Consider the following 144,179-nt stretch of genomic DNA (forward strand, 5'->3'; position numbering starts at 1 on the left):
GTGGGCCTGGCACACATGCTGGCAGGCAGGCAACTGCAATTAGTTTACCCTAGCAGACTGATGTTTCACAGTCAAAAAAGTTTTTTTTTGTTATTATTTACACTACTGTTACACCAGATATGAGTGGTGGCACTGGGCAAGTGGGCCTGGCACACACGCTGGTAGTCAGGCAACTGCAATTAGATTACACTAGCAGACTGATGTTTCACAGTCAAAAAAGTTTTTTTTAATTATTTACACTACTGTTACACCAGATATGAGTGGTGGCACTGGGCAAGTGGGCCTGGCACACACGCTGGCAGGCAGGCAACTGCAATTAGATTACACTAGCAGACTGATGTTTCACAGTCAAAAAAGTTTTTTTTTTAAATTATTTACACTACTGTTACACCAGATATGAGTGGTGGCACTGAGCAAGTGGGCCTGGCACACACGCTAGCAGGCAGGCAACTGCAATTAGATTACACTAGCAGACTGATGTTTCACAGTAAAAAAAGTTTTTTTTTTTTTAATTTTTTACATTACTGTTACACCAGATATGAGTGGTGGCACTGGGCAAGTGGGCCTGGCACACACGCTGGCAGGCAGGCTAATGCAATTAGATTACACTAGCAGACTGATGTTTCACAGTCAAAAAAGTTGTGTTTTTTTTAAAATTATTTACACTACTGTTACACCAGATATGAGTGGTGGCACTGGGCAAGTGGGCCTGGCACACACGCTAGCAGGCAGGCAACTGCAATTAGATTACACTAGCAGACTGATGTTTCACAGTCAAAAAGTTTAGTTTTTTAAAAATGTTTACAATACTGTTACACCAGATATGAATGGTGGCCCTGGGCAAGTTGGCCTGTGGCACACACGCTGGCAGGCAGGCAGGCAACTGCAATTAGATTACACTAGCAGACTGATGTATCGCAGTCAAAAAAGTTTTTTTTTTTAAATTATTTACACTACTGTTACACCAGATATGAGTGGTGGCACTGGGCAAGTGGGCCTGGCACACACACACGCTAGCAGGCAGGCAACTGCAATTAGATTACACTAGCAGACTGATGTTTCACAGTCAAAAAAGTTTTTTTTTTTAAATTATTTACACTATTGTTACACCAGATATGAGTGGTGTCACTCGGCAAGTAGGCCTATCACACACGCTAGCAGGCAGGCAACTGTAATTAGATTACACTAGCAGACTGATGTTTCACAGTCAAAAAAGTGTTTTTTTTTTATTATTTACACCACTCTTACACCAGATATGAGTGGTGGAACTGGGCAAGTTGGCCTGGCACACACGCTGGCAGACAGGCAACTGCAATTAGATTACACTAGCAGACTGATGTTTCACAGTCAAAAAAGTTTTTATTTTTTTTTATTTTCACTACTGTTACACCAGATATGAGTGGTGGCTCTGGGCAAGTGGGCCTGGCACACACGCTGGCATGCATGCAATTGCAATTAGAATACACTAGCAGACTGATGTTTTGCAGTCAAAAAAGTTTATTTTTTTTAAATTATTTACACTACTGTTACACCAGATATGAGTGGTGGCACTGGGCAAGTGGGCCTGGCACACATGCTAGCAGACAGGCAACTGCAATTAGATTACACTAGCAGACTGATGTTTCACAGTCAAAAAACATTTAGTTTTTTAAATTATTTACACTACTGTTACACCAGATATGAGTGGTGGCACTGGGCAAGTGGGCCTGGCACACACGCTGGCAGGCAGGCAACTGCAATTAGATTACACTAGCAGACTGATGTTTCACAGTCAAAAAACATTTTGTTTTTTAAATTATTTACACTACTGTTACACCAGATATGAGTGGTGGCACTGGGCAAGTGGGCCTGGCACACACGCTAGCAGGCAGGCAACTGCAATTAGATTACACTAGCAGACTGATGTTTCACAGTCAAAAAACATTTTGTTTTTTAAATTATTTACACTACTGTTACACCAGATATGAGTAGTGGCACTGGGCAAGTGGGCCTGGCACACACGCTGGCAGGCAGGCAACTGCAATTAGATTACACTAGCAGACTGATGTTTCGCAATCAAAATTATTATTTTTTTTTAATTATTTAAACTACTGTTACACCAGATATGAGTGGTGGCACTGGGCAAGTTGGCCTGTGACACACGCTAGCAGGCAGGTAACTGCAATTAGATTACACTAGCAGACTGATGTTTCACAGTCAAAAAAAGTTTTTTTTTTAACTATTTACACTACTGTTACACCAGATATGAGTGGTGGCACTGGGCAAGTGGGCCTGGCACACACGCTGGCAGGCAGGCAACTGCAATTAGATTACACTAGCAGACTGATGTTTCAGAGTCAAAAAAGTTTTTTTTTTTTAATTATTTACACGGCTGTTACACCAGATATGAGTGGTGGCACTGGGCAAGTGGGCCTGGCACACACGCAGCAGGCAGGCAACTGCAATTAGATAACACTAGCAGACTCATGTTTCACAGTCAAAAAAGTTTTTTTTTAAATTACTTACACTACTGTTACACCAGATATGAGTGGTGGCACTGGGCAAGTGGGCCTGGCACACATGCTGGCAGGCAGGCAACTGCAATTAGTTTACCCTAGCAGACTGATGTTTCACAGTCAAAAAAGTTTTTTTTTTTTTATTATTTACACTACTGTTACACCAGATATGAGTGGTGGCACTGGGCAAGTGGGCCTGGGACACACGCTGGTAGTCAGGCAACTGCAATTAGATTACACTAGCAGACTGATGTTTCACAGTCAAAAAAGTTTTTTTTTTTTTAATTATTTACACTACTGTTACACCAGATATGAGTGGTGGCACTGGGCAAATGGGCCTGGCACACACGCTAGCAGGCAGGCAACTGCATTTAGATTACACTAGCAGACTGATGTTTCACAGTCAAAAAAGGTTTTTTTTTTAACTATTTACACTACTGTTACACCAGATATGAGTGGTGGCACTGGGCAAGTGGGCCTGGCACACCTGCTGGCAGGCAGGCAACTGCAATTAGATTACACTAGCAGACTGATGTTTCACAGTCAAAAAAGTTTTTTTTTTAAATTACTTACACTACTGTTACACCAGATATGAGTGGTGGCACTGGGCAAGTGGGCCTGGCACACACGCTGGCAGGCAGGCAACTGCAATTAGTTTACCCTAGCAGACTGATGTTTCACAGTCAAAAAAGTTTTTTTTTTTTTTTATTATTTACACTACTGTTACACCAGATATGAGTGGTGGCACTGGGCAAGTGGGCCTGGCACACACGCTGGTAGGCAGGCAACTGCAATTAGATTACACTAGCAGACTGATGTTTCACAGTCAAAAAAGTTTTTTTTTTATTATTTACACTACTGTTACACCAGATATGAGTGGTGGCACTGGGCAAGTGCTGTCCTTAATGCAGAGATCAGATGAGTCTTTCAGGACTGTAGTGGACACTGAATACACTAGCCTAGCTATCAATTTCCCTATAAAATCTGCGGCAGCTACACTGTCCCTCTTCTCACTTACAATGCAGCTTCCGAGTTAACCTAAAATGGCTGCTGTCCAGAAGCTGGGAGGGTCTGGGAGGGAGTGTCTGCTGCTGATTGGCTGGAATGTGTCTGCAGACTGTGAGATACAGGGTCAAAGTTGACTTAATGATGATGAATAGGGGGCGGATCGAAGTGAAGAATTCAAGACTGAAAGTGAAGAATTCAAGACTGAAAGTGAAGTATCCCAGACTGAAAGTGAAGAATCCAAGATTGAAAGTGAAGAATCCACGATTGAAAGTGATGAATACCAATTTGATCATGTCTGGCATTGTCTTTAAAATGTGCTGACCTCGAAAACCATACAAAGACACATTCACATGGTAAGTGGCAACAATTTGATGGATTAAGGCTGTGGATGCATCCTTTTGGAGACACTTAGATTTTTTTAGATGGTATTTCACAATCCTCTCATTTGAAAATGATGAATAAGACACCTAATGAAGATAAACTGTTATTTTCAAGGTAATTGACTTTCAAAGACCATGCATACAGGTTGGTTTGCACAATGCATGCTAGTTAAGAATCACAGGAGGAAAAATGTTAAGAATTAGGAATAGTTACATGTCCTATATTAGAATATTTTATTTTACATACATTACTACTACTTTGTGCTACAGAGGAATCACATTCTGACCAATCAGACAAAGGAATACATTTTATAGTTGCTATAGAGGTATATTATTTGAAGGGAGATGAAATATTACATTTATGTTCAGCATACAATATAAATGTTTTTTTTTTAAATGTTATATGCATTATTTTGTCTAATTTAAAATGCTGATATTTAAATCTAATATTGATTAGACAATATAATGGTATTTAAAATTATGGATAGGTATAGATTTAATGTATGAGCCTTTTTTATGTTAAATATCAAGAGCAAAAAAAATTCATGTTAGAGCATAGACACAAGATGATTTAAAATATATTTGATTTACTGAATATTTTAAGACATGTGTTCATGAAATAACTAATGTTTATAATATTTTTCTTTCTTTTTCAGAGTTTCATCTGTGATGAACTACACTTTTTTTATCTTTAATTTATTTTCTTGTCAATAAATATTTTTTCATACTACACTGTGTGCAGAATTATTAGGCAAATGAGTATTTTGACCACATCATCCTCTTTATGCATGTTGTCTTACTCCAAGCTGTATAGGCTCGAAAGCCTACTACCAATTAAGCATATTAGGTGATGTGCATCTCTGTAATGAGAAGGGGTGTGGTCTAATGACATCAACACCCTATATCAGGTGTGCATAATATTAAGCAACTTCCTTTCCTTTGGCAAAATGGGTCAAAAGAAGGACTTGACAGGCTCAGAAAAGTAAAAAATAGTGAGATATCTTGCAGAGGGATGCAGCACTCTTAAAATTGCAAAGCTTCTGAAGCGTGATCATCGAACAATCAAGCGTTTCATTCAAAATAGTCAACAGGGTCGCAAGAAGCGTGTGGAAAATCCAAGACGCAAAATAACTGCCCATGAACTGAGAAAAGTCAAGCGTGCAGCTGCCAAGATGCCACTTGCCACCAGTTTGGCCATATTTCAGAGCTGCAACATCACTGGAGTGCCCAAAAGCACAAGGTGTGCAATACTCAGAGACATGGCCAAGGTAAGAAAGGCTGAAAGACGACCACCACTGAACAAGACACACAAGCTGAAACGTCAAGACTGGGCCAAGAAATATCTCAAGACTGATTTTTCTAAGGTTTTATGGACTGATGAAATGAGAGTGAGTCTTGATGGGCCAGATGGATGGGCCCGTGGCTGGATTGGTAAAGGGCAGAGAGCTCCAGTCCGACTCAGACGCCAGCAAGGTGGAGGTGGAGTACTGGTTTGGGCTGGTATCATCAAAGATGAGCTTGTGGGGCCTTTTCGGGTTGAGGATGGAGTCAAGCTCAACTCCCAGTCCTACTGCCAGTTTCTGGAAGACACCTTCTTCAAGCAGTGGTACAGGAAGAAGTCTGCATCCTTCATGAAAAACATGATTTTCATGCAGGACAATGCTCCATCACACGCGTCCAAGTACTCCACAGTGTGCCTGGCAAGAAAGGGTATAAAAGAAGAAAATCTAATGATATGGCCTCCTTGTTCACCTGATCTGAACCCCATTGAGAACCTGTAGTCCATCATCAAATGTGAGATTTACAAGGAGGGAAAACAGTACACCTCTCTGAACAGTGTCTGGGAGGCTGTGGTTGCTGCTGCACGCAATGTTGATGGTGAACAGATCAAAACACTGACAGAATCCATGGATGGCAGGCTTTTGAGTGTCCTTGCAAAGAAAGGTGGCTATATTGGTCACTGATTTGTTTTTGTTTTGTTTTTGAATGTCAGAAATGTATATTTGTGAATGTTGAGATGTTATATTGGTTTCACTGGTAAAAATAAATAATTGAAATGGGTATATATTTGTTTTTTGTTAAGTTGCCTAATAATTATGCACAGTAATAGTCAGGTGCACACACAGATATCCCCCTAAAATAGCTATAACTAAAAACAAACTAAAAACTACTTCCAAAACTATTCAGCTTTGATATTAATGAGTTTTTTGGGTTCATTGAGAACATGGTTGTTGTTCAATAATAAAATTAATCCTCAAAAATACAACTTGCCTAATAATTCTGCACTCCCTGTATATCTTTATTTATTTCATGTAATTAGCAAGAGTCCATGAGCTATTGACGTATGGGATATACATTCCTACCAGGAGGGGCAAAGTTTCCCAAACCTTAAAATGCCTATAAATACACCCCTCACCACACCCACAAATCAGTTTTACAAACTTTGCCTCCTATGGAGGTGGTGAAGTAAGTTTGTGCTAGATTCTACGTTGATATGCGCTCCCCAGCAGGTTGGAGCCTGGTTTTCCTCTCAGCGTGCAGTGAATGTCAGAGGGATGTGAGGAGAGTATTGCCTATTTGAATTCAATGATCTCCTTCTACGGGGTCTATTTCATAGGTTCTCTGGTATCGGTTGTAGAGATTCATCTCTTACCTCCCTTTTCAGATCGACGATATACTCTTATATATACCATTACCTCTACTGATTCTCGTTTCAGTACTGGTTTGGCTTTCTACTACATGTAGATGAGTGTCCTGGGGTAAGTAAGTCTTATTTTCTGTGACACTCTAAGCTATGGTTGGGCAGTTTTATATAAAGTTCTAAATATATGTATTCAAACATTTATTTGCCTTGTCTCAGGATGTTCAACGTTCCTTATTTCAGACAGTCAGTTTCATATTTGGGATAATGCATATGAATAAATAAAAAAAATTCTTACCTTAAAATTTGACTTTTTTCCCTGTGGGCTGTTATGCTCACGGGGGCTGAAAATGCTTCATTTTATTGCGTCATTCTTGGCGCAGACTTTTTTGGCGCAAATTTTTTTTTTCTGTTTCCGGCGTCATACATGTCGCCGGAAGTTGCGTCATTTTTTGACGTTTTTTTGCGCCAAAAGTGTTGGCGTTCCGGATGTGGCGTCATTTTTGGCGCCAAAAGCATTTAGGCGCCAAATAATGTGGGCGTCTTTTTTGGCGCTAAAAAAATATGGGCGTCAATATTGTCTCCACATTATTTAAGTCTCATTATTTATTGCTTCTGGTTGCTAGAAGCTTGTTCACTGGCATTTTTTCCCATTCCTGAAACATTCATTTAAGGAATTTGATCATTTTTGCTTTATATGTTGTTTTTTCTATTACATATTGCAAGATGTCCCAGATTGACACTGAGTCAGAAGATACTTCTGGAAAAACGCTGCCTGGTGCTGGATCTACCAAAGTTAAGTGTATCTGCTGTAAACTTGTTAATGCAGATAATATTTCCTTTAGTAATGTTACATTACCTGTTGCTGTTCCATCAACATCTAATACTCAGAGTGTTCCTGTTAACATAAGAGATTTTGTTTCTAAATCCATTAAGAAGGCTATGTCTGTTATTCCTCCTTCTAGTAAACGTAAAAGGTCTTTTAAAACTTCTCATTTTTCAGATGAATTTTTAAATGAACATCATCATTCTGATTCTGATAATGGTTCCTCTGGTTCAGAGGATTCTGTCTCAGAGTTTGATGCTGATAAATCTTCATATTTATTCAAAATGGAATTTATTCGTTCTTTACTTAAAGAAGTTTTAATTGCATTAGAAATAGAGGATTCTGGTCCTCTTGATACTAAATCTAAACGTTTAAATAAGGTTTTTAAATCTCCTGTAGTTATTCCAGAAGTTTTTCCTGTCCCTGATGCTATTTCTGAATTAATTTCCAGGGAATGGAATAATTTGGGTAATTCATTTACTCCTTCTAAACGTTTTAAACAATTATATCCTGTGCCATCTGACAGATTAGAGTTTTGGGATAAAATCCCTAAAGTTGATGGGGCTATCTCTACTCTTGCTAAACGTACTACTATTCCTACGGCAGATAGTACTTCCTTTAAGGATCCTTTAGATAGGAAAATTGAATCCTTTCTAAGAAAAGCTTACTACTTATGTTCAGGTAATCTTCTTAGACCTGCTATATCTTTAGCGGATATTGCTGCAGCTTCAACTTTTTGGTTGGAAGCTTTAGCGCAACAAGTAACAGATCATAATTCTCATAGCATTGTTAATCTTCTCCAACATGCTAATAATTTTATTTGTGGTGCCATCTTTGATATCATTAGGGTTGATGTCAGGTATATGTCTCTAGCTATTTTAGCTAGAAGAGCTTTATGGCTTAAAACTTGGAATGCTGATATGTCTTCTAAGTCAACTTTGCTTTCCCTTTCTTTCCAGGGCAATAAATTATTTGGTTCACAGTTGGATTCTATTATTTCAACTGTTACTGGGGGGAAAGGAACTTTTTTACCACAGGATAAAAAAATCTAAGGGTAAATTTAGGTCTACTAATCGTTTTCGTTCCTTTCGTCACAATAAGGAACAAAAGCCTGATCCTTCCCCTACAGGAGCGGTATCAGCCTGGAAACCATCTCCAGTCTGGAATAAATCCAAGCCTTTTAGAAAACCAAAGCCAGCTCCCAAGTCCACATGAAGGTGTGGCCCTCATTCCAGCTAAGCTGGTAGGGGGCAGATTAAGATTTTTCAAAGAAATTTGGATCAATTCAATTCACAATCTTTGGATTCAAAACATTGTTTCAGAAGGGTACAGAATTGGCTTCAAGATAAGGCCTCCTGCAAAGAGATTTTTTCTTTCCCGTGTCCCAGTAAATCCAGCGAAGGCTCAAGCATTTCTGAAATGTGTTTCAGATCTAGAGTTGGCTGGAGTAATTATGCCAGTTCCAGTTCTGGAACAGGGGCTGGGGTTTTATTCAAATCTCTTCATTGTACCAAAGAAGGAGAATTCCTTCAGACCAGTTCTGGATCTAAAAATATTGAATCGTTATGTAAGGATACCAACATTCAAAATGGTAACTATAAGGACTATCCTGCCTTTTGTTCAGCAAGGGCATTATATGTCCACAATAGATTTACAGGATGCATATCTGCATATTCCGATTCATCCAGATCACTATCAGTTTCTGAGATTCTCTTTCCTAGACAAGCATTACCAGTTTGTGGCTCTGCCGTTTGGCCTAGCAACAGCTCCAAGGATTTTTACAAAGGTTCTCGGTGCCCTTCTGTCTGTAATCAGAGAACAGGGTATTGTGGTATTTCCTTATTTGGACGATATCTTGGTACTTGCTCAGTCTTCACATTTAGCAGAATCTCATACAAATCGACTTGTGTTGTTTCTTCAAGATCATGGTTGGAGGATCAATATACCGAAAAGTTCATTAATTCCTCAAACAAGGATAACCTTTTTAGGTTTCCAGATAGATTCAGTGTCCATGACTCTGTCTCTGACAGACAAGAGACATCTAAAATTGATCTCAGCTTGTCGAAACCTTCAATCACAATCATTCCCTTCGGTAGCCTTATGCATTGAAATTCTAGGTCTTATGACTGCTGCATCGGACGCGATCCCCTTTGCTCGTTTTCACATGCGACCTCTTCAGCTCTGTATGCTGAACCAGTGGTGCAGGGATTACACAAAGATATCTCAATTAATATCTTTAAAACCGATTGTACGACACTATCTGACGTGGTGGACAGATCACCATCATTTAGTTCAGGGGGCTTCTTTTGTTCTTCCGACCTGGACTGTAATTTAAACAGATGCAAGTCTGACAGGTTGAGGAGCTGTTTGGAGGTCTCTGACAGCACAAGGGGTTTGGGAATCTCAGGAGGTGAGATTACCAATCAATATTTTGGAACTCCGTGCAATTTTCAGAGCTCTTCAGTCATGGCCTCTTCTAAAGAGAGAATCGTTCATTTGTTTTCAGACAGACAATGACACAACTGTGGCATACATCAATCATCAAGGAGGGACTCACAGTCCTCTGGCTATGAAAGAAGTATCTCGAATACTGGTATGGGCGGAATCCAGCTCCTGTCTAGTTTCTGCGGTTCATATCCCAGGTATAGACAATTGGGAAGCGGATTATCTCAGTCGCCAAACGTTACATCCGGGCGAATGGTCTCTTCACCCAGAGGTATTTCTTCAGATTGTTCAAATTTGGGGACTCCCAGAAATAGATCTGATGGCTTCTCATCTAAACAAGAAACTTCCCAGGTATCTGTCCAGATCCAGGGATCCTCAAGCGGAAGCAGTGGATGCATTGTCACTTCCTTGGAAGTATCATCCTGCCTATATCTTTCCGCCTCTAGTTCTTCTTCCAAGAATAATCTCCAAGATTCTGAAGGAATGCTCGTTTGTTCTGCTGGTGGCTCCAGCATGGCCTCACAGGTTTTGGTATGCGGATCTTGTCCGGATGGCCTCTTGCCAACCGTGGACTCTTCCGTTAAGACCAGACCTTCTGTCGCAAGGTCCTTTTTTCCATCAGGATCTCAAATCCTTAAATTTAAAGGTATGGAGATTGAACGCTTGATTCTTAGTCAAAGAGGTTTCTCTGACTCTGTGATTAATACTATGTTACAGGCTCGTACATCTGTATCTAGGAAGATATATTATAGAGTCTGGAAGACTTACATTTCTCGGTGTCTTTCTCATCATTTTTCCTGGCATTCTTTTAGAATTCCAAGAATTTTACAGTTTCTTCAGGATGGTTTGGATAAAGGTTTGTCTGCAAGTTCCTTGAAAGGACAAATCTCTGCTCTTTCTGTTCTTTTTCACAGAAAGATTGCTAATCTTCCTGATATTCATTGTTTTGTACAAGCTTTGGTTCGTATAAAACCTGTCATTAAGTCAATTTCTCCTCCTTGGAGTTTGAATTTGGTTCTGGGGGCTCTTCAAGCTCCTCCATTTGAACCTATGCATTCATTGGACATTAAATTACTTTCTTGGAAAGTTTTGTTTCTTTTGGCCATCTCTTCTGCTAGAAGAGTTTCCGAATGATCTGCTCTTTCTTGTGAGTCTCCTTTTCTGATTTTTCATCAGGATAAGGCAGTGTTGCGAACTTCTTTTCAATTTTTACCTAAGGTTGTGAATTCTAACAACATTAGTAGAGAAATTGTGGTTCCTTCATTATGTCCTAATCCTAAGAATTCTAAGGAGAAATCATTGCATTCTTTGGATGTAGTTAGAGCTTTGAAATATTATGTTGAAGCTACTAAGAATTTCCGAAAGACTTCTAGTTTATTTGTTATCTTTTCCGGTTCTAGGAAAGGTCAGAAGGCCTCTGCCATTTCTTTGGCATCTTGGTTGAAATCTTTAATTCATCATGCTTATGTCGAGTCGGGTAAAACTCCGCCTCAAAGGATTACAGCTCATTCTACTAGGTCAGTTTCTACTTCTTGGGCGTTTAGGAATGAAGCTTCGGTTGATCAGATTTGCAAAGCAGCAACTTGGTCTTCTTTGCATACTTTTACTAAATTCTACCATTTTGATGTGTTTTCTTCTTCTGAAGCAGTTTTTGGTAGAAAAGTACTTCAGGCAGCTGTTTCAGTTTGATTCTTCTGCTTATAATTTCAGTTTTTTTCATTATAAGATTTAAACTTTATTTTGGGTGTGGATTATTTTCAGCGGAATTGGCTGTCTTTATTTTATCCCTCCCTCTCTAGTGACTCTTGCGTGGAAGATCCACATCTTGGGTAGTCATTATCCCATACGTCACTAGCTCATGGACTCTTGCTAATTACATGAAAGAAAACATAATTTATGTAAGAACTTACCTGATAAATTCATTTCTTTCATATTAGCAAGAGTCCATGAGGCCCACCCTTTTTGTGGTGGTTATGATTTTTTTGTATAAAGCACAATTATTCCAATTCCTTATTTTTTATGCTTTCGCACTTTTTTTCTTATCACCCCACTTCTTGGCTATGCGTTAAACTGGTTTGTGGGTGTGGTGAGGGGTGTATTTATAGGCATTTTAAGGTTTGGGAAACTTTGCCCCTCCTGGTAGGAATGTATATCCCATACATCACTAGCTCATGGACTCTTGCTAATATGAAAGAAATGAATTTATCAGGTAAGTTCTAACATAAATTATGTTTTTTTATTTTTTAATGGATCATGTATATTAAATCTGCGTCACACATATACGCATAAAAAAAAATCTTTTTACCAAACAGATAATAAGAAATATATCTAATCTGACAAGTAAAAAAAAATGTACTCCCATGACTGTTAGTTGTCTATTTGAGAAGCACATGCCTGATATAAAATTTTGCCTCATGTATTTAATAAAAAATCTAAAAACAGCTTATTCAGATAATGTTAAAGTCAAGTATCTTTTATAAATTAATTTGGAGTTAAATACATCAATGCTTTTATTGTGTAATTTATAGATGTTAAAATTCGAAAATGTTTATGACGAGGATATGTAGTCTATATTAGACAGAACAACTTTGTTCTTTTCACTTTTAAGAAAGGAAGGTGGTTAACTTACATTAAAGTGACAGTGTAGTTGAATGTTAGAATTTTTTTATAATATCTTGTATCTTCCTTAGGTATCCAAAAACATTATTATAATAAATATAGTTTTACATTTATTTTATATATTTTAAATTGTTTGTAAATGTAAATTCAGTTAATTTCATATTTAGACCAAGCTAGTTAATTTATGTCATATTGATTACTTTTCTGTTCTAGTGGAGTCATTTGAAGGGTCATTTAACTATAGATAGCTCGTAATATAATTTAAAAAAATTATTCATCTTACCTCTTGGATAGATATCACATATCTATATGTATTTTCATTCCCCTTTAGTTTCTTTCTAAAATATTAACTCCACATATTCCTAATGGTTTGGTCCTTAAAGGGACATTCCAAAAATATATCATTTAGTGAATTATAGACAATACAAATTTAATTGAAACATCATTTAAATGTACTATTATTATCTAATTATATTCAGTCTTTAAATATCCTTTGTTAAATAAATATCAATGCACATGGCTTAGATAATGACATAAGGCATCTATGTGCAACCAACAATCAGCATCAAAAGAACCTATTTAGCTATGCTTTTCAGCCAAGAATATCAATTTTAAAAAGCTAATGAGAGAATAAAACGAAATATGACGTTGTTTAAATATTCTATTATTCATCAAAATCAGTAAAGAACATATAGCTTAATGTCCCTTTAAGGTGAAGATGGCTAAATACAGCCATTAGAAGATCTTTCATTCACAGTGGGACAAACAATCCAGAAGGTAATATAAATATGCTTTAGTCACATGTTATACTAAGTTTGAGAAAGGGAGGTGCATAGGTTTATGTTCATCAAAGCATTATTTTGAAATATCTACTTAAAGGAACATGAAACCCAAATCTTTTCTTTTGTGATTAAGAGTATTCCATTTTAATTTAATTTTCATTTACTTCTATTATATCATTATCCTAATTCTCTTGACATACTTTTTTGAAAAGCATATCTAGATAGGCTCAGTAGTTGCTGATTGGTTGCTGCACATAGATGCCTTGTGTGATTGGCTCCCCCATGTGCATTGCTATTTCTTCAATAAAGGATATCTAAAGAATGATGCAAAATAGATAATAGAAGTCAATTGGAATGTTGTTTACAATTGTATTCTCTACTTGAATCGTGAAAGAAAATATTTGGGTTTAGTGTCCCTTTAATCGTGGCTGGCCAACAATACATATTTACAATGTTTACACAGATTTATTTAGAACAAGAATGCATTTCAGCTCATGAAAGGGACGGAAAATTAAAAAGCTTTTATTTCTGGAATAAGAAATAAAATCTAATTTTAAACATTAACATTTAATTCTATCATATATTTTAAATCATTATTTTGTGTTTATTTGCTTTCCAACCATATCTAGATAGGCTCAGTAGATGAAGATTGGTGGATGCACAGAGATGCCTTGTGTGATTGGCTCAACCATGTGTATTGCAATTTCTTCTGTTAAGGATATCTAAATAAAAAGATAAATTGAGTTACATTTTAAAGTCTAAACATTTATTCTCTCAATGGATCATTTTTTGAAAATATTTTGTTGTAATAAAAGACGGGATCTTTAAAAAATAAAGGGATCTTTAAAAAATAAAGACGCCATTGCACAATAACATATGTGAGCAGTTCAGACAAATACAAGCTTGAGGTTTATATACTAATAAGAAACAAATGTGTATTTTAACATTTATAAACAGATTCTCCAAGTTACGGACATTAGAACCAGAAATTATGGATTTTAGAAATGTCGTGTGGGAAACGTATCTTGCAACACGAGATTCGCATCTTTACACATTCTAGTCTAATGTCACACAATAGCACACAATCGATGTCCATTATAAATACATTTAATAGAGCAATGTCAATACTTCACAATAAGTCACTAAATTGATTTAATGAACAATAAATACATACAATGTAAAATTTGTATTAGTAAAACGTATTAGTATTAAAGAAACAGAACGATATTAAACATAGAAATGTCTACAACATTTAATAATGTGACAGGATTAGATTTTTTTGAGAATTGAAACATTAATTTTTAATGGATCACATATATTAAATCTGCGTCACACATATATGCATAACAGCCCCATGAGTTACAAATAAGTCTACATGAAAAATGTAGTAACAGCACCCCCAGGACGTATGTGTATGGAAGTTACTAAGATATGAAACATTAAGGAACGGCCAATCAGAGTTCATCACACAAACACAACTTGAGTCAGGATGGTCTCACAGACATGATAACAATATTTCTATATTTTATCAAATCAGATGTACAGATACCATGTCCCAAGGTGCATCTCGTGTTTACTTCACCATATAAAAGTCCATTACACGTTGCCATCTTTGTCAGTTCTCTAATGCTTGCTGGCAGTTTGTATTATATATATACAGTATATATTTGTTTGGACTAGCAGGCATGACACCTCCCAGGTTCACCAGGCCGGAGAGTGCTGCACTGGTCAACGCCGTCCAGGACTTTTATCTGCATCTGTTTGGGAACAAGAGGAGGTCGACAGATGCAAAGGTTAAGAAGGCCCACTGGGCGTCTATCACCAATGAGGTTAAATTGGTGTGTGGTGTCCAGAGGAGCCAGGATCAGATCATGTGGAGGTTCGGAGATATGAGGTTGTGACTGCACAAAAAAGTCGACCTCATAAGGGAGTGGGTACAAGCCCGTAAGAGGGATGGCAAAAAAACAAAGCCAAAACGGAAACTCTACCTACACCCTTATGAGGTGACTTTATGTGAGCTCCTCAGTCTCTGGATCCCCAAAAGATTTAGATCCTCTCCATCCTCGGCCTCCACTTCTTCCCTCCCAGCTGCTGGATCACAAAGTCCTGACCCGGGGGCCAGTGCAGCTGCTTCTCCGCCCGGTGTCCTGGGAGGAGCGGAAGGAGAATCTGAACCAGGTAACTATCCAACTTCATATAATATATTAATATTTGATTAGACTTTTAAGAAATGTGTATATAGTCATATATTCAACCTATATAGATCTCACAACATACGCTACATATGATGTTTAGATATCTGAATTTAGATTCGTCACACATGAAATAGGAGTGATGTTTCTTGCGCTCTCCAGAATATGCGTCACAGAGCAAAAAGGGAATTGCGCATCCGTGAAATCCCTATCATCCGCCATTTCATACATTGACTATCGAATCATAACTCAGTTAGAAATATTCTTTGTTATTGTTCAATATTAACAAATATACGATTTCAATCTCGTAATACACCCAATTGCAAATATATTTGAAGTCTTTATGAAATGATACTCATCACAATACTATATCCAAATTAATTCTGTTCACGGATGCGCAATTCCGCTTGGAATCATTGCGCAATGATCACAAAAAATAGAATTGCGCACACACGTGAACATGTGTTTGCTGTAACGGGCATCGCTTTACACATGTTGGTAAAACCATGGATGCACAATTCCGCTTGGAATCATTGCGCAATGATCACGAAAAATAGAATTGCGCACACACGTGATCATGTGTTTGCTGTAACTGGCATCGCTTTACACATGTTGGTCAAACCACGGATGCGCAATTCCACTTGGAATCATTGCACAATGATCACGAAAAATAGAATTGCGCACACACCTGAACATGTGTTTGCTGTAACTGGCATCGCTTTTCACATGTTGGTCAAATCACGGATGCGCAATTCCGCTTGGAATCATTGCGCAATGATCACGAAAAATAGAATTGTGCACACACATGAACATGTGTTTGCTGTAACTGGCATCGCTTTACTCATCTTGGTTAAATGCATATGTTAATTAGTATATATGGGAAGAATACAGTATCCTTATGTACAATCTTCTACATTATAAAAACTATACCAGCAAGATCAAAATAAACAATGAACTATCTCCATCAATTGATGAGAATGCAAGAACACAACAAATGAATTAAAGCTACAGTCAACAACATAAAAGATTGAAAATAAGAGTACAGGATATATTTTTGAAGACATTAATTGAGGAAACAATGAACTCATGTGAATAAAAATAGATTATTAGTTTGTCAATGTAAATTTCTTTTAAAATTGTTTGTCTCCATGGCCTGATTTGTATTAATGATATCCAATCCTCATTGAATATTTTACAGATCTGGATGTTGGTGCTGGAACCTCAAGCCAGGGCTTGTCACAATATGGTATGTCTCATTTTAATTTCCATTAGTCTTAGAAAGATGGACATAACATTACATAATACATTCACATTTATCAATATTTATATGGATACTCTAATTATCTTTTCTTGTTAGTTTAAATTAAGAATTACAAATCAAATTTTGGATTACATTGTAATACAAATCTAAAATTAGGACTATTTGAAGATATCCCTTCTATTCTTGATATCTTCATTTTACTGTAAGATTAGTTTCATAGCCATTTTATATTCTGCCCCTGTGTAGTGCTTGACATTTTTTGGATACATTTTGACAACAATCACACATTTTTGCATATGTTTCGATTTTAAAAATATACATTACATACATTTTTGGGTTCTTATCATTTAAGGGACATGAAAACAAACTTTTCAATTTACGGATTTAGACACATAATGTGCACAAATATTTTTAAAATTTCATTAGCTAAATTGCTTCAGTCTATTGTTATCCTTATTATTTAAAATCATATCTAGGTCGGCTTAGGTTAAGCAATGCATTACTGGGATTAACCGGCTGATTTTTTAAGGCAGAAAATTGCCTATTTTCATAGGTTCAACTCATGTGTTCAGATAACAGTAGTACATAGTTGCTCTTTTAAAAAAGATTATAACACAATGAAGGAAAATAGTCCAAAATAAGTCTATTCAAAAAAAAATTAAAATCACAGGCTGGATTTTATTTCAAAATTAATCCAATTACACATTTTGAGCTTCATGTCCCTTTAAGAGAGGATAATTAAAGAATCTTGATGATATCTTTAAATTACATATTTGATTGTAATTGCATGCTCCATCCCATTCATTACATCAACATATGGACTCGACAATTCATTAACAGCGGCATTGTCAAATCAAGATATTTAAATATTAAAGGGACACTGACCACAAATTATTTCTGTTGTCATTCAGATAGAGCATGCAATATTATTCAGCTTTATAATTTACTCCTATAATCATATTTTTGTTATTCTCTTGGTATCTTTATTTGAAAAGCAAGAATGTAAGTTTAGCTGCAGGTCCATTTTTGTTGACCAACCTGGGTTGTTCTTGCTGATTGGTGGATACCTTCAGCGACCAATATTTAATGAACAAATAAATAATTTTCTATTTAAATCAATGAATTTAAAAATTGAGGTCAATGTCCCTTTAATAATCAATAGATTCATTCATCCTTACATTGTTTGGATGAAACAATATTGATATCTAAATCACATATTCACTCTTGGACTTACTTTATAGATATAAGCATACTCTAACAGCACCATGATTACATATTTTGAATAATAACTTCTGTTTTGCATTGTGATCAATATGTGTTGTGTCCTAAACAAGATTACTGTACATTGCACAAATGGATCGATGTGACACATGGCTTTGGTTCGATTTGTCACCAGTTGTTATTCCAAATGTTGTTTGTGTGTATTATTTTAAAAACATTGATCAATGGGTATATTTAGATATGCAATAGAATCATATGAGATGAATTGTCTGTCTAATATAGTCAGAAATTAAACATATGTTAATCATCTTTTTCTTCAGAATCACCTTGATTCACTCATGCATTTATTCTTCAGATTAGTGCTCTATTCTTCACATTTCTAAGTATATTATTCTGAAAAATCGATACTGATGTGATTTAGTGATGTCCAAACTGTGTTCACTAATATATATCTATATCATTCATTGATATAGTTGTTGTGACAAGCCCAGAGGGATCCAGCATCGATGCTGAGCTGCCTTTGCAGTATTCTGGTAAGTCTATTGACTCATTCATATGTCATTGAAGGTGTATTTGTAATCAATATTATGATCATGCATCTGATGAAGCATTACATTTGACTAAAACATATAATTTACTACTCTGATTATATATCGATTTTATTTTAATATTGAAAGATTAAGATCTCAAAGCTTCTTAGTCTACACCTTTGTTCTTCAGAAGATGGATAGCATATGTTTGTTTTTATTATAAATTTTGACAACAATCATCAAGTGATACACACATGAGAACTCTTAAATGTTCCATGTACTCTGCTTTTGTGAATTTTGAAAAAATACAGACACTAAAATGAAATTCTTACTCATTGAGAATAACAAATCTAATGTCATTTGTATGCTCCATCAAAATGATGTAAATCATAACTTTGGCTGTGTATATCTTTAATGCAACATTGATGTGTGTCTTTGAGCAACAGTAACATATGTTATAATATCTGATATTAACGTGTACACAACATGTTATGCTTTACAAAGATTGATGTAACATGTGGGATGGAGGAGGAAGAGGCTCCCTTGGAGTCTGATGGTATGTGAAATATATCTAACATGTATCCAACATGTATTATTGCTTGTAAACATTCTCTGGAAGAAAATCAAAGTCTACAGCTTTGACACTTTAAAAAGTATTATTCATTTTCTTTTAGAATACACTACTGCCCTTCTTTCTATATCATGCAGCATGAATATATGATTGTATTATTATTTAATTTATGTATGATTTGTAATTAATAACATCATGATGTCACATGCATATTCCATGCCAAACCACAATAATCATCTTCTTATTGTACAGACAGTCATTGCTATTCATCTGAGTGCCTATATGCATACCATATCCTCATGTCATCATTGTTTATAAATTCAAAACCACTTCTAAGTATATATAAAACATAATCATGTTGAAATGCCTTGATTTGATTTCATGATGTATGAGATGTTAATATATTTTTTATTATATATTTCAGATGAAACCTCCACTTCTGGGCATCATTTTCCCTCCCTGCCCAGGCCCCTCCCCAGGTAGAAGCCCCTCCCCAGGCCCCTGCCCAGGCAACTCCCCAGGTAGAAGCCCCTCCCCAGGCCCAAGCCCCTCCCCAGGCCCCTCCCCAGACAGAAGACCCTCCCAGCCCTTCCCATTCCTCCTGTCCCTCCAAAGACACGCCACTTTGGCGCCCTTCGCCGCTCTCCCCATATTTTGGCCCGTACAGCTCACCCACCTGCCCAGTCCCCAACTCACCAGGCCCCTGACTCCCTAGCTGTACTGGCTACCCCAGAGCGGCAGCCCATCCCTCCCCAGCCCAATCCCATCCCTCCCCCCTGTTCCAACCTTCATTGTCCTGGGTGTCAGATTGTCCTTCCCAGGCACAGCTGTAAGTATCATTCTAAATCAACATTATAACATATTTAAAGGGACACTGAACCCAATTTTTTTCTTTTGTGATTCAAATAGAGCATGCAATGTTAAGCAACTTTATAATTTACTCCTCTTATCAATTTTTCTTTGTTCTCTTGCTATCTTTATTTTTAAAAAGAAAGGCATCTAATTTTTTTTTTTAAATATTCTGAACTTTGGACAGAAGTTTTTTTATTGGTGGATGAATTTATCCACCAATCAGCAGGGACATTCAAGATTGATCACCAAAAATGGGCCGGCATATAAACTTACATTCTTGCATTTCAAATAAAGATACTAAGAGAATGAATTAAATTTGATAATAGGAGTAAATTAGAAAGTTGATTAAAATTTCATGCTCTATCTGAATCACGAAATAATTGTTTTTGGTTCAGTGTCCCTTTAATATCATATCACTCCATATACCAATCACCACTACTTGTATAGAACAATAGAAAAATATTTTTTGATACCTTATCTCTTCTATAACCCACTGGGAGTGTAATTTCTTCTGCTTGCTGTGTTTACACAGCTTGACCTCAAGGCCAAAAGGTTTAAGGATAGGTGTGGATACCACAGGATAAATAAACTATTTAAATTGCCAATGTAAGAACAATAGAAATACTTTTTAAAAATGTAATACACTCAAGCTGGAAAAGTGGATCATTGTAAACCAATTAAAGGGGAGAACATGTTTGAGTAAACTGTCCCTTTAATGGTTTATGTCTGAAGAACATATTTAATGTGTAAATAATCAATATTGAATATTTAATTTTAAGAATGATTTGTCTTTATTATTACAATGTATCTTTGCTCAATTTTTATTATGTTGTGTAATTATCATTAATATTTTTAAATTTCTTAAATTTCTTTATTTTAGGTTGTGACTCAGCATGGCTGATGCTAGAAGCTCTAGCACGTATAGAGCAGGACGTGCTGAGGAACATGCTGTTCCTGGGAAGGATGCAGGACACCATGCATGCCCAGCTACAGGTTCATCATTCAACTGTACAACGTATGATGCGTGTAGAGTCAATGCTTTAATCTGGAGCTGGACATGCACAGGACGATGAAGCTGATGTCCAATAAGTGGAGGATATGGAGATGCTCCAAGGTCACAGATACGAATCTTCCATCCACATGTTACTGTTTTTGCATTTCGGGTTGCCATTTGGCCGTTTTTTGTTGTTTTTTGTGCCTGTTGCACTCTTTTACCTTGTCAAATGGCTCCAATGGGGCTGTGTTGGCCCTTGTCATCTCCCTCCAAGGACTGTGATGCACTCTTTTACCTTGTCAAATGGCTCCAATGGGGCTGTGTTGGCCCTTGTCAACTCCCTCCAAGGACTGTGATGCACTCTTTTACCTTGTCAAATTGCTCCAATGGGGCTGTGTTGGCCCTTGTCAACTCCCTCCAAGGACTGTGATGCACTCTTTCACCTTGTCAAATGACTCCAATGGGGCTGTGCTGGCCTTTGTTGGCCCTTGTCAACTCCCTCCAAGGACTGTGATGCACTGTTGTACCTTGTCAAATGGCTCCAATGGGGCTGTGTTGGCCCTTGTCAACTCCCTCCAAGAACTGTGATGCACTCTTTCACCTTGTCAAATGGCTCCAATGGGGCTTTGCTGGCCTTTGTTGGCCCTTGTCAACTCCCTCCAAGGAATGTGATGCACTCTTTCCCCTTGTCAAATGGCTCCAATTTGGCTGTGCTGGCCTTTGTTGGCCGTTGTCAACTCCCTCCAAGGACTGTGATGCACTCTTTTACCTTGTCAAATGGCTCCAATGGGGATGTGCTGGCCTTTGTTGGCCCTTGTCAACTCCCTCCAAGGACTGTGATGCACTCTTTTACCTTGTCAAATGGCTCCAATGGGGCTGTGTTGGCCCTTGTCAACTCCCTCCAAGGACTGTGATGCACTCTTTTACCTTGTCAAATGGCTCCAATGGGCCTTTGTTGGCCCTTGTCAACTCCCTCCAAGGACTGTGATGCATTCTTTTACCTTGTCAAATAGCTCCAATGGGGCTGTGTTGGCCCTTGTCAACTCCCTCTAAGGACTGAGATGCACTCTTTCACCTTGTCCGATGGCTCCAATGTTTCAGATTTTTCAACATGTTTTTTGTCAACGTTATCTTATATCTTTATGTTTTATGACATAATAATAAAATACATGTAATTCCACTATTCTTTGTTCTCTTTATTCATGTCATTGATTGCAATCTATAGTTTATGTGGTTAATCCTTAAAGGGACCTGAAACCAAATAATGGTCTTTCCTGATTCATAAATATAATACAATTGTAAATTACTTTAATATTTACATGTCCAATTTAATTTGATTCATTTTCTTGATATACTTTTCATCAAGGTTTATCTTTGCAAGATTATGATTAGCATAGGAATGAATTTATATATATATATATATATATATATATATATATATATATATATATTGCTGTTTGTATATATATATATATATATATATATATATATATATATATATATATATATATATATATATATGTATATTTTTTATTTTCACATCCATGTGTTCATTTGTAAACTATTCGTGAATTGATGCACCTTTAACAAATGATCCCAAGATTGATACAATGAGATAATATCTGTAAATTTTTAATTTGATGTAAATAGTATCCTCTCTGTGAATCCTGAAACTGAATTGTTTGTATTTCATGTCCCTTTAAGTGATGCTGACCACAATTGTTAAGGAATGGATATGCATTTCTAATGCGTTTTTGTCCTTTTTACATGAACATGGACATATAATCTTATTTTAAAAAGACTATTATTTGAATGTTGACAGCACATGTATTCCAATTTCACTTATATCTTATTGTAGTAGTGTAACAAAATCAATCACTGTGTGTAATGCACATATTTTAAATGATTAATATCTTTCTCTTATTATTTTTTCAATTTAATTATCCTACGATATATGGCTATAGGTAGGCTGACCATATTTAAACTTGAATAAGTGACACGTTTGATCAATACATGTGTCATTATTGTTCTTCCAAAAAAATATAAACATATCTGAAAACATCAATGACATATGTATTTATCATGTGTACCTTTTAAATGGTAAAGATGAACACCATAGCTATAGGTAACATATAATATATAACACATCCCTATTTTCCTAATGCATCTCCTAGCATTATTTCTCAGTTAAAGGGACATGAAACACAATAATCCAAAGATTTACATTTATTGTTAAAATGTATTTCAAATTGCAATGTCGTACATAATTGTGTAACCTAAAATGTTGTTTTTATGTCTATTTAAACCATGCTGCTTGCTAAATAGTTTAGTTAATAATCCTCTGCTTCTACTGAAATATCTCCTTATTTTCAATAATGGATTCTATGTCATATATCACAGTATTACGTTATCTAGCATGACATTCATAGCTAGCAATATAGCACATACTAGTTTATAAAATATAAATACGTTTCTTATTGATATGCCAAGCTGTCAAATGAGTCCTTGTATTGGCTGACGTTTTTACTCGATCTCGGATGTGCCATGTTGCTTAAGACGTCACCTACCAGGCTGTCCAATGAGTCCTTGTATTGGCTGACGTTTTTACACGATAAAGGATGCACCTTTTATTGTATGGCGTTTTTACGTGATCAATGATGCACCTTTTATTGTATGGCGTTTTTACGCGATCAAGGATATGCCTTTTATTGTATGGCGTTTTTACGCGATCAAGGATGCACCTTTGATTGGATGGCGTTTTTACGCGATCAACGATGCGCCATGTTAATTAAGACGTCACATGCCAAGGTTGAAAACCGTCTGATTGGATTACGTAGTCCCGCAATATTTGAATTTGCATGTAACCCACGTTTGTGAATGAGAAGCCAAGTTTAAAACCATAGCGAGTATGGATTGTGTGAATCATGTACATGGTTGACCCATAGCTGATAAAGAACACAACATTCTCTTTTGATGGCTGTCTCGTTGAATAAACTAATGAAAGCAAAATGTTTTCCTGCATAAGATATTTTGAGGCAAGTGTGAATCCATGGATATAGTCCATCTTGTTTAATATGTTTATCAACAATATGTTCCTTTATATGAATAATCACTGTGTTGTGTATAATTTTCAACATATCAAATTCCGAAAGATGCGCTATTGTATTTGAATCAAGTAATCAATATGCATTGACCTTTATCATATGCTAAATATATGAGATGCCTACTTCGTCTAGCTGTTATGTCGTGGTATTTTTTATTAAAGGGTCATTATACACTCATTTTTAAAACACATATATGTTTTATCTATCTATTTATATAGTCCTGTTTTTTATAATCAATGCCTATTTTTGATTATGTTTAAATAACATTGCAGTGATTTTCTGAATCCTCCCCAAGCCTCAAAGTTTGATGTGAGTACCATCAGCTACCTTCTCCAGCTTGCTCCTGTTTGTGTAAAGGGTCTTTTCATATGCAAATGAGGGGGTATTGTCTTATTTCCCACTTGGAATGGGCTTTCAAGCTAGCTTTTCAACATAGCTAAACAGATTTTCTAAGTAAGTCTTTAAACCGTTTTCTCATAGATTTTGATATCAGTATGTGGTCATCTTGTTGTTTATAGTAGTATCTATTACATGCAGTTCTCTGAAAATGATTGTATACTATCCCTTTAATGTAAATGTTGAGTATTGTGTCATGTATGAGTAGTGATGTCGCGAACTGTTCGCCGGAGAACAGTTCCGCGGCGGGCGAACATATGCGATGTTCGATCCGCCCCCTATTCGTCATCATTGAGGAAACTTTGATCCTGTATCTCACAGTCCGCAGACACATTTGAGCCAATCAGCAGCAGACACTCCCTCCCAGACCCTCCCAGCTCCTTGGCAGCAGCCATTTTAGATTCATTACGATCCTGCATTCTTATTGAGAGGAGGTTTAGTGCTGCTGCTGCTGGTGATTTTATAGGGAAATAGATAGCTAGGCTAGTGTATTCAGTGTCCACTACAGTCCTGAAGGACTCATCTAATCTCTGCTGTAAGGACAGCACCCCAAAAAGCCCTTTTTAGGGCTAGAACTTCAGCCCAAAAAGCCCTTTTTAGGGCTAGAACTTCAGTCTTTTTTTTTTTTTTGGTAATTTTATTTGCATTTGCCTGCCTGTCAGCCTGTGTGTGAGACTCACAGCATATACTGTGATTAATTCTTCTGTGCCACCACTGATATCTGGTTAACATTAGTGCAAATTTAAAAAAAAAAACTTTTACATCATTTTGCTAGTGTAATCTAATTTCATTTTCCATCAGGCCTGTGTGTCAGGCCCACATCATATACTGTGATTAATAGCTCTGTTTTCCACCACTTATATCTGGTGTAACATTAGGTTTTACATCAGTCTGCTATTGTTATTTAATTTTAGTTGCCAGGCCAGCGTGCCCCTAGTGCCAGCCTGTGTAAGGGCCTAAGGGTACATTACTGTAAATTAAAAAAAAAACTTTTACATCAGTCTGCTATTGTTATTTAATTTTAGTTGCCAGGCCAGCGTGCCACTAGTGCCAGCCTGTGTAAGGACCTAAGGGAACATTAGTGTAAATTTAAAAAAAAAAAAACTTTTACATCAGTCTGCTATTGTTATTTAATTTTAGTTGCCAGGCCAGCGGGCCACTAGTGCCAGCCTGTGTAAGGGCCTAAGGGAACATTAGTGTAAATTTAAAAAACAAATTTTTTTTTACATCAGTCTGCTTTTGTTATTTAATTTTAGTTGCCAGGCCAGCGTGCCACTAGTGCCAGCCTGTGTAAGGGCCTAAGGGAACATTAGTGTAAATTTAAAAAAAAAACTTTAACATCAGTTTGCTATTGTTATTTAATTTTAGTTGCCAGGCCAGCGTGCCCCTAGTGCCAGCCTGTGTAAGGGCCTAAGGGTACATTACTGTAAATTAAAAAAAAAACTTTTACATCAGCCTGCTATTGTTATTTAATTTTAGTTGCCAGGCCAGCGTGCCACTAGTGCCAGCCTGTGTAAGGGCCTAAGGGAACATTAGTGTAAATTTAGAAAAAAAAAACTATTACATCAGTCTGCTATTGTTATTTAATTTTAGTTGCCAGGCCAGCGTGCCACTCGTGCCAGCCTGTGTAAGGGCCTAAGGGTACATTACTGTAAATTAAAAAAAAAATTTTTTACATCAGTCTGCTATTGTTTTTAATTTTAGTTGCCAGGCCAGCGTGCCATTAGTGCCAGCCTGTGTAAGGGCCTAAGGGAACATTAGTGCCAGCCTGAGTAAGGCCAGCCTGTGTAAGGGCCTAAGGGAACATTAGTGTAAATTAAAAAAACAAAAACTTTTACATCAGTCTGCTTTTGTTATTTAATTTTAGTTGCCAGGCCAGCGTGCCACTAGTGCCAGCCTGTGTAAGGGCCTAAGGGAACATTAGTGTAAATTTAGAAAAAAAAAACTATTACATCAGTCTGCAATTGTTATTTAATTTTAGTTGCCAGGCCAGCATGCCACTAGTGCCAGCCTGTGTAAGGGCCTAAGGGTACATTACTGTAAATTAAAAAAAAAAACTTTTACATCAGTCTGCTATTGTTTTTAATTTTAGTTGCCAGGCCAGCGTGCCATTAGTGCCAGCCTGTGTAAGGGCCTAAGGGAACATTAGTGCCAGCCTGAGTAAGGCCAGCCTGTGTAAGGGCCTAAGGGAACATTAGTGTAAATTTAAAAAACAAAAACTTTTACATCAGTCTGCTTTTGTTATTTAATTTTAGTTGCCAGGCCAGCGTGCCACTAGTGCCAGCCTGTGTAAGGGCCTAAGGGAACATTAGTGTAAATTAAAAAAAAAAAACTTTTACATCAGTCTGCTATTGTTATTTAATTTTAGTTGCCAGGCCAGCGTGCCACTAGTGCCAGCCTGTGTAAGGGCATAAGGGAACATTAGTGTAAATTTAAAAAACAAAAACTTTTACATCATTTTGATAGTGTAATCTAATTTCATTTTCCATCAGTCCTGTGTGTCAGGCCCACATCATATACTGTGCCTAATTGCTCTGTTTTCCACCATGTATATATGGTGTAACATTAGTATAAATTTTTTTAAAAAAAACTTTTACATCAGTCTGCTATTGTTATTTAATTTAAGTTGCCAGGCCAGCGTGCCACTAGTGCCATCTTGTGTGTCAGGCTCCCAGCATATACTGTGCCTACTTCCATCCTCAGTGCCACCACTCCTATCTGGTGTAACATTAGTGTATCTTTTTTAAAAAAAAACTTTTACATCAGTCTTCTAGTGTTATTTAATTTTAGTTGCCAGGCCAGCCTGCCACTAGTGCCAACCTGTGTGTCAGGCTCCCAGCATATACTGTGTCTACTTCCATCCTCAGTGCCACTACTCATATCTGGTGTAACATTAGTGTAACTATTTTAAAAAAAAAACTTTTACATCAGTCTGCTAGTGTTATTTAATTGCAGTTGCCTGTCTGCCAGCGTGTGTGTCAGGCCCACTTTCCAACTAGTGCCACAAATCATATTTGTTATAACAGTAGTGTAAATATTTTAAATAAAAACTTGTTTGACTGTGAAACATCAGTCTGTTAGTGCAATCTAATTGTAGTTGCCTGCCTGCCAGCGTGTGTGCCAGGCCCACTTGCCAAGTTAGTGGCACCACTCATATTTGTTGTAACAGTAGTGTAAATATTTTAAATAAAAACTTTTTTGACTGTGAATCATCAGTCTGCTAGTGCAATTGAATTGCAATTGCCTGCCTGCCAGCGTGTGTGCCAGGCCCACTTGCCAACTAGTGCCACCAATCATATTTGTTATAACTGTATTGTAAATATTTTTTAAAAAAATTATTTGACTGTGAAATATCAGTCAGCTAATGTAATCTAATTGCAGTTGCTTGCCTGTCAGCATGTGTGCCAGGCCCACTTGCCAACTAGTGGCATCAATCATATTTGTTATAACAGTAGTGTAAATATTTAAAAAAAAAAATTTGACTGTGAAACATCAGTCTGCTAGTGTAATCTAATTGAAGTTGCCTGCCTGCCAGCGTGTGTGCCAGGCCCACTTGCCAACTAGTGCCACCAATCAGATTTGTTGTAACAGTAGTGTAAATATTTAAATAATAAACATTTTTGACTGTGAAACGTCTGCTTTTTTGTGTCAGGCTCACAGCATATACTGTGCCCACTTGCCCAGTGCCACCACTCATATCTTGTTTAATAGTAGTGTAAGTGTACATTTAAAAAAAAAACTTTTTGGATTGTGAAACATCAGTCTGCATTTTTGTGTCCGGCTCACAGCGTATACTGTGCCCACTTGCCCAGTGCCACCACTTATATCTTGTTTAATATTAGTGTAAGTGTAAATTTTAAAAAAAAACTTTTTGGATTGTGAAACATCAGTCTGCTTTTCTGTGTCAGGCTCACAGCGTATACTGTGCCCACTTGCCAACTATGCACAGTGCTCAGAGGCCACGTGCCATGAACACGAAAAGTTCTGAGGAGGACCTAGTTGAATGGCTAACACAGGACACCCAATCTTCTACAGCTTCCTCTCCTAACCTTGCCGCACCATCCACCTCCAGCTTAGCTGCGGGCACCTCTCAAGTGACCAGTGCCACTCGCCCACCTGCCGCCACCACCAACACTAGCACCACAGCCACTTCACTTGATCTGCCAGAGGAGTTATTGACACATCAGTTGGAAGAAATGAGTGATGCACAACCATCATTGACAGAGGATGTAGATAACAGTGATATATCTCAGTCAGGCAGCATTACAGACATGGACGTACGGTGTGATGATGATGGTGATGTTGTACCCGCTGCTGCTTCCTTTGTTGATTTGTCAGATACAAGTGAAGTGGTTGATGATGATGCGTCCGTGGATGTCACATGGGTGCCCGCTAGAAGAGAAGAAGAGGGGGAAAGTTCAGATGGGGAGACAGAGAGGAGGAGGAGGAGACGAGTTGGAAGCAGGGGGAGGTCGTCGCAAGGAGCTAGTGGCACAGTCAGACAGCATGCATCGGCACCCGGGGTCAGCCAGAAAGCACGCCAATCAACGCATGCTGTTGCCACCACCAGAATGCCTTCATCACAGAGCTCAGCAGTGTGGCATTTTTTTTGTGTGTCTGCCTCTGACAACAGCGATGCCATTTGCAACCTGTGCCAAAAGAAACTGAGTCGTGGGAAGTCCAACACCCACCTAGGTACAACTGCTTTGCGAAGGCACATGGTCTCACATCACAAACGCAGATGGGATGAATACATGAGTAAAAGCAGCACACAAACTCAAAGCCGCCATCCTCCTCCTGGTCCAGCATCTTCAGCCACGTCAACCACTGCTGTCCTCCTTGCCCCCTCTCAACCATCCGTCAATCAGTCTCTCTTATGTAGCAGTTCTTTGTCATCTGCCCACAGTCAGGTGTCTGTCAAGGACATCTTTGAGTGTAAGAAGCCAATTTCCCAAAGTAACCCCCTTGCCCGGCGTCTGACAGCTGTCTTGTCTGAACTCTTAGCCTGCCAGCTTTTACCATACAAGCTGGTGGAGTCTGAGGCGTTAAAAAAATTTGTAGCTATTGGGACACCGCAGTGGAAGGTACCCGGACGAAATTTCTTTTCACAAAAGGCAATCCCCAACCTGTACTCTATTGTGCGAAAGGAAGTAATGGCATGTCTGGCACACAGCATTGGGGCAAGGGTCCATCTGACCACTGATAGCTGGTCTGCAAAGCATGGTCAGGGCAGGTATATCACCTACACTGCGCATTGGGTAAACCTGCTGATGGCTGACAAGCATGAAATGCGTGGCTCTGCAGAGGAGTTGGTGACACCGCCACGACTTGCAGGCAGGCTTGCTGCTACCTCCTCTACTCCTCCTACTCCATCCTCTTCCATAACCTCTTCCTCGGCTGAGTCCTCTTCTGCTGCTGTGTCTTGCTCCATATCAACTGCATCCCCCCAGCTCCCAGGTACTATTCAACATCGCGGATACGGCAGTGTCATGCCGTCTTGGGGTTGACTTGCCTGAAAGCCGAGAGTCACACCGCACCAGCACTCCTGTCCACCCAGAACGCACAGGTGGATCAGTGGCTGACTCCGCACCAACTGGAGATTGGCAAAGTTGTTTCTGACAATGGAAGTAATTTGGTGGCGGCATTGAAATAGGGCAAGTTGACACATGTGCCGTGCATGGCACATGTGTGTAATCTGATTGTACAACTCTTTGTGCATAAGTACCCAGGCTTACAGGACATCCTGAAGCAGGCCAGGAAGGTGTGTGGCCATTTCAGGCATTCCTACACGGCCATGGCGCACTTGTCCGATATCTAGCGGCGAGACAACCTGCCAGTGAGGCGCTTGATTTGCGACAGCACGGCACCGTTGAATTCAACACTCCTAATGTTTGACCGCCTAGTCAGTCACACCGAAGGCACCATCAGTGATATCATACTATTTGTTTTCTTCCTGGAGTGTGCCCTGCGAAGAGTGCTGGATCAGGCCGTAGATGAGCGTGAAGAGGAAGAGTTGTGGTCTCCATCACCACCAGAAACAGCCTTATCAGGATCGCTTGCTGGACCAGCGGCAATGCAGGAAGAGGATTGTGAGGAAGAGGAGTCAGAGGAGGAATGTGGCTTTAAGGAGGAGGAGGAAGACTAAGCACAACAGGCATCCCAGGGTGCTAGTTGTTGTCACCTATCTGGTACCCGTGGTGTTGTACGTGGCTGGGGGGAAGAAGATACCTTCAGTGAGATCAGTGAGGATGAGGAACGGGACATGATTAGCTCGGCATCCAACCTTGAGCAAATGGGGTCTTTCATGCTGTCGTGCCTGTTGAGGGACCCTCGTATAAAGGTATAAGCATAAAGTTACTGAAATATTACCGAATTCACGCAAGTCAGAAAAGGATGGAGCAGTTCCAAAATAAATTAAAAAGTATGCTTTACACAGCATATAAGGGTGATGTCACAGCACAATGGGAATCTAACAGGGGAAGAGATGAAAGTAATCCTCCTCCTCCTCCCACGACCACGCCGGCAAGGACAGGACGCTTTCCATATGTATTGTTGATGGAGGACATGCGGACCTTTTTAACTCCTATGCATCGTCACAGCCCTTCGGGATTAAGCCTCAGAGAAAGACTCAACTGACAGGTAGCAGACTACCTGGCATTAACTGCGGATCTCGACACTCTGAGGAGCGATGGACCCCTTGACTACTAGGTGTGCAGGCTTGACCTGTGGCCTGAGTTATCCCAATTTGCAATCGAACCTCTGGCCTGCCCCGCTTCAAGTGTCCTGTCAGAAAGGACCTTCAGTGCAGCAGGAGGTATTGTCACTGAGAAGAGAAGTCGCCTAGGTCAAAAAAGTCTTAATTTATCTCACCTTTATTAAAATGAATGAGGGATGGATCCCGAAGGGACTGACATTGTGCGATACATTAGAGTAAAAAAGGCCTGATGAGATGAGCTGCCTTGGGCTACAAATGGTACACACGCTGCTGTATTTTATCTTCAAATGGCGGATGACTTGCGTGACTTAGTCTCAGTGGACTCCCAGTCAGGTAGAGTCCTCTCTGCCCTGCAGCTCTTTATTGGCAGGTATCGTCCCCTCTGCCTGTCTGCTTCTAGGCAGGAATAAATCCCCCTGCCAGGCTGCTTCTTGGCAGGAATAGCTCCCTATGCCTCCAAATAGTTGGACCAGGGCTATCGTGGCTGAGACCAGGATTCAAGCCAGCGGCTGTATCTCCCCCAGCTGGGCTGGTCTCAGTGGGCTCCCAGGCAGGTAGCTTCCCCTCTGCCTGTCTGCTTCTAGGCAGGAATAGATCCCTCTGCCTCATTGCACACTTCCAGCAGGTAGCGTGCCCTCTGGTTTCTTATAGGCAGGAATCGATCCCTCTGCCTTGCTGCTCCTTTCACGCAGGCCAGCTCTTTGCATACAGGCCCACAGACTCTGTAAGAGAATGCCGGGTCAAAACCTCAAAACTGGTATACCTGAAAGAATCAGACAGCACAAAAAGGCAATCCCGGACCCCAACCTGTACTCGATTGTGCAAAAGGAAGTAACCTTACCATGGGTCACATACCACATGTTTTATTGTTATACTCTGTCAGGGAAATTATATAACTATCAATCGTATCAATCAGATATATATTGCATCTATTGATCTCTGTAATTCGTATATATCAAATGTATATTGCATCTTTAGATCTATGTAATTTGTATCTATCAAATGTATATTGCATCTATTGATGTAATTCGTACCTATCAAATGTATATTGCATCTTTTGATCCATGTAATTCGTATCTATCAAATGTATATTGCATCTTTTGATCTCTGTAATTCGTATCGATCAAATGTATATTGCATCTTTTGATCTATGTAATTCGTACCTATCAAATGTATATTGCATCTTTTGATCCATGTAATTCGCATCTATCAAATGTATATTGCATCTTTTGATCTCTGTAATTCGTATTGATCAAATGTATATTGCATCTTTTGATCTATGTTATTCGTACCTATCAAATGTATATTGCATCTATTGATCTATGTAATCTATGGATCTATCTATCAAATCTATCGATCTCGTTGCCGGACTGTTTTGTGACAGCAACTTGTGTTTCGGACAAATTTGAAGTAGGGCAGACAAAGCATCTTCTTCCATCTCCCTGTTCCGAAAATCAAGGACATATAGACCTCCCCCGATAGGGGGAGTAACAGGTATTAAACTGCTAAGAATAGTACTACTGACTGCTTAACACACCACGGGTCCCAGACCGCATGTTTTATTGTTATACTCTGTCAGGGAAATTATATAACTATCAATCGTATCAATCAAATATATATTGCATCTATTGATCTCTGTAATTCGTATCGATCAAATGTATATTGCATCTTTTGATCTATGTTATTCGTACCTAGCAAATGTATATTGCATCTTTTGATCCATGTAATTTGTATCTATCAAATGTATATTGCATCTTTTGATCTCTGTAATTCGTATCGATCAAATGTATATTGCATCTTTTGATCTATGTTATTCGTACCTATCAAATGAATATTGCATCTTTTGATCTGCCTTGCTGCTCCTTTCAGGCAGGCCAGCTCTTTGCATAGAGGCCCACAGACTCTGTAACAGATCTCTCTTGCAGGGAGAGGTGCAGCCAGAATGCAGGGTCAGAAACTCTGCAACTGGTATACTTGATTCTGCAAAAGGAAGTAACCTTACCATGGGTCACAGACCAAATGCTTTATTGTTATACTCTGTCAGGGAAATTATATAACTATCAATCTTATCAATCAAATATATATTGCATCTATTGATCTCTGTAATTCGTATCGATCAAATGTATATTGCATCGTTTGATCTATGTAATTCGTACCTATCAATGTATATTGCATCTTTTGATCTGCCTTGCTGCTCCTTTCAGGCAGGCCAGCTCTTTGCATAGAGACCCACAGACTCTGTAACAGATCTCTCTTGCAGGGAGAGGTGCAGCCAGAATGCAGGGTCAGAACCTCTGCAACTTGTATACTTGATTGTGCAAAAGGAAGTAACCTTACCATGGGTCACAGACCGAATGTTTTATTGTTATACTCTGTCAGGGAAATTATATAACTATCAATCGTATCAATCAAATATATATTGCATCTATTGATCTCTGTAATTCGTATCGATCAAATGTATATTGCATCTTTTGATCTATGTTATTTGTACCTATCAAATGTATATTGCATCTTTGGATCTGCCTTGCTGCTCCTTTCAGACAGGCCAGCTCTTTGCATAGAGGCCCACAGACTCTGTAAGAGATCTCTCTTGCAGGGAGAGGTGCAGCCAGAATGCAGGGTCAGAACCTCTGCAACTGGTATACTCGATTGTGCAAAAGGAAGTAACCTTACCATGGGTCCCAGACCGAATGTTTTATTGTTATACTCTGTCAGGGAAATTATATAACTATCAATCGTATCAATCAAATATATATTGCATCTATTGATCTCTGTAATTCGTATCGATCAAATGTATATTGCATCTTTTGATCTATGTTATTTGTACCTATCAAATGTATATTGCATCTTTGGATCTGCCTTGCTGCTCCTTTCAGACAGGCCAGCTCTTTGCATAGAGGCCCACAGACTCTGTAAGAGATCTCTCTTGCAGGGAGAGGTGCAGCCAGAATGCAGGGTCAGAACCTCTGCAACTGGTATACTCGATTGTGCAAAAGGAAGTAACCTTACCATGGGTCACAGACCGAATGTTTTATTGTTATACTCTGTCAGGGAAATTATATAACTATCAATCGTATCAATCAAATATATATTGCATCTATTGATCTCTGTAATTCGTATCGATCAAATGTATATTGCATCTTTTGATCTATGTTATTTGTACCTATCAAATGTATATTGCATCTTTGGATCTGCCTTGCTGCTCCTTTCAGACAGGCCAGCTCTTTGCATAGAGGCCCACAGACTCTGTAAGAGATCTCTCTTGCAGGGAGAGGTGCAGCCAGAATGCAGGGTCAGAACCTCTGCAACTGGTATACTCGATTGTGCAAAAGGAAGTAACCTTACCATGGGTCCCAGAACGCACGTCTTTGTAATTCTCTGTCTGGGAAATGATATATCTTTCAAATTAGCTATTTATCTATCAAATCTATCTAACTATCAATTGTATCTATCAAATGTTTATTGCATCTATTGATCTATGCAATTTGTATCTATCAAATGTATATTGCATCTATTGATCTCTGTAATTCGTATTGATCAAATGTATATTGCATCTATTGATCTATGCAATTCGTATCTATCAAATGTATATTGCATCTATTGATCTATGGAATTCGTATCTATCAAATGTATATTGCATCTATTGATCTATGTAATTCATATCTATCAAATGTATATTGCATCTTTTGATCTATGTAATTCGTATCTATCAAATGTATATTGCATCTATTGATGTAATTCGTATCTATCAAATGTAAATTGCATCTTTTGATCTATGTAATTCGTATCTATCAAATGTATATTGCATCTTTTGATCTATGTAATTGGTATCTCGATTGTGCAAAAGGAAGTAACCTTACCATGGGTCCCAGAACGCACGTCTTTGTAATTCTCTGTCTGGGAAATTATATATCTTTCAAATTAGCTATTTATCTATCAAATCTATCTAACTATCAATTGTATCTATCAAATGTTTATTGCATCTATTGATCTATGGAATTCGTATCTATCAAATGTATATTGCATCTATTGATCTATGCAATTCGTATCTATCAAATGTATATTGCATCTATTGATCTCTGTAATTCGTATTGATCAAATGTATATTGCATCTATTGATCTATGCAATTAGTATCTATCAAATGTATATTGCATCTATTGATCTATGGAATTCATATCTATCAAATGTATATTGCATCTATTGATCTATGTCATTCATATCTATCAAATGTATTTTGCATCTTTTGATCTATGTAATTCGTATCTATCAAATGTATATTGCATCTATTGATGTAATTCGTATCTATCAAATGTAAATTGCATCTTTTGATCTATGTAATTCGTATCTATCAAATGTATATTGCATCTTTTGATCTATGTAATTGGTATCTATCAAATGTATATTGCATCTATTGATCTATGTAATCTATGTATCTATCTATCAAATCTATCGATCTCGTGGTTGAGCAAATGGACTGTTTGCGGTGCGTTAAACGGGGAGTTTGGTCTGTCACTGTGAAGCGGGCGTAACCCTTACACTACCTGATCGATACAACATCATACCTGATGTTTTAAAGCACGTTATTCAAAACAATTTAGGAATGTTAGGTGATTTACGCCCTTTATGGCTTAAAACCAGACTCTGCATCAACTATGTAATTTTCCGTGGGAGTTTTGCCATGGATCCCCCTCCCGCATGCCACAGTCCAGGTGTTAGTCCCCTTGAAACAACTTTTCCATCACTATTGCGTACAGAAAGAGTCCCTGTGAGTTTTAAAATTCGACTGTCCATTGAAGTCAATGGCGGTTCGCCCGTTCGCGAACATTTGCTGAAGTTCGCGTTCGCCATTCGCGAACGCAAAATTTTAGGTTCGCGACATCACTAGTTATGGGTAAGGCAGTTACACTTAGCAGCTTTGCAGGGGTGCTCTTTGCCTCCTTCTGCTGGCCAGGAGTTCAATATCCCACTAGTAATTGGAATGAAGTTGTGGATTCTCCATGTCCGGAAAGAAATAAACTTATCAGGTAAGCATACATTTTGTTTTCTGCTTAAGTTTTATAATGCAGTTATAATGAATCAAGATCAAACACCATATATATGCTACATATTAGCTAAAAAAAACAACAACAAAATACATGCATACAAGCAACAAATCTAACTAATTACAGGTATGATGCTAAGCAGGTCTTGTACATGTGTTGCCTTAGGATGAAATTCTCTGTAGAGGACTCAGGATAGGTGCTCAGAACTCTGCTGTTGTCAGGCTTTTGTCTTTAGATCTGTAAGTCAAAAATATAGAAAAACCATATGATACAAATGAAACAAAAAAAAACAATTCTTATACAAAGTGAAATATTACACACTAGATATGAGAGAGTGATGCAAACCTTTTAAACAGGTGTGTGCCCAAATTTATGGTAATTATATTAAATAAATCTATTAACTGTAATACAGAGCTATTGGTTTGTCAATATGGTTTTAGTCCAGAGGCAGTACTGCATGTTTATCCAGTGTCAACAACTTTTATCACCTTCAGCTTCGGCAAGGGTTCCGATAGTACAGAAATATTAGCAGATATGTTTCAATATTACTCATTCAGAATGAAAATAATATATGTCTGTTCTTATTATTTATCTACTTCTAAATCATAAAATCAATTCCAATCTAATTGACCTATACCTTTGGCATATTTCTGTGTTAAAGCATTTTATTATTGCACTGTTGCTTGCATATAACAATGTATTTAACTACTGCAAAGGGGTTAAACACATAGGGCCAGATTACGGGTGGATGACAAACGTTTATCACAGGTGTTTGCGCTCATCAGGCAAAAAAATGCAAATGCAAAAAAAAATGCATTACAAAGTATATTTACACTGATAATAACACCATCTAATTGCAATTCTTAAAAAAATATTGCACAAAAAAGTTATAAAGGCTCAAACATATGAGATCTCCGGGCGGGCGGGCGAAGGGCTTTATCATAGAGATACATACATACACATTTCTAAAGATGTATACGTATATATATTTACTGTATATATATATATATATATATATATATATATATATATATATACAGGGAGTGCAGAATTATTAGGTAAGTTGTATTTTTGAGGATTAATTTTATTATTGAACAACAACCATGTTCTCAATGAACCCAAAAAACTCATTAATATCAAAGCTGAATAGTTTTGGAAGTAGTTTTTAGTTTGTTTTTAGTTATAGCTATTTTAGGGGGATATCTGTGTGTGCAGGTGACTATTACTGTGCATAATTATTAGGCAACTTAACAAAAAACAAATATATACCCATTTCAATTATTTATTTTTACCAGTGAAACCAATATAACATCTCAACATTCACAAATATACATTTCTGACATTCAAAAACAAAACAAAAACAAATCAGTGACCAATATAGCCACCTTTCTTTGCAAGGACACTCAAAAGCCTGCCATCCATGGATTCTGTCAGTGTTTTGATCTGTTCACCATCAACATTGCGTGCAGCAGCAACCACAGCCTCCCAGACACTGTTCAGAGAGGTGTACTGTTTTCCCTCCTTGTAAATCTCACATTTGATGATGGACCACAGGTTCTCAATGGGGTTCAGATCAGGTGAACAAGGAGGCCATGTCATTAGATTTTCTTCTTTTATACCCTTTCTTGCCAGCCACGCTGTGGAGTACTTGGACGCGTGTGATGGAGCATTGTCCTGCATGAAAATCATGTTTTTCTTGAAGGATGCAGACTTCTTCCTGTACCACTGCTTGAAGAAGGTGTCTTCCATAAACTGGCAGTAGGACTGGGAGTTGAGCTTGACTCCATCCTCAACCCGAAAAGGCCCCACAAGCTCATCTTTGATGATACCAGCCCAAACCAGTACTCCACCTCCACCTTGCTGGCGTCTGAGTCGGACTGGAGCTCTCTGCCCTTTACCAATCCAGCCACGGGCCCATCCATCTGGCCCATCAAGACTCACTCTCATTTCATCAGTCCATAAAACCTTAGAAAAATCAGTCTTGAGATATTTCTTGGCCCAGTCTTGACGTTTCAGCTTGTGTATCTTGTTCAGTGGTGGTCGTCTTTCAGCCTTTCTTACCTTGGCCATGTCTCTGAGTATTGCACACCTTGTGCTTTTGGGCACTCCAGTGATGTTGCAGCTCTGAAATATGGTCAAAATGGTGGCAAGTGGCATCTTGGCAGCTGCACGCTTGACTTTTCTCAGTTCATGGGCAGTTATTTTGCGCCTTGGTTTTTCCACACGCTTCTTGCGACCCTGTTGACTATTTTGAATGAAACGCTTGATTGTTCGATGATCACGCTTCAGAAGCTTTGCAATTTTAAGAGTGCTGCATCCCTCTGCAAGATATCTCACTATTTTTGACATTTCTGAGCCTGTCAAGTCCTTCTTTTGACCCATTTTGCCAAAGGAAAGGAAGTTGCCTAATAATTATGCACACCTGATATAGGGTGTTGATGTCATTAGACCACACCCCTTCTCATTACAGAGATGCACATCACCTAATATGCTTAATTGGTAGTAGGCTTTCGAGCCTATACAGCTTGGAGTAAGACAACATGCATAAAGAGGATGATGTGGTCAAAATACTCATTTGCCTAATAATTCTGCACTCCCTGTATATATATATATATATATGTGTGTGTGTGTGTGTGTGTGTGTATGTGTGTACATATGTATTTATATGTGTATATATGTATTTAGAGAGATCTATACACATGTACTGTATACACATATAAACAAATAAATGCATATGTACACAAATATAGACATACAGTATATATAATATGAGAAGAGGGAAGGAAGAATAAGTGGAGAAGAGAATGGCACTACAAAATGGTGACCCAATATATGATTAAACACTATGGGGCCAAATTATCAAGCTCCAAATGGAGCTTGATGCCCCTGTTTCTGCGCAAGCCTTCAGGCTCGCTGGTAACAGTAGTTATGAAGCAGCGGTCTAAAGACCGCTGCTCCATAACTTGCCTGCTGCCTCTGAGGCTGCGGTCTTCAATCCGCCCGATCCTATACAATCGGGGTGATTGTCACCCCCTGCTAGCAGCTGATTGGCCGCGAATCTGCAGGGGGTGCGGCATTTATCTATGTGCGGCGGACATAATACGCTACATCGTATCATGTCCGTCTGTCCGCACTTTAGTAAATTGGCCCTAATATATTGTGTTGATTCAAATTTGGGGGTGGGTGCTGTATACTCATAAACTAAATATGATCTGATTAGACTGAGGTCTTTAATGCAGTCCTGGGGCTTTCTAAAGGGACCCCCAAGGGAACTTACAGTCTGGGAGTCCAGATGGAATTCAGAACTCCAATTATATAAGCTGCTCTCAATACATTACCAATCTCTTTTGAAAAACGATTTTTTCCTTTAAAACAGTACACCTACTTGCCTGTTAGTTGGAATGTACACAAATCAACAATGGGTATGTTCCATAAACACCACCAGGGCCGTCATACACTGTGTTACTATGTGTGAACTGTTCTATAAGTTACTGATGAGATGGCACTTAGTTCTGACCAAATTCTGACATATGTATTTATATGTGTCTATATGTATTTAGAGAGATCTATACACATGTACTGTATACACATATAAACAAATAAATGCATATGTACACAAATATAGACATACAGCACTACAAAATGGTGACCCAATATATGATTAAACACTATGGGACCAAATTATCAAGCTCCAAATGGAGCTTGATGCCCCTGTTTCTGCGTAAGCCTTCAGGCTCGCTGGTAACAGTAGTTATGAAGCAGCAGTCTAAAGACCGCTGCTCCATAACTTGCCTGCTGCCTCTGAGGCTGCGGTCTTCAATCTGCCCGATCCTATACAATCGGGCAAATTGACACCCCCCGGTAGCGGCTGATTGGCCGCGAATCCGCAGGGGGAGCGGCATTTATCTATGTGTTCCATAAACACCACCAGGGCCGCCATACACTGTGTTACTATGTGTGAACTGTTCTATAAGTAACTGATGAGATGGCACTTAGTTCTGACCAAATTATAGAAATATTATTCTACATGCTCTGGTTTGTACTGGAGAGGATGCGGAGAGAGAGGCACTCCACTACACATATGGTGGGAATGCCCACTTCTAAATACGTACTGGTCCAAAATGAGACACCTCTGCTCCAGTTTAGGCCTCCCAGATATCGTCCACCCTGCCATGACCCTCTTACACCTTGATATCCCAAGGATCCCGCTCCATAACCAATAACTTCTTATACATTACTATCCGCTAAACTTATGATTGCCAGGAACTGGAAAAAAGCTCAGCCCCCAAAATGGCAGGGGGTGCTGGATTTGGTAGGATATCTTAAAACCATGGAAGAAAGTGTATTCCGGACTAAACAACAAATAAGCATCTATTGCTTAATCTGAGAACCTTGGGATGCATACCTAGAATCCAAAGCACACTAACCTTGAATTATTGTTAGAGGTTTACCTTGTGGTACTTAAGGAACTTAAAGCACGCCCTTCCTCCCCCCCCATTAAAATGCACAGGAGCAATAGGGTTCCTCCCCTTCACCCTCCATCACTTAACCTACTACGCTCCTATTATCCTCTAACTGTTAAAATCCCACTCCCTGCTACCCTCCTCCTGGATGGAGTCTGTGATCACCTTGGGCATTCCAATTGTTCCAATTATTACAGAAACTCTATAAAATTTTGCAACTCTCTCGTGATACTTTCCAACTTGGTGTTGGGCCCCATTTTGGTCTTCTCAATTTCCCTACCTACTAATCCAGATAGTAACTTTAATTTTGACTCTAAACTAGAAGAGGTTCTTACTGGTAATCAGGATTAATAATTTGCCCATATAGATCTTGCATCTCCGCATTCCTAAGCACGATTTCCTAGGGTCTAAGACGGGGAAGTATGGGTTATTAACACCAAACTTGCTGGGAACTTGATTAACAGTCTGTCTTTAACATGCTAGTTTTAATTTGGATTGTAATATCTTTTGATGTTTTTGTGTTACATTTTCATTGTTGCTGACCAATCTATGTAAGCCTTATTGGTTGTGACATGTGTTATATTGATTGATACTTGGATTTTTGTACAATTTGAAATAATAAATAAAAATTCTTAAAATAAAAAAAGCACTAAATAGAGAAATAGTGGAAAAAACAGCTATAAAAGTGTATACAAATTAGCACATCTCACCATAGGTTCTACAAATATCTGATTTGCTTCTAAATAGAAAGCAAAACATCAGGCAACAACAGTGTATGGTGTAGTTAGTACTTCAAAGTCTCATACAATTAAATTGTATCCACTATAATGAACCACGTAAATAAATAGGTGGCAATAAATCAGTTAAATAGTTGCTCATAAATATGTTCAGCGTAAAGCTGATTCATCAGTCAACAACAGTATATAGTGTAATTTGTGCTGCAAAGGCTCTTACAATTTAATTGTGCCATCTTTAATGTTACACATAAATATATGGATGGCAATGAGTCGGTTGAATAATTGATCATGAGTGTGTTCAGCATAATACAACATAGAATTGATCCGTTGATCATTACTAATTAAACGCATAATCGCAACAGACGTTTTTAACCACGATCGCACTGATATCGATATACTACTATCCTCTAAGGGTATTATTACCCAGACTTAACTCCACTTTAAGTAACATCACGATTAGCATGTGTTACCACTGAGAAACAACTCAGATACATTAATAAACTCATCAGAGTTATAACTTATCGTATGTATATTCCTTAGTGATTTACCTACTGATACATTGTTGCCTCTTACTAAATAAACGCACAGCAGTTCAATAAATATATCCCTTGAAGAACATATTTTACCACATACTTCTGTTGGCTGATGAGTCAACTTTATGCTGAACACACTCATGATTAATTATTTAACCGACTCATTGCCCTCCATATATTTATGTGTAACATTAAAGATGGCACAATTAAATTCTAAAAGCCTTTGAAGCACGAATTACACTATATACTGTTGTTGGCTGATGAATCAGCTTTACGCTGAACATATTTATGAGCAACTATTTAACTGATTTATTGCTACCTATTTATTACGTGGATCATTATAGTGGACACAATTTAATTGTATGAGCCTTTAAAGTACTAACTACACTATACACTGTTGTTGCCTGATGAGTCAGCTTTACGCTGAACACATTCATGAGTAACCATTAAACTGACTCATTACCATCCATTTATGTGGAACGTTATAGTTGATATAATTTAACTGTAAGAGGCTTTGAAGCGCATATTATACTATATATTGTTGTTGGCTGATGAGTAAGCTTTTCGCTGAACATATTTATGAGTAACTATTAAACTGACTCCTTGCCATCCATACATTTATGAGGAATATTATAGTTGCTAGATTTCACTGTATGTGCAGGCAGTAATCTGGAATATTAGGTTTATGAACACCAGTTACTATTCATTTGAGATAGGGGTGTAGTTTGTTTATCTCTTACCCTTTTACCACAGTCATACTTATTTTCATGAACCTTAAAATTTAGGTGGTATATACTTTACTTTTAGGTGTTTTCCCATTTTTTTAAATTGTATTCAATAAAGTTTGCCAAAATTTACCTGAGGAAGCAATAATCCTTTTGGGAGAATGTGCTGTGGACAGACGAAACAAAATTACAGCTTTTTGGCAAAGCCCTTCATTCTACTGTTTTCAGAAAAAGAAATGAGGCTTTTAAAGAAAAGAATACAGTCCCTACAGTCAAACATGGTGGAGGTTCACTGATGTTTAGAGGTTGCTTTGCTGCTTCAGGCACTGGGTGTCTTGACTGTGTGCATGACATTATGAAATCTGAAGACTACCAAAGAATTCTGTGGTGCAATGTAGTGCCCAGTGTCAGAAAGTTGGGTCTCCGTCAGAGGTTATGGGTCTTACAGCAGGACAATAACCCAAAACACACGTCCAAAAGCACCCAGATATGGTTTAAGACAAAGCGCTGGAGAGTACTGAACTGGCCAACAATGAATCCAGATCTCAATCCTATAAATCACCTGTGGAGAGATCTAAAAACAGCAGTTGGGAAAAGGAACCCTTCCAATCTGAGAGATCTGGAGCAGTTGGCGAAAGAAGAGTGGTAAAAATTCCAGTAGAGAGGTGTAAGAAACTCATTGATGGTTACAGGAAGCAATTTATTTCAATTATTTTTTTCCAAGGGGTGTGCTACCAAATATTAAATTGAGGGTGCCAATAAGTTTTGCGGGGAATGTGTTAGATTTGGCTTTTTTTCTCCACTTTTTTGTGTCATACCAATACAAACAAAAGAAATAAACATGAGAATGCCTAAACATTTGTAATTGAACAATTTTATGGACGAAGTGGTTTATTATCTGACAGAAGTGCAGGGGTGCCAATATGTTTGGCCATGACTGTATTTACAGGGAACACACAGTTCCCATAGAAGACAATATAAAGGCACTTTTCAGTGCTGTTTCTTTCCTAACAGCCGCCGCATTTTAACCCATAAAAACTGCCTAAAAAAGCTAAATTTTTTTCATTAAAAATTAAAAGACTCTTTATTTTGGGGGCATTTGGGGCACTTTTAGAAAATTAACCAGAGATCTGATCTTTGGTTAATTTTCTGAGCATTTATTGCTACCGCAAGCTCGTAGTAGCAATAACCAGCCACTAGTAATTTGCCTGTTTGTGGGCACGCAATAAATTAGTGTTCTACTTGTAATCTTGCCCAATATGTTTAAAATCTTACAAAAATATACAGGGGAGTCTGAAATGGATTAAATTAAACACTTTCTTAAAATGTTTAAATATATTTGTGTGTCTGTTGCAATTTGCTCACAGGTGAAAGGGGCACAACATACTCTGAGACGATAATTTATTTCTAAAAACTACCAAATTGTTTAATGTCAAATGAACATGGAGATAAGGTTGCTTTTAACTGATGACATTTTCATGAACTTGTAAAACAGAATAAGGAAGTATGAAAACCTAATAAACTTGTAAGGCAATAGCTTTTTACACCATTTTCAAAATGTCATGCTTCACTTCTCAGTTTTTATAACAGCTGTATAAATTCCACTAATGTCTTACTTTGCCCCATGAAAAAGAAGACCTTTTACAATATACAACAATGTTTCATTGCTTTGAACAACATACCTTTTTGTATTAAATAAAAAGTCTGTAACCATAAACAGAGCTGTTATTATCAGAAACTGAGAAATCTGGGATGAAAGAGGAGCATACATTTCCTTTTGGTTTTTATATAATTACTGCTCTTTCACATGCATAATATATACAGTATATATAATATAATTGTAGTCCCAATAGTTTTAAAGTGCAGAATTAATTAAAACAACTTCCAAAACCAAGATGAGGTGATGTATACAAGGTTTGCTATCATTTTCATGGCTTCATATGGCTACTTCCCTCTGGAATATTTACATGACATAGGGTAGTAGTAAAAAGTAAATAAACAGCCCCCTCCCCTCAGCTAGAAACAATAGTAATTTAATATGCAACTTTGAAATGCTTCACTTGCAGACAAGAAGATGATTTATTCATTCTGCAGGCATCATCGAGAACTGAATAACAACAGGCGACTTCCCCTTGCCGCTGCGCTTGCAGTTCCTAATACAGTAATACATACAGATACAACACATCGCTCTTCACTGATGTCAGAGTGAAAATGATGGATTACCTGCAGATCATACAAAGATTACAGTAGTGCAAAGCCTACGTGAAAGAGAACTCAATATGAAAAACTTTGTTTTTGAACTTCCTCATTTGGGGTCATGGTATCTATAAATCCACTCTTAGCAACATAGCTTGAAGACACAGGTTAACACTTTATAGTTCTGTTGAAGTTAATTTGCTTCCTGATTTTCATCTTGACTCTGTGGACATTTTCCTTTGTATATAATCTATTAAATCTGTAGTCATTTACAGTAGAGTCAACTGCTCATATGTTTCTGTATTGGAGTACAAGTATATATCTAATACTAGTTTACACACTTTCCTTTGTTGGTTTTTCGCTCTGACTGTTTTTTTGTTTTTTTTGTTTTTTTTAATACTGCGCTATCAGTTTACAACTATCACCATTTTGGATCAATTTAATGATGAGAAGTTGTGAAATATATAAAACCACCATAGTGTCCAAATGTAATATTTCAGCAACTAACCCAGACAATTGTTATTACTCCTTTTTATTCTGACACTGCTAGATATTTGTCCCAGAGTATGCACTCAAGATGGAGAAGCAGATATTGTCCATAATTTTTCAATTTTCCTAATGGTGACTAAGAAGAGATATATGGGTATATTACTCATGAAAACAACAACATATTAATGCTGAAAATGTTACAAATACACAAAGTAATTTCTAAAATTTTCTAAGAAATAAAGGCAAAAGGTGTAAAATGTCTACATGACCATTATGTGTGATAAAGGGACTTTCTTCATTACAGCTATTTAGTGCAAGTCAGAGATGTGAAGGCACAGAAAAACTCTTCTTACATTACTTAAAGGGACATGCAAAGCAAAATTAAATTGTCATGGTTCAGATAGAGCACAATGTTTTAAGAACCTTATCTCCATGTTCATTTGACATTAAACAATTTGGTAATTTTTAGAAATAAATTAGCGTCTCAGAGTATGTTGTGCCACTTTCACCTGCGATCAAATTGCAACAGACACAAATATATTTAAACATTTTAAAAAAGTGTTTAATTTAATCTATTTCAGACTCCCCTGTTTAAAATCATAAAAAAATATAAATTTTGAAAACATATTGGGCTAGATTACAAGTGGAACACTAATTTATTGCGTGCCCACAAACAGGCAAATTACAAGTGGCTGGTTATTGCTACTACGAGCTCGCGGTAGCAATTAGCACTCAGAAAATTAACCAAAGATCAGATCTCTGGTTAACTTTCTAAAAGTGCCCCAAATGCCCCCCAAAATAAAGGGGCAGTTTTTAAGGGTTAAAAGTGGCGGCTGTTAGGAAAGAAATGGCACTGAAAAGTCCCTTTACATTATAGTCTATGGGAACTATGTGTTCCCTGTAAATAGTCATGGCCAAAAAATTGGCATCCCTGCACTTCTGTCAGTTAATGCATCACTTCACCCAGAAAATTGTTAGGCATTCTCATGTTTATTCCTTTTGTTTGTATTGGTATGACACAAAAAATTGAAGAAAAAAAAGCCAAATCTAACACATTTGAAGTGGCGGGAGAGGGTGGTGGGCGGGAGAGGAGGGCGGAAATATTGTTTCCAAATACATCTAGTAGTGGGGTGAGGGTTAGAGAGATTTTTTGGGGGGAACAATGAGGCTGGGGGCTAAGGGGGGATCCTACACAGCAGAATATATATTTTTAAAAGTAAATAAAAATTTTTTTAAAAAAAAGCCTTTTATTTTAGTACTGGCAGACTCTCTGCCAGTACTTAAGATGGCAGGGACAATTGTGGGGTGGGGAAGGGATGAGAGCTGTTTTGGAGGGATCAGAGGGTGGGATGTGTCAGGTGGGAGGCTGATCTATACACTAAAGCTAAAATTAACCATTCAAGCTCACTACAAGCTACCTAATTAACCCCATCACTGCTGGACATAATACAAGTGTGGTGCGCAGCGGCATTTAGAGGACTTCTAATTACCAAAAAGCAATGCCAAAGCCATATGTCTGCTATTTCTGAACAAAGGGGATCTCATCCCAGAGAATCATTTACAACCATTTGTGTCATAATTTCACAAGCTGTTGATAAATAATTTCAGTGAGAAACCCAAAGTTAATGAAAAAGTTTGTAAAAAAGTGAACAATTTTTTTTATTTGATCGCATTTGGCGGTGAAATGGTGGCATGAAATATACCAAAATGGGCCTAGATCAATACTTTGGGTTGTCTACTACACTACACTAAAGCTAAAATTAACCCTACAAGCTCACTACAAGCTACCTAATTAACCCCTTCACTGCTGGGCCTAATACAAGTGTGGTGCGCAGCGGCATTTAGCGGCCTTCTAATTATCAAAAAGTAATGCTACATCCATAAATGTCTGCTATTTCTGAACAAAGGGGATCCCAGAGAAGCATTTACAACCATTTGTGTCATAATTTCACAAGTTGTTTGTAAATTATTTCAATGAGAAACCTAAATTTTGTGAAAAAGTGAACAATTTTTATTATTTGATCGCATTTGGTGGTGAAATGGTGGCATGAAATATACTTAAAATGGGCCTAGATCAATACTTTGTGTTGTCTACTAAAAAAAAGATATACATGTCAAGGGATATTCAGGGATTCCTAACAGATATCAGTGTTCCAATGTAACTATCGCTAATTTTGAAAAAATTGGTTTGGAAATAGCAAAGTGCTACTTGTACTTTTTGCCGTATAACTTGCAAAAAAAGCAAAGAACATGTAAACATTGGGTATTTCTAAACTCAGGACAAAATTTAGAAACTATTAGCATCATGGGTGTTTTTTGGTGGTTGTAGATGTGTAACAGATTTAAGGGGTCAAAGTTAGAAAAAGTGTGTGTGTTTTTTTCATTTTTTCATCATATTTTATCATTTTTATATCTTTAGAAAGTCCCTTTAATGGTGATAAAAATGGTATATAATATGTGTGGGTACAGTAAATGAGCAAGAGGAAAATTACAGCTAAACACAAACACCGCAGAAATGTAAAAATAGCCTTGGTCCCAAACGCTCAGAAAATGGAAAAGTGCTGTGGTCCTTAAGGGGTTAATATTGGGTAGCACACCCCTTAGAAAAAATAGCTGAAATAAATTGCTTCCTGTAACCATCAATGAGTTTCTTGCACAAGAAAAAAAGGTTTTTAAACTCCTTTACACTAATTGAATACCAGCACACATCAATAAAAGAAATGCACTCTGATAGCAAATCCAGAGGAATAAAAGTTAATACAAATATATGTGGCACTAAACCAGCTAGGTATATCGTATACTAAAAGGTATATTATATATGATACTTAAAACTATATATAAATATATCTATTAAATAAAGTTCTATAAATTAGCATACAAACAAGGAATAGATATGCAATAAATAAGCATTAAATCGTGGAATAAAATATACAACAATCTAAACACACAAAGAAAATAATAATTTAATAATCAAAACATAAATAAGTTTACAAAACACTAAACCACTGGTGGTAAGTAATTGATGGGGTTTTAAAAAGTCAATTCATATGTCAGCACTACTGATTTACTTGTAAGATCCAATGGATGAAATTTTGTGTAAAGTCCTTGCATTAAAGGCTACAGGCAATACATATGCAGGGATAGGCAGACAAGTTATACATAACGGAAGGCCGTCTTGATAAAGGCTGTCTAAGGGCTGAAACGTGCTTAAACTTCCTGGATTTGGATCAAGGACGTAATAACTAAAGAAACCAGAGCGCTCTGCGATTGTCTTTTTTGAACAAACCGCCAAAGGACTGACAGCGTGGGAAATCCCATCTGATTGGCTGATACCATACCACATGACCACTCCGAACACACGGAGCTAACTACGTCACACGCCAAGTGATCGAGGCTGGCAAAGAGAGGAGCCTAAAGAATAGGACGACCCGGACACCACCAACGGTGATTCACGTACCCGGCTATGACACTTGCTGACTAATATACAACAAGAGAGTCTACCCGGAAGGTTGGTCGCATCCTCAAGTAAACAGTAAGTCCACCCGATCCGGCAGTACGTTTTAAAAAAAATCGGCTTCATTTTCAAGCTGATGTTGGAAGCCTTCCGTTATATATAACTTGTCTGCCTATCCCTGCATATGTATTGCCTGTACCTTTAATGCAAGGACTTTACACAAAATTTCATCCATTGGATCTTACAAGTAAATCAGTAGTGCTGACTAATGAATTGACCTTTTAAAACCCCATCAATCACTTACCACCGGTGGATTAGTGTTTTGTAAACTTATTTATGTTTTGATTATTAAATTATTATTTTCTTTGTGTGTTTAGATTGTTGTATATTTTATTCCACTATTTAATGCTTATTTATTGCATATCTATTCCTTGTTTTTATGCTAATTTATAGAACTTTATTTAATAGCTATATATAGTTTTAAGTATCATATATAATATACCTTTTAGTACACAATATACCTAGCTGGTTTACCGTCACATCTATTTGTATTATCAATGAGTTTCTTACACCTCTTTGCAGGAATTTTTACCACTCTTCTTTTTCCAACTGCTCTAGATCTCTCAGATTGGAAGGGTTCCTTTTCCCAACTGCTGTTTTTAGATCTCTCCACAGGTTGATCTATAGGATTGAGATCTGGATTCATTGCTGGCCAGTTCAGTACTCTCCAGCGCTCTGTCTTAAACCATTTCTGGTGTTTTTGGACGTGTGTTTTGGGTCATCGTCCTGCTGTAAGGCCCATGACCTCTGACAAATACCCAACTGACACTGGTCACCACATTGCACCACAGAATTAGTCTTAAGATATCATAATGTCATGCACACAGTCAAGACACCCAGTGCCTGAAGCAGCAAAGCAACCTCTAAAAATCAGTGAACCTCCAACATGTTTGACTGTAGGGACTATATTATTTACTTTAAAAGCCTTGTTTCTTTTTCTTTAAACAGTAGAATGATGGGCTTTGCCAAAAAGCTGTAATTTTTTTTAATCTGTCCACAGCACATTCTACTAAAAGGATTTTGGCTTCCTCAGGTAAGTTTTGGCAAACTCCAATCTGGCTTTTTTATGTTTCTATGTCAGCAGTGGGGGTCCTCCTGGGTCTCCTACCATAGCATCACTTTTCATTCAGATGGTGACGTATAGTGTGAGCTGACACATTTGTACCCTGTGCCTTAAGGTTAGCTTGAATTTATCTGGAAGTTGATCGAGGTTCTTTATCCACAATTTTGAACAATCCTTTGTTTCAATCTTTGATCAATTTTTTTTTGTCTACGTCCAGGGAGATTAGCTACAGTGCCATGGACTGACAACTTCTTGACAATGTTACACACAGTGGGCACAGGAATATTAAGATCTTTGGGATTTACTTGTAACCTTGAGATTGTCCATGCTTTTCCACACATTTTGTTCTCATATCTTCAGACAATAATTTGCTGCTCTTTCTCTTCTCCATGCTCAGTGTGGCACACAGAGACACACAACAGAAAGGTTGAGTAGATTTTTTACCATTTTAACTACCATTTTAATCAATTTAAGTTTTCTCTTACATGTTACAGATAGAACATACAATTTTAAACAACTTTCCAATTTACTTCTATTATCTACTTTGCTTTGATCTTTTGGTATATTTTATTTAAAAGCATACCAAGGTAGGCTCAAGAGCTGCAAACTAGTTGCTGATTGGTGGCTGCACATATATATATGCATCTAGCCATTGGCTTAACATTGTGTTCAGCTAGCTCTCAGTAACGCATTTCTGCTCCTTTAAAAAAGGATACCAAAAGAATGAAGCTAAATATTAATGGAAGTAAAATTAAATATTTAAAATTGTATGTTCTATATGAATCACTAAAGAAAAGATGTGGGTTTTTATGTCCCTTTATAATATTCAAAGTGACATATGGCAGCACCGTCTTTCTATTAAAAAGAGACATAAAAAAGGTTGTATATATCGCCTGAGAAGTTATGTATTGCAACATGGACCATAATGAATGAAATAACTGAAAGAAAAAAACTATTAACAAAAATAACCCGCACTGCAACTATGTTTTCTAATTGCTTATATGCTGGGGGCTTTGGTAGTGGCCTAATAACTGCACTAACTTGGGATATCAGTGTGACAATATCAGTACCCATGCTGTAAGTTATGCTATTAAAATATTATTGAAGTTAATATTTATAATTCAAGATTTTTTATCCTAGTGTCAAAATTAACTATACAATTACAGTAAGTTCCTTTACAAGAAAAACCTAGGGACTCTTTTATATTGACGTATTATACTTTCAAATAGTATATTATGGCCTGGATTGCAAGTGGCGTGTTAAATTTAGAGTGCGCAATATAGAAATATCCTACCCACGTTAACTTACTCTCACATTACAAGTTGAAAATGAACACGCACCATTTGTGCATCACCTGATTAAGTTATGTTTTATTAGTGTTCATGTTGTTAATGAACAATAGGTGGGGCTTGTATCGCAGTACAGAATCGCAGAATTGGATGATTTTTTCCACTCTTCTTTACAAGGAGTGACACCTCGCATATTGATATATTTTTTATTACATGTATCTTTTATATTTTTCATTATTTTAATATGAGCATTTTAAAAAACTGAGAGAGGGTCACAATGTAGCCAGTGGTCCCAGTTGCAATGTGCACGGACAAACTGTGATATATGTATTTAAGACATATGGCTGTGGGTGATATGGGTAATCATTTGCTTTGATTAGGTGGTAGGGTCTATATAAACAGGAGTCTTTTAACATACACAAACATCCCCTCTAACATATACAAAATTATTTATATATCTGTAATAAATATTATAATCATGGCAGTTAAAAGTATGGACAGAAAAGACTTTACTTACAGTGTATAGGTAGGTTCACGGTCTTTATTAGCAGTACACCATTTACAATAGGTATTATCACAGTGTAATCCCCTTTGTCTGTTATCCTAAGATCTTGTCAAAATATTGAGATCCATTCACTTGTGGATATGCTGAACCTGGATGATAACTTAAGATTTGGTTTTTAAAGTCTGCCCCTGAACCTGTATACCAAGTAAATGTGAGTATTTTCTCAGTGACTCCAATGACATTCAGGATGACAGACTGTCCAGCGACAGGATATGGAGGATTTAATTCAATAGCAAATCCAGTGCAATCTAAAAGAGAGTTTAAAGAGCAGCATATTTAATAGTTATCAATTTGTAAGGAGCATGATATGCATAACAGTTTACTTCATAAACTAATCAAATATAGTAATCCCATTGTTCTGTTTCATAGAGTCAAAGCAATAGGGGAACCATGTCTGTTTGTATAGATTCAGTGGCCTAGATTTAGAGTTCGGCGGTAGCCGTCAAAACCAGCGTTAGAGGCTCCTAACGCTGGTTTTGGGCGCCCGCTGGTATTTGGAGTCAGTGATTAAAGGGTCTAACGCTCACTTTTCAGCCGCGACTTTTCCATACCGCAGATCCCCCTACGCCATTTGCGTAGCCTATCTTTTCAATGGGATCTTCCTAACGCCGGTATTTAGAGTCGTTTCTGCAGTGAGCGTTAGAGCTCTAACGACAAGATTCCAGCCGCCTGAAAATAGCAGGAGTTAAGAGCTTTCTGGCTAACGCCGGTTTATAAAGCTCTTAACTACTGTACCCTAAAGTACACTAACACCCATAAACTACCTATGTACCCCTAAACCGAGCTCCCCCCACATCGCCGCCACTCGATTAAAAATTTTAACCCCTAATCTGCCGACCGCCACCTACGTTATACTTATGTACCCCTAATCTGCTGCCCCTAACACCGCCGACCCCTATATTATATTTATTAACCCCTAATCTGCCCCCCTCAACGTCGCCGACACCTGCCTACACTTATTAACCCCTAATCTGCCGAGCGGACCGCACCGCTACTATAATAAAGTTATTAACCCCTAACCCGCCTCACTAACCCTATCATAAATAGTATTAACCCCTAATCTGCCCTCCCTAACATCGCTGACACCTACCTTCAATTATTAACCTCTAATCTGCCGACCGGAGCTCACCGCTACTATAATAAATGCATTAACCCCTAAAGCTAAGTCTAACCCTAACACTAACACCCCCCTAAGTTAAATATAATTTTTATCTAACGAAATAAATTAACTCTTATTAAATAAATTATTCCTATTTAAAGCTAAATACTTACCTGTAAAATAAACCCTAATATAGCTACAATATAAATTATAATTATATTTTAGCTATTTTAGGATTAATATTTATTTTACAGGCAACTTGGTATTTATTTTAACTAGGTACAATAGCTATTAAATAGTTAAGAACTATTTAATAGTTACCTAGTTAAAATAATTACAAAATTACCTGTAAAATAAATCCTAACCTAAGATATAATTAAACCTAACACTACCCTATCAATAAAATAATTAAATAAACTACCTACAATTACCTACAATTAACCTAACACTACACTATCAATAAATTAAATAAACACAATTGCTACAAATAAATACAATTAAATAAACTAGCTAAAGTACAAAAAATAAAAAAGAACTAAGTTACAGAAAATAAAAAAATATTTACAAACATAAGAAATATATTACAACAATTTTAAACTAATTACACCTACTCTAAGCCCCCTAATAAAATAACAAAGCCCCCCAAAATAAAAAATTCCCTACCCTATTCTAAATTAGAAAAGTTACAAGCTCTTTTACCTTACCAGCCCTGAACAGGGCCCTTTGCGGGGCATGCCCCAAGAAGTTCAGCTCTTTTGCCTGTAAAAGAAAACATACAATACCCCCCCCCCAACATTACAACCCACCACCCACATACCCCTAATCTAACCCAAACCCCCCTTAAATAAACCTAACACTAAGCCCCTGAAGATCTTCCTACCTTGTCTTCACCATACCAGGTTCACCGATCCGTCCTGGCTCCGATATCTTCATCCAACCCAAGCGGGGGCTAGACATCCACTGAAGAAGTCCAGAAGAGGGTCCAAAGTCTTCCTCCTATCCGGCAAGAAGAGGACATCCGGACCGGCAAACATCTTCTCCAAGCGGCATCTTCGATCTTCTTCCATCCGGTGCGGAGCGGGTCCATCTTGAAGCAGGCGACGCGGATCCATCCTCTTCTTCCGATGTCTCCCGACGAATGACGGTTCCTTTAAGGGACGTCATCCAAGATGGCGTCCCTCGAATTCCGATTGGCTGATAGGATTCTATCAGCCAATCGGAATTAAGGTAGGAATTTTCTGATTGGCTGATGGAATCAGCCAATCAGAATCAAGTTCAATCCGATTGGCTGATCCAATCAGCCAATCAGATTGAGCTCGCATTCTATTGGCTGATCGGAACAGCCAATAGAATGCGAGCTCAATCTGATTGGCTGAACCTGGTATGGTGAAGACAAGGTAGGAAGATCTTCAGGGGCTTAGTGTTAGGTTTATTTAAGGGGGGTTTGGGTTAGATTAGGGGTATGTGGGTGGTGGGTTGTAATGTTGGGGGCGGGGTATTGTATGTTTTCTTTTACAGGCAAAAGAGCTGAACTTCTTGGGGCATGCCCCGCAAAGGGCCCTGTTCAGGGCTGGTAAGGTAAAAGAGCTTGTAACTTTTCTAATTTAGAATAGGGTAGGGAATTTTTTATTTTGGGGGGCTTTGTTATTTTATTAGGGGGCTTAGAGTAGGTGTAATTAGTTTAAAATTGTTGTAATATATTTCTTATGTTTGTAAATATTTTTTTATTTTCTGTAACTTAGTTCTTTTTTATTTTTTGTACTTTAGCTAGTTTATTTAATTGTATTTATTTGTAGCAATTGTGTTTATTTAATTTATTGATAGTGTAGTGTTAGGTTAATTGTAGGTAATTGTAGGTAGTTTATTTAATTATTTTATTGATAGGGTAGTGTTAGGTTTAATTATATCTTAGGTTAGGATTTATTTTACAGGTAATTTTGTAATTATTTTAACTAGGTAGCTATTAAATAGTTCTTAACTATTTAATAGCTATTGTACCTAGTTAAAATAAATACCAAGTTGCCTGTAAAATAAATATTAATCCTAAAATAGCTCAAATATAATTATAATTTATATTGTAGCTATATTAGGGTTTATTTTACAGGTAAGTATTTAGCTTTAAATAGGAATAATTTATTTAATAAGAGTTAATTTATTTCGTTATATGTAAATTATATTTAAGTTAGGGGGGTGTTAGTGTTAGGGTTAGACTTAGCTTTAGGGGTTAATACATTTATTAGAATAGCGGTGAGCTCCGATCGGAAGATTAGGGGTTAATAATTGAAGGTAGGTGTCGGCGATGTTAGGGAGGGCAGATTAGGGGTTAATACTATTTATGATAGGGTTAGTGAGGCGGATTAGGGGTTAATAACTTTATTATTGTAGCGCTCAGGTCCGCTCGGCAGATTAGGGGTTAATAAGTGTAGGTAGGTGTCGGCGACGTTGTGGGGGGCAGATTAGGGGTTAATAAATATAACATAGGGGTCGGCGATGTTAGGGCAGCAGATTAGGGGTACATAGGGATAACGTAGGTTGCGGCGGTTTACGGAGCGGAAGATTAGGGGTTAAAAGTGTAATGCAGGGGTCAGCGATAGCGGGGGCGGCAGATTAGGGGTTAATAAGTGTAAGGTTAGGGGTGTTTAGACTCGGGGTACATGTTAGAGTGTTAGGTGCAGACGTAGGAAGTGTTTTCCCATAGGAAACAATGGGGCTGCGTTAGGAGCTGAACGCTGCTTTTTTGCAGGTGTTAGGTTTTTTTTCAGCTCAAACAGCCCCATTTTTTCCTATGGGAGAATCGTGCACGAGCACGTTTTTGATGCCGGCCGCGTCCGTAAGCAACTCTGGTATCGAGAGTTGCATTTGCGGTAAAAATGCCCTACGCTCCTTTTTTGGAGCCTAACGCAGCATTTGTTTTAACTCTCAATACCAGAGTTAAATTTATGGTGCGGCCAGAAAAAAGCCCGCGGAGCGTTAACAGCCCTTTTACCGCCGAACTCTAAATCTAGGCCAGTGAGAGCAAGATGAAGAATGAAATGTGAAGTATTTTTTTTTTCTAACTGAATCACAAACATTATGGACCATTGCCTGGATTTTTTTTTTTTTATTTATATGTTGTGCTTCACTCTTTTTTCTAAAACAGATTAAACTTTCAGAAAGAAATACTGAAAGTGCATAGCATCTATTTACACTAATCATTTTCACAGATATTATGATGGACTTATTTCATGTACTCTCATTACTATAGTTCTTTTTTACATTTGTTTATGTGATATGTATGCATATGTACTGTATTATATGTATCTATTATATTTTTCATTATTTTAATATGAGCATTTTAGCAAACTGAGATAAGGTCACAATGTAGCCAGTGGTTCCCATTGCAAGGTGTGCATTTAAGAAATGTGTTTGGCAGTGGGCATTATGGGTAATCATTCACTTTGATTGGGTGGGAGGGTCTATATAAACAGGAGTCTGCTGGTATAGGGTTATAAGCCTGAGGAAACAACGGTGTTTAGCTGAGAAAGTGTTGCTGATTTTTTTTTTTTTAACATACTCCTGTTTACTTGTCGATATGCTGCCAGTTAGTTTATTAAAAAAGACACATCTCATACAGTTACTAGGGGGCGTTCAATACCAGAATTAGGTGTAAAAATATATGTGTGAAAAAATATTGGAATATATATATATATATATATATATATATATATATATATACACAAACACACATAAATATAAAACTAGACTATTAGGCAATGTATAGTCTAAAATAGATAATGGACTCTCAAAAAGATAATAAATATCCGTGGGTAAATAGTCCAGTAGATGAAAAATTGAACAATGTTTAATTCACATATAAATAAAACATTAAGAAAAAACATTAAAACATAGAACCGTTTAAAAAGTCTATTAAAAAACTTTAAAATGAATAGGGAACAATGATCAAGGCTTATAGTTAAATTCAGCTTGTACAATAGAACTCATGAGGTTGTAAATACTGTTCAAATTATTTGACTTGAAAGTCTACTTGTTTGTAAATTAGCATATATAGGTCCTTAATAGGTTGTATAATGGTCGGATTTGTAATAATTAAAAGTCCATTTTATATTATTAACTCGCATCTGTTCATGTACAGGGAGTGCAGAATTATTAGGCAAGTTGTATTTTTGAGGATTAATTTTATTATTGAACAACAACCATGTTCTCAATGAACCCAAAAAACTCATTAATATCAAAGCTGAATATTTTTGGAAGTAGTTTTTAGTTTGTTTTTAGTTTTAGCTATTTTAGGGGGATATCTGTGTGTGCAGGTGACTATTACTGTGCATAATTATTAGGCAACTTAACAAAAAACAAATATATACCCATTTCAATTATTTATTTTTACCAGTGAAACCAATATAACATCTCAACATTCACAAATATACATTTCTGACATTCAAAAACAAAACAAAAACAAATCAGTGACCAATATAGCCACCTTTCTTTGCAAGGACACTCAAAAGCCTGCCATCCATGGATTCTGTCAGTGTTTTGATCTGTTCACCATCAACATTCCGTGCAGCAGCAACCACAGCCTCCCAGACACTGTTCAGAGAGGTGTACTGTTTTCCCTCCTTGTAAATCTCACATTTGATGATGGACCACAGGTTCTCAATGGGGTTCAGATCAGGTGAACAAGGAGGCCATGTCATTAGATTTTCTTCTTTTATACCCTTTCTTGCCAGCCACGCTGTGGAGTACTTGGATGCTTGTGATGGAGCATTGTCCTGCATGAAAATCATGTTTTTCTTGAAGGATGCAGACTTCTTCCTGTACCACTGCTTGAAGAAGGTGTCGTCCAGAAACTGGCAGTAGGACTGGGAGTTGAGCTTGACTCCATCCTCAACCCGAAAAGGCCCCACAAGCTCATCTTTGATGATACCAGCCCAAACCAGTACTCCACCTCCACCTTGCTGGCGTCTGAGTCGGACTGGAGCTCTCTGTCCTTTACCAATCCAGCCACGGGCCCATCCATCTGGCCCATCAAGACTCACTCTCATTTCATCAGTCCATAAAACCTTAGAAAAATCAGTCTTGAGATATTTCTTGGCCCAGTCTTGACGTTTCAGCTTGTGTGTCTTGTTCAGTGGTGGTCGTCTTTCAGCCTTTCTTACCTTGGCCATGTCTCTGAGTATTGCACACCTTGTGCTTTTGGGCACTCCAGTGATGTTGCAGCTCTGAAATATGGCCAAACTGGTGGCAAGTGGCATCTTGGCAGCTGCACGCTTGACTTTTCTCAGTTCATGGGCAGTTATTTTGCGACTTGGTTTTTCCACACGCTTCTTGCGACCCTGTTGACTATTTTGAATGAAACTCTTGATTGTTCGATGATCACGCTTCAGAAGCTTTGCAATTTTAAGAGTGCTGCATCCCTCTGCAAGATATCTCACTATTTTTGACTTTTCTGAGCCTGTCAAGTCCTTCTTTTGACCCATTTTGCCAAAGGAAAGGAAGTTGCCTAATAATTATGCACACCTGATATAGGGTGTTGATGTCATTAGACCACACCCCTTCTCATTACAGAGATGCACATCACCTAATATGCTTAATTGGTAGTAGGCTTTCGAGCCTATACAGCTTGGAGTAAGACAACATGCATAAAGAGGATGATGTGGTCAAAATACTCATTTGCCTAATAATTCTGCACTCCCTGTATATCCTGAACTAGAATGGAGTTGTTACGAATACAAGTTTGATGTTAACTACCTGCCCACATCTGCCTTCATTATGCCCACAAATAAAATGGATCCGCAATAACCGGAAGTGATGTACCGGATATATCCGACAATTCAACTTCTGGTTAGGATCAACTTCCGGTTTTAAACGCGGAAGTGCGGCTGACATTGGCGGTTGATTGGACCTTTTAGACATATCGTTTGGCGCTTTTTTCGCCACGAGTATGGTTTGGCGCCTTTTTTGAGCAGCAACACCCACAACACAAGGTATATTAGGTTAGCAAGTATTTGAGCCTCATTATGTCTAGAAAAAGGCCCTATTCAAGGGCCAAAATGCGTAGATGATCCAGAACGGATTTGGGAGGCTCATATACTATCAGGACCATGGCAATTTGGGTAAGCCTACTACCAATAGACCTTATCCCATAGGCCTTCTTTGTTGAGTGTATTTTCTTGTTTATCCCATAGGATATCGCTTTCACTCTAGACCAGGACACCGGGATCATTATCACTAATATAGGACTATTTTCATTGGATCAGCATTTTGGACATTATATATCCAGTTGGGACTTTTGTGGGGACAAATTGTTCATTATTTATTTATTTGTGTTATTCACTATTAGATCGTTGTTTAGATATATTTGTTATTAGAGATTAATTGTAGGATAGTACCCTAGAGATAAGGGTCTATTATTAAGGTCACTGTGGTTAGTTCCACACATGTGGTAATTATTTTATTACACATAGCTGTATATAGCAATTGCTTATTTATTTTTTATTTTCTATTGATCATACCAGTATTTGATCTTCACACACCCTTTTTGTTCATTTTTTTCTCGCACAGAGAATTACATCTTTTGATTTATTTATTTTTTTATTTTTTTTATTCTATTTTTGACTCACATTTTTTTTATCTCTCACGCACTTCTCTATTCCCACAATTGGGTTATCACACTAGTGCTTGATTTATATGTACTATGATATTGTTGTTAACTTCTCTGGGATATGAGAGGATTACTCACTATTAGTATTGATACACTTATTTTGGATTAATTAATCGATATCTGCTTAGACAAATGGATTTTTAAACCTCATGAGTTCTATTGTACAAGTTGAATTTAACTATAAGCCTTGATCATTGTTGCATATTCCTAAGTTTTTTAATAGACTTTTTAAATGGTTCTATGTTTTAATGTTTTTTCTTAATGTTTTATTTATATGTGAATTAAACATTGTTCAATTTTTCAAACCTTGTTGGTGGAGAAATATTTAGGCACACCTTTAGGATACTAGTGGTGTTGTTGGTATATTAAGCTGTTGTTTACCTTAGCCTGTGGCGCTCCTATACCAACACTTTGTATTAGATTTCTTTTAGGACCTTATTAGGGGGTCTGTTTATAGTGTAGCAGGTAAACTATTCCAGGCGCTAGTTGCTTACTCCCCATTTCGCTATCTGTTTCACAACCTAATTGTAGCAACAGCAGCCGGATACAGGTCAATAGTTCCTTTAAGGAAATGGTATCCACATTATCCATTAGAAATTTGAGAGCAGATGTTAGCTCTGATATCAACATAGCCCTAAATAGGGAAAACTCTACAGGCACCAATACTGTGACTGATATAAATACCATATTTAAAAATTTAGAAAAACTTCTGATCTCTGAGACCAAGTACAAAATTGAATATCCTTTTTAAAGAAATGTTTGGAGCTAAACATTGTACCAAAAGGGCTGATGATCGTTCAGGAATGTTCGTTTAATACCAACTCCAAAGAATTTATGGAAAATTGGAATAAAATTATAACTGAGGCATCTCAAGAGTTAATGAGACTAATTATTAAATATAGGGAACTCCTTCTAACCCATATAGACTCCGAAATTCTAATTGAAGAGAAAAATATGGAACTATTCAAAGACTCACAAACATTTAAAGAAAAGCAAGAACATCTGTATACAAAAATCAATAAACTTAAAGATGACACCATTGCTAAAAGAAACTAAGAAAATAAATATAGGTTTGAATACTACCCAAGATATTCCATAAATGGGTATAAATTGCGACACAGTGTCATCAGAATCAGTTCAACACACATCTATAATTCAGCCCCCAACCCAGGGAGATTGGATTGAAGAACCCCCTAAAATACATTCCAACAATGAATATATTGGAAGAAGGGGAGGATCTGGGGGTAGTAAAACCCCTAGCAACATTCCACATAATAGGAATAATAGTGAAAAACAGTTAAGAGTGAGTGCACCTATTGGATTGAGACAGCTCAACCCTGATAAACAGCTGTTCCTTCAAACAACTGTGAGGGATCGATGGGGTAAAAAACAAGTGAGGGGAGCTGTGTGTATTTCAATACATAAATAATATGTGTTACCGTGACCTTTAAATGAGCTTCTCGTATTGGTTTCAAAATTCAATCATAATATATATTGCGCTGTGATAAGGTAAACAAATAGGTGAAAATTGGGTGAAAAATAGTGAAAATATGACTACAAGAGGTTAAAAAACAAAATATTTAATTGTTGCCATACAAAACAATATTGGACTAGATAATATATTCTGATAGGATAATAAGTGGTAAAGAGCTCTATTACCTTGCGTATATTATATATTAAAATTCCTTAATCACAAGTTAAAATTGACAATAAATTCACAATAAATTCATGCTATAGTGTTCAAAGCATATGATAAAAACAGATTAAGTTAAAATAATTAACGTAGGAGGTGTAAATAAATGTTCATCTGATGAATTGCAAGTATCTTTTGATGTAACTTTAAATGTGACTTTTAGTTGGAAATTAAATTACTCACAGTTTGCTTGAAATAATTTTTCCAGGTGTCTGGTTGAAACAGACAAGCCTTTATGTGAATAAAATAATTTTTCGCTGTAGTTAAAACTTGTAGATCGAAATTGTAGATGAAGATAACAACTACTGGATGGTAAAGATGCTGAAACTGTTTACCTAAACTGGGTTTGCAGGAGTTTCAGTTGTTGATAAAACTTGGTTCTATATGTAACGTAGGAGGTGGAAATAAATGTTCATCTGATGAATTGCAAGTATCTTTTGATGTGACTTTAGATGTGACTTTTAGTTGGAAATGAAATTACTCACAGTTTGCATGAAATAATTTTTCCAGGTGTCTGATTGGTTGAAACAGACAAGCCTTTATGTGAATAAAATAATTTTTCCTCTGTAGTTGAAACTTGTAGATAGAAATTGTAGATGAAGATAACAGCTACTGAATGGTAAAGATGCTGAAACTGTTTACCTAAACTGGGTTTGCAGGAGTTTCAGTTGTTGATAAAACTTGGTTCTGTATATTTAAACTGTTATCTAAGACTTGGTTTGCAGGAGTTTCAGTTGTTGGTATGACTTAATTATAGAAACTGTTTACCTTGTATTTATTTGCTGGAGTTTCTATTTTTCTGGTTGCGCGAGGTGTTTGAACGCTTCTCTTTGTAGGTGTCTGTTTGTAGCTGAAACTATATACCCTCCCAGGGTTTGCTGGAGTTTCAGTGATTGATGGTTGATCTGTAGTGAAACTGTTTACCTAGGAAAGGTTTGCAGGAGTTTCAGACCACCTGTTGGTTATAAAAATCTTTTATTAAGAGTTGCTGGAGCTGTATACCTTTTTCAAGGTTTGCTGGAGCTTCAGGTCTGGTGAGTGTCCACTTTAAGTCTTGTGGTGCTCGGTGTATAGCAATCACCGGTAACAGATTTTTTCGTGTTCAATCCTGGGTAGTCTCAGATGCAGACTTGAGTTGTTGGAGTGCACACTAGGGGCAAATCTACGCGTTTCGGCTTCAGCCTTTATCAAGATGCCCAAGGTGTGCTGGTCTTGAGTTTTTAAAGGTGTAGGCGTGATTTCATTGGAGCAATTTGAAATCTGGATCAGCCAATCAGCAAATTGATTGGTAACTACATAGGTTTGTAGCAATTAATTTTATTATGTTGAAAAAAGGACCTTAGTTTTACCTTGAACATAGGAAAATTGATAAATAAAATATGACATTTATAAAATAGGAAACATTAATAAAATATTTTGATAATTTTAATGGACATTTTTTTGAAATGTAAAAATGTTTAAAAAACTTTTTAAAAACTTGTAGGTATTAGAACAATTAAATATTTGTTGCCTCTTATAGTTGGGAGTTAAAGAGTTTTTTTGCAAAAAACATATTTTAAAATTAATTGTGCGTGTCTAATTTCATTGATACAACATTTTTATTGTTATATTCTTTTCTTTGATGCATTATTTTGGACAGTTTGGTAAATGTACCATTGCTTTAATTTTGTAGCAGTCTTATTTGGATTTTATGGACTTATATTGGTCTCCCTTTAAATTTATATCTTTGAGTGCTAATGTGGGAGGTTCTTATATGCAAGTATAGAAAGGTATTAATTTAAAGAGGAATTTTTACTTATTCTATATGTGAGGATCAATTTATTTCACCTAAAATTAATAGGTGTATAATTTGTAATTTATAGTACAGATTAGTATGACGTCTATAATAGGAATAATAGAATACAACAACAGAGATTTCAAAATAAGGAATATCAAGGTGGCTACCAAGGAGGTATAACCAACAAATTTCATTACAATGAAAGTAATCTAAGACCCTTCAATAGGGGCCATTTCATACATAAGGAGAATTGGCAGAGGAACAATTATCACAGATCACATGGAAATTATAGATCTGATAATATGCCCCAATACGAATCCAGAAGGGAGTACCTTCCATCATATTGGTACAATGGGCGTCCAAATAGACCATATCAACCCTATCGAGTTAGAGAGAATTAAGGACAATATCACCAACAATTTGATGAACCTGAATTCATCAACTACAATGAGTCCATAAGGAAGTACCAACAAAGAAACCCACCCAGACAACAACGACAACATTAGATGGATGATTACCACCTCCAGGGAAATCAAAGAAAACAAAATGAGTGGAAAGGAAATTATAGAGAAACACCTAATAGATTCTCTCCCCTAATGACTCCCTCATTTAGAGAGACTGGAGATACCCCTAGAGAAGATAACAATCAAGCATCCTCCTCCAATTCTTTTTTAGAGATGGGTCACAACAATCTACAAATAATAGAACAAAAAGAGAAAAGAAAACAGGTAACGTTGGAAAATGTAGATACCCCAATAAAAAGAAGATACATTGGGGACGAAGATCAGGGTTCAGATTTAAGAACAGATCCAAACTGGACTCATCAACAGTGAAGCCTAACTATGTTGAATCATACTCAGATACCGGCCAGACTGGAAATGAAGAGAAAGGTATATTTAATTTGAGTAACATCATTTTGAATCCAGAAGAAAAGGCTATCTTAGGGTTAGGTCTCTCATATGCTCCATCTAGAGGATTGGACAAATTCCAGACATACCTTAACACCAAAGAATTTGTACGCAAATTAACCCTCAAGAGATATTTTCTGAGGTCCCCTGTTGAAAGAAATATGTCATCTATACCGAGACCTTCGAATGAAAATCAGTTCATACACTCGGACCTCCGACCCAAGTCCCTCTTTTATCCCACCCACTGTAAGGGACCAGCTATCGAGACTTTTGAAACCATGGTTTGTAATGACATCAAGAGATTAAAATCCAATAAGGCACACAAAAAGAACCTCAGTGCGAAACAACTTAAAGTAATATCTAAATTGGAACATAACCATGACATCGTTATTAAATCAGCGGACAAGGGTGGAGGGATAGTGAAATTAAACAAAGAGGATTACGTGAAGGAATCCAAGAGGATCCTGGAAGATAAGGAGACATACGAAACCCTGAGAACTGACCCTACGAATGATTATAAGAATACTCTAGATCTTCTACTCACAGAAGCCAACAACATCAGTATCTTGAATGACAAAGAGGCTAGTTACTTGACTATAAAACATCCCAAGATACATAAAAGTTTGGTCAATCCATTTGGGCGACTAATAATATCAGGCATTGGATCTTTGTCAAGTAACCTATCGGAATATATCGTTAAAAAGCTACAACCATATGTCAGGTCATTGCCATCTTACTTGAGAGATTTTACCGAAATCTTGAACCTATTAAGGGACATAGAATGGGATGAGAATTACATTATGGTCACCAGTGATGTAACATAACTATATACCTCAATCCCTCACGAGATGGGTATGGAATCCATCAGCTACTATTTGGACAAAGATGAAAACATGCCTCAGTCCCAAAGTACGTTTATATTAGATGGTATAGATTACATTCTTAAACACAATTATTTTTATTGTGATAAAGTGTTTTACCGTCAAATTTGTGGTACAGCAATAGGGAACAGGTTCGCGCCCAGCTACGCCAATCTCTATATGGGCAAATGGGAAACCATTTTTTGGGAATCTTGCCCAGCGGGCACGGATCTGGTCCTTTATAAGAGGTATATAGATGACCTAATAATATGGAAAGGGAGTGAGGAGGACTTCAAACACACTAGAGGTTATGAATCTTAATGAGTCAAATTTGAGATTCACCAATACTATAACTAAAGATCATATAACCTTTTTAGATTTGAACATCCAGGTGACTAATGGGAAAATAGAAACATCAACTCACTTCAAGGAGGTTGATTCGAATAACTATATCCATCAGACAAGCTGTCACCATAGAAAATGGATCTCCAACATTCCAAAGGGGCAGTTGATGAGATAAGAAAAAACTGCTCAAGTGAGAAAATGTGGATGAAACAATCTTCGGTATTGAAGACAAGATTCCTAGAAAGAGGCTATGATGAATGTCTCATCAACAATACCATCAAAGAGATAAGTAGTATAAAAAGAGATACCCTATTGACTTATAAACCAAAACAAGATGTAAATAAAGATGGCCCAGAAGATCTAATGGTTCCCTTCATCACACAATATAGCGAAAGTAAAAGATCAATTGAAGATATAAAAAGAAGACACTGGCATCTCTTGAAAGATGATGACATCTTGGGAGAACATCTCACATCACATCCACGCTTTATTTACAGAAAATCCAACAACTTAAAGGCTATCCTGGCTCCCAGTATCCCAAAGAAAAGGACAACCACAAACTCTATGGGAGTATTGGGAAAGAAATTAGATTTTTTCCGTGCCATTCATGCAAGGCATGCACCCATGGGATGAGAAAAGACACTTGCAAGTCCAAGGTTTCTAATGAAACATTCAATATCAAACAGACTATAAGATGCTCTGACCAATTTGTAGTATATCTGATCGAATGTGGTGGGGCTTACAGTACGTGGGTCAGACCACTCGGAAACTGAGAGACAGAATCTGTGAACATTTACTACAGATCAAGTGGAAGAAAGTAGATCTACCTATATATAAACACTTCAAAGAAGTGCTTGGAGGTAGTGATAAAAGCTTCAAGTATATGGGGATATGTAAATTAACTAAAGATTGGAGAGGAGGTGATCAAGATTGTTAAAAATCGAATCTAAATGGATATTTAATTTGGATTGTATCCATCCTAGAGGGCTTAATGCTAATTTCGAAATAGTACACCTATTCTAGGATCACAACACCAACTTTATCAGTACATAATCTCTTTGTCTCAATTAGATTTCTCCTATCCTTCCCCGTTCCCTTGACTACGACTGTCTATATACGTAAATCTAGAGAGTAACCTATTGCAAGTTGCTAGGAGTTAGCTCATAATTTAACAGTTATATTTATAACTAGATTATATCTTAATGAAGAGAAAGTATGCTGTTTTAAACAAAGGTCATATTTTTATATTTTTAAGTTCCAATTATGATGTTCTAAATATGGAATTTATTGCATATATACTTTTTATCATATAAACCATATTGATCTAAAAGAACATGTAAGTCCTGAATTATATGAGCCTAAAATCCCTAAAATATATATTTCTATAAGGAAGCATTTAGACTAAACGTATTGAGGATTAGATGTCTTATGTAATGATAACACCAATCAGCAAATTATTATTATTTTTTGAATTTCTTGGAATCATAATTAAAATAGACAATTGTCTAATTGTATACTCAAACATATAGTCTCATTTGAATAGTATATATAGCCAGCGAATTATAACACGTAATGTTGAAATCAATTCCCTGTTGGAAATACTGTTAAAATTATTTGACTTGAAAGTCTACTTGTTTGTAAATTAGCATATATAGGTCCTTAATAGGTCGTATATTGGTCGGATTTGTAATAAATAAAAGTCCGTTTTATATTATTAACTTGCATCTGTTCATGTATATCCTGAACTAGAATGGAGTTGTTACGAATACAAGTTTGATGTTAACTACCTGCCCACATCTGCCTTCATTATGCCCACAAATAAAATGGATCCGCAATAACCGGAAGTACCGGATATATCCGACAATTCAACTTCCGGTTAGGATCAACTTCCGGTTTTAACCCCGGAAGTGCGGCTGACATTGGAGGTTGATTGGACCTTTTAGACATATCGTTTGGCGCTTTTTTTGCCACGAGTATGGTTTGGCGCCTTTTTTGAGCAGCAACACCCACAACAAGAGGTATACTAGGTTAGCAAGTATTTGAGCCTCATTATGTCTTGAAAAAGGCCCTATTCAAGGGCCGAAATGCGTAGACGATCCAGAACGGATTTGTGAGGCTCATATACTATCAGGACCATGGCAATTTCGGTAAGCCTACTACCAATAGACCTTATCCCATAGGCCTTCTTTGTTAGGTGTATTTTCTTGTTTATCCCATAGGATATCGCTTTCACTCTAGACCAGGACACCGGGACCATCATCACTAATATAGGACTATTTTCATTGGATCAGCATTTTGGACATTATATATCCAGTTGGGACTTTTTTGGGGACAAATTGTTCATTATTTATTTATTTGTGTTATTCACTATTAGATCGATGTTTAGATATATTTGTTATTAGAGATTAATTGTAGGATAGTACCCTAGAGATAAGGGTCTATTATTAAGGTCACTGTGGTTAGTTCCACACATGTGGTAATTATTTTATTACACATAGCTGTATATAGCAATTGCTTATTTATTTTTTATTTTCTATTGATCATACCGGTATTTGATCTTCACACACCCTTTTTGTTCATTTTTTTCTCGCACAGAGAATTACATCTTTTGATTTATTTATTTTTTTATTTTTTTTTATTCTATTTTTGACTCACATTTTTTTTATCTCTCACGCACTTCTCTATTCCCACAATTGGGTTATCATACTAGTGCTTGATTTATATGTACTATGATATAGGTGTTAACTTCTCTGGGATATGAGAGGATTACTCACTATTAGTATTGATGCACTTATTTTGGATTAATTAATCGATATCTGCTTAGACAAATGGATTTTTAAACCTCATGAGTTCTATTGTACAAGTTGAATTTAACTATAAGCCTTGATCATTGTTGCCTATTCCTTTTAAAGTTTTTTAATAGACGTTTTAAATGGTTCTATGTTTTAATGTTTTTTCTTAATGTTTTATTTATATGTGAATTAAACATTGTTCAATTTTTCAAACCTTGTTGGTTGAGAAATATTTAGGCACACCTTTAGGATACTAGTGGTGTTGTTGGTATATTAACCTGTTGTATAGTATATACAACATAGTATTTAGTTTTAAATAGGAATAATTTAGTTAATAATATTAATATTATTTAGATTTATTTAAATAATAATTAAGTTAGGGGGTGTTAGGTTTAGACTTAGGTTTAGGGGTCAATATATTTAATATAGGTGGCGGCGGTGTAGGGGGATTAGATTCGGGGTTAATAAATTTAATATAGGTGGCGACTGTGTAGGGGGGTCAGATTAGGGGGTAATATATTTAATATAGGTGGCGGCGGTGTAGGTGGATCATATTAGGGGTTAATAAATTTAATATAGGTGGCGGCAGTGTAGGGGAGTCAGATTAGTGGGTAATACATTTAATGTAGGTGGCGGCGGTGTAGGGGGATCAGTTTATTGGTTAATAAATTTAATATAGGTGGCGGCGGTGTAGGGGGGTCAGATTAGGGGGTAATATATTTAATATAGGTGGCGGCAGTGTAGGGGGGTCAGATTAGGGGGTAATACATTTAATGTAGGTGGCGGCGGTGTAGGGGGATCAGATTAGGGTGTAATACATATAATGTAGGTGGCGGCAGGGTCCGGGAGCGGCGGTTTAGGGGTTAAACACTTTATTAGGTATTGCGGTGGGGGATTGCGGTTGACAGGTAGATAGACATTGCGCATGCGTTAGGTTACCAAACCAGCACAAAATTTGGCATTGCCGGCTTTTGCGGGCGACGCTGCATATCGGATCGGGCCCAAGGTCATCTATATAATGGCCATAGAACACCAGATCTCCATCTACTTCCTGGTTTCCAGTTCCAGCACCAAGGGTCAACCAGCTGGTTAGCTTTGATAACCGGCCTGCGCCTACAAGCACATTGGTGTGCTCCTTCTAAATGTGAGTACTCTGTGCTTATTTTGTACATCTTGACGGTGTGAACTTACTGATACGCACATTTTGGTGCCTCTTTGTGTTTTTAAATTTGTCTAGAATTGCTACCTTGTGAAGGAGAAGGGAGAGTGCAGCCTGTGTGGATTTCAGACTTCGGAAGCTGTTAATCTACATTCAGTAACCAAGAGACCAACTACACCCTAGTCTATTATCGGACTTTGAGGATTTATTTGGCTCATCTATTGGACTAGATAGCAAAATGGGGAGTAAGCAACTAGCGCCTGGAATAGTTTACCTGCTACACTATAAACAGACCCCCTAATAAGGTCCTAAAAGAAATCTAATACAAAGTGTTTGTATAGGAGCGCCACAGGCTACAACAGGTTAAGAGCTACTGTAATTCTATTGGCTGATTTGAATAGCCAATAGAATGTCAGTAGCTCTTATTCTATTGGCTATTCAAATCAGCCAATAGAATTACAGTAGCTCTCATTCGATAGGCTGATTTGAATTTGAAGGCTCAAATCAGCCAATAGGAATTTAAGGGACGCCATTTTTAATTGCGTACCTTGAATTCCTATTCAGTGTATGGCGGAGATCGTATGAAGAGGATCCTCCACGCTCCATGGCTCCACGGTCTTCAGTTCCACCGTTGCCGATCTTCAGTTCCAGCATCGCCGGTCTTCAGTTCCAGAGTGGACGGTCTTCAGCTCCACGGTCATCGGTCTTCAACTCCTCCGCTCCGTGCCGGCTGGTTCCTGGAAGAAGAAGAGGTTGCGCTTGGCAGAAGACTTCACCGCCTGAAACAGGACCTTCTCCACCGGTCTTCAGGACAGGTAAGGACCACTTGGGTGTTAGACTTTTTTTAAGGGGGGTTCGGGTGGGTTTTAGAGTGGGGGGTTGTGGGTGGTGGGTTGTAATGGGGGGGGGTTGTTCTTTTTTTACAGGTAAAAGAGCTGATTACTTTGGGGCAATGCCCCGCAAAAGGCCCTTTTAAGGGCTGGTAATAGAGCTGATTACTTTTGTAATTTAGTTTAGGGTAGGGAAATTTTATTATTTTGGGGGGCTTTTTTATTTTATTAGGGGGCTTAGATTAGGTGTAATTATCTTAAAATTCTTGTAATCTTTTTTTATTTTTTGTAATTTAGTGTTTGTTTGTTTTTTTGTAATATAGTTTAGTTTATTTAATTGTATTTTAGTTTAGATAATTGTAGTTTATTTAATTAATTTATTGATAGTGTAGTGTTAGGTGTATTTGTAACTTAGGTTAGGATTTATTTTACAGGTAATTTTGTAATTATTTTAACTAGGTAGCTATTAAATAGTTATGAACTATTTAATAGCTATTGTACCTGGTTAAAATAAATACAAAGTTACCTGTAAAATAAATATAAACCTTAAAATAGCTACAATGTAATTATTAATTATATTGTAGCTATCTTAGGGTTTATTTTATAGGTAAGTATTTAGTTTTAAATAGGAATAATTTAGTTAATAATATTAATATTATTTAGATTTATTTAAATAATAATTAAGTTAGGGGGTATTAGGGTTAGACTTAGGTTTAGGGGGTAATATATTTAATATAGGTGGCAGCGGTGTAGGGGGGTCAGATTAGGGGTTAATATATTTTATGTAGGTGGGGGCGGTGTAGGGGGCTCAGATTAGGGGGTAATATAGATAATATAGGTGGCAGCGGTGTAGGGGGATCAGATTAGGGGGTAATATAGTTAATATAGGTGGCGGCGGTGTAGGGGGCTCAGATTAGGGGGTAATATAGTTAATATAGGTGGCAGCAGTGTAGGGGGATCAGATTAGGGGGTAATATAGTTAATATAGGTGGCGGCGGTGTAGGGGGATCAGATTAGGGGTTAATATATTTAATATAGGTGGCGGCAGTGTAGGGGGCTCAGATTAGGGGGTAATACATTTAATATAGGTGGCGGCGGGGTCCGGGAGCGGCGGTTTAGGGGTTAATACTAGGATAGGTTTATTGCGGTGTGGGCTATGGTGGTTTAGGGGTTAATAATTAGGCTTATTGCGTTGTGGGGGATTGTTGGTCTAGGGGTTAATACATTTATTGTTAGGAGTGAGAGGGGGGATTGCGGATAGAGGGGTATACGTGTGGGGATATTTTTGGGAAGCATGTTAGACAGTTACAGGATATTTTATACTTTAGTTAGTTTTTTTAGGCGGCGGTATTTTCTAAAGTGCCGTAAGTCACTGGCGACTCCAGAAATTTGTACTTACGCTTATTTCTGGACATCGCTATTTTGTCCGACTTACGGCACTTTAGCAACTATCGGCGCCGTATATGTGATAGCCCGATGTGCAAGGTGAAACTACGGGCGGCGCAGGTTTCCATGCTTGCGCCGAAACCTGCGCTGTATATCGGATCGCACCCCTTATATTTATTTGGAAAGGAACAGTGGAGGAAATTGAACAGTTCTGTGAACATCTGAACCTCAATGAAATGGGTATTCATCTTACCTCTAATATACAAACACACACTATCGAGTTCCTTGATGTAGTTTTATCTTGGGATGATTGTCACAATGTGTGTACCTCTATTTTCTTCAAACCTGTAAATTGTAAAAAAATGTTTGCATTTTTCAAGCAACCATTACAAAAAATGGAAGACTAACATACGCTACAGCCAGTTCTGCAGAATTAAAAGAAATTGTAGTACTGTTGATAAATATAATGAACAATCAGAGATCTTAATTGAGAGATTCAAAGAAAAGTGATATCCTATGGAAATAATTAGAAAGGGATACGAAAAAGCAGGCAGTCTAGATAGATCTGCAATTCTCCAATCGAAAAAGAAAGATCTGAACAAGAGAAGTGATATTATTGGGGTAAAAAATAGTCAACCTCTGTTGTTCACTCAGTATAATTAAAATTTTAAAATAATTCAGAAAGTACTTTCCAATTATTGGCCGATTCTCCTGAGAACCCATACTCAAAAAGACACTCAATGCTAACCTCCTAATTAGTCTTCAGAAGAGCACCTACTCTAAAGTAGACACTTGCTCCTAGCAAAGTGATAGTGTCCAAAAGAATCGCAAATAAGAAACACCAATGTAAGAATCAAATAAAGAAGGGAGTATACAAATGTGGCAAAAAAAGATGTTTCATGTGCAAATTTGTGACACATGGCTGTAAGAGCATTAAATCTAATACTAGTGGAGAATGTTTTCCAATTAGATCATCCCTTACCTGCAGCTCCTCATTTGTAATATACATTTTGACGTGCAAATGTGGGCACCAATATTTAGATCCCACGACTCGTAATGTACGTACTAGGTGGAGTGAGCATTTGCGGAATATTGTAGGAAATGTAGCTTAAACACAGTGTATCAAGACACTGTGTTTATGAACATAATGGAGATACTTGTAGTTTACAAAATACTCCATTAGAAAGTATTACAAGTTCGAATAAATATAATAGGTTTACAAAACTTAGGCAGAGGGAGACTTTTTGGATCTACAAATTTGGATCCTTATTTCCCCTTGGCCTCAATGAGGTTATCGACTCTGCTGCTTTCTGACACTTTATAGGAGGTTCTTTTTATAAAAACATATTGTTTAGGTTCTTTTATTTGTGTGTATTAATATTTATATATACATTTGTTGTTTTGTTTAGACCTAATTCATGGTGCGGAGTCTCTGGCATATGGTACATTCAAACGATAGTTTAATATGTAGTGGACATTTTTAATATTAATATCAGTTTTAGGTTCATAGCAGATAAATATCAGCTTGGATTATTCTATCTATATTGGACTTTTTGGGGACCATAAAGGATTTTTAGTGGTTTTTGTATATAACCAGTGTACAAATGGCAGCTGTAGCCTGTCCCGTTTATTTCCACATTGGACATATTTCTTTTTTTTTTTATCCATTCACACTACTATAATTCATTATTATTATTTCTTTTTTGGCTTATTCACTTAGCTACTCTTGTAGTTTTATGGCTAAACTATTGTTAGAATTTAGTCTTGCCGATACCCCTTGTGCCTAATCGACACGTATCACAGACTATACTTGATTGTCACTCAGATAAACCACAAACATACAGACCAAAAACTAGCTGCTCTGTTTCTGATACACACAGTTTTTGATTTAGATTTTTTCTTCATTTACCCTCTTACACACATAGGCCCCTATTTATCAACCCGTCAACTTACTTGCATTCGCCGGCACCAATACGCTCGCTTAAGATCGCCTAATATCGCTGCCGCGGACCTGAATACGTTCTCCAAAGTTACCAAAAAAGCTGTCAAAAAAACATGCACCAAGTACAGGGCGATGAGCAGCAGACTGTTGTTAACTAACAGTCATCAATCTTTTTTCCAGCTTTATTGGTATACTGTCACTAAACACCCACACTATACTAAACTGTTGTACCCCTATACCGCCGCTCCCGGACCCCGCAGCAACTAAATAAAGTTATTAACCCCTAAACCGCTGCTCCCGGAGCCTACCGCCACCTACATTATACTTATTAACCCCTAATCTGCCGCCCCCTACACCGCCACCACCTACATTATGTTATTAACCCCTAATCTGCCCCCCTACACCACCGCCGCCACCTACATTATGTTATTAACTCCTAATCTGCCGCCCCCTACACCGCCACCACCTACATTATGTTATTAACCCCTAATCTGCCCCCCTACACCACCGCCCCCTACACCGCCGCCACCTACATTATGTTATTAATCCCTAATCTTCTCCCCTACACCGCCGCCACCTACATAACACTTTTTAACCCCTAATCTGCCGTCCCCAACGTCGCCGCCACTATATTAAATTTATTAACCCCTAAACCTAAGTCTAAGCCTAACACCCCCTAACTTAAATCTAATTTAAATAAATATAAATAAAATTACTATCATTAACTACATTATTCCTATTTAAAACTAAATACTTACCTATAAAATAAACCCTAAGATAGCTACAATATAACTTATAGTTACATTGTATCTATCTTAGGGTTTTTTTTTTATTTTACGGCCAAGTTTGTATTTATTTTAACTAGGTAGAATAGTTATTAAATAGTTATTAACTATTTAATAACTACCTAGCTAAAATAAATATAAAAGTACCTGTAAAATAAAACCTAACCTAGTTACAATAACACCTAACACTACACTACAATTAAATACAATTAAATAAATTACATATAATTAACTAAATTAAATACAATAACCTAAATTAAATTAAATTATCTAAAGTACAAAAAAAACAAACACTAAATTACAGAAAATAATAAACAAATTACAGAAATTTAAACTAATTACACCTAATCTAATAGCCCTATCAAAATAAAAAAGCCCCCCCAAAATAAAAAAAAACCCTAACCTAAACTAAACTACCAATAGCCCTTAAAAGGGCCTTTTGCGGGGCATTGCCCCAAAGTTATCAGCTCTTTTACCTGTAAAAAAAAATACAAACAACCCCCCAACAGTAAAACCCACCACCCACACAACCAAGCCCCCCAAAAAATACTAACTAAAAAAACCTAAGCTCCCCATTGCCCTGAAAAGGGCATTTGGATGGGCATTGCCCTTAAAAGGGCAGTTAGCTCTTTTGCAGCCCAAAGCCCTAACCAAAAATTAAACCCACCCAATACACCCTTAAAAAAAACCTAACACTAACCCCCTGAAGATCGACTTACCGGGAGACGTCTTCATCCAAGCCGGGCAGAAGTGGTCCTTTAGATGGGCAGAAGTCTTCATCCAAGCCGGGCAGAAGTGGTCCTCCAGACAGCAGAAGTCTTCATCCAGATGGCATCTTATATCTTCATCCATCCGGCACAGAGCGGGTACATATTCAAGACATCCGACATGGAGCATCCTCTTCGGCCAATTACTACCCAACGAATGAAGGTTCCTTTAAGTGATGTCATCCAAGATGGCGTTCCTTAGATTTCGATTGGCTGATAGAATCCGATTGGGTGATAGAATCAGCCAATCGGAATTAAGGTAGAAAAAATTATATTGGCTGATGCAATCAGCCAATAGGATTGAACTTCAATCCTATTGGCTGATTGGAACAGCCAATAGAATTCAAGCTCAATCCTATTGGCTATTTCAATCAGCCAATAGGATTGAAGTTCAATCCAATTGGCTGATTGCATCAGCCAATAGGATTTTTTCTACCTTAATTCCGATTGGCTAATAGAATTCTATCAGCCAATCTGAATTGAAGGGACCCATCTTGGATGACGTCACTTAAAGGAACCTTCATTCATCGGGTAGTCGTCGGCCGAAGAGTATGCTCCACATCGGATGTCTTGAAGATGGACCCGCTCCGTGCCGGATGGATGAAGATAGAAGATGCCATCTGGATGAATACTTCTGCCGTCTGGAGGACCACTTCTACCCGGCTTGAATGAAGACTTCTGCCCATCTGGAGGACCACTTCTGCCCGGCTTTGATGAAGACGTCTCCCGGTAAGTCGATCTTTAGGGGGTTAATGTTAGGTTTTTGAAGGGTGTATTGGGGGTTTCATTTTTAGGTTAGGGCTTTGGGTTGCAAAAGAGCTAACTGCCCATTTAAGGGCAATTCCCATCCAAATGCCCTTTTCAGGGCAATGGGGAGCTTAAGTTTTTTTAGTTAGTATTTTTTTTGGGGGGGTTCGTTGTGTGGGTAGTGGGTTTTACTGTTGGGGGGTTGTTTGTATTTTTTTTTACAGGTAAAAGAGCTGATTACTTTGGAGCAATGCCCCGGAAAAGGCCCTTTTAAGGGCTATTGGTAGTTTAGTTTAGGCTAGGGTTTTTTTTATTTGGGGGGGGGGGCTTTTTTTATTTATTTTTTATTTATTAGGTTAGGTGTAATTAGTTTAAATTTCTGTAATTTGTTTATTATTTTCTGTAATTTAGTGGGGTTTTTTGTACTTTAGCTAATTTAATTTAATTTAGGTTATTGTATTTAATTTAGTTAAATGTATTTCATTTAGTTAATATATTTAATTATAGTGTAGTGTTAGGTGTAATTGTAACTTAGGTTAGGTTTTATTTTACAGGTACTTTTATATTTAGCTAGGTATTTATTAAATAGTTCATAACTATTTAATAACTATTCTACCTAGTTAAAATAAATACAAACTTGCCCGTAAAAAAAAAAAAAAACCTAAGCTAGATACAATGTAACTATTAGTTATATTGTAGCTATCTTAGGGTTTATTTTATAGGTATTTAGTTTTAAATAGGAAAAATGTAATTAATGATAGTAATTTTATTTATATTTATTTAAATTAGATTTAAGTTAGGGGGTGTTAGGCTTAGACTTAGGTTTAGGGGTTAATAAATTTAATATAGTGGCGGCGACGTTGGGGATGGCAGATTAGGGGTTAATAACATAATGTAGGTGGCAGTGGTGTAGAGGGGGCAGATTAGGGGTTAATAACATAATATAGGTGGCGGCGGTGTAGGGGGGGAGATTAAGGGTTAATAAGTATAATGTAGTTGCCGGAGGTGTCGGGGCAGCAGATTAGGGGTGTTTGGACTCGGGGTATATGTTAGGGTGTTAGGTGTAAACGTAACTTTATTCTCCCATAGGAATCAATGGGATATCGGGCAGCAGGGAACATGAGCTTTTCGCTGCTTTCAGACTCCCATTGATTCCAATGGCATGGATTGAAAACCAGGTGCGCTGGGCCGGAATAGTGCCAAACGTACCTGGTAAAAATTTGTTAGCTAGCAGCAAAAGTAGTCAGATAGTGCCGAATTTGCATTCGGAACATCTGTAATGATGTAAGCATCGATCTGTGTCGGACTTTGACCGGCGGATCTTTGTTACGTCACAAAATTCTACTTTTGCCGGTCTGTAGGGTTTGATAAATAAGGGGAATCAGGCTACCACAATTACGCTGCGGAATTCCAGTGTATTTGCGGTTGACGGCTTGATAAATAGGCCCCATAGTATCTACTCACAGACTGATGATCATTGAGCTATAAACACGATCCTCGCCCTTAGATGTCATCATAAAACACACCCACTCTCTTAGAGTTTATCACTTATCACGCTTTTTCTCTGTTGGTAAAATTAGCAAATTATCACTTTTCATAAAGAGAAATTTCAGATTTGGACTTCACTACACATTATTGCTAGTATAATACCCACTCATCCTTTTCTTTTACTTAAAGGGACAGTCAAGTCCAAAAAAACCTTTCCTGTTTCAAATAGGGCATGCCATTTTAAACACCTTTCCAATTTACTTGTATCACCAATTTTGCTTTGTTCTCTTGGTATTCTTAGTTGAAAGCTAAACCTAGGAAGGCTCATATGATAATTTCTAAGCCCTTGAAGGCTCTAATCACATGCTTTTTTATTTGCTTTTCACAACAGGGGAGAGCTAGTTCATGTAAACCATATAGATAACATTGTGATCACGCCCGTGGATTGTGGCAGACACTGCACTAATTGGCTAAAATGAAAGTCAATAGATAATAAATAAAATGTCATGTTATCAGAGGGCTGTCAGAAGATGCTTAGATACAAGTTAATCACAGAGGTAAAAAGTATATTAATATAACAGTGTTGGTCATGCAAAACTGGGGAATAGGTAATAAAGGGGTTATATATCTTTAAAAACAAAAACAATTCTGGTGTTGACTGTCCCTTTAATACTCTTAACCCTTAAGATCACAATAACATAAAACACGCATGATTTCATAGATCGATCATTTGGGATCCATATATTCATCCTAGTAAGGCACAATAATTTTAGTTTGTATGGTTGTTACATTATATTATATATAATATATATAATTACTGCACTTGACCAACTCAGACTTTGTACTAACATCACGAATAGTGAAGGTATTAATGAATGCCGATATATTCCACATGATCCTCAAATTGGGACTTAAAGTGATGGTAAATTCAGCCAAACTGCTCCACATATTTGTAATGGTCTTATCTTAACTAGCATATCAATATGCTTTTTTATTAATAAATACATCAGCACACTGAATAATTTAACGTTTAATCCTGCTATGTTACCGGTTTTAATTCAGCCTCTATCTAACATTTTCAAAGCTCCTTCTTTGAGTGGCATCTGTTCTAGCCAATCAGAGCATCACCATTTGCCCCATGTTAAACTCTATCTGCACGCTTCCGTGCTCAGAACGCTGTAATCTTACTAAAATGCACATGCGCGACTACTTACGCTACTTGCGCAACAGAATAAGGGAATCCACAGCTCCGCTTACAGTAAACAGTGCATCTGTTATCGTGCATGCGCATTTTAGTAAGATAACAGAGTTCTGAGCACGGGAGCGTGCAGATAGACTTTAACATGGGTCGCATGGTGAGGCTCTGATTGACTAGAACAGATGCCACTCAAAGAAGGAGTTTTGAAAATGTTAGAGAGAGGCTGAATTAAAACTGGTAACGTAGCAGGATTAAAAGTGAAATTATTCAGTGTGCTGATGTATTTATTAATAAAAAAGCATATTGATATGCTAGTTAGGATAAGACCACTACAAATATGTCGTGCAGTTTGGCTGAATTTACCATCACTTTAAGAATCTTGCCCAACAGCAATTGTAAAGCTTATATAAATATCCCACAAATAGGAGGTTTTTTTTTTACATGTGGTAGTATTTGGCTATATAAGTCAACAGTTTTTAAATGTTTAATATGCCTGATGAAACGGCAATAGCGCAGAGAAACGCGTTGCAATATTACATGTTTTTAATGCTCTGTTTTTAAAAGTTCTTTGGTATGTTTTTACTTGTTGTTACTTTTTACAATAAATGTTTTAACATAATACCATAACTCAAACTTTATATCGGAGCAAATCACTACTATATGAGACAGACTGTCTCCATCTACTTCTTCCTGGTTTCCAGTTCCAGCACCTAGGATCTGTCAGCTGGTTAACTGTGATAACCGACCTGCGTCTACAAGCACATTGGTGTGCTCCTTGTAAATGTGAGTACTCTGTGCTTACTTTGCACATCTTCACGGTGTGAACTTTACTGATACGCACATTTCAGCGCCTCTTTGTGTTTTTGAATTCAGTATAGTGTATTAGCACTCTTATAGAGGTCAAATTGGAACTCCGTACCCTTCCGTTGATGGAGAGACGCCATACGAGGGAGTGATTCCTGTGATCCGCGGGGAGCTTATCGGGCAGCTCTGAGGACTGTTATATTCTTATTATTCTGCCATTTTTGCACTTATTAATAGTGCTTATTCCCACGTGAGTGGGATTTTTTATTCTTATTATCTCCATCTGTGGATGAATATACTGCACTTTAAGGCACCTACTATGCTCTGTTTCTATATTTGGATGTGATACACCCCCTTTTATTGGACAGCCTATTGAAGATTTGAACAAGATTGGACTGATATAGTTCTATAGCATATATTTTAAACCACCAGTATTAATACATTGTGTTATTATATATATATATATATATATATTCTATCAAGTAACATTTGCTACATATATATTTAGCTCATATTGACTTTATTATTAAAGAAAAAGAGATAGGAAACCCCAAAATTTTCTCTCATGATTTGAATAGAACATAAAAGTTTAAGCAACTTTCCAATTTACTTCTATTACCAAATTTGCTTCATTATCTTGGTACCTTTTGCTGAAGGAACAGCATTGTACTACTGGCAGCTAGCTGAAAACAGCTAGTTATCACCAGAGACAAAGGTGTGAATGCACCAATCAGCAGATAGCTACCACTAGTGAAGATTTGTGCATATTCTTTTTCAACAATGGATACCAAGAGAACAAAGCACATTTGAAACTAGAAGTTAATTTAAAAGTGTCTTAAAATGGCAAGCACTATCTGAATCCTGAAAGTATAATTTTGACTTTCCTATACTTTTAATTGATTAGTGGTATTTTCCTGAGCACCCCCATAACTACTTCTTTATTTTAATTTCAACTTGTAATACACCAGCTAACCAGCCCATGTTACAAGTTTACTATCAGCGGTATTAGCACTCACACATGAACGCTTGATACAGCTCCCCTTTATTCTAGCCCTTTTTTTGCTATATAAAAAATGGTGTTTCAACTTTTGGTATGTTCTTTTCCTTTTAGTAAGAAGATTTAATGTATGGAATATTAATATAATAAAATATAATTCCAGACATGCTAATAAAAGGACCTTCATTCAATTTGTGCAGGGTCCATAGGAAAACAAACAAAGTTTTGGGCCTTCTATATGCCCTTAGTTCCTGAGACATGACTAAGGGCCTATAGTAGGTCCAAAGCATTGTTTGAATTCCTATGGATCCTATGTTAATTGAATAAAGGTCCTTTTTTTAGCAAACTGGAATCCTATTTTGTTATTTAGTGATTCAGTGGGACGTGGCAATCCTATATTCCATGCCAGCCTGAGAAATATTGGATTTGTGCTATTTTTCAACCTATTTAAATTGGATATTAATACCCCATAGAACACAGTAGCTGCGTCTATTTCGTTTTACAATAGTGCGTTTTGTTTTCTATTCAAAATGTGTTTTTAGTAATTAGTATAATTTTTAATATTATATTTTTATAGCTGCAATAAGTTAAAAATGTACTTTAGGTGTTTTAGTTCAAATGTCGCAAGCACGCTGTCCCAAGCTTGTTTTATATTAAAGGGACATATTCTCAATTTTTTTCTTTCATGATTCAGATAGAACATACATAAATTGAATCAACTTTCCTTCTATTCAGCTAGATTACGAGTTTTGAGCTCTATAGGGTTTTTAATGACCACAACAAAAGCGGCGTTATTTCACCCACTATAGCGCTGCCATTACAAGTTTTTAAAAAGCAGGCTTGTGCGGGCAATATGGATGCGTTGAGTTCCATACCGCAATGAAAACAAGCGCTGCTTGGACGTGCTTGTGCACGAATTCCCCATAGACATCAATGGAGAGAGCAGGCTAAAAGAAAAACTAACACCGGCAATCGCGGAATGAAAAGCTCCGTAACGCAGCCCCATTGATGTCTATGGGGAAAAAAAAGTAACGTTAAAACACCCTAACATAAGCTCCACGTCTAAAGACCCCTAATCTGCCACCCCCAATATCGCCGCCACCTACATAATACTATTAACCCCTAATCTGCCGCCCCCAACATCGCCGCCACCTACATAACACTATTAACCCCTAATCTGCTGCTCCCGATATCGCCGCCACCTACATACAGTTATTAACCCCTAATCTGCCGTCCCCAACATCGCCGCTGCCTACATAAAGTTATTAATCCCTAATCTGCCTCCCCCAACATCGCCGCCACCTACATACAGTTGTTAACCCCTAATCTGCCGCTCCCAATATCGCCACCACCTAAATAAAACTATTAAGCCCTAATCTGCTGCTCCCAATGTCGCTGCCACTATACTAAAATTATTAACCATAAACCTCTGGCCTCCAACATATCACTAAATAAATCTATTAACCCCTAAACCACCAGCCCCCCACATCGCAACAAGCTAAATTAAACTATATTAACCCCTAACCCTAGCGTAACCCTAAGCCTAACCCTAACACCCCTAACTTTAACATAATTCAAATAGAGCTAAATTAAACTTACCATTATTAACTAAATAATTCCTATTTAAAACGAAATACATACTTACCTATAAAATAAAACCTAAGCTAGCAACAATACATTTATTTTAACTAGGTAGACTAGTTAGTAAATAGTTATTAACTATTTATTAACTACATAGTTAAAATAAATACAAACTTACCTACAAAATAAAACCTAACCTGCCTTACACTAAAACCTAACATTACAAAAAATAAAAAACACTAAAATTACAAATAATGAAAAAGCCTACAATTACAAAAAATAACAAACGAAATTATAAAATAATAAAAATTATTTCTATACTCTTTACTATAAATCCTTCCAACACCAGCTAATCCTACATATTCTGAAAGTTTATCACCAGATAGATGAAACAGGGCATTTTCCAGAAACCATGCTCCAGACCATTATCACAGTCCTTCCCAATCCAGGGAAAAGGGGCGATCAACCAGCAAATTTCAGACCAATTTCACTTTTAAATCTAGATTTGAAAATATTTGCAAAAATCATAGCCACGAGACTTAACAAATTGCTTCCTTCCCTAATCCTCCTTGATCAAGTAGACTTCATCCCAAGAAGAGAAGCTAGGGACAAACGATTTTAATATCCACAGGCGCAGAAAAAGCGTTCGATAGACTAGATTGGACCTTCTTAGAATCTATTATGAACAAATGTAATTTTCCATTCAAATTTATAACTAGAGTTATGGCACTGTTTTCCTTTCCCACAATACAAGTACGTGTAAATGGTATCTTATCAGAACAATTTGAAATCAGAAATGGAAGCAGACAGGGCTGTCCTTTGTACCAGTTGCTGTTTATTCTTTCACTTGAGGCTTTGGCTGCTAAGATAAGAAACAATAACTCCATTAAAGGAATCATGGTTAATAATAATACATACAAATTATCTATGTTTGCAGATGATATCCTTATGTCTTTATCATCCCCATTGGATTCCCTTAGGACAGTACAAAGTGAGTTACAAGATTATGGCAGGGTTTCCAATCTCGTAGTAAATATGAACAAATCTGTTCTACTTCCCATAAATGTATCACACAAAGTGATTGCTGAAATTAGGAATCGGTGTGACTTGACCATTCAACCTAATTCTATTGGATATTTGGGTATCCACATAACTCCCAGAGTTGAAACTATGTGCAAAGTAAATTACACTAAGCTTTCAGCTGACATTGCAAAGCTTATTTCTTCATGGTACTCCAAAAACACATCATGGATAGGTAGGATATATACCATTAAAATTACAGTTTTACCCAAAATATTGTATATATTCCAAACACTTCCTCTTCCTCATACTGATTTATATATATATATATATATATATATATATATATATATATATGATTTATATATATACTAGTCCTAAAGCCCGTTCACACGGGCCATTTTTTGCAGTACAGTGGCCCAACCTCTTGCGCTCTCTCCCTCCACCTCTCTTTTGCTCTCTCTCTCCCCCTCTCTTTTGAGATTTCTCTCTCCCCTCTCTTTTGAGCTCTCTCTCTCTCCCCTTTCTTTTGCGCTCTCTCTCCCTCTCTCTTTTGCGCTCTCTCTCCCCCTCTCTTTTGTGCTCTCTCTCCCCCTCTCTTTTGAGCTCTCTCCCCATCTCTTTTGAGCTCTTTCTCTCCCCCCTCTTTTGCGCTCTCTCCCCCACTCTTTTGCCCTCTCTCTCTCTACCCCTCTATTTTGCGCTCTCTCTCCCCCTCTCTTTTGCGCTCTCTCTCTCCCCCTCTCTTTTGCGCTCTCTCTCTCCCCCATCTCTTTTGCGCTCTCCCTCTCCCCCATCTCTTTTGTGCTCTCTCCCCCCTTTCTCTCCCCTCTCTTTTGCGCTCTCTCTCCCCTCTCTTTTGTGCTCTCTCTCCCACCCTTTCTTTTGTGCTCTCTCTCCCCCTCTCTTTTGCGCTCTCTCACCCCCTCTCTTTTGCGCTCTCTCTCCCCCCTCTCTTTTGCACTCTCTATCCCCCTCTCTTTTGCGCACTCTCTCCCACTCTCTCTTTTGCGCTCTCTCTCTCCCCCTCTCTTTTGCACTCTCTCAACCCCCTCTCTTTTGCGCTCTCTCACCCACCTCTCTTTTGCGCTCTCTCTCCACCCCTCTCTTTTGTGCTCTCTCTCCACCCCTCTCTTTTGTGCTCTCTCCCCCCTCTCTTTTGTGCTCTCTCTCCCCCCTCTCTTTTGTGCTGTTCCCCCCTCTCTTTTGCGCTCTCTCTCTCCCCCCTCTTTTGCGCTCTCTCTTCCTCCCTCTCTTTTGCGCTCTCTCTCCCCCCTCTCTTTTGCGCTCTTCCCCCCTCTCTTTTGTGCTCTCTCCCCCTCTCTTTTGCTGTCTCTCTCCCCCTCTCTCTTTTGCTGTCTCTATCCCCCCTCTCCTTTGCTGTCTCTCTCCAGCTCTCTCTTTTGCTGTCTCTCTCCCCCTCTCTTTTGCTGTCTCTCTCCCCCTCTCTTTTGCTGTCTCTCTCCCCCTCTCTCTTTTGCTGTCTCTCTCCCCCCTCTCTTTTGCTGTCTCTCGCCCCTCTCTTTTGCGCTCTCTCTCCCCCCTCTCTTTTGCGCTCTTCCCCCCCTCTCTTTTGCGCTCTTTCCCCCTCTCTTTTGCTGTCTCTCTCCCCCTCTCTCTTTTGCTGTCTCTCTCCCCCTCTCTCTTTTGCTGTCTCTCTCCCCCTCTCTTTTGCGCTCTCTCACCCCCTCTCTTTTGCGCTCTCTCTCCACCCCTCTCTTTTGCGCTCTCTCCCCCCTCTCTTTTGTGCTCTATCTCCCCCCTCTCTTTTGCACTCTTCCCCACCTCTCTTTTGCGCTCTCTCTCTCCCCCCTCTTTTGCGCTCTCTCTTCCCCCCTCTCTTTTGCGCTCTCTCTCCCCCCTCTCTTTTGCGCTCTTCCCCCCTCTCTTTTGCGCTCTCTCCCCCTCTCTTTTGCTGTCTCTCTCCCTCTCTCTCTTTTGCTGTCTCTATCCCCCCTCTCTTTTTGCTGTCTCTCTCCCCCTCTCTCTTTTGCTGTCTCTCTCCCCCTCTCTCTTTTGCTGTCTCTCTCCCCCTCTCTTTTGCTGTCTCTCTCCCCCTCTCTTTTTTGCTGTCTCTATCCCCCCTCTCTTTTGCTGTCTCTCTCCCCCTCTCTCTTTTGCTGTCTCTCTCCCCCTCTCTTTTGCTGTCTCTCTCCCCCTCTCTTTTGCTGTCTCTCTCCCCCTCTCTCTTTTGCTGTCTCTCTCCCCCTCTCTTTTGCTGTCTCTCTCCCCCTCTCTCTTTTGCTGTATCTCTCCCCCTCTCTTTTGCTGTCTCTCTCCCCCTCTCTCTTTTGCTGTCTCTCTCCCCCCTCTCTTTTGCTGTCTCTCTTCCCCCCTCTCTTTTGCGCTCTCTTTCCCCCCTCTCTTTTGCGCGGTCTCCCCCTCTCTTTTGCTGTCTCTCTCCCCCTCTCTCTTTTGCTGTCTCTATTCCCTCTCTATTTTGCTGTCTCTCTCCCCCTCTCTCTTTTGCTATCTCTCTCCCCCTCTCTCTTTTGCTGTCTCTCTCCCCCCTCTCTTTTGCTGTCTCTCTCCCCCCTCTTTTTTGCTGTCTCTTTCCCCCCTCTCTTTTGCTGTCTCTTTCCCCTTCTCTCTTTTGCTGTCTCTCTCCCCCTCTCTTTTACTGTCTCTCTCCCCCCTGTCTTTTGCTGTCTCTCTCCCCCTCTCTTTCTCCCCCTGTCTTTTGCTGTCTCTCTCCCCCTCTCTTTCTCCCCCCTCTCTATCGCTCTCCCCTCTCTCTATCTCCCTCTCCCATCTTCCATCGAGCGAGCACGCGCCCAGCCTCTTTCTCTCTCCCCTCTCTTTTGAGCTCTCTCTCTCCCCCCTTTCTTTTGCGCTCTCTCTCCCTCTCTCTTTTGCGCTCTCTCTCCCCTCTCTTTTGCGCTCTCTCTCCCCCTCTCTTTTGAGCTCTCTCCCCATCTCTTTTGAGCTCTTTCTATCCCCCCTCTTTTGCGCTCTCTCCCCCACTCTTTTGCGCTCTCTCTCTACCCCTCTATTTTGCGCTCTCTCTCCCCCCTCTCTTTTGCGCTCTCTCTCTCCCCCTCTCTTTTGCGCTCTCTCTCTCCCCCATCTCTTTTGCGCTCTCCCTCTCCCCCATCTCTTTTGTGCTCTCTCCCCCCTTTCTCTCCCCTCTCTTTTGCGCTCTCTCTCCCCTCTCTTTTGTGCTCTCTCTCCCACCCTTTCTTTTGTGCTCTCTCTCCCCCTCTCTTTTGCGCTCTCTCACCCCCTCTCTTTTGCGCTCTCTCTCCCCCCTCTCTTTTGCACTCTCTATCCCCCTCTCTTTTGCGCTCTCTCTCCCCCTCTCTCTTTTGCGCTCTCTCCCCCCTCTCTTTTGCACTCTCTCAACCCCCTCTCTTTTGCGCTCTCTCACCCACCTCTCTTTTGCGCTCTCTCTCCACCCCTCTCTTTTGTGCTCTCTCTCCACCCCTCTCTTTTGTGCTCTCTCTCCCCCCTCTCTTTTGTGCTCTTCCCCCCCTCTCTTTTGCGCTCTCTCTCTCCCCCCTCTTTTGCGCTCTCTCTTCCCCCCTCTCTTTTGCGCTCTCTCTCCCCCCTTTCTTTTGCGCTCTTCCCCCCTCTCTTTTGTGCTCTCTCCCCCTCTCTTTTGCTGTCTCTCTCCCCCTCTCTCTTTTGCTGTCTCTATCCCCCCTCTCCTTTGCTGTCTCTCTCCCGCTCTCTCTTTTGCTGTCTCTCTCCCCCTCTCTTTTGCTGTCTCTCTCCCCCTCTCTTTTGCTGTCTCTCTCCCCCTCTCTCTTTTGCTGTCTCTCTCCCAACTCTCTTTTGCTGTCTCTCGCCCCTCTCTTTTGCGCTCTCTCTCCCCCCTCTCTTTTGCGCTCTTCCCCCCCTCTCTTTTGCGCTCTTTCCCCCTCTCTTTTGCTGTCTCTCTCCCTCTCTCTCTTTTGCTGTCTCTCTCCCCCTCTCTTTTGTGCTCTCTCACCCCCCTCTCTTTTGCGCTCTCTCTCCACCCCTCTCTTTTGCGCTCTCTCCCCCCTCTCTTTTGTGCTCTCTCTCCCCCCTCTCTTTTGCACTCTTTCCCCCCTCTCTTTTGCGCTCTCTCTCTCCCCCCTCTTTTGCGCTCTCTCTTCCCCCCTCTCTTTTGCGCTCTCTCTCCCCCCTCTCTTTTGCGCTCTTCCCCCCCTCTCTTTTGCGCTCTCTCCCCCTCTCTTTTGCTGTCTCTCTCCCTCTCTCTCTTTTGCTGTCTCTATCCCCCCTCTCTTTTTGCTGTCTCTCTCCCCCTCTCTCTTTTGCTGTCTCTCTCCCCCTCTCTCTTTTGCTGTCTCTCTCCCCCTCTCTTTTGCTGTCTCTCTCCCCCTCTCTTTTTTGCTGTCTCTATCCCCCCTCTCTTTTGCTGTCTCTCTCCCCCTCTCTCTTTTGCTGTCTCTCTCCCCCTCTCTTTTGCTGTCTCTCTCCCCCTCTCTTTTGCTGTCTCTCTCCCCCTCTCTCTTTTGTTGTCTCTCTCCCCCTCTCTTTTGCTGTCTCTCTCCCCCTCTCTTTTGCTGTCTCTCTCCCCCTCTCTCTTTTGCTGTCTCTCTCCCCCTCTCTTTTGCTGTCTCTCTCCCCCTCTCTCTTTTGCTGTCTCTCTCCCCCCTCTCTTTTGCTGTCTCTCTTCCCCCCTCTCTTTTGCCCTCTCTTTCCCCCCTCTCTTTTGCGCGGTCTCCCCCTCTCTTTTGCTGTCTCTCTCCCCCTCTCTCTTTTGCTGTCTCTATCCCCCCTCTATTTTGCTGTCTCTCTCCCCCTCTCTCTTTTGCTATCTCTCTCTCCCTCTCTCTTTTGCTGTCTCTCTCCCCCCTCTCTTTTGCTGTCTCTCTCCCCCTCTCTTATTTGCTGTCTCTATCCCCCCTCTCTTTTGCTGTCTCTCTCCCCCTCTCTCTTTTGCTGTCTCTCTCCCCCTCTCTTTTGCTGTCTCTCTCCCCCTCTCTTTTGCTGTCTCTCTCCCCCTCTCTCTTTTGCTGTCTCTCTCCCCCTCTCTTTTGCTGTCTCTCTCCCCCTCTCTCTTTTGCTGTCTCTCTCCCCCCTCTCTTTTGCTGTCTCTCTTCCCCCCTCTCTTTTGCCCTCTCTTTCCCCCCTCTCTTTTGCGCGGTCTCCCCCTCTCTTTTGCTGTCTCTCTCCCCCTCTCTCTTTTGCTGTCTCTCTCCCCCCTCTTTTTTGCTGTCTCTTTCCCCCCTCTCTTTTGCTGTCTCTTTCCCCTTCTCTCTTTTGCTGTCTCTCTCCCCCTCTCTTTTACTGTCTCTCTCCCCCCTGTCTTTTGCTGTCTCTCTCCCCCTCTCTTTCTCCCCCTGTCTTTTGCTGTCTCTCTCCCCCTCTCTTTCTCCCCCCTCTCTATCGCTCTCCCCTCTCTCTATCTCTCTCTCCCATCTTCCATTGTGCGAGCGCGCCCAGCCACGCCACCTTCACGTCAGGCCATGCCCCCTTCACGGCCATTCACGCTGGCCACGCCCCTTCACGCATGGTCACGCCCCCGCTCACGCCCGGTCATGCCCACTTCTGCCGCGGCGCAGATCACCAGCAAGGACTCAAAGGCCAGGTGTGTTTGTCCTATTGCTGTCTGTACTGCGCATGACAGCTTCGGACAAACACACTTGGCCTTTTATATAATAGGATATACAGGGAGTGCAGAATTATTAGGCAAGTTGTATTTTTGAGGATTAATTTTATTATTGAACAACAACCATGTTCTCAATGAACCCAAAAAACTCATTAATATCAAAGCTGAATATTTTTGGAAGTAGTTTTTAGTTTGTTTTTAGTTTTAGCTATTTTAGGGGGATATCTGTGTGTGCAGGTGACTATTACTGTGCATAATTATTAGGCAACTTAACAAAAAACAAATATATACCCATTTCAATTATTTATTTTTACCAGTGAAACCAATATAACATCTCAACATTCACAAATATACATTTCTGACATTCAAAAACAAAACAAAAACAAATCAGTGACCAATATAGCCACCTTTCTTTGCAAGGACACTCAAAAGCCTGCCATCCATGGATTCTGTCAGTGTTTTGATCTGTTCACCATCAACATTGCGTGCAGCAGCAACCACAGCCTCCCAGACACTGTTCAGAGAGGTGTACTATTTTCCCTCCTTGTAAATCTCACATTTGATGATGGACCACAGGTTCTCAATGGGGTTCAGATCAGGTGAACAAGGAGGCCATGTCATTAGATTTTCTTCTTTTATACCCTTTCTTGCCAGCCACGCTGTGGAGTACTTGGACGCATGTGATGGAGCATTGTCCTGCATGAAAATCATGTTTTTCTTGAAGGATGCAGACTTCTTCCTGTACCACTGCTTGAAGAAGGTGTCTTCCAGAAACTGGCAGTAGGACTGGGAGTTGAGCTTGACTCCATCCTCAACCCGAAAAGGCCCCACAAGCTCATCTTTGATGATACCAGCCCAAACCAGTACTCCACCTCCACCTTGCTGGCGTCTGAGTCGGACTGGAGCTCTCTGCCCTTTACCAATCCAGCCACGGGCCCATCCATCTGGCCCATCAAGACTCACTCTCATTTCATCAGTCCATAAAACCTTAGAAAAATCAGTCTTGAGATATTTCTTGGCCCAGTCTTGACGTTTCAGCTTGTGTGTCTTGTTCAGTGGTGGTCGTCTTTCAGCCTTTCTTACCTTGGCCATGTCTCTGAGTATTGCACACCTTGTGCTTTTGGGCACTCCAGTGATGTTGCAGCTCTGAAATATGGCCAAACTGGTGGCAAGTGGCATCTTGGCAGCTGCACGCTTGACTTTTCTCAGTTCATGGGCAGTTATTTTGCGACTTGGTTTTTCCACACGCTTCTTGCGACCCTGTTGACTATTTTGAATGAAACGCTTGATTGTTCGATGATCACGCTTCAGAAGCTTTGCAATTTTAAGAGTGCTGCATCCCTCTGCAAGATATCTCACTATTTTTGACTTTTCTGAGCCTGTCAAGTCCTTCTTTTGACCCATTTTGCCAAAGGAAAGGAAGTTGCCTAATAATTATGCACACCTGATATAGGGTGTTGATGTCATTAGACCACACCCCTTCTCATTACAGAGATGCACATCACCTAATATGCTTAATTGGTAGTAGGCTTTCGAGCCTATACAGCTTGGAGTAAGACAACATGCATAAAGAGGATGATGTGGTCAAAATACTCATTTTCCTAATAATTCTGCACTCCCTGTATATATATATATATATATATATATATATATATATATATATATATATATATATATACATACATACATACATACATACATACAATCTACAAAAAGTCAAATCATTTCATCTGGAAAAACAGCCCCCCTAGAATAAGCAAAACAACTATGTATGCATCTAAGGAAGCAGGAAGGTTGGGAGTTCCAAATCTTATGTTCTACAAGAAAGTTATATCATTACAAAGAATAATAGAATGGTGTAGACATAATTATACCAACCCAAAACACTGGATACAAATAGAACATGATATTTCTGGGAGCCATCAACTTGGGGGAGCTTGCTGGATGCCCAATATCTCGCACACCGTATTAAGCGCAGGAGTACATACCATATCAAATACATTCTCAGATTGGAGGATAATTAATACTAACATCAAGGAAATATCTACTAGATTTTCCCCATTGACTCCCATCTTATCTAACCCAGATTTTCAGACTGGCCTATCATACATACAGATTAAAGAAAGTAATATTCATAGAGTTTTACCAGTATACATATTGTTAAACTCCAAATAGACTAAAACCTAAAGCAGACGTAGAACATCTGGGAGACAGATTCCTGGAACCTTGGTAAAATATCATCAAGTTAACCATTACATTTATACACATAAAGAAAGACCTAATCTGACCAGATCACTTACTAGTTTTGAGAAAATGTGCAGCATAGATTTTCTACAAAAAGGCATTATATCCCAGTTATACAAATTATTAATGAGTGCCACTTCCCCTAAACTCCATAGCTTTGTTAAGGCATGGGATAGAGAATTAGAAGAGTAATACACATCAAAAGATTGGTCAATTATTTTCCGAAATATAGCTTGTTCGGCCCATTCCACAAATGTACTAGAAACCAACTATAAAATTATACTAAGTTTGTATTTATCTCCTTATAGGCTGAAACATATGTTTCCTAGGGTCTCAGATAAATGTTGGAGGTGTAATTTGGATAAAGGGAATATGGGGCACATATGGTGGTCATGCCATAAAATTCAAGAATTTTGGAAGATAATCTTAAAAGATGTAAATATCATACTATCTAGCAACTTCTCCCTTTAACAGAGAATCTGTCTATTTAATGTATTTAGGCCTAGATTTAGAGTTTGGCGGTAGCCGTGAAAACCAGCGTTAGAGGCTCCTAACGCTGGTTTTAGGCTACCGCCGGTATTTGGAGTCACTGAAAAAAGGGTCTAACGCTCACTTTTCAGCCGCGACTTTTCCATACCGCAGATCCCCTTACGTAAATTGCGTATCCTATCTTTTCAATGGGATCTTTCTAACTCCGGTATTTAGAGTCGTGGCTGAAGTGAGGGTTAGAATTCTAACGACCAAACTCCAGCCGCAGAAAAAAAACAGGAGTTAAGAGCTTTTTGGGCTAACGCCAGTTCATAAAGCTCTTAACTACTGTGCCCTAAAGTACACTAACACCCATAAACTACCTATGTACCCCTAAACCGAGGTCCCCCCACATCGCCGCCACTCGATTACATTTTTTTAACCCCTAATCTGCCGACTGCCACCTACGTTATACTTATGTACCCCTAATCTGCTGCCCCTAACACCGCCGACCCCTATATTATATTTATTAACCCCTAACCTGCCCCCCACAACGTCGCCGCCAGATACCTACAATAATTAACCCCTAATCTGCCGACCGCAAAGCGCCGCCACCTACATTATAGCTATGTACCCCTAATCTGCTGCCCCTAACACCGCCGACCCCTATATTTATTAACCCCTAATCTGCCCCCCTCAACGTCGCCTCCACCTGCCTACACTTATTAACCCCTAATCTGCCGAGCGGACCGCACCGCTACTATAATAAAGTTATTAACCCCTAATCCGCCTCACTAACCCTATAATAAATAGTATTAAACCCTAATCTGCCCTCCCTAACATCGCCGACACCTAACTTCAATTATTAACCCCTAATCTGCCGACCGGAGCTCACCGCTATTCTAATAAATGTATTAACCCCTAAAGCTAAGTCTAACCCTAACACTAACACCCCCTAAATTAAATATAATTTAAATCTAACGAAATAAATTAACTCTTATTAAATAAATTATTCCTATTTAAAGCTAAATACTTACCTGTAAAATAAATCCTAATATAGCTACAATATAAATTATAATTACATTGTAGCTATTTTAGGATTAATATTTATTTTACAGGCAACTTTGTAATTATTTTAACCAGGTACAATAGTTATTAAATAGTTAATAACTATTTAATAGTTACCTAGTTAAAATAATTAAAAAATTACCTGTAAAATAAATCCTAACCTAAGTTACAATTAAACCTAACACTATACTATCATTAAATTAATTAAATAAAATACCTACAATTACCTACAATTAAACCTAACACTACACTATCAATACATTAATTAAATACAATACCTACAAATAACTACAATGAAATAAACTAACTAAAGTACAAAAAATAAAAAAGAACTAAGTTACAAAAAATAAAAAAATATTTACAAACATAAGAAAAATATTACAACAATTTTAAACTAATTACACCTACTCTAAGCCCCCTAATAAAATAACAAAGACCCCCAAAATAACAAAATGCCCTACCCTATTCTAAATTACTAAAGTTAAAAGCTCTTTTACCTTACCAGCCCTGAACAGGGCCCTTTGCGGGGCATGCCCCAAGAATTTCAGCTCTTTTGCCTGTAAAAAAAAACATACAATACCCCCCCCAACATTACAACCCACCACCCACATACCCCTAATCTAACCCAAACCCCCCTTAAATAAACCTAACACTAAGCCCCTGAAGATCTTCCTACCTTGTGTTCACCTCGCCGGGTTCACCGATCGGTCCAGAGTCTTGATCCAAGCCCAAGCGGGGGGCTGAAGAGTGATGTCCATCCTCGGGCTGAAGAAATCCATCATCGGGCTGAAGTCGGAAGTCCATCATCGGGATGAAGTCTTCTATCAAGCCACATCTTCAATCTTCTTTCTTCTGGAGCGGAGAGGAGCCATCTTCTTCCAAGCCGACGCGGAACATCCTCTTCAACCGACGACTAGACGACGAATGACGGTTCCTTTAAGGAACGTCATCCAAGATGGTGTCCCTCGAATTCCGATTGGCTGATAGGATTCTATCAGCCAATCGGAATTAAGGTAGGAATATTCTGATTGGCTGATGGAATCAGCCAATCAGAATCAAGTTCAATCCGATTGGCTGATCCAATCAGCCAATCAGATTGAGCTCGCATTCTATTGGCTGTTCCTACCTTAATTCCGATTGGCTGATAGAATCCTATCAGCCAATCGGAATTCGAGGGACGCCATCTTGGATGACGTCCCTTAAAGGAACCGTCATTCGTCGTCTAGTCGTCGGTTGAAGAGGATGTTCCGCGTCGGCTTGGAAGAAGATGGCTCCGCTCCGCTCCAGAAGAAAGAAGATTGAAGATGCGGCTTGATAGAAGACTTCATCCCGATGATGGACTTCCGACTTCAGCCCGATGATGGATTTCTTCAGCCGCCGCTTGGATCCAGACTTCAGCCCGAGGATGGACATCACTCTTCAGCCCCCCGCTTGGGCTTGGATCAAGACTCTGGACCGATCGGTGAACCCGGCGAGGTGAACACAAGGTAGGAAGATCTTCAGGGGCTTAGTGTTAGGTTTATTTAAGGGGGGTTTGGGTTAGATTAGGGGTATGTGGGTGGTGGGTTGTAATGTTGGGGGGGGTATTGTATGTTTTTTTTTACAGGCAAAAGAGCTGAAATTCTTGGGGCATGCCCCGCAAAGGGCCCTGTTCAGGGCTGGTAAGGTAAATAAGCTTTTAACTTTAGTAATTTAGAATAGGGTAGGGCATTTTTTATTTTGGGGGTCTTTGTTATTTTATTAGGGGGCTTAGAGTAGGTGTAATTAGTTTAAAATTGTTGTAATATTTTTCTTATGTTTGTAAAAAAAAAATTATTTTTTGTAACTTAGTTCTTTTTTATTTTTTGTACTTTAGTTAGTTTATTTCATTGAAGTTATTTGTAGGTATTGTATTTAATTAATGTTTTGATAGTGTAGTGTTAGGTTTAATTGTAGGTAATTGTAGGTATTTTTTTTAATTAATTTAATGATAGTATAGTGTTAGGTTTAATTGTAACTTAGGTTAGGATTTATTTTACAGGTAATTTTGTAATTATTTTTACTAGGTAACTATTAAATAGTTCTTAACAATTTAATAGCTATTGTACCTGGTTAAAATAATTACAAAGTTGCCTGTAAAATAAATATTAATCCTAAAATAGCTACAATGTAATTATAATTTATATTGTAGCTATATTAGGGTTTATTTTACAGGTAAGTATTTAGCTTTAAATAGGAATAATTTATTTAATAAGAGTTAATTAATTTCGTTAGATTTAAATTATATTTAACTTAGGGGGGTGTTAGTGTTAGGGTTAGACTTAGCTTTAGGGGTTAATACATTTATTATAGTAGCGGTGAGCTCCGGTCGGCAGATTAGGGGTTAATGTTTGAAGTTAGGTGTCGGCGATGTTAGGGAGGGCAGATTAGGGGTTAATACTATTTATTATAGGGTTAGTGATGCGGATTAGGGGTTAATAACTTTATTATAGTAGCGCTCAGCTCCGCTCGGCAGATTAGGGGTTAATAAGTGTAGGTAGGTGGAGGCGACGTTGTGGGGGGCAGATTAGGGGTTAATAAATATAATATAGGGGTCGGCGGTGTTAGGGGCAGCAGATTAGGGGTACATAGGGATAATGTAAGTAGCGGCGGTTTACGGAGCGGCAGATTAGGGGTTAATAATAATATGCAGGGGTCAGCGATAGCGGGGGCGGCAGAATAGGGGTTAATAAGTGTAAGGTTAGGGGTGTTTAGACTCGGGGTACATGTTAGGGTGTTAGGTGCAGACGTAGGAAGTGTTTCCCCATAGCAAACAATGGGGCTGCGTTAGGAGCTGAACGCGGCTTTTTTGCAGGTGTTCGGTTTTTTTTCAGCTCAAACAGCCCCATTGTTTCCTATGGGGGAATCGTGCACGAGCACGTTTTTGAGGCTGGCCGCTTGCGTAAGCAACTCTGGTATCGAGAGTTGAAGCTGCGTTAAAAATGCTCTACGCTCCTTTTTTGGAGCCTAACGCAGCCTTTTTGTGGACTCTCAATACCAGAGTTATTTTTATGGTGCGGCCAGAAAAAAGCCGGCGTTAGCTACGCGGGTCCTTACCGACAAAACTCTAAATCTAGGCCTTAGTGAGCTGAAATGTGGAATTCGAAAAAGCTTAGCTAAGATTCTATTTAACATTGCCAAACAATTGATAGCTTCTCATTGGGAATCAACTGAGCTCCCTTCATTAATCTCATGGAAGGGAAGGGTACAGTCTGGTATAATGTTAGAAAGGTACCATTTCCTCAAGACTAACCAACTTCCTTTATATTACAACCTCTTATTCTATTGGGACTCTTACAAGGGTAGATAAGAGTGAACAGACATAAGATAAAGTCAATATTTTGTAACCCTATTTTTTAAATAATATTACGCAAAAAAATGAATTCAGTCAGGAGAGCTAATCTACATCCTTACATAAAGAGAGACCTCAAAATCCAAATTTATTTTAACTCAATGACAAATTAGATTACAAATCCAGTACTATTGATAAATATGGAACAAGTTACCAAGGTTAAACAATTCTGTGTTTTTTGTTTATGTTCTTGTTATTGTTATAGTAATTGTTTAATTAATCATCATCAATTATGACATATCGAGCCTTCATCCATGTCCACCAAGAGCTCAAAAGAAGAGGCCTTTATCTAATCTTTCTTTTCTCTGGCAAGATAGCAAGCAAGCAATAATAGGCCAACAAGAAGAAATGTTACTTTTATCCCATATGCACTACTTGGACCTTATCTTGCATTTCAGGGACTCTTGGATTTTATTTGCACACTGGACAATACATAGAACATTTTTTGGATTATCATCCAGGTTTATAATTGTCTTGTTGTGGAGATGTGTATTCAAAGGGAAGGCATTTGGTACAACCAACTGTAAATTTGTGCTTTATTGTAAAATATAATAAAAATTATTATAATATATATATATATATATATATATATATATATATATATATATATATATATATATATATATTCCTTTTCTAATACCCTTTAAAAAAACACCCCAAAATAAAAAAGCCTAATTTAGAATAAACTACCTCAGGCCCTTAAAAGTGCCTTTTGTAGGGAATTGCCCTAAGTTTAACAGTTCTTTTGCCCTTAAGAGGGCATTTAGCTCTTTTGCTTTGCCCTTAAAAGGCCCAAGCCCTAATCTAAAAATAAAAACCCACCCCAAAATGAAAAAAAATACATTACAAAAAACAAACAAATTATCAAAAAAAATAAAAACAACAGGGCTGTATCATACCATGTTCCGGTGGGAGGTGCAAGTGAGCTGAGTAGAGACGTGCAGATGCAGTCTGGAAGCAGCACGCATTGCAACACAGCCGACTCAAGGGCCCTAGATCAGGGTAATACACTGCACTGATTGGGCAAGAGCAGCACTTGTATATGGCTATTTTGAATAGCTCCATATACTCTTGGAAAGCAGTGGAACAGAGGGTGGGATTCCAGCTACACCCGAAGAGATCCGATAACAAAATTGCACCAGGACCCTCAGGAGGAGGTAGCGTATCCAGGAGTAAGAAGAAGTGTTATTCTGAAGCAGGAGAGACCGCTAAAAACGTTGTAAAAGCAGCACCGGATGTCTACATTTGAAAATACTTATTTTTCACAACAGTAAGGAGAGATTTGAGGAAAGCACTTAATTTAAGAACATAGAAACAACCAGTCTGGGGGTAGAACACGCAACTGAAAACTGTAAGTAAAAACTCATACAGTTATTATTTGCTGCAATAGAAGGCAGTGTAAGTATTTGACTCTATAGGAGACATTGATATAAAGTTATAACACTGTTTCTGGGGTGGCATGGAGGCAGCAGGATTGCCGGTTGTATGAGAGACAATTAAATAGCTCACAGACATTGACTATACATCAGGGTTAAGCTGAAAACATATACCCTAAACATACCCCAATCATAAGAATCTTTTTGCCTGTGATTCTGGATGCTATAACCCCCAGTGAAGAAATTGGGCAGGCTTTAATAGAAAAGCGGGATAAGCCTTAAGATGATCTACGATTATACACTGTTTAAATAAAATAAACTTGAAGCAACCAAAAGGCATCCATTTAAAAAAAAAATTGTTGTTTATAGCTAAAATTAACCCTTTAATTGGTGAAAGAAAAAAAAGGGGGAATAAACTAGAATCCAGAGGAATAAAGTGATAAAAGGCTGGATATTTAAAGAGAAAGTGATAAAAGACTGGCTATCTAAAGAGCCCACATTGCAAGACTAGCTAATACGTACTAATATGTGCTGGACTATTGTATTAAATGTGAATTGAATAATTAATAATAGATTAAAAAAGGGGTAATAGGAAGAGTGAGGGAGAGGAATAAGGGAAAAAAAATACATAGAGTGGGAAGAAGCTAACGTGGGCATTCATTGTGATTTCTTTCACCTCTATCTTCTCTCTCTCTGTATACAGAAGTAAAGAATCAGCAGGGTTAATATATTATATCACAAATTAATGGAAAAATATTTTGCCTCCAGCAATATGCCTCCCAAAAATAAACTGGGGGACAAGGGTACAAGAAAGTCAATAGATATTACAGTAGAACATCCCCAGCTAGGATTAGAAGGCTCAATATACAAAGAAAATGTCAATATTATCACTCAGATTACACAGATACTGATCCCTAAAATAGAAGGAGTACAAAGAGAAGTTCAGAAAGACATACAAATACTATCATCAGAAATTAAAAACATTCAACAAAGATTAGGAGAGGCTGAGCAAAGGATATCGGATCTAGAAGACTCCCAAATAAATATACTTGATAGAATAAATATGCTAGAACATTAATATAGCAGCCTTTTACTCAAAGTAGAAGAGATGGAGAATAGATCAAGGAGAAAGAAACTTGGAGCATTAGGAATTCCAGAATCGGATAAAACAACAGAATTAGAAGAGTTTTTTTAATTCACAATTACTGGGCTTGCTAGGTCTTAAGGCTGAAAAGGGCAGCTTTGAAATTGAGAGAGTACATTGAATAAATATAAAAACTTACAGAGATCAACCCAGACCGGTCATTGCAAAGTTTGTTAGTTTTAAAATTTTTTTTATAAAAATGTTTTATACCAAGATCAAAAAATCTCAATATATCAGGACTATGCAACATAAACAGTTAGAATGAGAAAGGAGTTAATTCCATTGTGTAATGAATTAAACAACAAGGGATTCAGAGCGTTTGTTATATTCCCAGCCAAAGTTAAAGTTATTCTACAAGAGGGGAATAAGGTGTTCCAGAATAAGGCTGAGAACAACAATTTTTTTAAATCTAACTAATTGTAGAATTTACATTAGAGTGGGATGTAGAGGGGGGATAGAGAGACTTTTTTTTCTTCACTGAGGTTCACTAATTAGGAAATTTATATTAAGGGTTGATAGAAATGTTTCCACTAGTTCACTCTCACAGAGAGATCCCTATCAAGGTAATTTACATTAAGAGTTAAAGGTAATTATAATAATTTTACACAAGATCACCAATATAAAGAGTTTTTCCTTTTTTTTTCCACTGAGGTTTACTAATTAGAACATTTATATTAAGAGATGATTGAAATTGTTCACTAGTTCACTTTCACAGATAAGGTAATTATAATAATTACACACTAGATCACTAATACAGAGAGCATTTTTCCCCCTTCTATCTCTCCCACCCCTTTTTATGGATATAAATCAGTCTATTACAAAATGTTAAATATTTCATCAAGGAATGTGGGGGGCATTAACTCCCCCATCAAAAGGAAAAAAGTTTGTAATCATATTAAAAAAAGTTTTAATTCTGATTTAGTGTTTTTACAAGAAGCACACCTTCTTGACAATGAACATATGAAATTAAAATGAGAATGGGTGAAGGAAATTATTTTTTCATCCTATAAAAAAAATAGTAGAGGCTTAGCGATACTGTTTAACAAAAACCTAGAGTATCAAGTTAAAAAGAAAGTTTGTGACCCCGAAGGTAGATATTTAATTGTACAAATTGAAGTAAATAAAGAAGTTTTAATGTTGTGCAATTTATATGGACCTAATGAGCCTAACAGACGGCCAGATTACGAGTTTTGTCGGTAAAGACCTGCGGTGCTAACAAGCCTTTTTTTTCCAGCGCTCACTTAAGACAACGCTGGTATTACAAGTTTTCTGAATGGCTGCGTTAGCCTCAGAAAAGTGAGCATTGAGCAAATTTAGCTCCACTTCAGCGGTAAACTGGCTAAAACGTGCTCGTGCACAATATCCCCACAGGAAACAATGGGGCTGAGCTGGCTGGAAAAAAAACTAACACCTGCAAAAAAGCAGCGTCCAGCTTCTAACGCAGCCCCATTATTTCCTATGGGGAAAGGAATTTTATGTCTGCACCTAACACCCTAACATGAACCCCGAGTCTAAACATCCCTAATCTTACACTAATTAACTCCTAATCTGCCGCCCCTGACATCGTCGCCACCTGCATTATATTATTAACCCCTAATCTGCCACCCCTGACATCGCCGCCACCTACATTATATTATTAACCCCTAATCTGCCGCTCCAATCACCGCCACCACCTACATTATCCCTATGAACCCCTAATCTGCTGCCCCCAACATCTCCGAACCCTACATTATATTTATTAACCCCTATTCTGCAGCCCCCAATGTTGCCGCAACCTAACTACACTTATTAACCCCTAATCTGCCGACCGGACATCGCCGCCACTATAATAAATGTATTAACCCCTAAACCGCCGCCTCGCAAACACTAGTTAATTTTTTAACTCTTAACTAAAGTGCTACAATGTACACTAACACCCATAAACTACCAATTAATCCCTAAACCGAGGCCCCCCCACATTGCAAACACTATAATAAAAATTATTAACCCCTAATCTGCCGACCGGACATCGCCGCCACCTACATTATACCTATGAACCCCTAATCTGCTGCCCCTAACAATGCCGAGGCCTACATTATATGTATTAACCCCTAATCTGCTGCCCCCAACGTCGCCGCCACCTACCTACAATTATTAACCCCTAATCTGCTGACCGGACATCGCCGCCACTATAATAAATGTATTAACCCCTAAACCGCCACACTCCCTAGTTAATTTTTATTAACCCCTAATCTGCCTGCCCTATCATCGCGGACACCTACTTGCATTTATTAACCCCTAATCTGCCACCCCCAACGTCGCTGCTACTATAATAAAGTTATTAACCCCTAAACCTAAGTCTAACCCTAACCCTAACACCCCCTTAATTTAAATATAAATAAAATACATCTAAATAAAATAACTACAATTAAATAAATTATTCCTATTTAAAACTAAATACTTACCTGTAAAATACACCATAAGATAGCTACAATATAACTAATAATTACATTGTAGCTATCTTATGATTTATTTTTATTTTACTGGCAACTTTGTATTTATTTTAACTAGGTAGAATAGTTATTAAATAGTTATTAACTATTTAATAACTACCTAGCTAAAATAATTACAAAATTACCTGTAAAATAAATCCTAACCTAAGTTACAATTACACCTAACACTACACTATCATTAAATAAATTACCTTAACTATCTACAATTAATTACAATTAAATACAATAATCTAAATTATGGGAAAAAAACACTAAATTACAAAAAAAATAAACACTAAATTACAGAAATTAAAAAAAATTACAAGAAGTTTAAACTAATTACACCTAATCTAATCCCCCTAATAAAATAAAAAAGCCACCCAAAATAATAAAATTCCCTACCCTACACTAAATTACAAATAGCCCTTAAAAGGGCTTTTTGCGGGGCATAGCCCCAAAGTAATCAGCTCTTTTACCTGTAAAAAAAAGAAATACAATACCCCCAACATTACAACCCACCACCCACACACCCCTACTCTAAAACCCACCCGATTCCCCCTTAAAAAAACCTAACACTACCCCATTGAAGATCACCCTACCTTGTGCCGTGCTCACCCAGCCAGGCACCAATGGGGCAGAAGAGGACATCCGGACCGGCACAAGTCTTCATCTGATCCGGCCAGTCTTCATCGAATCTGGGCAGGGTAGGGAATTTTATTATTTTGGGTGGCTTTTTTATTTTATTAGGGGGATTAGATTAGGTGTAATTAGTTTAAACTTCTTGTAATTTTTTTTATTTTCTGTAATTTAGTGTTTATTTTTTTGTAATTTAGTGGGTTTTTTTTCCGTAATTTAGATTATTGTATTTAATTGTAATTAATTGTAGGTAGTTTAGGTAATTTATTTAATGATAGTGTAGTGTTAGGTATAATTGTAACTTAGGTTAGGATTTATTTTACAGGTAATTTTGTACTTATTTTAGCTAGGTAGTTATTAAATAGTTAATAACTATTTAATAACTATTCTACCTAGTTAAAATAAATACAAAGTTCCCAGTAAAATAAAAATAAATCATAAGATAGCTACAATGTAATTATTAGTTATATTGTAGGTAATTTATGGTTTATTTTACAGGTAAGTATTTAGTTTTAAATAGGAATTATTTATTTAATTGTAGTTATTTTATTTAGATGTATTTAATTTATATTTAAATTAGGGGGTGTTAGGGTTAGGGTTAGACTTAGGTTTAGGGGTTAATAACTTTATTATAGTAGCAGCGACGTTGGGGGTGGCAGATTAGGGGTTAATAAATGTAAGTAGGTGTCGGCGATGTTAGGGCAGGCAGATTAGGGGTTAATAAAAATTAACTAGTGTTTGTGAGGCAGGAGTGCGGTGGTTTAGGGGTTAATACATTTATTATAGTGGCAGCGATGTCCGGTCGGCAGATTAGGGTTTAATAATTGTAGGTAGGTGGTGGCGATATTGGGGGCGGCAGATTAGGGGTTAATACATATAATGTAGGTGTCGGCGATGTTAGGGGCAGCAGATTAGGGGTTCATAGGTATAATGTAGGTGGCGGCGATGTCCGGTCGGCAGATTAGGGGTTAATAATTTATTATAGTGTTTGCGATGTGGGGGGGCCTCGGTTTAGGGATTAAAAGGTAGTTTATGGCTGTTAGTGTACATTGTAGCACTTTAGTTAAGAGTTTTATGTTCCGGCGTTAGCCCATAAAACTCTTAACTACTGACTTTTAAATGCGGTAGAAGTCTTGCCAGGAGAGGGTCTACCGCTCACTTCTTCCAAGACTTGTAATACCAGCGTTAGGAAAATCCCATAGAAAAGATAGGATACGCAATTGACGTAAAGGGATTTGCGGTAGGGAAAAGTCGCGGAAGAAAAGTGAGCAGTACACCTGCCAAACTTGTAATACCAGCGTTAGATAAAAAGCAGCGTTAGGACCCCTTAACGCTGCTTTTTAAGGCTAACGCAGAACTCGTAATCTAGGTGAGAGCCTTTTGGGAATCCTTTATTGAAGTTATAAATACATTCAGTGACACAAAAATGATTACAGGAGGGGATTACAATTTAACTCCAAATTGTAATATAGACAGATTAAATAAAGGAAAAGAGACACAGAAGGAAAATAAATACAAAAGAGGGAAATTTGATAAAAAAAATGTATCAAATGTTGTTAGAAGCATTAGATGTTTTGGATGTTTGAAGATATAAAAATCTGATAGGAAGAGAATTTACGTGCAAAAAATACAGATCACTGTCTAGGATAGACTTATTTTTAATTTCTAGAGATTTAGAGCAATATATTACAGAGGTAAGAATAGGAGAAATTATAATTTCGGACCATGCACCAATTAGCATGATATTAACTTTTTCAAACAAAGGTAAAAAATACAGTTTTAGATTCCCTAAATTCCTATATGGCTCAAAAAAATTTGAAGAATTTCTAAAAAAAAATGGGAAGAATTCCTTGTAGATAATAAAGGAGATGAATGTAATATACAGTCAATTTGGGAAACAGCAAAATCTGTTATGAGAGGTCATATTATAGCATTTGTAGCAAACTATAATAAAATTAAACGACTGCCATTTAGACAACTAAGTGAAGAACTAGGAACATTGTATACAATATATCTGGGCAACCGATCCTATATTAACTTAAATAAGTATTTAGAAAAAAAAAAGGAGATGAATACTTACTTAACTCAACAAGCTACTGGAGATATAAAAAAAAGTGCAAGGTAAATTCTATAGGCAGGGTAACAGAGCAGGTAAATACTTAGCTAAATTAGTTAAAAATCTAAGAAGCAAATTCTACAAATTGACACAGAGAAAGAAATATTGACAAAATCTGAGGATATAGTAGAAGAATTTCATAAATTTTATGAAGAATTATACACATCTAAAAAATAGTCAAAATGAAAAGGAAGGGAGAGAATTTTTAAATGTGATTTCTCTCCCAGTAATCACTCAACACCAGCAGGAGAAATTAAATGCAGAAATTATAATAGAGGAAATTAATAAAATTATAAGAGAACTAAAAAAAGGAAAATCACTAGGACCAGATGGTTTACCCATAGAATGGTATGAAGTACTTAAAACACAAATCTCTGAAATATTGGTAGAATTGTTTAATTTATATATGATAGGAAAAATTCAACTTTCACAAGAATTTTCAACAGCCTGTATTATTGTTATTCCAAAACCTGAGAAAGACCCTCTTAAAGTGACTTCATATAGACCAATTTCCTTAGTGAATCCATAGCTCAAAACCCAAAAAGTGAAATTTAGATTTTTGGAGATTTTAATATTGATTGGCTGAATCCAAAAAATAACAGTTGTCGCTCGCTGTTTAAATCTTTGCAGCTAACGCAATTTATCTCCTCCCCAACTCGCATAAACATCAAAAGCCATAATCATACCCTGCTCGACTGGATTCTCTCCACTTCTCCAGACCGAATCCAGGAGGCAGGTGTTCTCCCAAACAATTTCAGTGACTACTGCTTAGTGTTCTGCGTGCGCAAAATAAAGGCAACTAAATCCTCTCCCAAGGTTAAAATCACCAGGTTCTTCAAAAAATTTAATATTCAATCATTTCTAAATTACATCAAGAACCTCCCCTGGCACAGATTAAACCTAATCCTAGATCTAGACTCTGCAGTTGAAATCTTTAAGTCTGCACTCCTACAAGTTTAGAATGTACATGCCCCGCTGCGTAAGGTGAGAGTAAAAAGAGATCACTTGAATTGGATCACTTCTGACCTCATTCAAATGTACCAGTTTCAAGATTCATTGTGGTCAAAGTTCAAGCATACTAGCTCTATGAACGATCACTGTGTATATAGACAATGGCAAAATATATGCACTAAACAAAGAAAATTGGCCAAGGCCCAATATTTCTGTGAAAATCTGAACAATAACATATCTAACCCTAGAAAGTTTTGGAAACTCATAAATGACTTACAAAATCCACTCCCAACCCTCAATAAAAAAACAAGTATTTTGTCGGATGCTCCACAACCCTGATTGACAAACTAATAAATGGCACGCATCCTGAAACTACAAATGTGGATCAGGCCCCACTAAAACAGCAAAGACCTAATACAGAGAAGTTCAATTATAGACCTGTACCCATCAATGTCATTAAGAAACAGCTTAATAATCTAAAAATGAAAAACCAGTCTGGACCTGATCAAATCCCAGCAATGCTGTTGAAGCTCAGTGCGCCGGCAATTGCTAAGTCTGTCACAATCCTAATTAACGAATCCTTGATGACTGGATACATACCCAAACTCTGGAAAACTGCAAGAGTAGTGCCTATTCATAAAAGTGGGGAGTTAACCTTGGTTTCTAACTATCGCCCTATATAATTGCTCCCAGTATAGTAAAAAATCTTAGAAAAATGCGTCCATACGTAATTATGCACGTATTACCAACTTTCTAATTATCTGACCCCTGATCAATCAGGTTTTCGCCCAAATCACTCCACTACAACTGCCCTCCTAAAAGTTTGCAACGACATCCAAACTGGCATGGCACAAGGAGACCTAACTGGAGCAATTTTCCTTGATTTCGCAAAGGCCTTTGACACAGTAGACCACGACATACTACTGCTCAAACTAAAAAACTCTGGTATTGCTGATCATCCATTAACCTGGCTTCGATCATATGTATCGGATCGATCACAATATGTCTCCATTTCTAACAGTGACTCTCTCTCCCAGTCATGTGTGGTGTTCCCCAAGGTTCCATTCTCGGCCCCCTACTATTAACATTATTTATAAATGATCTGCCTAATGTCTGCAAATCCTCAACTGTAAACATGTATGCAGATGACACGGTAATCTATGCAAACAATTCTGATCTGCTGCAGCTTGAAGCAGAGCTCCAAGACCAGTTCACAGAGGTAGAAAAGTGGATCTCAAAAAACAAACTCTTCCTAAACACTAACGAAACTATCGCAATGATCTTTGGAACAGGACCTAAATTACACAAATTACAAAATTCCCATCTACGCATCAAAACAAAATCCAATTGCACAGTGACCTAAGTCCACTGTTTCAAATACTTGGGTATGTTGTTAGACCCTAATCTATCTTTTAGCCTCCACATTGAAAAACTTACATCTAAACTTTATCCAAAACTAGGTGCCCTGTACAGAAACAAATCTTGCCTCAGCCCTCCAGTAAAGGAAAAGATTGTACAGCAAATGCTGATGCCTATCATCGATTAAAGGGACGTATTATACGCACCTGCACCACAAACTCCCCTTAATAAACTTAATACATTGTATAACTCGTTCTGCCACTTTTTGCTACAATATAACTACAGGACCCACCATTGTGACATGCTAAAAGAACTAAACTGTCTGACGCTGGAATCCAGACACACCCTCCATCTTTCTTGCCTTGTGTTTAAGAGCCTTTCTGGGAAGCTCCCACCCTACCTGAGCAAAATGCTCTCCCCAGCTATTCCCACCTCCTATAACCTCTGATTAGTGATGTCGCGAACCTAAAAATTTGGGTTTGTGAACGGCGAACGCAAACTTCCGCAAAAGTTTGCGAACGGGCGAACCGGGCGAACCTCCATTGACTTCAATAGGCAGGCGAATTTTAAAACCCACAGGGACTCTTTCTGGCCACAATAGTGATGGAAAAGTTGTTTCAAGGGGACTAACACCTGGACTGGGGCATGCCGGAGGGGGATCCATGGCAAAATTCCCATGGAAAATTACATAGTTGATGTAGAGTCTGGTTTTAATCCATAAAGGGCATAAATCATTGATCCACAAAATCTGACTGTTACACATCTACAACCACCAAAAAACAACCATGCTACATAGTTTCTAAATTTTGTCCTGAGTTTAGAAATACCCAATGTTAACATGTTCTTTGCTTTTTTTGCAAATTATAGGGAAATAAATACAAGAAGCACTTTGCTATTTCAAAACCACTTTTTTCAAAATGAGCGCTAGTTACATTGGAACCCTGATATCTGTCAGGAATACCTGAATATCCCTTGACATGTATATATATTTTTTTAGAAGACATCCGAAAGTATTGATCTAGGCCCATTTTGGTATATTTCATGCCACCATTTCACCGCCAAATGCGATCAAATTAAAAAAAATTGTTCACTTTTTCACAAACTTTAGGTTTCTCACAGAAATTATTCACAAACAACTTATGCAATTATGGCATAAATGGTTGTAAATGCTTCTCTGGGATCCCCTTTGTTCAGAAATAGCAGACTTATATGGCTTTGGCGTTGCTTTTTGGTAATTAGAAGGCTGCTAAATGCCACTGCACACCACACGTGTTTTGTGCCCAGCAGTGAAGGGGTTAATTAGGGAGCATGTAGGGAGCTTGTAGAGTTAATTTTAGCTTAAGTGTAGTGTAGTAGACAACCCAAAGTATTGATATAGGCCCATTTTGGTATATTTCATGCCACCATTTCACCGCCAAATGCGATCAAATAAAAAAAAATTGTTCACTTTTTCACAAACTTTAGGTTTCTCACAGAAATTATTTACAAACAACTTATGCAATTATGGCATAAATGGTTGTAAATGCTTCTCTGGGATCCCCTTTGTTCAGAAATAGCAGACATATATGACTTTGGCATTGCTTTCTGGTAATTAGAAGGCCGCTAAATGCTGCTGCGCATCACACGTGTATTATGGCTAGCAGTGAAGGGGTTAATTAGGTAGTTTGTAGGGAGCTTGCAGGGTTAATTTTAGCTTTAGTGTAGAGATCAGCCTCCCACCTGACACATCAGACCCCCTGATCCCTCCCAAACAGCTCCCTTCCCTCCCCCACAATTGTCTCCGCCATCTTAAGTACTGGCAGAAAGTCTGCCAGTACTAAAATAAAAGGTTTTTTATTTTTTTTTTATTTTTTTTAGCATATTTACATATGCTGTGGTGTAGCATCCCCCCTTAGCCCCCAACCTCCCTGATCCCCCCCAAAACAGCTCTCTAACCCTCCCCATCTGCCTTATTGCGGCCATCTTGGGTACTGGCAGTAGTAGTTTTTTCTGTTTTTATTTTTTTTTCTGTAGTGTAGCTTCCCCCCCCCCCACAGACCAACCCCCACCACCTGCCACACCAGATATGAGTGGTGGCACTGGGCAAGTGGGCACAGTATATGCTGTGAGCCTGATACACACGCTTACAGGCAGGCAACTGCAATTAGATTACACAGAAAAAAAAAAAAAAAAGCAGACTGATGTTCTAGCCCTAAAAAGGGCTTTTTGGGGTGCTGCTGTCCTTACAGCAGAGATCAGATGAGTCCATCAGGACTGTAGTGGACACTGAATACACTAGCCTAGCTATCGATTTCCCTATTAAATCAGCAGCAGCTACACTGTCCCTCCTCTCACTAAGAATGCAGCTTCCAAATGAATCTAAAATGGATGCATTTGTTCTGTAACATACATCTAACAACATTTTATTATGTTTTAATTGTTTCATGTATATATATATAAATACTGTATGTATGTATGTACAGTATATATAGCAGCACCAAGAAAATATTGCTTTTATACAAAATTAAAATTAGAATTAGAAGGATGTCCACATATGAGCCCAGATTACAAGAGTGTATGTATATATGTGTATGTATGTGTACATATGTATGTGCACACATACATACAGATATATACATACAAATATATATATATATATATATATATATATATATACACACACATACACACACACCATTGAACCCTTCACATTAATAGACATAGAATTATTGTATAGAAGATTAGCAAATCTAGGCAAGTATCCCTGCTTGCTTTTTTCCGAGAAGTACTCTGTAGACATTGATACCAATGCACCAGGGATCTCAGGTTAAGATATGCAAATTAGATGTAAAATATCTCACACATTTTGCTTTTGTTTACCATTTAATTCCATTTTTCTTAAAATATGCAAAACTATACCTAAACATTTCCATAACCACTTGGCTGTAATACTTAGTAATATGAATTTAAGGAACACACTAATAGCACTTTCTGCATTATCCGTTAAAACTATAGGACACAAAAAGTTTTGGCCACATGATGATGCTTTAGTTAAAATATTTAACTATCCACTTGTGGTTGTGATACAAGATTGTCCATTATTCTTTGTGCTAGTTAGCTCAAATGTAACACACACTGTGCTATTGATTTGTCTCCACTTGTAATCTAACTCACCATATTTAAATGATGTATGATAGAAAAGACTCTTTAACTTCTCTGCTACCTTTTAGGTGGCGGACTGAAATCATCCTGATCTGATCCGATCAGGATAATTGATGGCCCCTGCTAGCAGCCATTTGGCCACCAGTGAGCAGGGGCAGCATTGCACAAGCATTTTACTAGAAATGCTTGTGCAATGATTAATGCCAACAGGGTATGCTGTCGGCATTTAGCAAGGTCGAGCGAACATGATTCGCCACAGTGAATCATGTCCACTCGACCATTAATAAATCTAACCCAAGGGGGTCGATTTATCATCTGTCTGGCCGACATGATCTGCTGTAGCGGATCATGTCCGTCAGACATCGATAAATGCAGATGGCATACACTGTCATCATTTATCATTGCACAAGCAGTTCTAGTGAACTGCTTGTGCAATGCCGCCCCCTGCAGATTTAAGGCCAATCGGCTGCTAGCAGGGGGTGTTAATCAACCCGATCGTATTAAATCGGGCAGATTGCTGTCAGCCGCCTCAGAGGTAGCGGACAAGTTAAAGGGACATTAAACACTTTGAGATGGTATTATAAAATGATAAATCATATATATAAATAAACTCTGCAATATACTTTCATTATTTATTTTGTCCCCTTGTCCTGTAATTCCATTCTAAAATTGTGAGTTTTTCAGTTCTTGTTAGAAATGGAAGTGCAGAACACTTTTATATTTCACACAGCCATTGGCTGCACACTCTAATGACCTATTTCTAACTGTCTCTAATTGGTTAAAGCAGAGAAGGTAACCTGAGTTACAACATGGCAGCTCCCATTGTTTTACAGATACTACAATTTTACACTTATTTTGTCACAATTTAAACAACTAATGGAACTTTAAAAATTACAGCTACATGTTATTCTCAGATTAATCTTTTCTTTGAATGCATCATTCTATCTAGCATTTATTTACGGATAGATTTAGAGTTTTGTCGGTAAAGACCTGCGTAGCTAACGCTGCTTTTTTTCCAGCGCACCCTTAAGACAACGCTGGCATTTAGAGTTCTCTGAAGGGCTGCGTTAGGCTCCAAAAAGGGAGCGTAAAGGCATATTTACCGCCACTTCAACTCTCAATACCAGCGTTGCTTACGGTAGCGGCTAGCTGGAAAAACGTGCTTGTGCACGATTCCCCCATAGAAAACAATGGGGCAGTTTGGGCTGAAAAAAAACATAACACCTGCAAAAAAGCAGCGTTAAGCTCCTAACGCAGCCCCATTGTTTCCTATGGGGAAACAGTTTCTAAGTCTGCACCTAACACCCTAACATGAACCCTGAGTCTAAACACCCCTAACCTTACACTTATTAACCCCTAATCTGTTGCCCCCGCTATTGCTGACCCCTGCATTATACTATTAACCCCTAATCTGCCACTCCGGACACCGCCGCAACCTACATTATACCTATGTACCCCTAATCTGCTGCCCCTAATATCGCCGACACCTACATAATATTTATTAACCCCTAATCTGCCCCCCCCAACGTCGCCGCTAGCTTGCCTACACTTATTAACCCCTAATCTGCTGACCGGACCTCGCCGCCACTATAATAAAGTTATTATCCCCTAAACCGCCACACTCCCGCCTCGCAAACCCTATAATAAATAGTATTAACCCCTAATCTTCCCTCCCTAACATCGCCGCCACTTAACTTAAAGTATTAACCCATAATCTTCCGACCGGACCTCGCCGCTACTATAATAAATGTACAGGGAGTGCAGAATTATTAGGCAAATGAGTATTTTGACCACATCATCCTCTTTATGCATGTTGTCTTACTCCAAGCTGTATAGGCTGGAAAGCCTACTACCAATTAAGCATATTAGGTGATGTGCATCTCTGTAATGAGAAGGGGTGTGGTCTAATGACATCAACACCCTATATCAGGTGTGCATAATTATTAGGCAACTTCCTTTCCTTTGGCAAAATGGGTCAAAAGAAGGACTTGACAGGCTCAGAAAAGTCAAAAATAGTGAGATATCTTGCAGAGGGATGCAGCACTCTTAAAATTGCAAAGCTTCTGAAGCGTGATCATCGAACAATCAAGCGTTTCATTCAAAATAGTCAACAGGGTCGCAAGAAGCGTGTGGAAAAACCAAGGCGCAAAATAACTGCCCATGAACTGAGAAAAGTCAAGCGTGCAGCTGCCAAGATGCCACTTGCCACCAATTTGGCCATATTTCAGAGCTGCAACATCACTGGAGTGCCCAAAAGCACAAGGTGTGCAATACTCAGAGACATGGCCAAGGTAAGAAAGGCTGAAAGACGACCACCACTGAACAAGACACACAAGCTGAAACATCAAGACTGGGCCAAGAAATATCTCAAGACTGATTTTTCTAAGGTTTTATGGACTGATGAAATGAGAGTGAGTCTTGATGGGCCAGATGGATGGGCCCGTGGCTGGATTGGTAAAGGGCAGAGAGCTCCAGTCCGACTCAGACGCCAGCAAGGTGGAGGTGGAGTACTGGTTTGGGCTGGTATCATCAAAGATGAGCTTGTGGGGCCTTTTCGGGTTGAGGATGGAGTCAAGCTCAACTCCCAGTCCTACTGCCAGTTTATGGAAGACACCTTCTTCAAGCAGTGGTACAGGAAGAAGTCTGCATCCTTCAAGAAAAACATGATTTTCATGCAAGACAATGCTCCATCACACGCGTCCAAGTACTCCACAGCGTGGCTGGCAAGAAAGGGTATAAAAGAAGAAAATCTAATGACATGGCCTCCTTGTTCACCTGATCTGAACCCCATTGAGAACCTGTGGTCCATCATCAAATGTGAGATTTACAAGGAGGGAAAACAGTACACCTCTCTGAACAGTGTCTGGGAGGCTGTGGTTGCTGCTGCACGCAATGTTGATGGTGAACAGATCAAAACACTGACAGAATCCATGGATGGCAGGCTTTTGAGTTTCCTTGCAAAGAAAGGTGGCTATATTGGTCACTGATTTGTTTTTGTTTTGTTTTTGAATGTCAGAAATGTATATTTGTGAATGTTGAGATGTTATATTGGTTTCACTGGTAAAAATAAATAATTGAAATGGGTATATATTTGTTTTTTGTTAAGTTGCCTAATAATTATGCACAGTAATAGTCACCTGCACACACAGATATCCCCCTAAAATAGCTAACACTAAAAACAAACTAAAAACTACTTCCAAAAATATTCAGCTTTGATATTAATGAGTTTTTTGGGTTCATTGAGAACATGGTTGTTGTTCAATAATAAAATTAATCCTCAAAAATACAACTTGCCTAATAATTCTGCACTCCCTGTATTAACCCCTAAAGCTAAGTCTAACCCTAACCCTAACACTCCTCTAAGTTAAATATAATTTTATTCTAACAAAATAAATTAACTCTTATTAAATAAAGTATTCCTATTTAAAGCTAAATACTTACCTGTAAAATAAACTCTAATATAGCTATAATATAACAAATAATTATATTGTAGCTATTTTAGGATTTATATTTATTTTACAGGCAACTTCGTATTTATTTTAACTAGGTACAATAGCTATTAAATAGTTATTTACTATTTAATAGCTACCTAGTTAAAATAATTACAAAATTACCTGTAAAATAAATCCTAACCTAAGTTACAATTAAACCTAACACTACACTATCAATAAATTAATTAAATAAATTAACTACAATTACCTACAATTAAATAAACTAAACTAAATTACCAAAAAAAAAAAAACACTAAATTACAAAAAATAAAAAAAGATTACAAGATTGGAACAGCCAATAGAATGCGAGCTCAATCTGATTGGCTGATTGGATCAGCCAATCCGATTGAACTTGAATCTGATTGGCTGATTCAATCAGCCAATCAGATTTTTCCTACCTTAATTCCGATTGGCTGATAGAATCCTATCAGCCAATCGGAATTCGAGGGACGCCATCTTGGATGACGTCACTTAAAGGCACCTTCATTCGTCGGGTAGTCGTCGTTGAAGAAGGATGTTCCGCGCCGGAGGTCTTGAAGATGGAGCCGCTCCTCGTCGGATGGATGAAGATAGAAGATGCCGCTTGGATGAAGATGTCTGCCGGTCCGGATGTCCTCTTCTGCCCGGATAGGATGAAGACTTCTGCCGCTCCGGATGTCTTCTTTTGGTCCATCGGTGCCCGGTTGGGTGAAGACGACTCAAGGTAGGGAGATCTTCAGGGGGGTAATGTTAGGTTTATTTAAGGGGGGTTTGGGTTAGAGTAGGAGTATGTGGGTGGTGGGTTGTAATGTTGGGGGGTGGTATTGTGGGGGGTTTTTACAGGCAAAAGAGCTGATTTCTTTGGGGCATGCCCCGCAAAAAGCCCTTTTAAGGGCTGGTAAGGTAATAGAGCTGTTAACTTTTTTAATTTAGATTAGGGTAGGGAATTTTTTTATTTTGGGGGGCTTTGTTATTTTATTAGGGGGCTTAGAGTAGGTGTAATTAGCTTAAAATTCTTGTAATTTTTTTTATTTTTTAGTAATTTAGTTTAGTTTATTTAATTGTAGGTAATTGTAGTTCATTTTTGTAATTAATTTATTGATAGTGTAGTGTTAGGTTTAATTGTAACTTAGGTTAGGATTTATTTTACAGGTAATTTTGTAATTATTTTAACTAGGTAGCTATTAAATAGTAAATAACTATTTAATAGCTATTGTACCTAGTTAAAATAAATACAAAGTTGCCTGTAAAATAAATATAAATCCTAAAATAACTACAATATAATTATTCGTTATATTGTAGCTATATTAGGGTTTATTTTACAGGTAAGTATTTAGCTTTAAATAGGAATACTTTATTTAATAAGAGTTAATTTATTTCGTTAGAATAAACTTATATTTAACTTAGGGGGGTTTTAGGGTTAGGGTTAGACTTAGCTTTAGGGGTTAATAAATTTATTATAGTGGCGGCGAGGTCCGGTCGGCAGATTAGGGGTTAATAAGTGTAGGTTAGGTATCGGCGACGTTGGGGGGGGCAGATTAGGGGTTAATAAATATTATGTAGGTGTCGGCGATGTTAGGGGCAGCATATTAGGGGTTCATAGGGATAATGTAGGTTGCGGCGATGTGCGGTCGGCAGATTTATTATAGTGGCGGCGATGTGGGGGGGCCTTGGTTTAGGGGTACATAGGTAGTTTATGGGTGTTAGTGTACTTTAGAGCACAGTAGTTAAGAGCATTATGAACCGGCGTTAGCCCAGAAAGCTCTTAACTACTGACTTTTTTCTGCGGCTGGAGTCTTGTCGGTAGAGGGTGTACTGCTCACTGCAGCCAAGACTCTAAATACCGGCGTTAGGAAGATCCCATTGAAAAGATAGGATATGCAATTGGTGTAAGGGGATCTGCGGTATGGAAAAGTCGCGGCTTGGAAGTGAGCGTTAGACCCTTTCCTGGCTGACTCTAAATACCAGCGGTCGGTAAAAAGCAGCGTTAGGAGCCCTTAACGCTGATTTTGATGGCTAACGCCAAACTCTAAATCTAGGCGTTAGTGTTTAACATCCCTTTAAGGAGCAGCAGTCTTAAGACCTCTGCTTCTTAACTCCTGTTTCCAGCAATACTAAAAAAACAGGGGTATATGGCCCTATTCGGGCCGTCATAAATCAGCCCCATAGTGTTTAAATGCTGTATGATAGAAAACAAAAATATTAAGTACTGGACTGTGGTTTAAGAAAGGAAATATATGTATATCCATAGCTTTGTTTTATATTATACTTCCACAACAAATTTAAAAATATATTTTGAAGCAGAAAATAAAAGACACTATTCTACAAAAATGTTTAGAATATTTTCTCTTTTAACATACACAAACACACAATATAATCTATACAAAACATTCATATACATGTAATACATATTTTAATCATGGCAGTTAAAAGTATTGACAGAAAAGACTTTACTTACCATGTATAGATAGGGTCATGTTTTTTATTGGCAGTACACCATTCATAATAGTTATTACCACAGTGTAATTCCCCTTGTCTGTTATCTTAAGATCTGTGATCTGTAAAGAGCCATCTGGTAAACCATTAGCTTGTTCAAAATATTGAGGCCCGTCCACTTGTGGGTATGCTGAACCTGGATAATAGGTTAAGATTTGGTTTTGAGTCTCTGTCTCTGAACCTTTATACCAGGAAAATGTGCGTATTTGCTCAGTGACTCCAATGACATTCAGGATGACAGACTGTCCAGCAACAGGATATGGAGGATTCAATTCAATAGCAAATCCAGTGCGATCTGAAAGAGAGTTTAAAGAGCAGCATATTTAACAGTTATCATTTTGTAAGGAGCATGATATGCATAACAGTTTACTTCATAAACCAATGAAATATAGGAATCCCATTGTTCTGTTTTAAAAGAGTCAAAGCAATAGGGGAACCATGTCTGTTTGTATAGATTCAGTGAGAACAAGATAAAAAAAAGAATTTGAAGTATTTTTTTTTCTAACTGAATCTAACTTTTTGGACCTTTTTCTGGATGTTTTTTACTTTTAGGTCCCGCTTCACTCCATTTTCTAATACAGCTTAAACTAGCACAAAAAAAATATTGAAAGTGCATAGCATCTATTTACACTAAGCATTTTTGCATATATTATAATTGACTTATTTTAATGTACTGTCCCATTACTATATTTCCTTTTTACATTTGGTTATTTGATATGTAAGCCATGAGCTAAGACTTATAGGGTTTGATTAAACAAGGGCCGAATGGCCCTTGTTACTGCGCGAGCCTTCAGGCTCACTGGAAACAGCAGTTAAGAAGCAGTGGTCTTAAGACCGCTGCTCCTTAACTGTACCCACTGCCTCTGAATGGCGTACAGCAATCCACCTGATCCTATACGATCAAGTTAATTGACACCCCCTGCTAGCGGCCAATTGGCCACAAATCTGCAGGGGACGGCATTGCACAAGCAGTTCACTAGAACTGCTTATGCAGTGCTGAATGCGGACAGCGTATCATGTCGGACAGACATTGGTAAATTTACCCCATAGTTTGTGCATAAGGAGAAATTTTGAGAGGGAATTATACTCTAGTTATTGAAACATATTTTTTTTTTTTTAAAGCCTAATTTCAACCATCCAAAATAAATAACACCAATTAAATGATAGATCTGAAGCACCAAATTAAACAACCGATAAAGCTGATGAAATTCATTGGGTGAATATGCCATTGCTAAGTATTTAACGCTAAATCAAATAGAAATAATCAAAACCACAGCATAAGGTAACTAAACCAATCTGGATATGGAAAGCACTCATTGCAAGTCATGTGTGTTGTGATTTGGGCACTAGCCAATTTCCACACACAGAAAACAACAGTCATGTGTAATGATTGACAACTTTTTTCTCTCATGTTACAGTTGAATTATTGCAACAATTAAATATAGAGATTGTCAGTGTATTCGGCACACCTGTGTCAGCTGCAGCATGGACTCTTTCCAGGAACAGAAAACAACAGATAAGCTTTGTGCACCCTTTTTTCTGTATTGTTTGTTACATTTGAAGGAAGAAACAGCCACAGCTTTGAGAATATAAACAGTGGCACTTTTTTCATGCCTAATATATAGTTGGCAGTTGGTAGGTCAGTCACACAAAGTTTGTCAAATGAGAAGGCACAATGGACCATGCTTTGTGGTATGGTATTGCTGCTGGATATATGGCCAGTGCAGCAGAAATTAACGCCTAGATTTAGAGTTCTGCGTTAGCCGTCAAAATCAGCGTTAGAGGCTCCTAACGCTGGTTTTGGCCGCCCGCTGGTATTTAGAGTCAGTCAGGAAAGGGTCTAACGTTCACTTTCCAGCCGCGACTTTTCCATACCGCAGATCCCCCTACGCCATTTGTGTATCCTATCTTTTCAATGGGATCTTTCTAATACCGGTATTTAGAGTCTTGGCTGAAGTGAGCGTTAGAAATCTAACGACAAAACTCCAGCAGCAGAAAAAAGCCAGGAGTTAAGAGCTTTCTGGGCTAACGCCGGTTCATAAAGCTCTTAACTACTGTGCTCTAAATTACACTAACACCCATAAACTACCTATGTACCCCTAAACCGAGGTCCCCCCACATCGCCGACACTCTATTAAATTTTTTTAACCCCTAATCTTCCGACCGCAAACCGCCGCCACCTATGTTATCCCTATGTACCCCTAATCTGCTGCCCCTAACACCGCCGACCCTTATATTATATTTATTAAACCCTAATCTGCCCCCCACAACGTCGCCGCCAGCTACCTACAATAATTAACCCCTAATCTGCCGACCGGACCTCACCGCTACTATAATAAATGTATTAACCCCTAATCCGCCTCACTCCCGCCTCAATAACCCTATAATAAATAGTATTAACCCCTAATCTGCCCTCCCTAACATCACTGACACCTAACTTCAAGTATTAACCCCTAATCTGCCGACCGGACCTCGCCGCTACTCTATTAAATTTATTAACCCCTAAAGCTAAGTCTAAACCTAACACTAACACCCCCCCTAAGTTAAATATAATTTTTATCTAATGAAATAAATTAACTCTTATTAAATAAATGAATCCTATTTAAAGCTAAATACTTACCTGTAAAATAAACCCTAATATAGCTACAATATAACTAATAATTATATTGTAGCTATTTTAGGATTTATATTTATTTTACAGGCAACTTTGTAATTATTTTAACCAGGTACAATAGCTATTAAATAGTTAATAACTATTTAATAGCTACCTAGTTAAAATAATTACAAAATTACCTGTAAAATAAATCCTAACCTAAGTTACAATTAAACCTAACACTACACTATCAATAAATTAATTACATAAAATACCTACAAATAAATACAATTAAATAAACTAACTAAAGTACAAAAAATAAAAAAAGAACTAAGTTACAAAAAATAAAAAAATAATTTACAAACATTAGAAAAATATTACAACAATTTTAAGTTAATTACACCTACTCTAAGCCCCCTAATAAAATAACAAAGCCCCCAAAATAAAAAAAATGCCCTACCCTATTCTAAAATTAAAATAGAAAAGCTCTTTTACCTTACCAGCCCTTAAAAGGGCCTTTTGCAGGGCATGCCCCAAAGAAAACAGCTCTTTTGCCTTTAAAAAAAAACATACAATACCCCCCCCAACATTACAACCCACCACCCACATACCCTAATCTAACCCAAACCCCCCTTAAATAAACCTAACACTAAGCCCCTGAAGATCATCCTACCATATCTTCACCACGCCGGGTATCACCGATCGGTCCAGGCTCCGAAGTCTTCATCCAAGCCCAAGCGGGGGCTGAAGATGTCCATGATCCGGATGAAGTCTTGGCCCAAGCGGGGGCTGAAGATGTCCATGATCCGGCTGAAGTCTTGGCCCAAGCGGGGGCTGAAGATGTCCATGATCCGGATGAAGTCTTGATCCAAGCGGGAGCTGAAGAGGTCCATGATCCGGATGAAGTCTTCTATCAAGCGGCATCTTCAATCTTCTTTCTTCCGGATCCATCTTCATCCCGCCGACGCGGAACATCCTTCTTTACCGATGACTTCCCGACGAATGACGGTTCCTTTAAGGGACGTCATCCAAGATGGCGTCCCTCGAATTCCGATTGGCTGATAGGATTCTATCAGCCAATCGGAATTAAGGTAGGAAAATTCTGATTGGCTGATGAATTCAGCCAATCAGATTCAAGTTCAATCCGATTGGCTGATTGGATGTTGGGGGGGTATTGTATGTTTTTTTTTACAGGCAAAAGAGTTGTTTTCTTTGGGGCATGCCCCGCAAAAGGCCCTTTTAAGGGCTGGTAAGGTAAAAGAGCTTTTGTATTTTAATTTTAGAATAGGTTAGGGCATTTTTTTATTTTTTGTTATTTTATTAGGGGGCTTAGAGTAGGTGTAATTAGTTTAAAATTGTTGTAATATTTTTCTAATGTTTGTAAAAAAAATTTTTTTTTGTAACTTAGTTCTTTTTTTATTTTTTGTACTTTAGTTAGTTTATTTAATTGTATTTATTTGTAGGTATTTTATGTAATTAATTTATTGATAGTGTAGTGTTAGGTTTAATTGTAACTTAGGTTAGGATTTATTTTACAGGTAATTTTGTAATTATTTTAACTAGGTAGCTATTAAATAGTTATTAACTATTTAATAGCTATTGTACCTGGTTAAAATAATTACAAAGTTGCCTGTAAAATAAATATAAATCCTAAAATAGCTACAATATAATTATTAGTTATATTGTAGCTATATTAGGGTTTATTTTACAGGTAAGTATTTAGCTTTAAAAAGGATTCATTTATTTAATAAGAGTTAATTTATTTCGTTAGATAAAAATTATATTTAATTTAGGGGGGTGTTAGGGTTAGGTTTAGACTTAGCTTTAGGGGTTAATAAATTTAATAGAGTAGCAGCGAGGTCCGGTCGGCAGATTAGGGGTTAATACTTGAAGTTAGGTGTCGGTGATGTTAGGGAGGGCAGATTAGGGGTTAATACTATTTATTATAGGGTTATTGAGGCGGGAGTGAGGCGGATTAGGGGTTAATACATTTTTATAGTAGCGGTGAGGTCCGGTCGGCAGATTAGGGGTTAATTATTGTAGGTAGCTGGTGGCGACGTTGTGGGGGGCAGATTAGGGGTTAATAAATATAATATAGGGGTCGGCGGTGTTAGGGGCAGCAGATTAGGGGTACATAGGTATAATGTAGGTTGGGGCGGTGTACGGAGTGGCAGATTAGGGGTTAAAAAAATATGCATGTGTCAGCGATAGCGGGGACGGCAGATTAGGGGTTAATAAGTGTAAGGTTAGGGGTGTTTAGACTCGGGGTACATGTTAGGGTTTTAGGTGCAGACTTAGGAAGTGTTTCCCCATAGGAAACAATGGGGCTGCGTTAGGAGCTGAACGCTGCTTTTTTGCAGGTGTTAGGTTTTTTTTCAGCTCAAACGGCCCCATTGTTTCCTATGGGGGAATCGTGCACGAGCACGTTTTTGATCCTGGCCGCGTCCGTAAGCACCGCTGGTATTGAGAGTTGCAGTGGCGGTACATTATGCTCTACGCTCCCTTTTTGGAGCCTAACGCAGCCCTTCTGTGAACTCTAAATACCAGCAATATTTAAAAGGTGCGGGAGAAAAAAAGCACGCGTAGCTAACGCACCCCTTTGGCCGCAGAACTCTAAATCTAGCCGTAAATTTTTATTTTTCAATTTTATTTCCTTCTATCTTGTTCCATACAGACCACCCCTCACTCTAAGTTTTCCAGGCCCACTTCCCCCCTTTCAGCTTGTAGTATAATACAGGTCAGCAGGCATTATAATGCAAGCAGCAAGCTGACCGAGTGTCAGGGTGCCAGGAATCAGACTGAGACGAGAAGTGCAAAAATAATCACACTTTTATTAATAATAAAAATAATAAAAAGTTCAGAAGTCAAATAACAAGCCAAGAGTCAAAACCAGAGCAGGTAGTAAGACAAGCCAAGTCAGGAGCCAAAGTGAGTATTCAGACAAGACGGAATCAGGAACAAGGAGAGCAGCAAATTCAGGAACAAGCCAGGGATCAGGAACCAGAAGAGACGTCAGACTAGCCAAATAATACACAGGAACTGGAACACAGGAACTTACAAACAGGTCTGAGACAATGCAAGGGCAAAGCATACTGAACAGAGGTCCTTTAAATAACAAGTGATGACATCACAATTCTGAGACTGCAACCTGTCTCACACGGTTTATGTACAACAGTCTGGCCATAAGAGGGCGTGCAGGAAATGAGCAGCATCTCACATACTCTGTACCAGAGTAAAATGGCTGCCAGAAGCACATGACAAACAAAGCAGGGAAAAAACCCTGACAGTACCCTCCCCTCAGCGACCCCTCCCCCACGGGAGGACAAAAGGCTTATTGGGGAAACGGGCATGGAAGGCACAGAGGAGAGCAGGAGCATGAACATAAGAGGAGGGAATCCATGAACGCTTTTCCGGACCGTAGCCCCTCCAGTGAACCAAATACAGTATGCGGCCCCTGGACATTGTTACGCCATGATGCTCTAGCCGTTGCTAGGGGCACGGAGTCTCCTTCCCTGCTTGTTGCGAGGGGCAGTGTCAGCTCGGATGCATGCAGCGCTGATGGTCAGACCTCAGTGGCGCAAATCTTGTGCCTATTTAAAATCTCTACAAACGATCTGTCACTGTCCAAGTATAGGTGTTACTTTGTGTACTCCTGGGTGTGACAGATCATTCTATCTATGTGCCTAAAATACTGTTACTGAACCTGCCTGCCTGACTACTCTACCTGCTTTAACCCTTAAACTGCTGGATTGATTACTATTGCTGAAACCTGCCTGTCTTACTACTCTACCTGCCTTAACCCTTAAACTTCTGGACTGCTTTACTGTTGCCAATGCCAACCCTGCCTGCTTGACCATTCTAGTGGTTTATCCTTGGACTGCTTTGCTGTTGCCAAACCCTGCCTGCCTGACCATTCTAGTGGTTCATCCTTGGACAAGCAATCCTTGTTATCCCACAAGCGTTACATTATACTTGGGCCATGCAGCCAGATGAGGTGGCACAACCTATTTATCTTCAGGGACAGATGTTGGGAACCCATTCCACACAGTTGCAGAATATGGATTCCAAGCTAGAGGCTATTACCGCTCAACTCTCCTTAGTAGTTGCAGCGAGGGATGCCTCTCCTGTTGCTACACCACCAGCCCCTACTCCTAGTACTGTGACTTCTTCCTCTGCTTCTGGAAGTCTACCCCGGATTCCCTTGCCTGACAAGTATGAAGGTACTACTGATTGCAGGGGCTTTCTAAAACAATGCAGGCTGCACTTCCGCAATGATCCTCACACCTTTCAGTCTCATCAGTCAAGGGTCACCTTTATCATTTCCTTGCTAAAGGACAAGGCCCTAGCCTTTGTCTCTCCCCTTTTGTAACAGAATGCGACACTCCTGTATGATGCTGATGAGTTCATTTCTGCTTTATCTTCTGTGTTTGGTACTTCTGGCCGTACCTCTGCTGTGGAATATTCTCTCCAGGATCTCCGCCAGGACAATAAAACTGTGGCACAATTTGCCATTGAGTTCCGCACCTTGGCACTTGATGGCAGTGCTCTCAAGGCAGCCTTTAGGAGGGGTCTCCATGAACACATCAAAGATGAACTACTTATCGTGATATTCCTTCTTATTTGGATGACTTTATAACGCTTTGTATCAATCTGGACTCTTGCTTTCAGGAAAGACAAGCAGAGAGAGACAGAACAAGGAGGGTCCTTCCCTCCCGTCCTCCTATTTACCCAGTTTCAGCAGCATTCACTACCCCTTCAGCAGCTCCAGTTATCTCTGTAGAGGAACCCATGGATCTCTCCTCCTTCAAACCTTCAGAGTCTGAGAGGCAGAAAAGAAGGAGACTGAGACTATGTTTTTATTGTGGATCTAACACCCACCAACTAAAGAACTGTGACATTCGACCGGGAAAAACCAATGCTTAGGGGATAACACTGGGGTACATCTAAGCATGATCTCTACTAAATCCCCTCACTCCTCTCAGGTCCTGGTACCTGTTACCCTTACCTTCCTCCAGAATACTGTCCTGCCTGTGGTGAGTGCCACCTTACTCATCTCACTAAATTTTCTCTGCTCTAGGATATTCCCTATCATTCCGGCTAGACGCTGGGATAACAAGACTACTGGCCGAGTTTGGTCTGATAGAGGAGTATCCAATGAGCGTTACAGACATACGAGAGTCAATAATGCTGCTGACCTCATATTCTTCATGGTTATCAACAGAGATAGGACGGGGACGAGGCAACACAGTGGTAAACCAAATACAAACCAATGGTTTCAAAAGGGAGACATAAAACACATTGGAGATGTGCATTGCAGGAGGAAGGTCAAGAGCGTAGGCAACAGGATTGACCCGTCGGAGTATACGAAAAGGACCAACATAATGGGGAGCCAGATTATTGGAAGGCACACAAAGGCTTAAGTTGCAGGAGGACAGCCAAACCCTGTCACCAACCTGGTAGGAAAGCTTTTGGCGCTGTTTAGAATGATGAAGGCAAGCCTGAATCTGCACCCACATTGAATGGAGTTGCTGGAGATGCTCCTTCAAAGCCAGAATACCCTGAGACATGAATGAATTGAGCAACAAGGATGGTTGAAACCCATAATTCGCCATGAACGGGGAGAACTGGGAGGAAGCATTAATAGCACTATTACAAGTGAACTCTGCCCAAGGTAACAGTTCAGACCAATTATTGTGGTGATCTGAGACATAGCAATGGAGAAACTGTTCCAGAGCTTGATTAGACCGTTCCGCAGCCCCATTGGTTTGAGGGTGATATGCTGAGGAGAAGGAAAGCTGGATTCCCATTTGAGCACAAAAGGAATGCCAAAATTTGGAGACATACTGACTACCCTGGTCCAAGACTATCTCCTTGGGTAACCCATGTAAACAGAAGACCTCCCGGGCAAAAATTGAAGCAAGCTCCTGAGCAGTAGGCAACTTCTTCAAGGGAATGCAATGTGACATTTTAGAAAAACGGTCAACCACCATTAGGATAAAAGTATTGCCTTTGGAAACAGGGAGCTCAACAATGAACATGGAACAATGTGTCCAAGGATGCTTACCATTAGCAATAGGTTGAAGAAGACCCACAAGTAGATGTTGTGGAGTCTTATTCTTTGCACAGACTGAGCAGGAGGCTACATACACAGCAACATCAGAACGACCTGGCCACCAGATTTTTTGAGTGACAGACCAAATCATTTGGTTCTTGTCCGGGTGACCTGCAGCTTTAGGATAGTGGTAAGTGTGCAATAGTTTAGTTTGAAGATTCTCAGGTACAAAGCACTTACCACTAGGTTTCTCAGGAGGTGCATTGGTTTGTGCAGCCAGGTTCTCCTCCCCTAAGGGTGAAGTCAAATTAGTACATATGGTGGCCAAAATATGGTCAGGAGGTATAACTGGAATAGGTACAGACTCCTCCTTGGACACAGGTGAAAATTGACAAGAGAGGGTATCAGCCCTAACAGTCTTACTACCAGGCAGGTAGGAAATCACATAATTAAACCAAGACAAAAATAGCGCCCATCTGGCCTGTCGGGAGAAAATCGTTTTGCTTCTGAAAGATAAGTCAAATTCTTGTGGTCAGTAAGAATGAGCACTGGTATGCTAGTACCCTCGAGAATGTGCCTCCATTCCTTGAGTGCCAAAATTATGACCAGGATTTCCCTGTCGCCAATTTCATAATTGCACTCCATGGAGACAAGTTCTTAGAGAAGAAACAGCACGGATGCAAGGAATCGTCAGGCATGGGACGTTGAAAAAAGAGGGCACTTACTCCAGTCTCAGACGCATCAACCTCAAGAATGAAAGGCAGGACAGGGTTAGGTTGAGCCAGAACTGGAGCAGCAGCAAAGGCAGTCTTAAGAATCTCAAAAGCCTTATTGGTAGTAGGTGACCAATGGAGTGGATCATTCTCCATACGGGTCATGTCAGTGATAGGTTTGACCAAGGAAGAAAAGTTTTTAATAAACTTCCTATAGTAATTGGCAAAGCCCAAAAATGTTGAATAGAGTGAAGACCAACTGGACGAGGCCACTGCAGGACTGCAAAGACAACTTGTCAGGATCCATGGAGAACCCTGCAACGGAGATTATATAACCTAGGAATGTTACTTGAGTCTGATAGAACTCACATTTTCAAGTTTACAAAACAGACCATTCTCACGTAGTCTCTGAAGTACCCGTGTAACATCAGAACGATGAGCCTCAAGAGTGGGTGAGGATATCATCTAAGTAAACCACAACACACTGTTGCAAAATATCTCGTAGGACATCATTAATAAATTCCTGGAAAACAGCTGGAGCATTACATAGGCAAAAGGGCATTACAAGATACTCATAATGCCCTCTCTTGGTGTTAAATGCTGTTTTCCATTCGTGGCCCTCCTTAATCCTAATGAGATTGTATGCTCCTCTCAAATAAAGTTTAGAAAAGACCGTATCTCCCTTGAGGTGGTCAAAGAGTTCAGCAATGAGCGGAATAGGGTAAGCATTCTTAATGGTAAGATTATTAAGACCCCCTATAATCGATGCATGGTCTTAATTCACCACCCTTTTTCTTCACGAAGAACAAGCCAGTCCCTGCAGGAGAGAAGGATTTGCATAAGATCCCGCCCGTGACAGAGCATCAGCAACATACTCCTCTATAGCACAATTCTCTGCAACCGAGAGAGGATAAACCCGGCCCCGAGGAGGAATGGCTCTGGGATGCAGGTCTATGGCACAATCGTAAGATCAATGAGGAGGCAAGGTACTGGCACGCACCTTGTCAAAAACATCTTGGAACTCTCTGTACTCCTCAGGCAATTGAGATACTGAAGAAGTGCACAGGACTTTGACTGGTTTCCGAAGACAAGTGGAAATACATTGCGGAGACCATGACAAAATTTCTGACCTACGCAGTCGAGAATGCGATTGTGCTTTTGGAGCTAGGAATAATACAGAACAACTTGAAAATGTGGAGATTTATTCACCTGGAACTGGAGGGTTTCAAAATGGAGAGCCCCAACAGCCATGGATAACAGTGTGGTTTCATGAGTAACGAGTGCAGGCTTAAAGGGCCTGCCATCAATAGCCTCAATAGCAAGCGGAATGGACCAAGGCAATACAGGAATGGAGTGCTGTGATATAAAAGCACTGTCAATGAAATAGCCCACAGCACCGGAGTCAATAAGAGCCTGGGTGACTATGGAGGAGCCCACCCAGGAAAGGACAACCGTGACCAAAGGTTTCTCCTTTAGTGGTTCCAGGGATGAGGATAAACCACCCAATGTCTGCCCCCGACAGGACCCTAGGTGTGAGCATTTAACTGGCCGTGTAGGCCAAGACTTTAAAAGGTGGCCCTGTAAACCATAATAGAGGCAGAGCCCCTCCCTCCTCCTAAAGGCCCTCTCCACTGCGGAGAGACGCATAAACCCTAACTGCATCAGCACAGCAGTACCTGGTGACTCTGGACCAGGAGACATGGGAGGAAAGGGAGGCATGGGTGGGAACGACAACATAGGAGAATACGGAACAGGAGGCTTCCGCAAGCGCTCATTGAAAGTAGGCCTCTCTCTGAGTCTAATGTCAATTAGGATTAAAAAAGACACCAAAGCCTCGAAATCATCTGGTAAATCTCTGGCAACTTCATCTTTAATCGCATCAGAGAGCCCATGAAAGAATGCGGCAACAAGGGCTTCATTGTTCCAACCAATCTCTGCGGCAAGCGTACGGAACTCAATGGCATACTGAGCAACAGATCTTGTACGTTGCTGAATGGACATTAGTCGTTTGGCAACAGAGGAGGAGTGAGCCAGAACATCAAATACCCTTCGAAAGGAGGACACAAATTCAGGGTAATTAGAAATCACAGGTTTATTAGTCTCCCACACCGGATTAGCCCATGCAAGGGCCATGTCAGAGAGTAAAGAGATGCGAAATCCCACCTTAGCTCTGCCAGAGGGAAACGTCTGAGGTAACATTTTAAAGTAAATGCCCACCTGGTTCAAAAACTCTCTGCACTGATTAGGATCGTCTTCATAATGCTGAGGTAGAGGTGCAGAACCGGACATGCTCCTGGTAGGACTAGGTGCAGCAGTGGAAACAGGAGCAGTCATGATTTGTGGGACATTCTGGTCCAAATGTGCAGTTTGAGTCAGCAGGGTTTGCAGGGCTAGTGCAAATTGATCTAAGCGATGATCCTGTTCATCTATAAAAATGATGGTAGGTAAAGGTGGATTATTAGCACTATCAGGATTCATGGCCCTTGCGTAATATCAGGGTGCCAGGAATCAGACAGAGGAGAAGTGCAAAAATACTCACACCTTTATTAATAACAAAAATAATTTAAAAAGTCCATAAGTCAAATAACAAGCCAGGAGTCAAAACCAGAGTAGGTAGCCGAGTCAGGAGCCAAAGCGAGTAGTCAGAATCAGGAACAAGAGAACAGCAAAGTCAGGAACAAGCCAGGGATCAGGAACCAGAAGAGATGACAGACTAGCCAGGTAATACACAGGAACTGGAACACAGGAACTCACAAACAGGTCTGAGACAATGCAAGGGCAAAGCATACTGAATAGAGGCCCTTTAAATAACAAGTTATGACATCACAATTCTGAGACTGCAACCTGTCTCACATGGATGATGTACAACAGTCTGTTCATAAGAGGGCATGCAGGAAATGAGCAGCATCACACACTCTGTACCAGATTCATTAAGAAAGGTGAGTAAAATGGCTGCCAGCAGTACATGGTAAATAAAACAGGGAAAAAACCCTGACACCGAGGGTTAGATTTATCATACCCCAGGCGGATATTATTCACTATAGCGAATCATGTCTGCCCTGCATTGCTAAATGCCGACAGCATATGCTGTCGGCAATTAACATTGCACAAGCATTTATTGTGAAGTGCGTATCATGTCGGACAGACATTGATAAATTGACCCCTAAATCTCATCTTTCTATTTAAAAAATGAAATTGAGGGGGGGGGGAGTCAACTACTGACATGTTCCTAGGAAGCTACTTGCTCTAAGAACTAACATTAGGGGTCAGCTATAAAATATATATTTTTAATACAGACTGAAATACCTATATCCTCTCTAGGAACACTGAAGGATATGGAGAGACTGTCTGGTAGCAGCCTATGCCCTTTGCTAAAGCCATGTGGTGAGCGTTGCCATTTCAAGAATCAGACACCTTTTCGATTTGTGAGACAAACAATCCATGGGCTTAGACTGCCGCACGATAACACCCCCCCCCCCCCCCCGGAAATCTTGTTAAGTTTGTTATACTGCGTACCTTGATTACTACACAAGAAAGATATTACATTGCAGTCAGCCTAGATATTATAAAGCTCTTTTTTCCCTACTACATCGATGGAGGAGTCTCATGCTACCCTGCACACCTTACTTGATGCATTTGAGCATCGGATAATTAGCATCATTAATGCCCTTATTACGACAGTTCAATCCGCAGTCATGGAGGGAGTTGACAGTTATCCTGTTCCATTGAGACCCATTCCTGCACAGATGCTAACAGGAAACCTAACCATAGAGGGATCATCTCTACCGCTAATTGAGGCACAACAAATAAAGGAAGACCTCACAAAGGTGAGGACAATGCTTACATATTTCCCTACCATTCTGACAACTTTACAGCTGACAGATCGAGTCTAAAAGAAAAATACCCTCCAGGGATTGGGGAGCCCATACCATCTAACAGCTCAGAAATACAGAAACTTTGTGGCCTCATCCACTATCCTTTTGTGGTGACTGATAAAAAAGTGACTCTATTTTGCCTCCTCGTTGGGGAGGTACGGCCGGCTTCCCCGGTCGAGGTTTGAAGAAACTGCTTTCTCCTGCCTCAACTAAGGGACATCCCACGATGGTGTCACTGAGGTCGACACTTCCTCAATCCCGCAATATTAAAGTAAGCTGGCTTACTTGTGTTAACAAAAGACATGAAGCAGCGACTTTAGTCCATGATCCCAGGGCTGGTATCAACTTAACTCTTGTTGTGCTTTGTCTAGAGATTCCCTCTGCCGGGAGCTGCTCCTACAACATGTTTATCTGTGCTGAGTGTATATATGAGACATGGTATTATATCTACATCACTGGTTTCCATAGGCTTATTCCACTTAAGTACTATTTTCTTTAAGTAATATGCTCTTTTTCCTTACTGTATTATAATCGAGTTCTCTAAATCATGTGGTGTGCTACTAAGTCACACCAGTCCAGTTATGTTTACTTTTACGGGTAATATGCTAGTATGCTCATATCTCCCACTGAGAATAGCATTATACACAGGGTAATAAGTTTAACTTCTGAAGTTAGCATTATGTTCTAATCTAACAATAGCAAACTTTACCCCCATACTGATTACATACAGCTACTAGATGCACACTAGGAAACAATGCTATGAGGATATTGCTTATTATTCTCTACTACCCTCTAAGATTAAACAACAAACCTGTATTACATATCTCTGGGATAGTTTTACTTTTCTTTCCTCCTAGGAACGCTGTAATTCTCCTTATATTCATTGTATTACTTTATCAGTAACATGTTATCTAGTTTATATAATTAACACAATACTAAGAATAAAAAATGTTTACCAAGTGGTACGCTCACTAGGTGCTCACAGTCCTAAAAAGATTATGACCAAAAGTAAAAAAGGATAGAGCAATAGCCAAGGTAGGTTATATGCTAAAGAGGGATAAAGCTGCACAAGTTTAAAGCGTATTTATTACAAAAAAATAAAAATGGAGCAAGGTTATACATCTATTCCCCACACACAGACAAAACATTAAATGCATACACAAAATACTATTAAAACTACCTATCAACTTCTATAGTTTGTCTTATGTAATAATATTTTTTGCTTTGACTGGAAGCTATATAGACAAACTCAAGGGACAGCCATGGGAGCAACATGCGCCCCTACATACGCCTGCTTACATCTCGGATTCTGGGAAACCAATTATGTGTTTCAGGAGATGTCAGAATAGGTAGAGGAACATGTTGCCCTGTGGCTGCGGTATGTAGATGACATACTCGTACTGTGGAAGGGAGATGAGAACTCTGTGTCAGAATTTGTCAAACTACTAAATAACCTTAATTTGTTTCTAACATATAACGTAGAAACAACATTCTTGGACCTAAAAATCTCAAAAGAGAATAATAAGTTGCACACAAAGTTCCACAGAAAAGAGACAGCTACCAACAGCCTCTTGCATGCCACCAGTCATCATCCTACTCCACAAAAAAATGGGGTTCCGGTTGGGCAATTTTTGGGGTTAAAAAGATGCTGCTCTAATGAGATATCATTTGACTCTAAGAGACAGGTCAAAAAAGCCTGGACCCGAGCACGCTATGCATCCAGAAATGAGCTTTTGTATGGTAAAAAGATAGATCAAGAGACAGTAACCAAACAAGGTTAATCATCAAATATAATTCACATTGGTACAAGCTGTGTGGCATACTTAATAAACATTGGCATATACTGCCTAGTGGTGTATCACTAAATGGATGTATCTCTGAGCATCCTCTCTTGACAGCCAGAAGAGCCCCTAGTATAAAGGATAAATTGGTACATAGCAAATTCAAAAGGGAACAGAGCTCAGACTGGTTAACGGCTATTCAGAATCAAGGGGGGAACTGCCTATGTGGCCACTGTGTGTACTGCACTTTTATGATTAAATCTGCATGTTTTAATACACCTACCAGAACTAAACCACATTATGTTAAGGAAAGTATAACATGCACTACAAAAAAAGTAGTTTATCTTCTAAACTGTCCATGTCCCAAGTTCTACGTTGGTAAAACGACAAGAGAACTGAAAAATAGAATTAGGGATCATAGGGACGATATTAAAAATTAAGATAAGGACAGCTCTGTAGCTAGGTATTTTAAGGTAGCACATATATCTGATTTTTCTAAACTTAACAGGGGGTAATCTGCTTTTACAGCATGAATCAAGATGGATATACAGACTGAATACTCTGGCCCCCGGAAGGTTTAAATGAAAAAATAGAATATGCCTGCTTTCTATGAAATGTATCAAATAATCAATATAAATATGTGTTATAATTAACTCTATTATGTAAAGGATGATATATACTATTTCTATGCAGCTTTTGATATATATGTCCATAAGTATGGCTCTTAGCAATAGTAATATATTTTTAGGCACATTTGTCCCTTTTAATATGAATAGTAACATTGATACCGGCATCATCCTTAGAATACTTTACACAGACCATGGACGCGATCCGATATACGGTGCAGGTTTCGGCGCAAGCGTGGAAATCTGCGCCGCCCGTAGTTTCACCTCGCACATCGGGCTATCACATATACGGCGCCGACAGTTGCTAAAGTGCCGTAAGTCGGACAAACTAGCGATGTCCAGAAATAAGCGTAAGTACAAATTTCTGGAGTCGCCAGTGACTTACGGCACTTTAGAAACTGCCGCCGTTACTGTCTAACACGCCTCCCAAAAATAGCCTGACACATATACCCCTCTATACGCAATCCCCCCTCTCACTCCTAACAATAAATGTATTAACTCCTAGACCGCCGCTCCCGGACCCTGCCACCACCTACATTATATGTATTACCCCCTAATCTGACCCCCCTACACCGCCGCCACCTATATTATATGTATTACCCCCTAATATGAGCCCCCTACACCGCCGCCACCTATATTAACTATATTACCACCTTATCTGACCCCCTACACCACCGCCACCTATATTAACTATATTAACCCCTAATCTGACCCCCCTACACCGCCGCCATCTATATTAACTATATTAACCCCTAATCTGACCCCCCCTACACCGCCGCCCCCTACATTAAATATATTAACCCCTAATCTGACCCCCCTACACCGCCGCCACCTACATTAAATATATTAACCCCTAATCTGACCCCCCTACACTGCCGCCACCTATATTAAATGTATTAACCCCTAATCTGAGCCCCCTACACCGCCGCCACCTATATTAAAGATATTAACCCCTAAACCTAAGTCTAACCCTAACATCCCCCTAACTTAATTATTATTTAAATAAATCTAAATAATATTAATATTATTCACTAAATTATTCCTATTTAAAACTAAATACTTACCTATAAAATAAACCCTAACGGCTAGATTTGGAGTTTGGCGGTAAAAGGGCTGTTAACGCTCCGCGGGTTTTTTTCTGGCCGCACCATAAATTTAACTCTGGTATCGAGAGTTCAAACAAATGCTGCGTTAGGCTCCAAAAAAGGAGCGTAGAGCATTTTTACCGCAAATACAACTCTCGATACCAGAGTTGCTTACGGACGCGGCCGGCCTCAAAAACGTGCTCGTGCACGATTCTCCCATAGGAAACAATGGGGCTGTTTGAGCTGAAAAAAAACCTAACACCTGCAAAAAAGCAGCGTTCAGCTCCTAACGCAGCCCCATTGTTTCCTATGGGGAAACACTTCCTACGTCTGCACCTAACACTCTAACATGTACCCCGAGTCTAAACACCCCTAGCCTTACACTTATTAACCCCTAATCTGCCGCCCCCGCTATCGCTGACCCCTGCATTACACTTTTAACCCCTAATCTGCCGCTCCGTAAACCGCCGCCACCTACGTTATCCCTATGTACCCCTAATCTGCTGCCCTAACATCGCCGACCCCTATGTTATATTTATTAACCCCTAATCTGCCCCCCACAACGTCGCCGACACCTACCTACACTTATTAACCCCTAATCTGCCGACCGGACCTGAGCGCTACTATAATAAAGTTATTAACCCCTAATCCGCCTCACTAACCCTATCATAAATAGTATTAACCCCTAATCTGCCCTCCCTAACATCGCCGACACCTACCTTCAATTATTAACCCCTAATCTGCCGACCGGAGCTCACCGCTATTCTAATAAATGTATTAACCCCTAAAGCTAAGTCTAACCCTAACACTAACACCCCCCTAAGTTAAATATAATTTAAATCTAACGAAATAAATTAACTCTTATTAAATAAATGATTCCTATTTAAAGCTAAATACTTACCTGTAAAATAAATCCTAATATAGCTACAATATAAATTACATTTATATTATAGCTATTTTAGGATTAATATTTATTTTACAGGTAACTTTGTATTTATTTTAACCAGGTACAATAGCTATTAAATAGTTAAGAACTATTTAATAGTTACCTAGTTAAAATAATTACAAATTTACCTGTAAAATAAATCCTAACCTAAGATATAATTAAACCTAACACTACCCTATCAATAAAATAATTAAATAAACTACCTACAATTACCTACAATTAACCTAACACTACACTATCAATAAATTAATTAAACACAATTGCTACAAATAAATACAATTAAATAAACTATCTAAAGTACAAAAAATAAAAAAGAACTAAGTTACAGAAAATAAAAAAATATTTACAAACATAAGAAAAATATTACAACAATTTTAAACTAATTACACCTACTCTAAGCCCCCTAATAAAATAACAAAGCCCCCCAAAATAAAAAATTCCCTACCCTATTCTAAATTTAAAAAGTTACAAGCTCTTTTACCTTACCAGCCCTGAACAGGGCCCTTTGCGGGGCATGCCCCAAGAAGTTCAGCTCTTTTGCCTGTAAAAGAAAACATACAATACCCCCCCCCAACATTACAACCCACCACCCACATACCCCTAATCTAACCCAAACCCCCCTTAAATAAACCTAACACTAAGCCCCTGATGATCTTCCTACCTTGTCTTCACCATGCCAGGTTCACCGATCCGTCCTGGCTCCAAGATCTTCATCCAACCCAAGCGGGGGCTAGACATCCACTGAAGAAGTCCAGAAGAGGGTCCAAAGTCTTCCTCCTATCCGGCAAGAAGAGGACATCCGGACCGGCAAACATCTTCTCCAAGCGGCATCTTCTATGTTCTTCCATCCGATGACAACCGGCTCCATCTTGAAGACCTCCAGCGCGGATCCATCCTCTTCTTCCGACGACTAGACGACGAATGACGGTTCCTTTAAGGGACGTCATCCAAGATGGCGTCCCTCGAATTCCGATTGGCTGATAGGATTCTATCAGCCAATCGGAATTAAGGTAGGAATTTTCTGATTGGCTGATGGAATCAGCCAATCAGAATCAAGTTCAATCCGATTGGCTGATCCAATCAGCCAATCAGATTGAGCTCGCATTGTATTGGCTGATCGGAACAGCCAATAGAATGCGAGCTCAATCTGATTGGCTGATTGGATCAGCCAATCGGATTGAACTTGATTCTGATTGGCTGATTCCATCAGCCAATCAGAAAATTCCTACCTTAATTCCGATTGGCTGATAGAATCCTATCAGCCAATCGGAATTCGAGGGACGCCATCTTGGATGACGTCCCTTAAAGGAACCGTCATTCGTCGTCTAGTCGTCGGAAGAAGAGGATGGATCCGCGCTGGAGGTCTTCAAGATGGAGCCGGTCGTCATCGGATGGAAGAACATAGAAGATGCCGCTTGGAGAAGATGTTTGCCGGTCCGGATGTCCTCTTCTTGCCGGATAGGAGGAAGACTTTGGACCCTCTTCTGGACTTCTTCAGTGGATGTCTAGCCCCCGCTTGGGTTGGATGAAGATCTTGGAGCCAGGACGGATCGGTGAACCTGGCATGGTGAAGACAAGGTAGGAAGATCATCAGGGGCTTAGTGTTAGGTTTATTTAAGGGGGGTTTGGGTTAGATTAGGGGTATGTGGGTGGTGGGTTGTAATGTTGGGGGGGGGGTATTGTATGTTTTCTTTTACAGGCAAAAGAGCTGAACTTCTTGGGGCATGCCCCGCAAAGGGCCCTGTTCAGGGCTGGTAAGGTAAAAGAGCTTGTAACTTTTTAAATTTAGAATAGGGTAGGGAATTTTTTATTTTGGGGGGCTTTGTTATTTTATTAGGGGGCTTAGAGTAGGTGTAATTAGTTTAAAATTGTTGTAATATTTTTCTTATGTTTGTAAATATTTTTTTATTTTCTGTAACTTAGTTCTTTTTTATTTTTTGTACTTTAGATAGTTTATTTAATTGTATTTATTTGTAGCAATTGTGTTTAATTAATTTATTGATAGTGTAGTGTTAGGTTAATTGTAGGTAATTGTAGGTAGTTTATTTAATTATTTTATTGATAGGGTAGTGTTAGGTTTAATTATATCTTAGGTTAGGATTTATTTTACAGGTAAATTTGTAATTATTTTAACTAGGTAACTATTAAATAGTTCTTAACTATTTAATAGCTATTGTACCTGGTTAAAATAAATACAAAGTTACCTGTAAAATAAATATTAATCCTAAAATAGCTATAATATAATTATAATTTATATTGTAGCTATATTAGGGTTTATTTTACAGGTAAGTATTTAGCTTTAAATAGGAATCATTTATTTAATAAGAGTTAATTTATTTCGTTAGATAAAAATTATATTTAACTTAGGGGGGTGTTAGTGTTAGGGTTAGACTTAGCTTTAGGGGTTAATACATTTATTAGAATAGCGGTGAGCTCCGGTCGGCAGATTAGGGGTTAATAATTGAAGGTAGGTGTCGGCGATGTTAGGGAGGGCAGATTAGGGGTTAATACTATTTATGATAGGGTTAGTGAGGCGGATTAGGGGTTAATAACTTTATTATAGTAGCGCTCAGGTCCGCTCGGCAGATTAGGGGTTAATAAGTGTAGGTAGGTGTCGGCGACGTTGTGGGGGGCAGATTAGGGGTTAATAAATATAACATAGGGGTCGGCGATGTTAGGGGCAGAAGATTAGGGGTACATAGGGATAACGTAGGTGGCGGCGATTTGCGGTCGGAAGATTAGGGGTTAATTATTTTAAGTAGCTTGCGGCGACGTTGTGTGGGGCAAGTTAGGGGTTAATAAATATAATATAGGGGTCGGCGGGGTTAGGGGCAGCAGATTAGGGGTACATAAGTATAACGTAGGTGGCGGTCGGCAGATTAGGGGTTAAAAATTTTAATCGAGTGGCGGCGGTGTGGGGGGAGCTCGGTTTAGGGGTACATAGGTAGTTTATGGGTGTTAGTGTAGTTTAGGGTACAGTAGTTAAGAGCTTTATGAACCGGCGTTAGCCAGAAAGCTCTTAACTCCTGCTTTTTTCAGGCGGCTGGAATCTTGTCGTTAGAGCTCTAACGCTCACTGCAGAAACGACTCTAAATACCGGCGTTAGAAAGATCCCATTGAAAAGATAGGCTACGCAAATGGCGTAGGGGGATCTGCGGTATGGAAAAGTCGCGGCTGTAAAGTGAGCGTTAGACCCTTTAATCACTGACTCCAAATACCAGCGGGCGGCCAAAACCAGCGTTAGGAGCCTCTAACGCTGGTTTTGACGGCTACCGCCGAACTCTAAATCTAGGCCTAAGATAGCTACAATATAAGTAATAATTACATTGTAGCTATTTTAGGGTTTATATTTATTTTACAGGTAACTTTGTATTTATTTTAACTAGACACAATAGCTATTAAATAGTTAATAACTATTTAATAGATACCTAGTTAAAATAATTACAAAATTACCTGTAAAATAAATCCTAACCTGTTACCATTACACCTAACACTACACTATCAATAAATTAATTAAATAAACTACAATTATCTCAACTAAAATACAATTAAATACACTAAACTATATTAAAAACAAACAAACACTAAATTACAAAAAAAAAAAAAATAATTTTAAGCTAATTACACCTAATCTAAGCCCCCTAATAAAATATAAAAGCCCCACAAAATAATAAAATTTCCCTACCCTAAACTAAATTACAAAAGTAACCAGCTCTATTACCAGCCCTTAAAAGTGCCTTTTGCGGGGCATTGTCCCAAAGTAATTAGCTCTTTTACCTGTAAAAAAAAGAACACCCCCCCCCCATTACCACCCCACCACCCACACACCCCTACTCTAAAACCCATCCGATCCCCCCTTAAAAAAACCTAAGTCTAACACCCAAGTGCTCCTTACCTGTCCTGAAGACCGGCGGAGAAGGTCCTGTTCCAGGCGGTGAAGTATTCTTCCAAGCGGCGACCTCTTCCAGGAACCAGCCGGCGCGGAACGGAGGATTTGAAGACCGATGACGATGGAGCTGAAGACCGTCCATTCTAGAACTGAAGACCGGCCACGCTGGAACTGAAGATCGGCGATGCTGGAACTGAAGACTGCGGAGTCATGGAGCATGGAGGATCCTCTTCATATGATCTCCGCCATACACTGAATAGGAATTCAAGGTACACAATTAAAAATGGCGTTCCTTGAATTCCTATTGGCTGATTTGAGCCTTCAAATTCAAATCAGCCAATCGGATGAGAGCTACTGTAATTCTATTGGCTGATTTGAATAGCCAATATAATAAGAGCTACTGTAATTCTATTGGCTATTCAAATCAGCCAATTGAATTACAGTAGCTCTCATCTGATTGGCTGATTTGAATTTGAAGGCTCAAATCAGCCAATAGGAATTCAAGGGACGCCATTTTTAATCGCGTACCTTGAATTCCTATTCAGTGTACGGCGGAGATCGTATGAAGAGGATCCTCCACGCTCCATGGCTCCGCGGTCTTCAGTTCCGGCTGGTTCCTGGAAGAAGAAGAGGTCGCCGCTTGCAAGAATATCCTCTGCCGGTCTTCAGGACAGGTAAGGACCACTTGGGGGTTAGACTTAGGTTTTTTTAAGGGGGGATCTGGTGGGTTTTAGAGTAGGGGTGTGTGGGTGGTGGATTGTAATGGGGGGGTGTTCTTTTTTTTTAACAGGTAAAAGAGCTGATTACTTTGGGACAATGCCCCACAAAAGGCCCTTTTAAGGGCTGGTAATAGAGCTGATTACTTTTGTAATTTGGTTTAGGGTAGGGAAATTTTATTATTTTGGGGGGCTTTTTTATTTTATTAGGGGGCTTAGATTAGGTGTAATTAGCTTAAAATTCTTGTAGTATTTTTTCTTTGTAATTTAGTGTTTTTTTTTTGTAATATAGTTTAGTTTATTTAATTGTATTTTAGTTTAGATAATTGTAGTTTATTTAATTAATTTATTGATAGTGTAGGTGTATTTGTAACTTAGGTTAGGATTTATTTTACAGGTAATTTTGTAATTATTTTAACTAGGTGGCTATTAAATAGTTATTAACTATTTAATAGCTATTGTACCTAGTTAAAATAAATACAAAGTTACCTGTAAAATAAATTTAAACCCTAAAATAGCTACAAAGTAATTATTAATTATATTGTAGCTATTTTAGGGTTTATTTTATAGGTATTTAGTTTTAAATAGGAATAATTTAGTTAATAATATTAATATTATTTAGATTAATTTAAATAATAATTAAGTTAGGGGGTGTTAGGGTTAGACTTAGGTTTAGGGGTTAATAAATTTAATATAGGTGGCAGTGGTGTAGGGGGGATCATATTAGAGGTTAATAAATTTAATATAGGTGGCGGCGGTGTAGGGGGATTAGATTAGGGGTTAATATATTTAATATAGGTGGCGGCGGTGTAGGGGTGTCAGATTAGGGGGAAATATATCTAATATAGGTGGCGGCGGTGTAGGGGGATTAGATTAGGGGTTAATAAATTTAATATAGGTGGCGGCGGTGTAGGGGGGTCAGATTAGGGGTTAATACATTTAATATAGGTGGCGGCGGTGTAGGGGGGTCAGATTAGGGGGTAGTACATATAATATAGGTGGCGGCGGTGTAGGGGGCTCAGATTAGGGGTTAATACATATAATATAGGTGGCGGCGGTGTAGGGGGATCATAATAGGGGTTAATACATCTAATATAGGTGGCGGCGGTGTAGGGGGGTCAGATTAGGGGGTAGTACATATAATATAGTTGGCGGCAGGGTGGAGGGGGGTCAGATTAGGGGGTAATACATATAATGTAGGTGGCGGGGGGTCCTGGAGCGGAGGTTTAGGGGTTAAACACTTTATTAGGGATTGTGGCGGGGGATTGCGGTTGACAGGTAGATAGATTGTGCATGCGTTAGGTGTTAGGTTTTATTTTGCAGGCAGTTTAGAGAGTTACGGGGCTCCAATACTCAGCGTAAGGCTTACTACGCCTGCATTTTGTGGTGAGGTGAAAATGGAGTAAGATTTCTCCATTTTCGCTACGTAAGTCCTTACGCTGTATATTGGATACCAAACTGCGCGGGTTTGGTATACCAGTCTATGGGCCAAAAAACTACGGCCGAAGGGTAAAATATACGAGGGTAACTTCTAGGTTACGCCGTATATAGGATACCAAACCAGCGCAATATTTGGCATCGCCGGCTTTTGCGGGCGACGCTGCATATCGGATCGGGCCCCATGTATATCTACTTGAAGTTAAATCATGTACATATGTCATTACCTTTCGACACCTGCATTATATTTATTAACCCCTAATCTGCCGCCCCCGACATCGCCGACACCTGCATTATATTTATTAACCCCTAATCTGCCGCTCCGGACACCGCCACCACCTACATTATACTTATTAACCCCTAATCTGCCGCCCCCAACATCGCCGCCACATACATTATATTTATTAACCCCTAATCTGCTGCCCCAATGTCACCACAACCTACCTACACATATTAACCCCTAATCTGCTGCCCCAACGTCGCCGCCACTATAATAAACATATTAACCCCTAAACCGCCGCACTTCCGCATCGCAAACATTAGTTAAATATTATTAACCCCCAATCTGCCATCCCTAACATCGCCTCTACCTATCAACATTTATTAACCCCTAATCTGCCGCCCCCAACGTCGCTGCCACTATATTAAATGTCTTAACCCCTAAACCTAAGTCTAACCCTAACCCTAACACCCCCTAACTTAAATATAATTAAAATAAATCTAAATAAATATTCCTATCAATAACTAAATTATTCCTATTTAAAACTAAATACTTACCTGTAAAATAAACCCTAAGCTAGCTAAAATATAACTAATAGTTACATTGTATCTATCTTAGGGTTTATTTTTATTTCACAGGCAAGTTTGTATTTATTTTAACTAAGTAGAATAGTTAGTAAATAGTTATTAACTATTTAATAACTACCTAGCTAAAATAAAAACAAAAGTACCTGAAAAATAAAACCTAACGTAAGTTACACTAACACCTGACACTACACTACAATTAAATACATTAACTAAATTAAATACTATTAAATAAATTAAATGAAATTATCTTAAGTAAAAAAAAAAAAACTAAATTACAGAAAATAAAAAACAAATTACAGATATTTAAACTAATTACACCTAATCTAAGAGCCCTGTCAAAATAAAAAAATGCCCCCCCAAAATAAAAAAAAAAACCCTAGTCTAAACTAAACAATCAATAGCCCTTAAAAAGGGCCTTTTGCGGGGCATTGCCCCACAGTAATCAGCTCTTTTACCTGTAAAAAAAAATACAAGCAACCCCCCCAACAATAAAACCCACCACCCACACAACCAACCCCAAAAATAAAATACTAACTTAAAAAAACTAAGCTCTCCATTGCCCTGAAAAGGGCATTTGGATGGGCATTGCCCTTAAAAGGGCAGTTAGCTCTTTTGCAGCCCAAACCCTAACCTAAAAATAAAACCCACCCAATACACCCTTAAAAAAACCTGTTCCAATTAGCCAATAGAATGCAAGCTCAATCATATTGGCTGCTTGGATCAGCCAATAGGTTTGAACTTCAATCCTATTAGCTGATTGCATCAGCCAATAGGATTTTTTCTACCTTAATTCCGATTGGCTGATAGAATTCTATCAGCCAATCGGAATCTAAGGGACGCCATCTTGGATGACATCACTTAAAGGTACCTTCATTCTGTGTTAGTCGTCGGATGAAGATGATGCTCCCGCGTCGGATGTCTTGAAGATGGACCCGCTCCGCGCCGGATGGATGAAGATAGAATATGCCGTCTGGATGAAGACTTCTGCCCGTCTGGAGGACCACTTCTGCCCTGCTTGGATGAAGACTTCTGCCCGTCTGGAGGACCACTTCGCCCGGCTTAGATGAAGACGTCTCCCAGTAAGTCGATCTTCAGCTGGGGGTTAGTGTTAGGTTTTTTTAAGGGTGTATTGGGTGGGTTTTATTTTCAGGTTAGGGTTTGGGCTGCAAAAGAGCTAACTGCCCTTTTAAGGGCAATGCCCATCCAAATGCCCTTTTCAGGGCAATGGGGAGCTTAGGTTTTTTTAGTTAGTATTTAATTTGGGGGGTTGGTTGTGTGGGGTGTTGGGACAGCAGATTAGGGGTTAATAATATTTAACTAATGTTTGCGATGCGGGAGTGCAGCGGTTTAGGGGTTAATATGCTTTTTATAGTGGCGGTGACGTTGGGGGCGGCAGATTAGAGGTTAATAAGTGTAGGTAGGTTGCTGTGACATTGGGGGTGGCAGATTAGGGGTTAATAAATATAATGTAGGTGGCGGCGATGTTGGGGGCAGCAGATTAGGGGTTAATAATTATAATGTAGGTGGTGGCGGTGTAGGGGGATCAGCTTAGGGGTTAATACATATAATATAGGTGGTGGCGGTGTAGGGGGGTCAGATAAGGGGTAATACATATAATGTAGGTGGCGGGGGGGGTCCGGGAGCGGCGGTTTAAGGGTTAAACACTTTATTAGGGATTGTGGCGGGGGATTGCGGTTGACAGGTAGATAGACATTGCGCATGCGTTAGGTGTTTTATTTTGCAGGCAGTTTACGGAGTTACGGGGCTCCAATACTCAGCGTAAGGCTTACTACGCTTATTTTGTGGTGAGGTGAAAATGGAGTAAGATTTCTCCATTTTCGCCACATAAGTCCTTACGCTGTATATTGGATACCAAACTGCGCGGGTTTGGTATACCAGTCTATGGGCCAAAAAACTATGGCCGAAGGGTGAAATATACGAGCGTAACTTCTAGGTTACGCCGTATATAGGATACCAAATCAGCGCAATATTTGGCGTCGCCGGCTTTTGCGGGCGACGCTGCATATCGGATCGGGCCCCTTGTATATCTACTTGAAGTTAAATCATGTACATATGTAATTACCTTTCAACACCTGCATTATATTTATTAACCCCTAATCTGCCACCCCCGACATCGCCGACACCTGCATTATATTTATTAACCCCTAATCTGCCGCTCCGGACACCGCCACCACCTACATTATACTTATTATTAACCCCTAATCTGCCGCCCCCAACATCGCCGCCACATACATTATATTTATTAACCCCTAATCTGCTGCCCCCAATGTCGCCGCAACCTACCTACACTTATTAACCCCTAATCTGCTGCCCCAACGTCGCCGCCACTATAATAAACATATTAACTCCTAAACCGACGCACTTCGGCATCGCAAACATTAGTTAAATATTATTAACCCCTAATCTGCTGTCCCTAACATCGCCTCCACCTACCTACATTTATTAACCCCTAATCCGCCACCAACGTCGCTGCCACTATATTAAATGTCTTAACCCCTAAACCTAAGTATAACCCTAACCCTAACACCCCCTAACTTAAATTTAATTAAATAAATATAATTAAAATAAATCTAAATAAATATTCCTATCATTAACTAAATTATTCCTATTTAAAACTAAATACTTACCTGTAAAATAAACCCTAAGCTAGCTAAAATATAACTAATAGTTACATTGTATCTAGCTTAGGGTTTATTTTTATTTCATAGGCAAGTTTGTATTTATTTTAACTAAGTAGAATAGTTAGTAAATAGTTATTAACTATTCAATAACTACCTAGCTAAAATAAATACAAAAGTACCTGAAAAATAAAACCTAACGTAAGTTACACTAACACCTAACACTACACTACAATTAAATAAATTAACTAAATTAAATACTATTAAATAAATTAAATGAAATTATCTAAAGTAAAAACAACAAAAAAATAAATCACAGAAAATAAAAAAAAATTACAGATATTTAAACTAAGTACACCTAATCTAAGAGCCCTGTCAAAATAAAAAAATGCTCCCCCCAAAATAAAAAAATCCTAGCCTAAACTAAACTATCAATAGCCCTTAAAGGGGCCTTTTGCGGGGCATTACCCCAAAGTAATCAGCTCTTTTACCTGTAAAAAAAATACAAGCAACCCCCCCAACAGTAAAACCCACCACCCACACAACCAACCCCCCCCAAATAAAATACTAACTAAAAAAAACTAAGCTCTCCATTGCCCTGAAAAGGGCATTTGGATGGGCATTGCCCTTAATAGGGCAGTTAGCTCTTTTGCAGCCCAAACCCTAACCTAAAAATAAAACCCACCCAATACACCCTTAAAAAACCCTGTTCCAATCAGCTAATAGAATGCAAGCTCAATCCTATTGGCTGTTTGGATCAGCCAATAGGTTTGAACCTCAATCCTATTGGCTGATTGCATCAGCCAATAGGATTTTTTCTACCTTAATTCCGATTGGCTGATAGTATTCTATCAGCCAATCGGAATCTAAGGGACGCCATCTTGGATGACATCACTTAAAGGTACCTTCATTCTGTGTTAGTCGTCGGATGAAGATGATGCTCCACGTCGGATGTCTTGAAGATGGACCCCGCTCCGCGCCGGATGGATGAAGATAGAATATGCTGTCTGGATGAAGACTTCTGCCCGTCTGGAGGACCACTTCTGCCCTGCTTGATGAAGACTTCTGCCTGTCTGGAGGATCACTTCGCCTGGCTTGGATGACGACGGTCTCCCGGTAAGTCGATCTTCAGCTGGGGGTTAGTGTTAGGATTTTTTAAGGGTGTATCGGGTGGATTTTATTTTCAGGTTAGGGTATGGGCTGCAAAAGAGCTAACTGCCCTTTTAAGGGCAATGCCCATCCAAATGCCCTTTTCAGGGGCAATGGGGAGCTTAGGTTTTTTTAGTTAGTATTTAATTTGGGGGGTTGGTTGTGTGGGGGTGTTGGGACGGCAGATTAGGGGTTAATAATATTTAACTAATGTTTGCGATGCGGGAGTGCGGCGGTTTAGGGGTTAATATGCTTATTATAGTGGCGGCGACGTTGGGGGGCGGCAGATTAGAGGTTAATAAGTGTAGGGTAGGATGCTGTGACATTGGGGGGCGGCAGATTAGGGGTTAATAAATATAATATGTAGGTGGCGGCGATGTTGGGGGCAGCAGATTAGGGGTTAATAATTATAATGTAGGTGGTGGCGGTGTCCGGAGCAGCAGATTAGGGGTTAATAATTTTATTTTAGTGTTTGCGATGCGGGAAGGCCTCGGTTTTAGGGGTTAATAGGTAGTTTATGGGGTGTTAGTGTACCTTTTAGCACTTTAGTTATGAGTTTTATGGTACCGCATTGTACATAAAACTCATAACTACTGCGGTAGAAATCTTGAAGTTTTAGGGTGTGTACTGCTCACTTTTTGGCCTCCCAGGACAGACTCATAATACCAGCGGTATGAAAATTCCCATAGAAAAAGAATTTACGAAGTTTACGTAAGTCGTTTTGCGGGTAAGGCCAAAAAAGTGTGCGGTTGACCCTAAACCTGCAAGACTCATAATACCGGCGGGCGTAAAAAAGCAGCGTTAGCACCTGTTAATGCTGTTTTTTCAGCTAACGCAAAACTCGTAATCTAGGCCTGTGTCTCTTGAGTAAAAATAAAAGAGGCATTGTTTTGAGACTGAGAAACTGTATAATTAGAAATAGACACTTTATATTGTCACATCTGACGAAGCCCCGTATCCAGCCCAGTGTGGGAGGGGTGTGAAACGCGTAAAAACTGGGGCTTTGATTACGTATTTGCTGGTCTATCATTGGAGGATTGCAGTCCAACACATGGTAGGTGTTTTAAATGGTACAAGTGAAGACGCTGCAAGTATACTGCCCGAATCCTGCATGGAGGAGGCGCTTTGGAAGCACCCCAGTCATAGAACTATCCACAAGAAGTTAATAAGCAGCTTCCTTTAATTTTTGCCACCCCGCACTCTGCATTGGCTTTTCATACAACGGAGTCTCGCATCCCCGGCAGCAGTCTGTGATTTCTGGTAATCAGACTTTCCACCTTGTTACATATGATCTGCCGCTTGCCTGTTTGTGTTATACTGTATCAAATCACTCTTTGGGAGCGAGGGCGCCATACTACATCAAGTGCCTGAATCATGGAGCATGTTGCATTACACTAAGTGCCCGTGTTTACTACTCTGGAAACTGCTTTTTTTTTTTTTTGTTTGTTTCATGTGCCACGTCCCAATAGAGTGGGTCCTAAGGACATTTAAGGGCCTGGTATACTATCTATTCTAGGACAGTGTTCATACATGCTAG

At 38.8% G+C, this 144,179-nt stretch overlaps 1 long non-coding RNA gene across 1 annotated transcript; it reads right to left on the reverse strand.

Moving 5' to 3' along the window:
- Positions 1-51,610: 51,610 nt before the first annotated feature.
- On the reverse strand, positions 51,611-114,763 carry LOC128638116 (uncharacterized). The gene is made up of 3 exons (XR_008399048.1): positions 114,297-114,763; positions 71,410-71,501; positions 51,611-51,897 (listed from the first exon to the last, which is right to left on the reverse strand). It is a non-coding gene; the product is annotated as an uncharacterized LOC128638116 (long non-coding RNA).
- Between the last annotated feature and the right edge of the window lie 29,416 nt (positions 114,764-144,179).

The sequence above is a fragment of the Bombina bombina genome, chromosome 8, assembly GCF_027579735.1.
Source record: "Bombina bombina isolate aBomBom1 chromosome 8, aBomBom1.pri, whole genome shotgun sequence".
NCBI classification, from domain to species: Eukaryota; Metazoa; Chordata; class Amphibia; order Anura; family Bombinatoridae; genus Bombina; species Bombina bombina.